This window comes from Melanostigma gelatinosum, assembly GCF_949748355.1.
Source record: "Melanostigma gelatinosum genome assembly, chromosome: 15".
In the NCBI taxonomy this organism is placed as follows: Eukaryota; Metazoa; Chordata; class Actinopteri; order Perciformes; family Zoarcidae; genus Melanostigma; species Melanostigma gelatinosum.
In genome coordinates, this window is record NC_136648.1 from 12584160 (window position 1) to 12726315 (window position 142156).

The 142156-nt window shown below is 42.3% G+C and overlaps 11 protein-coding genes across 15 annotated transcripts in view; 4 read left to right on the top strand and 7 right to left on the bottom strand.

Annotated features, from left to right (window-relative positions):
* Window positions 1–1698: 1698 nt before the first annotated feature.
* On the bottom strand, window positions 1699–6708 carry LOC306788696 (potassium voltage-gated channel subfamily V member 2; the record flags this gene model as incomplete). Its single annotated transcript, XM_079284301.1, has 4 exons — window positions 1699–2028; window positions 3966–4091; window positions 5439–6072; window positions 6170–6708. 4 exons carry the CDS (start codon window positions 6706–6708, stop codon window positions 1699–1701), a joined length of 1629 nt encoding a protein of 542 aa, XP_079140427.1.
* A 1345-nt stretch (window positions 6709–8053) lies between these two features.
* rps28 (ribosomal protein S28) lies at window positions 8054–10268 on the top strand. Its single transcript, XM_079285595.1, has 4 exons — window positions 8054–8122; window positions 8409–8456; window positions 8939–9061; window positions 10145–10268. The coding sequence occupies exons 1-3, from the start codon at window positions 8084–8086 to the stop codon at window positions 9059–9061; spliced, it is 210 nt and encodes a 69-aa protein (XP_079141721.1). The 5' UTR covers window positions 8054–8083; the 3' UTR covers window positions 10145–10268.
* A 12793-nt stretch (window positions 10269–23061) lies between these two features.
* On the top strand, window positions 23062–29435 carry angptl4 (angiopoietin-like 4). The gene is made up of 7 exons (XM_079284735.1): window positions 23062–23658; window positions 24503–24613; window positions 24726–24813; window positions 27205–27318; window positions 27466–27561; window positions 27826–28110; window positions 28204–29435. The coding sequence occupies exons 1-7, from the start codon at window positions 23131–23133 to the stop codon at window positions 28386–28388; spliced, it is 1407 nt and encodes a 468-aa protein (XP_079140861.1). The 5' UTR covers window positions 23062–23130; the 3' UTR covers window positions 28389–29435.
* Window positions 29436–30714: 1279 nt separating this feature from the next.
* Window positions 30715–40665, bottom strand: LOC306788773 (dipeptidyl peptidase 9). Of its 4 annotated transcripts, none has more exons than XM_079284417.1 (21): window positions 40563–40665; window positions 39208–39298; window positions 38815–39053; window positions 38569–38681; window positions 38172–38345; window positions 37574–37742; window positions 37333–37443; window positions 37071–37199; window positions 36915–36976; window positions 36723–36823; window positions 36109–36286; window positions 35827–35986; window positions 35628–35707; window positions 35268–35420; window positions 34770–34905; window positions 33592–33737; window positions 33322–33468; window positions 33076–33228; window positions 32498–32640; window positions 32165–32276; window positions 30715–31839 (listed from the first exon to the last, which is right to left on the bottom strand). In XM_079284417.1, exons 2-21 carry the CDS (start codon window positions 39261–39263, stop codon window positions 31747–31749), a joined length of 2655 nt encoding a protein of 884 aa, XP_079140543.1. In that variant the 5' UTR covers window positions 39264–39298; window positions 40563–40665; the 3' UTR covers window positions 30715–31746. The 4 variants fall into 4 exon arrangements, with proteins under 4 accessions (XP_079140543.1, XP_079140544.1, XP_079140542.1 ...); XM_079284418.1 differs by having other exon boundaries at window positions 35628–35704; window positions 37574–37745; XM_079284416.1 differs by having other exon boundaries at window positions 37574–37745.
* A 642-nt stretch (window positions 40666–41307) lies between these two features.
* rps15 (ribosomal protein S15) lies at window positions 41308–44767 on the bottom strand. The gene is made up of 4 exons (XM_079285200.1): window positions 44708–44767; window positions 44259–44344; window positions 42550–42784; window positions 41308–41468 (listed from the first exon to the last, which is right to left on the bottom strand). Exons 1-4 carry the CDS (start codon window positions 44708–44710, stop codon window positions 41355–41357), a joined length of 438 nt encoding a protein of 145 aa, XP_079141326.1. The 5' UTR covers window positions 44711–44767; the 3' UTR covers window positions 41308–41354.
* A 977-nt stretch (window positions 44768–45744) lies between these two features.
* On the bottom strand, window positions 45745–50947 carry cnn2 (calponin 2). The gene is made up of 7 exons (XM_079284324.1): window positions 50794–50947; window positions 49158–49279; window positions 48954–49020; window positions 48433–48570; window positions 48212–48328; window positions 47336–47482; window positions 45745–47150 (listed from the first exon to the last, which is right to left on the bottom strand). Exons 1-7 carry the CDS (start codon window positions 50845–50847, stop codon window positions 46845–46847), a joined length of 951 nt encoding a protein of 316 aa, XP_079140450.1. The 5' UTR covers window positions 50848–50947; the 3' UTR covers window positions 45745–46844.
* A 2815-nt stretch (window positions 50948–53762) lies between these two features.
* Window positions 53763–58748, bottom strand: crsp7 (cofactor required for Sp1 transcriptional activation, subunit 7). Its single transcript, XM_079284778.1, has 3 exons — window positions 58521–58748; window positions 57389–57463; window positions 53763–57296 (listed from the first exon to the last, which is right to left on the bottom strand). The coding sequence occupies exons 1-3, from the start codon at window positions 58590–58592 to the stop codon at window positions 55596–55598; spliced, it is 1848 nt and encodes a 615-aa protein (XP_079140904.1). The 5' UTR covers window positions 58593–58748; the 3' UTR covers window positions 53763–55595.
* A 6941-nt stretch (window positions 58749–65689) lies between these two features.
* LOC306789461 (CREB-regulated transcription coactivator 1-like) lies at window positions 65690–79738 on the bottom strand (the record flags this gene model as incomplete). The annotated part of the gene is made up of 15 exons (XM_079285424.1): window positions 79607–79738; window positions 77481–77597; window positions 75345–75520; window positions 74624–74677; window positions 73555–73649; window positions 72956–73041; window positions 72839–72870; window positions 72223–72413; window positions 71894–72039; window positions 71524–71616; window positions 70907–71005; window positions 69409–69513; window positions 66861–66944; window positions 66569–66749; window positions 65690–65895 (listed from the first exon to the last, which is right to left on the bottom strand). Exons 1-15 carry the CDS (start codon window positions 79730–79732, stop codon window positions 65690–65692), a joined length of 1791 nt encoding a protein of 596 aa, XP_079141550.1. The 5' UTR covers window positions 79733–79738.
* Window positions 79739–89052: 9314 nt separating this feature from the next.
* Window positions 89053–90618, bottom strand: gdf15 (Growth differentiation factor-15; the record flags this gene model as incomplete). Its single annotated transcript, XM_079284304.1, has 2 exons — window positions 90234–90618; window positions 89053–89852 (listed from the first exon to the last, which is right to left on the bottom strand). The coding sequence occupies exons 1-2, from the start codon at window positions 90580–90582 to the stop codon at window positions 89053–89055; spliced, it is 1149 nt and encodes a 382-aa protein (XP_079140430.1). The 5' UTR covers window positions 90583–90618.
* Window positions 90619–98445: 7827 nt separating this feature from the next.
* mast3a (microtubule associated serine/threonine kinase 3a) lies at window positions 98446–122159 on the top strand. Of its 2 annotated transcripts, XM_079284851.1 has the most exons (27): window positions 98446–98695; window positions 101171–101259; window positions 101995–102067; window positions 104020–104040; window positions 104264–104342; window positions 106511–106668; window positions 109100–109175; window positions 109452–109661; window positions 110751–110852; window positions 110964–111096; window positions 111733–111815; window positions 112069–112154; window positions 112505–112713; window positions 112856–112994; window positions 113229–113361; window positions 113457–113622; window positions 113804–113905; window positions 114348–114470; window positions 114693–114814; window positions 114973–115154; window positions 115539–115660; window positions 115747–115935; window positions 116234–116457; window positions 116765–116887; window positions 117110–117246; window positions 118989–119173; window positions 119284–122159. In XM_079284851.1, exons 1-27 carry the CDS (start codon window positions 98610–98612, stop codon window positions 120150–120152), a joined length of 4221 nt encoding a protein of 1406 aa, XP_079140977.1. In that variant the 5' UTR covers window positions 98446–98609; the 3' UTR covers window positions 120153–122159. The 2 variants fall into 2 exon arrangements, with proteins under 2 accessions (XP_079140977.1, XP_079140978.1); XM_079284852.1 differs by lacking the exon at window positions 104020–104040.
* A 1198-nt stretch (window positions 122160–123357) lies between these two features.
* The window catches only part of pik3r2 (phosphoinositide-3-kinase, regulatory subunit 2 (beta)), a 26283-nt gene continuing 7484 nt past the window's right edge, over window positions 123358–142156 (top strand). The window contains exons 1-3 of the mRNA XM_079284881.1: window positions 123358–123570; window positions 130314–131207; window positions 140782–140874. Of these exons, the coding sequence (XP_079141007.1) occupies window positions 130889–131207; window positions 140782–140874 (412 nt within the window). The 5' untranslated portion in view covers window positions 123358–123570; window positions 130314–130888. The remainder of the gene's footprint in view (window positions 123571–130313; window positions 131208–140781; window positions 140875–142156) is intronic.

Sequence of the window (142156 nt, forward strand, 5' to 3'; positions counted from 1 at the left end):
ATATCATAATTATTGTGTCCTTCTTTAGGACCTTTTGTTTTTACCATATTCATACAGTTACACATGTTAATGCACAAGAGCTGTCAAATTGCTCAATTATTGGGAATGTAAAAACAAATGTTAACAGAAATTTGACACACTAGTGGACAAAGTGGACTGTATGCAGAACACTCGGAAAACAAGGAAGCACTAGTGATGCTATTCTGATGATTCGCCTCTGATCACATCGAACCTACAATAGTCTTGGTAAATATACAGTAATTATGTTCCGTATAGGTAAAGTCAAATGCTTTACAGGTCTCTGCCTTCGTAAATCAGCGGTGATCAGTGGAGGTACAGGCTGTTTCGTCACGGCCAGAGACACAACACATCTTCAGTGCAGTTGCAAAGGTGGTGTGAATCAGCTGGTGTTGTGTAGGGGCTGGTATCAGACATGATATAAATGTGTCCACTTCTCCTTAAACCATCAGGACAGTCTTGAGCAGATCTACGACAAAAACTTTCTTCTCGAGAAAACTATTAAGTAAGTAGCCAACATGGCACGTAAAATATGTTTGGATGAGATAATACATTTGCTTACTATAGCTCTCTTGTATGGTTTCCATGACAGGAGCTGGTTTAATATACTTAGCCAATAGCCGAAGAGCTGAACACAGCCAGCAGGACACTGCAAGGACTGTTTGACTACAGGACAGGGCCATGCTTGATCCTGACATCTACAGGAACACAGAGCTCAGTTCTTCACTGCCTGCTCGTGATCCCTTGATCATGCCAAATACTGACGTGTTAGAAAGTGCCTTTGCCCATGTATCTTGCATGAAAAGCAGTGTTTTTAGTTGTTCTGCTTTTCCAAATTGATATTCCATCAATCAAACAGAAGCTTATTGTGCACACCTGATCAGATTATCTGTGCCACCAAAATAGCCCAGTACACGATCGACGTTTGACCCTGTTTTACCAGGCAGGAGGCGCGAGCGCAAATCCCGGTAATCCTTGTCAACAAAATTACACCTGTCTTGATCACTACAGACATCCCCCCTGCTGTACCTCGCCTCCCACTTAGGTGCCGTCAAGAGCAGGCTGAGGGACTGTACAGCGAGAAAACCGACACATGAAGCATGGCACATGGAAGAGCTTTGCACTGGGGAAGTTATATATTTATCAGGAGCATGTAAATCTGAGGGATTTTCATTGTATTTCCTTACATCAAAAAAGTGGAAGAAAATTACTACAATCCACCATGGTGTTTAAAATGGGTGGTATTTAAAAGAAAGTCTATGTTTGTTGAGTATCAAGAATAAACATGTAGTTGTCCAAAAAACGTTAAAAGCACTTCCAATGAAAACAGTTGTTCAGAAGTATCACACTCGCATGTTAAAGTGATTGACTTTGCCTCGTTATTTATGTTACTACTTGACCTACTCGTGTCAAACATCTATTTCCGTTTAGCCGGACTGAGTTGCGGTCGACAACTATTCTTGGAAACAGACAACAAGCTGTCCCATATGAGAATCTTGTCCATTTGACAGAGGAGTCATCACCCATGTAGCGTGCAAACAGCACCTACTGTCAAGCTGAAGCTTAAAGCTGCACTCAACTTGCTGCTGCCTCCATTCTCCCCTCCACTAATTGTTTATCTTAAATCCTACATGCTCAGAGTTGGCGTGATATAGCCATTTAGGGTGAGCGCGGTCGCAGCTAGTGGAAAGCTGAATCTTCGTTCTCGTCGATAGTTTGCCTGCCACTGGGCCGACAGTGAAACTCGTCACCAGACTCCTCTGGCTGGGGTTCGAAGCAGCTCTCAAACTTGCGCCTCAGACGTTTCTTGAGCTGGAAGGTGCGCTCGGTGTTTGAAATGGTGTATTCCTGTTCCTTCAGTTTTGCGTAATAGTCAGAAAACCTGTTGAACAGGATGGAGATGGGCATTCCGTTGAGGATGATGCCGAAAGAGATGCAGCCGAACGCCACACAGCGGCCGAGATAGGAGATGGGGACGACGTCGCCATAGCCCACAGTGGAGATGCTCACCTGTTGGAAGAAAAGAGTAATCAGACGGGATTAGACACATAAATGAACAGCTGCCACCAGATGAATAAAATCCACATGTCCCTAAAAAACAGACTGATGACTGAAGACCCTAGTAATTAAGTAGAAACGGAATCCAAAGAAGTGGTGGATCCTTTGAATATGACTTCCTGCACAATGCCTATCAGATACTAGAAAGCTAATTAGCTAATTATACTGCACCATATGATTACATGGTCAATTGCCAAATGTGCCTGACACAATTCTATCAACTAGAATTGAATATATTGACTTTTTCAGCATTCAGATCGGGTTTTCTTCAATATCTCACGTAGGAATGAGTCCTTTATATTCGTAGGACGTCTGGAAAACATCCAAGGCACTCTGATTTAAGTAACAAATCCTTTATTACATAATGGAAATCCAACGACTGAACAAGTCTTCATCCGGGTTTATGATATATCTTGTATTTTCAACTTAAAATCAGAGGGCCTTCGATGATTTCCAGGCTGCGTACCAATATCACAGACTTTTTTCTTACGTAAGTTGGACTGTTGTTTTTTATTTGTACTTGATTGCTAGCCCCATCCTTGAAGAGCACCTGGTTTTCTACTTCAACATTACAATCACTGAGTGCCTTGAACCAGTGCAGCACTCCTTATTTTTCTAAATGAATGTAATAGTTTCTGAAATACGTTAATTTACTTTCTTGTGGAGAGTTAGATGTGAAGATTGATATCGCTCTCATGTTTGTCTGTTAAATGAAGCAAAGCCAACAGGCAGTTAGCTTAGGTCAGCATAAAGACCGCAGTGAAAAACAACCAGCCTGGCCCTGCATGTCTAAAATGTTAAAAATCCGCCTACCAGCACCTCTAAAGCAATTAGCATGGAGTGTCTCTTTTGTTTATTACATACACAAACAGAAATGTAGAAACAACACGTAATTGTTTTACAGTGAGTTACACTCTGTTACATCTTGGCTGGGCGCAGAGGTTTGAGGCTGGACACAGTCATGGGGTAATCAAATCAAATGCCTTGCCACAAATCTGCTCACAGGAGGAAACTGATGTTCTCAAGTAGAAGATGCATAATTACAAAGAGCGAACAATCACTAAGTGTCCCAATACCCACACTACCATACTATTAAATATGCCAGGAAAAGATTTCGTATGTACCAATACATAGTATGTCATATGCGGCGTGTCAGAAATACCAGGATGTCATACTACATCCAGTCGCTACATCCACGCTTATCTGGCTATTCTGACCCACAATTCTCTGCACAGTGGATATTTGAACAAGAGGGTCAAAGTTCAATGTGCAATGTTTTGATGAAGTAGTATATCCCAATCGAATGCATACTGCATGCAACAGTATGTACTTTACCAGGGCAGCTGCAGTATGTAAGTAAAAAGAAAAATGCAATTTGGAATGCAGCAACAGTGTGTTGCCCCAAAATAATTAGCTTGGGAGAAGAGAACAGATTTGGTTACCATGTTTCTTTAGTTGTAAGAGATCTGCTGCCCAGCGAAGGTGACAATTCCCTCATTTTTGGAAAATCTCGACATGGGTTCATTGCTTGGTGGAGCCACAAAAATAGCTCAGAACCTGTTTCTGTCTAGCACTGTGCACTTTTGTCTTGTCTGGCTAGGCAGGCAGCACAAATCATGAGCCCTAATCCTTGACAACTGAAAGCCACCACACTGCTGGATCTTACTGACACCCCCTACTGAGCTCTTCCTCGATCTCTTCTGCACAGTCAAGTGGAAGAGCTTACCAAGGTTCATAACCAGGCTAATTGATCCGGAAGAATCTCAGAGATAGTCATAAGAGATTGTCAAATCCTAAATGTTGCGCTTCAAATTCTAATGCAGTCCGGTGAAAAAACTCCAGGAACCAGAAATTTGACTGAATTGCATGTTGAAGTTCATCCTACTCACCGCAGCCCACCACCAGGCATCTGGTATGCTGCTGAACGGTGTCCCAGGCTGATCCATCTCCACAGAGTGCATCAAAGCAGAGAAGGTGAAGATGCCCATGGCAATGAACAGAAACAAACAGCAAACCTAAAGAACGACACAAGGGTACATGTCAACAACAGCGCCCATTCATATTTGAAAATCAAACAGCAGTACAGTAGTTACCAAGCATTGAGACAGGAGTGACACATGTGCTTGTTTGGATGAGGTTGAGGTTTTGCCTTTAAAGAAGTTTGTGTCATATCTGTTAGATTGGTATCACCACAGGTGGCAGCACTGAGGGGGAACAGTTGCAAATTGGACAACAGAAAAGAAGAAGAGCATCCTTAATTCTTATGCGATCTATGGATATAAAAACCTATTATGCTGTTAAGTGACCGTTTATCCCCTCAACTTAACCACTGACAAGTCTATGGCATCTTGCTGGCTATATGGAACTTGTCATAACCTCTTCCATGCTGCTTTTTCTTGGTTAAAGTTTCGGTCCTGCAGTCAATCTCGGATCCCATTGGCTGTCTGTCGAACGACGAAGGGGGACTCGGGGCTATATTTCTGGGGATCCGATATAGCCAGTGGATATCCAGGCCAAGACTTTATTTTCCGTGCATGTAATCCTGTATTATTTTACAAATAGCCAGTTTACAAGACTATTTAAACCAATCAAAAGCTATATCGTCATCAGACAATAGCCGGTAGGTTCCAAGATTGCATTTCGACCAATTCGTTCTGCCTCTTTTGCTCTCTACAGGGACTGTTTACCTGCATTCAATCAAAGCCTGCTCAAATGTGATTGGTAAACACAACTCCAAACTCGACTAAAAACGGAAACCATAACACTTCCACTACCAAAATCTTGTCCTGTTGTCTACAGATTTCGTATATGAATGCATAATCTGTTCATAGAGATTAGTCCTGAGCAAGCAAAAAGCCAGTGTAAACAATAAACCTCCATCAATTGATTTGTTTGGCCACTCAGGTGAAAAGGGAAACAAGTTAAAAACCCAACATTGGCATTCTATCATCTTATTAAGTTGCTATAATGACTTGTTAGCAAAATGTTGCAGACCTACACATCCAGCAGTTATGGAGCAACAGTAGAATTAATTTGGACTTGTGTTTTTGGCCACCTGATAAATATTAGTCCAATATTCACTTTACTTTTAGCTCTGTTTTGGTCTCCACCAACCCCTGAGGGAAATATTTGCCAACAACCTGAAAGAAGCTAAAAGGGGTGATCATTTTGTGTGAGTTCATCACTACGAGTTGCGTATACAAATAGTCATGTGATCCACTGATAAAGTGCTGATTGTAGCCGTTTTAAGGTCATATGGGAGTTACCTGCAGTTCCATTGTTTTATTTGTGCATGTGTCGTAAATAAAAGGTCCTATTTTTGTGTTTCTGTTAGATTTGTGTTGTCTCATACTTATCCATACCTGCTCAGAGCACTGTCGGATGGTAAAACCAAATGCCCTCATGCCGGTGGAGTGACGGGCCAGCTTCAAGATACGGAAGATGCGCATCAACTTGACGACCTTGAGCACCTTGTTGACTTTACTGACCCTTGCCATAGCCTTCAAATCTTCCTTTGCACTGACGTCTTCTGAATCCATCACAAATGTCTCAAAAATGATCTGGAGGAAGTAGGGCATCATAGCCACCACATCAACGAAGTTGAGGCCACTCTTCACAAAATGTTTGATGTTGGATGTTGTGAGTAACCGCAAAAAGTACTCCAAGGTGAAGAAAAGGATGGAAGAGATCTCTATCCACTCCATGTAGGTTTTGCCAGCAAGTTTGTACTGCCTGAGTTCATTTACTGTATTCATTGTCATGGCCACAATAGAGATGAGCACAAAGAGACTGGAGAACACAGCAAAGGCTTTGGCTGACAGTGAGGAGTAAGGATTATCCATCAAGTCCCAGAGGATCTTCCGAAAGCCTCCAAGAAACATGGCTTTGTATCCCTCGTCATCCTGGTGAGGCTTGATTTCATCAATCAACTCCTGGTTCACCTTCAGTTGGTCTCTGATGTCGTCCACTTTCTCCTCAAACAGAATGCGGCAGCACCTGAGAAGAAGAAGATAATTTATATAATGCTTGAAATATACAAACAGCAACAGACCAGGCTACACAATATAGTGAGTATTAAGTATCTACAGCACACCTTGGAGTGTCCTTCAGTTTCAAACCCCAGAATGACATCTCTTGCTCAAAGTTGATAGGGCAGATACTGTCCATCACCCACAGGACATTACTGCAATAAAAGTGGAAGATGTAGTGGAAAAACCTGGGGTCCCTGTCAAAGAAGAACTCGTCCATCTGAACATTGTAATCGTCACAGAGAGTCAGACGCTTGACCGGATCATTACAGAGGGCAAGGACTCCAATCCTGGTTTTTGGGTGTTTGAAGACCAAACGCGTCGGGATATGAAACACCTTTCCACCTATGTTGAGGTTGACGATGTTTGATTTCCTTATGTGTGGTGCTGATCTTTCCGGTTTTTTTCTTGCACTGTTTTTCTGACCAGGGGCGTCAAGGTTGTCCATAGATGTCCATGCTTTCACAGAGCTGGCCTGTGAAAAGGGGAATTCACATTCTTGGTCTTCAACACTTTTTGAAAAACTTATCTCCTGTTTTATGATCGCAAAAAGACTGGAGTGTCGTTTTTTCAGCACTTTCAACTTGGGCTTTGTAAACTCCATTGTGACGGCTCCTTATTAGAAAGCAAAGCAACAACAAAAAAAGTGTTGTGCCAATCAAGTCAGTGAAAAACAATAACAATAGTATTCCACAAGATCTCCATTTAAGCAAAATATTGTCCTCTGAATAGATTGTTTTCAGGTTGAAATGAAGATAAAAAAAATGCCACCGTGCTTGTCTCTTAGCTAAAAGAAGATCAACTGCATGAGTTAGGGATTCAGCCTTTTTACTGACTCTAATCCTATTGCTGTTCATTCTATCCAAACGCAAGTTAAAAATACTGTTCACGAGGATTAGTGTTGAGATTTAAAGCTTTGAGTTCTGAGAGAGGGGAGGAAAGGCCAAGAGAGTGTTGTGATGACGGTGTTGCATTGCTAACAAGGCTCTGGAGAGCTTTACCACATGATGTTTATATCAATGTTGCCAGTACATTGCTGCAGCTACAGTACTTCTGAATTTAGTCTAAACTATACAAATAAGCTTGGCTTTGTATTTCAATTCCCAGAATTGTATCAATGGTACAAACGTTTCCCCGTTAGTGTCTATGTTTTCAACAAATATTTTCTGAATAATCAAATCCATTTGGCATGGATTCCTTTATAATAGATTTCGAGGATAATTAGCTTGTCCAAACATAGTCATGGAATTCAAAATAAAGTCAATTTTGATTATATGACACTGAATGATAATAGCCTGCGGACTGTATAGACCAAAATATGATTTAGTTTACTGAATCTATATCTTAAAATGGGAGTAAAACATGCACTTTTTGTGAACATGCCATGAAAACAAACATGTAGGCTATTTTATGGCACCTCACACTGTATCAATCACTGTGATGCAAAAATCGATCAAGTTCAGATTGCTAAACATGTAGTGTATAGGATTGTCTCATGGTCTCAAGTGTCCTGCAGGTAAACACAATCGGTGGTGTGTGTTACAGACATCCTAATCAGAGAACTGAAAAATTGTCTCTGAGAGAATTCAATACACAAGAGGAAGTAATTATTAATTGTATGCATACATGTTCAAAATAGGGGTTAAACAAACATCATCTCACACTGTAAAGTCAAAATTTGTGATTTGGTAAAAAGGACTACAACACCGTGTCTAATGGTATGGCCCTTGTTTCCACCCATGACAGTTTGTGTGAATGGTATTGGCCATTCGCCGGAAAAGGAAGTGGGAATCTTAAATTAAATTAAAATTAAAATTAATAATTTCAGCTATCCTTTTCGAAATTGAATCCATCAGTGGTTTTCAAATGTAATGTAAGTTCATTTAAAATTATAACATTTGAAAAACAAATTAGAATTACAGTTGCCATATATCACCGCCGTGCACCACGTGACTTCCTTTCCGGTCTAACCTGACAACATGGACGCCAGCCGCGTGCAGCCGATCAAGCTCGCAAGAGTAAGAAAATACTTAATATGTTAAAAATAATCGCATTCGAACGGATAAATTGCTACACGAACAACTAATGTTCCATACGGTTCTAAAGCAGTGGAGCTACATCTACTTTTATACATCGTTTAGCGGACGGCTCTCGTGATCTCAGCGTGGAGGCCCGTCCATGCTACGATCTGTTAGCTTCTTCGCTATTAGCCTGTTGTAGACTGACTGTTTTGTGTTCACATCAGAAAACACGATGTATGCTATTATATTACGTCAATCTAACTTGTATATATGTTTTCTTCAGGTCACCAAGGTGCTCGGAAGAACTGGTTCCCAGGGACAATGTACACAGGTAACGTTCTCCTGATACCAATGATGTCTGAAAGTTAGCGGTTTATACCATTTAAAATACACTGACTCTCTGATCCGTCTTTGGGTCGAGTTAACCAATTGACGTTACCTCCTAAATTAAAGAAACGTTACAGTAGGTCCGTTAAAATCTTACTTTACAGATTAATACGTTAGTTTTACGTGTCCTGATGTCATGTATGCGTGTTTTCCATTAAACCTTGATGCAAGACAGCTTTCCTCTTGGGAACTATCATGTTTAAAGTTCGTGGTTGAGCTCTAATAAATGGCTAAAGTGTTAATATTTCAGGTAAACTATAAAATATCACATCCTAAACTCTGTATTTGTTTAATTTTACATCACGTTAGAGTTAATCCTTAATATCTGTAGATATGAGAATAGATCACTGACTGTCACATTATACCTCTCAACACATTAACTTGTATTCTTTTCTAATCGTGTCACTTAATCTGATCCTACTGCAGGTCCGTGTTGAGTTCATGGACGACAGCAACCGCTCCATCATCAGGAACGTGAAGGGCCCCGTCAGAGAAGGAGATGTGCTGACACTTCTGGAGTCCGAAAGAGAAGCCAGAAGGCTGCGATAGGTGAGGGAGCACAAATTCAGCCACAGCTGACGGCCTGCATTCACTAATAGGTGTTTCAGTGCAGTTGGCATCGCCTAAGCTGTCGGCCATCTTGAAGACTGTCGGTTTGAGCAGTTATTTCAAAGTATTGATCAATAGATCATGGAAATAATTGTATTGCAAGACAGTGTGTCGGTGTATAGTTGTTGGTCAGTGACCAGAAAGAAGTTGAACTGCAGCACGATGTAAAGCAACGCAACGTTGCACCCCTGCCAAAAATATTGTGTATGAAGTCTTCATTTGAGACCAAAATCAGTGTTTTATTGAAAGGTTTTTTTAATGTCCTGTCCTCTGTATGTAAAAAGCATGGACACAACTTCAACATGTTTCAATGCATGTGGACACAAAAACACTAGTTTGTGGCCTCAAATAACCACAGAATTTAATACAGAGCTCCTGACACAGCGTCTACAAAAACTGAACACTAATCTCTCAAATGGAGGATTATTGCAGAGCGGTTTGACCTATATTGAGTTACGTAACAGAGTTCATCTTTCTTAGTAAGTGTATTTGTGACCCACTCTAACTCTGAGCCCTGATGTCGGATTGCTTACCACTGGCAAATTAATTTAACCCAACTGCAGCTGATATGCATTGCTGACTATGCAGCTGGAACGTGTATCTTTGCATTGTAGTGTTGCAACTAACCAATCATGGCCCCAAAACTAATTGGGTGTTGTTGTTTTTTTAAATCCAAATTGAATTCAGTTCAGTCACGTGACTTGTGGTTTACGGTGCATTTCAGCCGTGCCCTCACATGCTTTGTGGTTCTCTCTGAGCTGGTCATCAGGACTGCGCTCTAGTCTGTCAATTTCCTCCTGGAACACCAGACGAATGCAGTCAACAGGTGGCAACAGAGTTAATAAAGAAGTAGCAGACGTATCATTGAGTCACGATATTACAAATGAAATTGAGTCTATTCCATGAACTTAGAACCCTGCTTCTTTCCTGTTCTGTGCAGAGGCATTTAAAGGGTTGTTTTTTTTGTCTGGTTGAGTTGAATGGTTGTTGAGATGGTGTGTGACTGATTTCTTCTCTTCACAGTGTCTGCTGAAGCTGAGAGGTGGAGTCCAATCCTGTGAAGCAGAAGACACCGTCTGTTTCAATTGAAATGGCCTTCAATCTCACTTGATCAGATGCGTTGAAATAAATTTGGTTATTGAGATGAGTGGATGTCCTGTGTTTACTGTATGTGTCTAGTAAAGAGTTGTAACAGTGAACTGACAAGTTTTTCTCGTAGTTATAGATTTTTAAGTTGTGGTCGAGGTATAGAGGCAATGTGATTTTATTTATTCATTTATGATACTAAATATTTTCAAGTTACTCATTTAGACAAAACGCTACATTTGTTTTCAATAGACGAACACTACGATGCTAAAATCGTCTGCAAACCTTAAATACCTGCAAACTGAAGTAATAAAATACTTAATTATGATCCCTTTACGTATCACATCAAGTTAATTTCAACATGAACTAGTTAAATCAGTGGAGGGCAACAGAGGGATCCCTCTCCCAGGATGGACAGAAGTGCAAGAGATGTCATGTGTACAGAATGAACAGCATAACAGAGTTATAACACATTCAATGACGGAACCACGGCAGGAGGCAAGACCAGGGTCCACGGAAACCTGCGAGGTGAGAAAGCACAAAGACTCCGGGGTAGAAGCAAAGTCATTAATGGGACATGAATTCATACAGAAGAAGATGAGGAGAGAGGAGCTCCATGTATCCTAGGAAGTCCCCCAGTAGTCTAAGCCTATACCAGCGTATCTAGGAGCTGATCCAAGGCAAACCTGAGCCAACCCTATCTATAAGCACCGTCAAAAAGGAAAGTGAAGCCTACTCTTAAATGTGGTGAGTGTGTTTGCCCCCCGGACTCAAACGGGAAGCTGGTTCCACAAAAGAGGTTGATAACTGAAGGCTCGACCTGCCGGGTTGATTCCAGCCTTGCATGTCATACCCCTCTCACTCCCCGTCCTATTTCTACACTGTCCTCTGGCAATTAAAGGCAAAAATACCCCCAAATAGTATATCCTTACCTCTTGCATCAATACATTATGCTTGCACATCAACAAATCGAATCCATCAAACATTCAGAAATGGGTAATTCGTCATCAGTTATTATAATAATTATTTTGTACTTTCTGTTCTGCAGTTCTCATAGACATCTGGAGAAAAGGACACTTTTATTACCATGTTCAGGTTCTATTCTGTCCAACAGAGGGCAGCATCACTCTATGTTGACTCCACTGATCTCACACAGTTACTGAATCACTTCACCCACTGTAGTTTAGTCTTGAAGGATGAGTTGCTTCAAAACAAGTTGTTTAAAGAACCTTTTCCAGCCCCCTTTTCCATAACTTCAACTTGTTTTCACGTGGATGATAAAAGTCCAATAAATGAAAGGAAAATCATAACTGATGCCAATTTGGGCGGCATTTCTTAACTTTCCAGCCCAATTCCCAGACCAAGACTGAAACCACTTACCTGTTGGCTGCCTGAGTTCATGGCTTCAGCATCAAAGGTTGGGACTGAGTTCATGGCTTCAGCATCAACGGTTGGGACTGAGTTCATGGCTTCAGCATCAACGGTTGGGACTGAGTTCATGGCTTCAGCATCAACGGTTGGGACTGAGTTCATGGCTTCAGCATCAACGGTTGGGACTGAGTTCATGGCTTCAGCATTAACGGTTGGGACTGAGTTCATGGCTTCAGCATCAACGGTTGGGACTGAGTTCATGGCTTCAGCATCAACGGTTGGGACTGAGTTCATGGCCAAGAAAAAGACAACGTTTCTACTTTTGGTTAACAAGACTGTATATTCGTGCCCGGTACCCATTTTCTTCTCATAGTGCAGATTATTTACCATCATACATACAGTGCATGTACTGCGTATTGCAGCTGCAGTTCTTGAGCCCGATACACTTTTAAGAATTACTCTGGCTTTTGCCAAGGGAGCATTAACAGGTCATGTGAAAACAAACTGACACCAACCCACAAAATCATTCTTGGCAGCTATTCATTGAATTAAAGCAAGACATGCAAGACCAAGACAAAGCATGCTAGCACTTGAAGTAGAGACGGTAATAGAGTCAACAGTGAGACAGAGAAAAGCACTTCCTGACCCCTTTTTACTAATCTGGTATCAATACAAAACTGGTTAAACAGCATTGATCAGCCCACATGCTGGCATTCACCTACAGTGGTACATGTGAGCATAAACAAGTTGCCAAGCAGTCTGTGGTCGACAAACAAATCAGAAAAAATAGCTTGGGCCTGAATATATGATTCACAAAGCTGGAAAGTTTCCAAATACCTGCTTCATTCTCTGACTGACCTTTGACCAAATAGTAAACGAAGGAGGCAAGGATAGAAAGACAGTGTGAAAAAAGGAAAGGGAGATTCCAACCATGTTATTCAGAAGGCTTCCCAGTCAACAACAACTCTGACCTTGAAAACAAATTAGTCACTTTACATCCCCTGTCATCATCATCATGCCACACCTCTCTATCGCTATGCCTGACTCAGCCATATTGGCTTACAGGTGGAATGTGTTTACCATCTCATGCATGCCGCCGAGGTCAAACTCAGTGGACATGTCGGTCTGTCTGCAGGAAGTATCTGGGATCTGTGACATTATGCCAGACATTCAAACATCAATCAGAACAAGGATGTTGTTTTCGGTCCAGGGTCACACCTTTGTTAATTTGCCTTCACTCACTGATCTGTAGTGACTGGAAGCTGGGAATAAATCTGAATAATAGTGCTGATGAGAGAGAATTTTACAAGTTCGGTCAATTTATTGCTTGTCTGCATAGTGCTATCAATGACAGCAATGGTAGTCAAAGTATTCTCATCCTTACTTAATGTTTTTAAAATACTGAAGGCTAAAATGAATCTGCAATTCTTCTCAGCTCTTCTGATTTGTGCCTTTCAGGTCGTTGTTTTGGTTTTCCAGCTTCCAGCTACCTGCCCAGCAGCACCAAATAGCAGACAGACACAGTTAGTGACACTGTGGAGCATTAACAGCTAAAGAGACAAGTGTTTTTGAGTTGGTGCAGAGCTCAAACAGAGCTCAGCCTAACATTCTCCAACAGGCCAGAAACACTTCTCCAAATAAATGCCAATGTTGCCCCATATCTGCTCGGCAATTGATAAACATGTCAGTTCTGTGCTTAGAGCTCAAAGTGGCCAAACAAATATGCAATTACAGAATTAAGTATAAGCGACAATACCAAAATTAAAAACTGACAAGTAATAGTATTCCAAGTCTTTCTAAAGGAAATAAACAAAAGTAATATTTCCAAAATGTACTTAAATAATCAAAGTACTCATTAGGAAGAAAAACACCACCTTTGAAAATATGATTATAATTACTTGATTGTTAATGTGTTGACAGCATTTTCATGCTGAAGCTGATGAAGGTGAAACCACTTTTAACCATTTAACTGCTTAATATACTATTTGGTACTTTGATCTGTAACAATGCATTTTGTATTATAAACAGATTTTTTAAATTCATAAGGCAACTAGGGACTTAGCTCTCCAATAGATGTAATGGAGTAAAAGTATAACTTTCGCAGAGCATGAAATGTAAATACTCTAAACTAAGTACATAATGCCTAATGCACTTATTTACTTTATTCCACTATATGACAGTGGTTTGACAAATGTTAGAATTGATCTCCAGTTCATGTCTTTTAATAACTCTTCACAGATTATGACACAGGGGATCATCTTGCTGGACCGGTGTCAGTTGGCTCTTTACAATTGGAGGAACTTGGCAGGAGGCTGTGGGCCTTGGTCCTCCCATGCTGGTTAACAGGATGTGCAGCAGGGATGTCACGGAGCTGTTGGGGGGGAGAGAGGCCTCTGATTTACACACTCTGAACCCAGCTACGATCCGAGTCACGGCCCTAATATTTACTAATGGGGCCCATGGGACGCAGAGGGGATGCCAAGAAGAAAATCACCCCAAAGGTAACTAGAAGACATTCCCTGCCTTTCTCTTTCTCTCGCCTCTGTTGGTTTCTGTCCTTCTCTTTCTTACAAGGCTCTCAAACTTTTTTTACCCTCTCTGTCCCGCCTCCAAACACTGAACTTTAGTACACCCAGCCTCTCCAAAGATCATCCTTGTTTGCGGCAATTAATTGAGGCTGGTCTAATTAGGCTCGAGGAGAGAAAGCCAAGTTTTCACAGCTCACAGCAATGACGGGAGCTTTAGAAAGGGGGGGGGGCGGGAATGCTGGAAAAAAAAAGATTAAAAACCTGGCATGATGCATGACACATTTCTCAGCCGAAAAATGAAAATGATGTTTTCCTGCAAAAGAAAAGCACAAGGCTTTAATTCACTGCTGTCCAGGAAATAACAGTAAATCTGATCCCGGATGCTCAAATATAGAAGACCTTTAAAGAGGTACATTTTCAAACTAATAGCTTTGGATGTCGGCATAAAAAAAAGAAACACTTGTATGTTTGTGTGAGCAAGAGCAATGAACTACAGAAACCGACAATAAATAAAGAGTAAAACGAAGAGAAGGCAACTTGAAGGATGACTTGATTTACTTTCATGTCAGCGAAAGTGCAAAACATGGTGGCTTCATTGTGCGAAGGTCAGAAAAACAAGCCATTCGGTTTTTTTTTGAAGGCTCCATCCCCTGCAATGCATGAGGCTTGTAAAAAAATGTCTCTTCACTGCACCACAATGTCACAGCACAAATAGCAGGTGTGCAGACAGACGGGGAAAAGTGTCGAGCTGATGCACAGGGTCAGATGCCTGGCTGTTGACAGCAATGAGGCCTGTTGTGCAGGGATGGCAGAGTTACAGAAAGAAACGGTTTGAAGCCCTGAAGCACACGTCCTTAAGCAAACACTGTCAAAACAAATCGTTGTGGACTCTGTACCCCTGGACTGACATGAACACTGGCACAGCATACTGGCTGCAATGACACAGTCACGTATTGTTCCAGAGGTAAAACTGCTTCTGTGGCACTGAGGGCAAGTGTGACGTGATCCGGCTTGTTTTATGAGAGTTTTACCTGATGAGACCTGTGAGTTTAATGTAGCTTCAGGTTCAACTTTCTGCTTCATTTTGTTATCTTGCGAGAGTGGGTTGGGAAGATCGATACCATTGTCTGTTAAATATGACGCTGCACAGCCAGCAGCCGGTTAGCTTAGCTTAGCACAGAGACTGGAATTAGGGGGAATTAGCTATCCTGTCGTTTTTACACTTTGGATCTTGTTCAGAGTAAAGAAACAACATGTTAATTCGTGATATTTAAAAGGTGCTAGCAGGTGGATTTTGTTGCCTTTGGACAGAGCCAGGCTGGCTGTTTCCCCCTGTTTTCAGTCTGTATGCTGAGCTAAGCTAAACGGCTGCTGGGCGGAGTTTCAAATTGACATTACAGACCAAATACGAAGTTTCCACAAACTATCAGCCAGAAAGCAAATTTCCCAAATTGTTGCAGTATTCCTTTAACATGGTGTTGACATATATCTGTGCTGAATAGTGGTTGAGAAACACAAAATATATATTCAGCAGCCGCCTTCCAGAGTACTTGTGAAATATTGCAAATAAAATGATGGTGTTATCTAACATGAATGTTATCTGGGTTAAAGGCTCTGTTGATGTCTGTTTTGTTTATCTACTGAGTGTTCGTTCTCTCAGGTGGTGTCAGATTGTGTGAATTTGAATACAAGAACAGTATAATTTACATGCAGCAGAATTTAAACTCACTACACAGCTGGGTCAATATTTAACAGGAACACACTTAACCACGATAGGTTACTCTAACCTTCTAGTTACGAAAGTTTGCTTTGACCCGTCATTTACGCCAGTGTTTAAATAGCTATTGAGTGAGTCAGTGGGACATGAGGGGCATCTCCAGTTGGAAATTAGATTCTGTCTGGAGTAAAACAAAACACAAAATACCACAACAGGTCATTTCAGCTGTCCCGGGACTGCTGAGGAATCAAAATAAGGTTTTCTTGAACCTCCAAAACGACCTGTTGCCACACTCACTTGTGAAAACAGAGAAAAACACAAAGCTGAAAGCGCTCTGCGAGGCCATTCAATTTCAATTAGGCATCGGGATTTGAGATTAACATGGATCAGGGCAGTCATTAGAGAGCCAGCAGAGAACAGATGGTCAGAGGTCGTTATCTCAACGTGACATCTCATCATTCTTCGAGGGCATAAGTGGCTTTGCCAGTAAATGTCTTGTTCGAGAAAAAAAAGAAATGTCAAACTCTAGTGTCAAATAACAACCAGACACAATGAAGGTAATATTAAAAGAAGAGTTTGACATCCAGGGAAATACACACTCCTGCAGAGACTTAAATGAGAAAATCGTAATCACTCTCGAATACCAGCAGCCGGTTAGCTTAGCTTAGCACAAAGACTGTAAACAGGGGGAAACAGCTAGCCTGGCCCTGTCTGAAGGGAACAAAGTCAAACAATATATCTGAAGGGACCTTTATATTTCCCTGATTAACGTGTTTTGTTCGTATCTTATTTGTTTATTTCGTTGTGGTCTTATGGGCAGAGAACAGTAAAATCACATCAAAATGTGTCACTGTTTTACTGTTTTAAACAAACAAGATTTAATGTGTTAATTGGTGAGCTTCGGCAGTGCTGGTAGGCAGATTTTGCAAACAAACGTAGAGTGCATTGTCCTTTTAGAACAGAAATAAGTGCATCATTTCATCAGAAATGTCAATGCTAAAGAGTGCACAGCTGCTGTTGTATAGTTATGGGTCAAACCCCCTACTGTTCTAGAAGAACACTTTGTAACTCCAGCCCTCCTTCATTTCTCTTCTCCAAACCACCATCTGCTGAGCACTCGACAGTAAGAGGCTGTCTGCCAGTTACACACATTTTTCCCAGAACAGGTCACATTCACAGTCAGATCCCTCTTCAGTTCAAGTGTCTCCTCCAGCCGACCTGCTTTCACCCCCACTCACGTTAATTCAAACGAATGGGGCAATGAATTAGTATCCCTGTGATCAGTAACCTATACACCCAGTGGCCTTGAGTGCTGCTGACTCTGTGGCGAACACATGCGTGTTTGAAACTTCCCAAAGGAGGCCAGGCATTCATGGGAATCAGGCTTGATAACTGGGGTACATATACACCACGGGGATCATTTATGAGGACAAAGAGGGGGGGGGGGGGGGGGGGGATGTGTCCTCTGAAACTCTGGGGAGACTAAGCAGCTACTGCGTATCACATCTGAGGTTTGGGTCCATGAAATGTAAGAGATGGGTTCTGGAGAGCTCGTTTAGCTCGTTGAGCAGAATCCCCAGGCAATGTAGATTTGAGTTATTTATGGCTTCTGAATTTAGCATGGAATTCATCCTTGACCTTGGTAACTTGTTTTGGTCTCCAGAGGGATTTCTATCTGAGCTAACAGTGTACTACTGCAGGGTTTCTCGTTATGTTCATAAATACGTGCTTTTGATGTTGTTATGACAAAAATACTTCAATATTTTAGTGTAAAGTTAAAGGATTATTTTTGACATTTTGAGGAATACACTTGTTCACTTTCTTGCTGAGAGTTAGATGAGACAATCGATGACACAGTCACGTCAGCGTGTTTGCTTAGTTGTACTTATCAAACAAACTAAATAAAGCTTATATCTCATGAAGAGCTTTCGAGGTGTTGGTGGATGTTTTTGCCTTTGGACAGAGACAGAATAGCTGTTTCCCCATTTCCAGTTTTTATGCTAAACTATAGCACATACTGCTGCGACTTCATTTTGAGCCATGTGGAAAGAGTACTATTGTATTCAAGCAAATGTATTATGCTGTACCTCCCGACCCGTGAACTCGGCCTTAAATGCAAACATTTAGGTAATATAACATATCATTTCCGGATTGCAGCGTGTCTTCTCTGGAACTCTGTCCCTCTGCGGCGTGAAGACGTTTCCACTCTTTATACTAAGCTAAGCTAACCGTATCCTGTAGCTACACAATTAAGGGCCGAATGTGAGAGTGGAATCCATTTTCTCATCTAACTCTCGGCAAGAATGGAAATGTGCGAAAATGTATTTCCTGGAGCTTTTACTTGAAAGCTCAGTTGTAATTCTTCAGTCGGCTACAGTAAGCTATCAGCTTGTTTGGTGTCTTGCATGTCAAACATATGAAGTCAAGTTCACAGTCGTTGTGTAACTGCTTTAACTTCCAGATCACGGCTAGCAGGCAGAAAAGACTCAATTTGAATACTCAATACTCAATTGGAATTGGAATAGATTTCCAGCACCATGAAGAACTGACAGCATACACAGCTGCTGAGGTCAACCACGGCCTATACATATTTATAATATCCAAATTGGGATATATGTACATTCTGTACTTTTTCTGCTTCCTGCCAGCTGGGACACTCATTGAGTCCAGCAGCAGTGAATGCACAGAGGGAACAGCATGAAGAGTGGAGAGGTGAGGGTGTACATGGGCTGTCAATCAGCAGGAGCGTATTCCTCACGACGCAGTCCAGGGAGTAAAACTATCTCATGGCAAACAAAAGCAAATTCTACAGGATATTGAAAAAGCTAAGCACACGAAGACCTTTAAAAGTTTTGGCGTCACGAAAAAGGCAGAAGTCAAACATTTGTGTGGGAACTGAAACGGTCGCTAGACACTGATGCCAAATGGGGACCATCCTTGTCTGAGGGACAGCGTGGTTGAGTCCTCGCAGGAAATCTCTCATATCCTCTCAGCCTGCTCGCTGTTTGCTCTGAAACCAAACCAGTGGGGGGGAAATAATCTCACCTCGTCTCTCAGGACTGCTGGAGGCTGAAAGAAAAACTGCAGTTTTTCATTTGCTTCGTTGCCATGTCATATGCAGCATGCGGCTGCTGGGACAACAATAGCAGAGGGCCCCAGTGGGGAAATGGTCAGGCTGAACAAACAGAAATGATATTGCTCTCGCTTTGCACCATTGGGAGGCAGTAGTGTGTCTTAGCTGGCTGCCTGATGTTCTCAACATATTGTAGAATGGGAACTGGTTCAAGGCAAATGTTCTCCTCTGCATGCCAGTATGTATGGTGTGAATCAGGACCTGCTTATCTGCAACCATGTCTGTCTCTCCTCACTGATTTAATTCCGTTTTTTGACGGAAAATAAAGGCTGTTGAATTTAAATATCACTTGATGAGGACAATGTGATTTCCTTTAAATGTAAATATCGAAAATGTACTCTGCAAATCCCTAAACGCATCACTTTGAGTGAAAGAGTTCAAACAGTGACAATGTTACATGAGCAGGAAAGAGGCACAGGTGTAATAATTAACTGTGGCTGCATTCCAATCAGGTGTACCAGTTTCAGGGTCCCGGCATTATGCAGGCCGACTCCCTGACATGCCTTTCTGGGACTCTCAATGTAACAGAGCCATTGTTAATGTGTAACACCGCAGCTGTTCATGCTACAAAAAGGCAACATCTCTAAATCCGGCTTTGAATAAAGCATCGAACATACAGTACAGGCAGGTGGCATTTGGCTTGATCCAAGATCAGTGAGGTGGGCAGCAGGTGACACATCCCCAAAGATATGGTTGATGTGTGATCATGTAAATGTGTGCCCTGTTTGATGATGGGCAAGTTGTAATATTGAGTCTCGCTTGGATATTGGATATTGGACGTGCTGAGATGAGATAAGTAAGAAAAATAATTTCAGTAAAAAATTGATGAAGCCTTTTTCTTCCGACTTTCCTTCAGTTTCGTCTTCCAAATGAGTCCACATTTTCATTGGAGGTTTGCTCTTCATTTGAATATATTCAGTTGTGCTTTCTGGCAAAGACAAGCGGGGAAAAAAAATCAGTCAATATAAAATTCAAAAATCTCATAAAATAGTCCCAAATGGAAAAGATCACAGATCACAGTTTGTCCGTGGGAAGCATGAGGTTTACGGCTTCCTCCCTCTTCTCATCCCCTTGTTCATGACTGAGTCTGGGGCTGCACTGGGATTTACAGATGTTCTGTGTTTGAATCTGGGTAAAAGGTCACCACGCCGGCTCGGGGTGGGAGCGGCCATTTTTGGAAATGGAATAAGCAGCTGTGGGGAGGTGTGGATCCAGTGATGATCAGTGACATACGACTGTATGGCTTAAGAGTTTGAATGAGAGGATACAGACGAGACAGACTCTCGCAAGACATGCACATTAATAAAAAATAAAACAAATGTTTATTGAATCCATTTGTTTAGTCTGTCTTCGAGTAAATATATCGTCTTGACCACAATGAGACTATTAACCTGTTTGATCTTCTTGTTCTTGTTCATCTGTAATTATGATAAAATACATAGAATGAAAGGATATCATTTGTAGCCCACTTTTGACTCTTTGTACTCAAGTAACATTTTCAATGCATGACTATCGCTTGTAATGATGTATTTGTATTTGGTATATATAAGTAAAAGATCGCAATACTTCATCGACCACTGACACAGAAGTCAAAAGTGTTTATAACACCGACTGACAATATGTTGTTGAATTGTTGTGCAATTCTGTCTTTCAGGTCATGACGGAAACAAGCGTGAGTCATCCCACAATTACGGTATGAAAACAATTTCAAGCCGAACTGGATTTCTCTTCGACAGTTTGACTCATGCCAACTAACCTGCAACCTTGCAACATAAAATTAGGCTCACAATCCACTTCAGGACATTTTATAAACCCACAGTGTACTTCATCACAGGCTCCTGAACAACCAGTTTGTCCTGTCTGACACACACACACACACACTGCAATTCATCTGAATCAAAGATTCTCCATTTGCCTGATTATGATGCAGACATCAAGCCAAAAGTGAAGGGGCGCTGCTATTCTTTCTGCCCCGTACCGGTCGCCCAGCTCACATACCAGTAGAGAAGAACTGCAATAAGACCAGCACATTCTTTACATGTACAATCATGGAGATTGTGCACAAGACGCTCATCAAGTTTTACTGTTAGTGAATTTCTCTCAAGAAGCAGGTGTCTTTTTGAGATGCTCCTGCTTGTACCTGCCACAGACAAATGCCTTTCAACCACTTAGCCCTATATTTCAGCACATATATATCCATAAAAAACGTATTCCATTCAGTAATAATCTCGCTAACGGAAAGGAGACAAATCATCAATGCAGTTGATACAAATCTAATTTGACTGTGATGACCTCGTTGCTCCTCGGAAAAGATTGAGCAAGCGACAAGAATATTAACTGGGGCACAATAGGTTGTCAACATGGAAACCCCTCTCCACCAAGGCTTACGGGAAAATAATGCGTGTTTGTTCTAGACAAATAAGTAAGGGCTATGTAATTCCTCTGCACTTATTGTCCTCTCTCAGCACTGTCAGCAGTCTCCCAGTTACCTTTCACCTACTTAGTCTGGGCTGCAGACAGGAGAGGGTTAAAGCAGCTCCTTCTTTGTGGTCTGGCCCCAGGACCAGACCACGGAAGGCCTATACGCGCACCCCGGCGGAGGTTGTAAAAGAAACAAAAAAAAACCCTACAGCCCCGTAATGTGGGCACTCTCTGTGCTGTGAACTTTCCCCTAATTCTCACAGTCCTCACGTCTCCCCAGCAGTAGATATTTGCCGAGGAGCACCTCAGGCCAAATTATACGCGCGCTCCCCTCCTGGCGTGTTCCACGGAGTCACTGACTTCATTCATTCCTCATTCATCCCCCAGATTATGAAGAAACCCTTTCTACAATAGCTGCTGGAATTGTTTTTTAAATGTGATCTCATCCATCAATCCATCTCTATATCTATCTATCTATCTATCTATCTATCCATCTCTATATTTATATATATATGTCTGTCTGTCTGTCTGTCTATCTATCCATCTCTATATTTATATCTATCTGTCTGTCTGTCTGTCTGTCTGTCTGTCTGTCTGTCTGTCTGTCTGTCTGTCCGTCCGTCTATCTCTTTATCTTATATTTTTAAGGTCAGTGGTAGTGTAAAAGCATATGATTATAATCAGGCTAATTCAATTTAAAACAAATTAGGAAAATATTCTCTTCCATGTCCGTAAATCAGATTAACTGTTTTTCAAATGATGGCATTTTACACTGTAGAACACTGTAGTCAAGAAATTGACGAGTATTGTTTTTTGTTGCACAGATCAATTCAGGTTCATTACTGTATTTCTGCCTGAATTCTCTCTCTTGTGAGGAAACTATCTCAGATGTAATGTGCAGTTTCCGTGATAATACAGATTTGAATCATAAATCTCTTTTTTTCCTCACAGGACCAATAAAGTGAGGTTACAGGACGTGAATCGAGATCTTCCCTTCACGGCTGTGCAAACGAATGACACGGAGAAGAGGCTACAATTCTCCCCTCAGATGTGAATGTGCTCTATAAAGGTCTGGGCTTCATCCTTCATGGTGTGTGTGGTCCACTTATACAGCATAACGGAATTTGTCACTTTCATTTTTAGAATTCAGCTATTTTAAGACTTCTGTTCAAACCAGACCAGTTTACTGTAAATGATGTCACACGAGGTTACACTGGGTCTACAGATGTACTGTGATATGTTTTGGACTATTATTGAATTAAATCTCCCAACAATCACACTGTTCCTTATTTTATGAGCTTCACGGGGGTTCAACCAATGTCAGGGTGTTTCTGTGCTGATGAATGGACCAACTCACTTCTTCAGAACCACATTACACTTTTGAATTCAGTAATGCTTCACATACATTGCACTGCTGAGGATAGCAACTGTTTAATACAGATAGTGTAGTCCCTATCTCCCACAGCGCATAGACGAATGCCTGTCTTCTTGTTGTATTATGTCCCTGCTCCGCCTCTGACATGAATAGTTAACAGAGAGGTGGAGGAGGGACAGAAACCTGAGAGTAACCGCCCCCCTCCCTCTCCTCGGCTGGCCAATGGCAGGCTACTTACAGTTTAGAGTTGAGGGCTGTGAAACTATATAACAGGGGTGCTGTGAATCAGCAAGGAGCCGTAGATCTCAGATTAAAAATCACCCGCACACTTGTGCAACAGGAAATTATACACCATTTCGAGCAAAATCAACAGTAGCAATGAAGACAACACTGGCAACTCTGACTCTCTGCCTGGTGGTGCTCACCGGCACAGGTTTCCCTTTGGAGAAGAAAGGGGGCTCATCCTCCGGCAGTGTCGCCAAGGAGAAGCGCGTACAGTACGCAGCGTGGGATGACGTGAACGTCATCGCTCACGGCCTGCTGCAGCTGGGCCAGGGGCTGAAGGAGCATGTGGACAAGACCAAAGTCCAGATGAGGGACATTTCCACCAAGCTGAAGGTCTTCAACCGCTCAGTGACTGAGCTGGGGAAGGAGAGCCAGAAGCTGCGAGTGGAGGGGGAGGCCCTGACGGCTCGAGCCCATGGACTGGAGGACAGAGAGGGACAGCTGCTCAACGTCACGGCCGAGCTGAGGGAGAAGGCGGAGGAGATGCAACACGAGAGGAAGGCGATGAGCGAGAGGATGAGCCGGCTGGAGGAGAGGGTGGACGGAATGCTGCAGGGAGAAGCTTCGCTGCCCGACACAAGCGCTGGTGCCAAGAACAACAGTGATGCGCGCAACATCCAGGTGAGAATGCGAGTTTCTGAGTTTTGTTTGTTTTATGTTGAGAATTAGTTTGGGAAGGCAGAATATGTTAAGATAAGGGGAGTTAAATAAGTTAGTTTGGGTGAAAAAAGGGGCTAAATAAGGCTCACCACTGTATGCAAAATATAATTCCTATACTCGTAAATTCAAGATGAGTCTCACAAAGTACAAACTGTTGTTTTCCTGCAGCAGATGGTTCAAGGGACTCAAGTCAAGTTACTGGATGTACAGTGCCCATGGACCGTTGGTCTTTGTGGGAGCTCAACGGCACTAAATCAAAATGCACAAAGGGCAAGCAGCGGGTGGTGGGCATGGCGTTGAGGCAGAGCGTGCAGTACGTGCAGGAACATTTTAAAAGGATACGGAACAAAGAGGTCTGCACGCATCAGCTGTAAGAATGTGTGACTTATTTTTCACAGCTGGAACATTTTACAACCTGTAGATTATGGGGCCCATGTGGCACAGTCGAACCGGTTTATGTTAGTTGCGCTTATTTCTTCTAATTTCTCGGTTCGATGCAGTATTTGAGCCTGAACGGCTTCAGAGTGGGATGGAAAACCCGCGCTCCGAGTGTTACATAACGCTTAACAGCAGCACAGAACAAGTGTTTCTCATTAAGGGGTGGAAATGTGCCTGTGGTCTGTGTCTCGGGTTTTTCAATTAAACCCTGCAAGTGACCTGTTTGTTGTGTTAATTCTGGTGATGTCATCTACAATTATATTGCGCCACGGGCACATTTTACGCACATGCACCGTGTCGAATAAAAGTGATAAAATGCAAAGAAATTGAAATAAAACGTGGCTTCTTTGTTTCATTTTCCTGTCAGCTGATGCTGGAGGGTCAGAACAAACGCATTGACGACCTGATGGAGCGGATCAGACTCCAACAGGAGAAGCTCGACAAGCAGAATGTGCGCATCAGGACCCTGCAGAGTCAGGTGAGGAAGACACGCGAACAGCTTGCAAACACACGCCCTTGCATTACGCATCTTTCAAAGTGTGTCAAATTTTCTGCAATCTCATGTTTCGTAACTTTTCTTTTTGTTAAAGGTGCAACAGTCACGACAGAGACCATCCTTGCGGAACAGCAACACTGACGTGAAAAGTCTCGTCTCCGAGCAACGCGACTCACCAGTCGGTAAGTAAAGCGCTCCAAATCCCCTCCTGACGCCGTCTTAAGTCCACCGGACAAAATCTGACGCCAAAATGTGGCGAGGCCATCTGTTTAGTGAGGCTATGAAGAAGCTTAAATCACAAGCAATTAAAGTCAAGGAATCTAATCAACTCGGGACAGGCGTCTCTGCTCAGCCTGACGCCAAAATAGGGTGAACTTTTTGCACAAGCTGTGCCTTTTAGCCTGTGAAATCTTACGGGCATTATTCACCTAATACAGGACACCATTAACACAATTAAATGAGTGAACAACAAAGTAGACACCTTACGTTTCAGAACTGTAAACTATAATATGCATCTTTATTGTTGCCTCTTTTCATCATCAGGACATAAAGTACTGGAGAATAAGAAATACAAAATGAAGATAGTCAGAATGAGGCTCTGTTTGGTCACTGGCCCCCATACTGTGGCCCCAAAGGCAGTAAATGATGCCCTGGGTGTGAAGCCACGCCAAGCAGCTGCTGCTTCCATCTGAACGTGACTGCAGTCATAATGAATGCTTTCATCCAGACTTTACTGGACTGGATATACACACAACGGGGGAAGAATTTAAACACATGTTCAGCTTTCTGACCCACTCACTGAAAGTCAGTTTAGCCCTCAAAGAAGACGACAAGGACGATGGGAGGATTCACTCGATGAAACAGAAATGTATGCAAATTGAAATGGCAGATTTGAATGAATACAGATGAATTAATTGTGGAATAAATTACACAAAACATTCAAACCTCTGTTTCTGATGGCCATAGATGAGAAGTAGGTGAAAGGTGAACATGGCTGAGGCAAGATTTGAGTCAGTACAAATCACAATAAAACCTCAGAGAACTGACATCAGCCGAATTTGAGGAATGAGGAAAGAACCAAGTGTCTCTGGCAAGGTTTCAACTGGGGGAAAGTTCGCTTGTGACTGAGGGTGTTCAAGTCAGGTCTCAGAGCTCAATGGGATTACTCACACTGTTCGTTTCTGTGGTGTGTGTGTGTGCGGGGGGGGGGGGGGGGGGGGCCTGGAAATGACGAGGGAAGGCTTTACAAATCTACCATTCAATGTTCCTCAGCTTACTGTCCATGTGCCTGAGCCAAGAAAAAAAGAGGGAAAATAGGAAACAGTAGTCTATATTTATCTGTGAACTTTGTACAGGTATCCTCCACTGTTTTGAAGTCTCTCTCCTCCTCCCCCCCCCCCCCCCTTTTAAGCCGTTTTTGAGTAAAACAAACATTTGTATGTCCCTCAAGAATGAGTAACCTTTCCCCTAGATCTGTCAGGGAGTCAGACATCCCTCCTCCTCCTCCTCTTCATTCATCCTCTCCTCTCCTCCCCCACCACGACACACAACCCCCCCCCCCCCCCAACTCCATCTCCACCTTCTCTCACATTGTAATGAACAAGAAGTGTGCCAAAGTTCAGGAAAACCCCTGACCCCGAGGCAGACCACATCCACAAATGGCCACCAAGAGTCCATACCTCTAGGGAACGGACATGACACACAAACTAGGTTTTTGTGGTTCTGCCGTCAGCTGGTGTGGATGGTCACATTAAAACAATATGCAGGCGAATATACAACAAAAATCCATGAAACATAATATGCAAAAAACATTTTGTTGCCGTTTAAAGATATTAAATAGCATCACAAGATGATGTCATCCATGATTATAAAGGGATTACTGGAGAGATGCTATTGGTCCTTTGGTCTGGAGTCCCCTGCTTTGTGTTACTGCCCCCCCCCCTCTGATCACTCCCCATGCATGCACCAGCCATGCACTCCTGCGTCACCGACTGGCTGCTGTGCATGTGAGGGAGGTGTGACGAGCCAGGGAGGAGGGGGTTGAGGAATGTAAAGTGTAGTAGAGTGTGCAGCGCAATAGCCTGGAAGGCAAGGCAGCCGTAAACAGGGTCGCCTGCTTGGGAACTGGGAGAAAGGTCATATTTATAACCGAGACACAAGTTGTCACTCTCTCCCTCTTGCTAAGGCTAGGTCAACGGGTCTGTAGGGTACACATTTATACCTCCAGACTCACAGATGAGCTCACTGTCGTTCAGTGTTTGCAGACTTCCTTAGGTGTGAATTACCTATTTATCAATGCAGGATGGAGTAAACAGGTTCAGTCAGAATTTGGCAGCGGCCCAGCAAAGTTACAACCTTAGTTATACACGCGACTTTCTATTTTACCTTTATCACAACAACAGAGTTCAGGGGAGTGAGGATGAAGCAAAACACACGTGTTAAAAGCGTCATGTAAATAGCATGGCCAGCAGTGTGGTGAGAAGGTGATCATACTGTTCTGATTACAGTGATGCTGTACGGAGCTGGTTGTGTGAACATTGTTTTTTCCCTTCTTCTCCTTCTTCTTCTTCTAGAGATGGCGTCAGACTGTCATGAGCTGTTCCTGAGAGGAGAGAGCACAAGCGGGCAATACACCATCCAGCCAATGAATGCAGAGCCCTTTCAAGTGTTCTGTGAGATGACAGCTGGTAAGTGGAGTGAAATAGTTTTCACCTTTGTGTCTTTCTCAGTGCAGGTTAGCCAACAATTGCCGAGCACTTAGACAATCAGTCACCGACTTTAAACACTGATTTGGTTCGTACAACTTTTTCTAATCGTTCTGTTTTTCTGTCCAGATGGCGGATGGACTGTGATCCAAAGGCGCCAAGATGGCTCAGTTGACTTTGATCAGCAATGGCGTGCCTACGAAAAAGGCTTCGGCAGCTTGAATGGTAAATGCTCTTTTGACTTTGATCTCACTCTCACTCACTAAAGAGGTGCTGGCCGTCCGAGCCAGGGTCAGATGAGTTCACACAGCATTACCGTCTTTTACAACCACTGGATCAAAGGGCAGGATCCATCCCCCAAAAGCATCTTATCGCTGATAAGCTTGAGATGGATCAAAGGCAAACAGAAGTCAACACAGCACAAGCCACTGTCTCCACTCTGGGTACATTTCTCACCATTTCTCTTCTTCTCTTTGTCTTCTTCTCTAGGAGAGTTCTGGTTGGGGTTAGAAAAGATCCACTCCATTGCCAAAGATGGCGGCTACATCCTCAACATCATGTTGGCCGACTGGAGCGGTGACTCAGCATCCGTCCGCCTCCCCTTCCAGCTGGGCGGACAGGAAACCAAGTACTCGCTGAAGATTGAGAAGCAAGAGGCTTTCAGCCCTTTGGAGAGCTCCATGGTGACCGACGCCACCACCGGCCTGCCCTTTTCCACCCACGACCAAGACAACGATCAGAAAAACGACACCAACTGCGCCAAGCACCTCTCTGGTGAGTTGTAAATGATAATCACAATCATAAATGCCTCTGTTCGTTTATTTTCCAGTTTGGGACCTAACATGATCTTGTCCTTTGTCTTGCTAGGTGGCTGGTGGTTCAGTAACTGCGGTCGCTCCAACCTGAACGGTAGATACTTCCAGAGCCCTCCTCCAAAGCAGCGGGACCAGAGGAAGCAGAGCATCTTCTGGAAGACCTGGAGGGGCCGCTACTATCCTCTGAAGTCCAGCAGGATGATGATCACCCCCGCTGTGATCGCGAACAAGGCATAAAGAATAGAAAAGAGACAAAAAGAAAAAGTCGAGACAAAGACGGGGGGGAGAAAGACGTACATTTTTTGACCGTTTTTTCTTTTCTTGGTGCTTGGTTGATGAGTTAGAGGTTTCCATTTTCCCTGCGAGGAAGAGCTCACACTAGAGCCAAGGCCCTCAAAATAGAAGCAAAAAGAACTCGCATTTAATGAGTTTCAGGTTTCCACTGCTCTGTTCTCCGAGAGACGAGCAGATTCCTCCCCTGCACCTCGAGCCACAGATGGAAAAAGGGACCAAAAAAAAAAGAAAACAACTTGCAGTGGAAAGTTTTCCATACGTCGTACTGTTGATCCCGTCTGTTGGCACGAAGCAGGGGCCCCTAGTCAGGAGAGAATCACAGGGCGAGTCCCGGCCCATCCGCTGTGCTCTAAGCCACAAAAGATTTCCAACAAGTAGAGACGCATCACCAGACATGTGGTGTCAACTGTGTATGTGGGCTGCTGTTGAGCTTGAATGTGGTTTTGTAGCACGTAAACTGCACTGTCAGCTCAAAACAGATTAAGAATCGCTTGTAAAGGGTGCATGTAGGAGTGAAATGCAGGCGGATTAAAAAGCCAATGGAGCGGACCAAGTAAATGACTTATTTTGTCATTTTCCACTGAGAATGATGAGATTCATGTTTAGAAGCATGATGTGAAGTTATAAATCACTGTAAACTGTGTTCAGACTGATGTTGTTGGGGCAATGAAAACCATTCCAGCCTTTTGTACAATGTATTTTCTGTCTGCGATTTTGAACGAAATTAAGCATATTCTTCGCTGACTTCAATTTTCTGTGGAGATTTTGGTGATGTTGAGTCATATTGACTTGTTTCAATACGAGAGGCATGGTTTGTTTGTACATAGTGTATGAAGGAGTGTCGTCAGAAATGTAACTGTTACTGATTCGTTGTGCGTCTGTTGTCTCTGTGACTTGAAGGTTTTGCTGTTGTAGATGTTCCCTTTCCTTATTTAAATGCTAAAGAATCAATATATATATATATATATATATATATATATATATATATATATATATATATACATACATATATATATAAATATATATATATACACATATATATATATATATATATATACATATGTATATATATATATACACATATATATATATACATATATATACATATATATATATATATATACACATATATATATATTTCCGGTGCTACCCGCTTGTAATTTATATTGTCCTTGTCGTGTTTGCCAGATGTAAAATTGTTTTTTAAGAGACTTTAACCGTCGTCGAGGCCATAGTGAGCCAATAAAATTGATTTAAACTATTATTGCTTTTTGTCCGTCTCTTCTGTGTGACTTTGACAGTATTCACCAGTTTGCAACAAATACAACTTAAGGTCGTTAAATTAGCATAAAACTGTCAACTGATAACAGAAATGATATCACAGAAGCAAATAATTGGTTCAGAATATATTGGTAAAAGAATCCTCTCCGACCGATTGAACACGTCACTCTTCATCAATCCAACCAAATCCGTCTGGATAGGGAGACGTTCTCTGCAAACCACCTGCAGACCCGAACCCACAGAGTGGAGCCGAGCCTTTTCACTGAGCCACGGCTGGCAGATCTCTTCAATCTTTTTAGCAGATTAGATATGTTACGTGGGAGCAAACTTCAGGAGCTTCAAGGTGTCAGCTTTGATTCTTCAGGTTACCACTTTCTGATTCCTTGGTTCATCCCTACTGACCCGCCTGGCTCGGGATCAACCTGTGTAACACCTGATCTGATGGAGTGTGCTCTGAACTGACCTCTCCCTCCAAGCGCATCGGTGCAGCCGGTGAACGTCGATGCCTGGCCGCCACAGTACGCGTTATTTTTAAAACATGGGGACAGCACTTTGTTACCTGCAGAGGAGAAATGCAGAGCACAGCAGTTTAGTATCCCATCTTCTCCACATTTGAAATGTCCTCTGAAAGGAACAGGGAGATGCACTCCTTCGCTTTCTCCAGTTCATACTGAGGCTTCTCGCCAAGCCCGTGTGTGCCGAGGGGATTTATCTGATCCCTGCGGTGCCATCAGATCAAGGTCAGGCATCACTCACCGACAAGGAGGAGAACCATGTTATTAAAAGGTAACCCTGGCAACAAAGACAGGCGACAGAAGAGCCTCGAGCACATGCGGCTTCACTTGGTGTGGAGTGCTTGAAAAGCCCTCGTTGTTGCAGCAGTGGTGGCGCTTTGGTCAGGTGCTGCTGATGTGAATAAGACGACAAAACATGCTGCGATCATATGACATGCATGAATAACAACACGGCAGGAAAAGAGAGCACGTGATTGATTCATACATTTATTTATTATCATGTACAAATTGAATCCCGGTGGTACAAAGCGGTTGTAAGACTCCAGTGCTCACCCTCCTGTTGTCTTTATTGCAGTAAAAAAGGAAATACCAGCATGATGAAGAGTCAAGAGGTACTTTGGAAAATATAAATTATGTGTTAAGAAGGCAAGCAGACATCTCGAGAAATTTAACGTGAGGGGGAAGAACGGCGCAAAAATATCAATGAGCGGCCGGCTCATGTCAGCAGCACGCATTAAAAAAGAAAAGAATAAAAATCCATAAAATATTTTATTTTAAACACACAGTTAAAACAAGTGGACAGCAGAAGAGTCTCAGTGTTCTTCCTTTCTTCATCATTACACAAACTGCGAGATACGGACTCACAGCACGTATGGAGGATATTGCAATTCTGTGTGTGCGCTTGTGAGTGTATGTATCTTACATATGTATAGTGTGTGAGCTCACGTCTGCGATTATGCGTATAGTATTCCATTTCATATCTGTGAACTGTAGTCCCATTCCTTCCACTGACTCAAGTCAATAAAACAGCGGGAAGCGAGAGGGTGAACAACATGATAACATTTGGCAAAAACCCATCATGGTTGCAGCGGTGAGGACGCGGGTGAGCGATGATGAGTCAATGTGACACAGCCTGCTAATATTTCTTCGTGTCTTTGTTCGGCTTTCAGGGTGAGACACCAAATCTCTGTGCTCGTAACCCCTACCCCAGACTGTGCACAGGGTGGGGGGGGGGGGGGGGGGGGGGGGAGACAGCGCGAACAAGCGAGTAACAACACGAGACAGACCGAGCGAAAGAGGGAAGTGTCGTGGAAAGGCTATGTGACTAGTTCATAGGAGTTCATATGGCTCGTGGCTGCAGAGCGTGTGACGCTCTCTCGATGACAGGCTGAACAGTTGGACACTGGGGTTTGGGGGGGGGGGGTGTAAAGGTGGGCGGTGAGCTGGAGGGGTAAAAGGAGGACAGAGGGGGAAACTAGACTTCACGTCTCCCCTGTTGTTTCATTTCAGAGGTATTGTTGTAGAAAGTGCAGCAGCATTATCTCGTAGTGCTCTCCAGACTCAGGGCAGCGAATGCTGTGTCGCTCGTTGGGGTAAACCTGGATAATTGAAATAGGGCAACCGCGTTACAGACTGATGTGTGATACATGTATGTAATCCTGTAAAATCAACATAACAAGTGGTATATTCTTCATATAACCCTGAAATAGATTTTTGTACTGTCTTTTCTTTACTACCATTTAACATTCGAGCGGTCTAAGGCAATACACAAAGCACATTTGTTGTTGCTTTTGTGGTGCAGAGATAATAACAAAAACATTTATGATGAAAATGTATGTAGATTATGTCCCCCTAGTATAAAGCATTCATGTAACAACTTTAAAAAATGTGTTAAGTGGGTAGAAGGTGGCTTGTGATGCTGACCTGAAGCTGATAGGGCTTCCCAGCACGGATTATCTGTGACACGAGGAAGTTGGTGTGGAAAAAGTGCACATTCTCATCTAGAAATCCATGTAGAATCAGCAGACGGTTGGGTCTGGAATGACAAGGAACACATGGTTACAATATGATGGGCTTCCATACAAGAGTAAGACAAACCATTAAAACGCATTCATCCATCCACCATTAATCCCTTCATGATGGTAAAACAGGAAAAGCCGAAATAAAAAATAGAAACGGTAAAATACTGCAGAAATATTTAGAAGTTTCAAGCAGTAAACTTATAGAATTGTTAAAAAGGAACGTGTGTGTACTGACTCGCTGGGCAGCTTGTCCACGTGCAGAGCCACAGAGCCCTCCTCGTAGCCCTGCTGGTTGTTCTCAGGCACATCCATGTACCGCTCTGTGTAGCCGGTGTCGTACGCCATCCACACAGTCACCGGGGCTCCGGCAATGGCCAACTGACAGGGAAGCACAGCGTAGTCAGATGGAACAGAACGAAGACTAAAACACTGTATCTTACCCTGGAGAGCAACTCACGAGAAGAAGGCGGTTGCTTAGATTTACTGTATGATTCTAAAGTATGTGCTCAGTATATTTTGATGTTTTTGGCGCAGTTTGATATACATTCAGCAAATAAAACACATTGGAATGTTAAGCTTTCGATCCCTGTAACTCACAGAATTATCTGTGAATACACTTACTGAAGAAAGGTTGTGAACAAACACATTGTGCAACACAGACACCATGTGGATGTAAGCTGCAACTACATCACAAGCTCAAACTTTGAGATAAAATACTTCAGGAATTAAGCAATGAATTCTGTGCATACTGTGGTGATACAAGCTATCACTACGCTGAGTGTTTGGTTTAAAGGAGAAAAGAAGCGTCCCAACCTTGAAGACGTTGGGTCGCTGAATGAGGCCCATGAGAGAGAGGAAACCTCCGTAGGACCAGCCGTGAATGGCAACACGGCTCAGGTCCACAAATTTAAACTTCTCCGCCACATACTGCAGCCCGTCCACCTGGTCTTCGATCTCCACCTGACCCTGAAGAGACAAGTGTTCATTCGAGTGTTTTATGGCATTCCATCGTGTTAACTTTCAATCGTTTTCTTCGACTGAATGGATTTAACACTTTACCATTTTGTTTTTCAGAGCTCCTTCAAATTCAAGGCCCCTCTGACAGGAACCCCTCCCATCAATGACGACCACGGCGTAGCCCAGAGACGCCAGCGTGTTCAGACGGAGGTACTTCATCCCCTTGAAGGAGTTGTTCACCAGCTGCACCTGAATACGTACACAAAATGTTGTTTTATCTACACTGTCATACAGATGCAAAGCTACATTTTGTGAACACTAAATGTTGATAACATCCCAATCCTAGATTAAACTGAATGTATATCCACGGACCTGTGGGCCTCCGTACACAAAGAGCACCGTGGGGTGTTTCCTGCCAGGCTGCAGGTTGTGAGGCTTGTACACCATCCCGTGAAGCTGGAAGCCCGACTTCCCTGGAAAGTCAAAAATCTCGGGTGGATTGTAATCTCCCGGGCAACCTGGAAGACACATGAACACACGTGTTCGTTAGGTTGGCACGTTCTCAAACTATCAGGGATCAACTCCTCAGGGAACTTTAAAGGGATGAGTCAGCAACACGCAAATTACAAGTGCAGTGGATATTTTTTTGTACATTACAAAAAACAACACTTGTATTTGTTTTACACAGTAAAAATAAATGGACCAAATCAGTGATTTGGCATTAGATTGTGATACATTTTCTTTTGGAAAGTTAGTGATACTCTGGAGCCAGTACTGCAATATGTCTTGAAGTACTGGGGTTGGTCCAGGATTATTTGTCCTTTACAGCCGACATTGAAATTCTGAAACTGTTCTGCTTTCCCATTCTTCTACTTCCAAAATAGGGTGTTTAATTGAGAGTTAACAGCACCAACATGCGCCGTGACTCTAGGGGGGACCCCTGTATCATGCTATGTTCACACTACCAGCGAAAAAAGCAACAAAACAGCCAAGAGTAGCCAGCTCCATTGTCACTGAGTCCTTTTAAGTGTTGTCCAAGCGCTCATTCATGTAGCTTTTAACGAAACACAATGAAATGTGTCGAGCGTCAATTTGTAGCTTCATGTCACCAGCTTCCATTGAAAAAGACTTGCAACCTGTTGCTGTGTTGCTCGGAGTGTGAACACAGCATAAAGCCCCTAAACTTCTACCAAAGCAGAAACAGCTGTAAACATAATAGCCAAGAATTAGCGTCTCACTCCTGGTACTATTAATGAATCATAAACGACAATCAACGCCGACACGAATCGCTGTGGACGACGACGGTGTTCGAGCAGCACATTATCGGATTGCTGTCAGGATTGTCTGGAGGACGCGACTGTGGATCGAACTGACTGTCCTTGATTTAATCAAAGCCAGACCTCCTCTCTCCCCGACAGACTCTGTTGATTGTTACAAAAATAAAAGCACAGACTGTCGTGGGGAACCTTCAAACGTAGCCAGACTGCTCTCCAGAGAAAAACATAGCGAGCCCAATAATGTAAACACAAACTCTGTCGCGTCCTGTTTACCTGGTGACTCCATCATGCTGGCCCAGAATTCAGGTAGCATGTGTAGTGGGTCACCCTCTGAGCTGGTCAGTTTGTAGACGTGGACACATGGAGGCGTACTCACATTACTGTAGTGGCTGACAAAAAAGTCAAAGTTCTGCAGAATAAGAGAGAGAGTTGTAAAAAATATATTAAAATAAAGAATTATGTACAAAACAGAGCTGCACAAAGAAGGAACGGAAAGGCTGAGGGAGGAATTATAATGTAACACCACATACTACAAGGATCTGAGTTAAAGCCCAACATGAGCCACCGTCAATGTAAAATACATTCATCCCTTATTACTGCAGATCATCCAAACTATCCCTGGCTTTGACAGCTTTTTTTCAGATTGTGAAGAGAGCAATATCTCAACAACATTGTGGGCTGTTATGAATATGGATAAACGAACATCTGGATGAGAAAATAAATGAATGGACTCATGAAATGCGCAGGTATGTATTTGGATGAGTGGTTTACCTGACTGACGGAGCAGCTATGAGAGAAGCCAGGCTTGGTTAGTCTGACCACATCTCCAGGTGAGTCATAGCTGACCACGTAGAGGTGGTGCTCCAGAGGAGTGTCTCTGGTGCCCTGGAAGTACACCAACTCCGAAGCCTCATTCACCCAAATCTAACAAAGGGGAGAAACATTAAAAGGACAATGAAAAGACAATAGCAGTGAGGCCGAGGCATGATACTGAGAAGGACTATGAAGGCATGATGGAGCCACTGACATATCTTCATATCAACTTAAGTTCTGTATCACTCGTGTTTTAATGTTGAACCCGAGCATGTTGGGAGGAAAACAAATGGATTTAAATACATTTATAAAGCTAACCTCGGAACCATGTCTTGCCAGCACCTCCCATTCTCCACTGGTCAATGTAACCTCCTCCTTGATTGCACATTTGAAGTCTCCTGGAGAAAACAGATAACCTTATCAACATGCTCCTCGACACACCGAACGCTGACGTGAAACCATGAATATTTGACAGGAAAACGTCAAAGAAATGAAGGAACGTGTGCGAGTTTTTCACCCTCTGTGTGTTGGTAGTCCTCCGTCCAACGGCGGCAGCCCGGTTGTAACAGGGAGGTGATTTTATACAGATGGCTGAAACCCGTTTTAGACTCGTTTACCCAAATGAAAGTAAACTCATCTTCTGCCGTTTGAATAAAAGGATAGAATATATCATGAACCTGCACAAAAGAAGAGAACAACAGTCAGTTACTGAATCCTTGAAGCATTCACAACCGTAACAATTAGTTGATTATGAAACATCACAGACATTCGTTTAAGGGTACCACGTGGAAAGACCTACATTGATCCAGACGTCTGTCGTCTCTTCATAGATTATGTATGGCTGTGTGTTACTGGGCACGGCCTCCAGGCTCTCCTGCCTCTGAGCTGGGTCATCTGTGACCGGGATGAAGAGGGCTGGAGGCAGCAGGACCAGCTGTAGTTTTCTCTGACTGCGGTCCAGTAGCACCGCCCAGCCACTAGAGCGACACGGAGCAGACGGAACTCAGAAGATGGCATGAGAATAAATCATAAACAGAAGCATCCTGTCCAGTCAAGGTGCGGTCGATACCGCAGTTTAGGAGACGTGGTTCAGCGCGAGTTCAACAATGCACAGTGATACATTTCTTTTGAACACGGCTCAAAGCCAGACAACATCCTCTTGCTGGGGACCGAATGAGCATTTTGTCCACAGTCAACTTTTGTAAAACCGTTGTCATTTTAAAAATAAGGAACATTTCAGACACTTATCCCAGACTGGGACCCCCGTACAGAGACTGTTTGGTTCAAATACCCAAACCGTCGCGGCCGTTATTATCCGTGTCCACATGTTTCCCAATTCATGTCACTATATTAGTCCCAATACCAGCCTGTATACCTTCTGGTGGTTGTTCTTTTGAGAATAACCGCACTCACTATTTGCCGTCACTCGTCCAGCCTACTCTGGCGATGTATTCTGTCCCAGGAAACAAGGAGGTGAAGGGGACGACCAGTTCTTTGTCTTGTGTGCTCACGATCTGGAATTACAACCATGAACACACATTAGGAACGGCTGAATTTGATTTTGGAGAAGTAAAAAAAGACAAAGACAGGCAGTGAAAGTCTTACTCTTCCCTGGTGGTCCGTCTTGATCTCTGCCAGTTTGAGGGTAGCCTGGGGATTTTTGCTACCTGTAAGTAAGTAAAATGATAAGAAATTCATTTTGTTTTTGACATTTGACTGCTCCAAGCCTTTGTGTGTGCACACAGTGTAGGCAGCACTGACCTGTACGGGGATATCTGTATGCGTCTGCTTTACGCTCCTCCAGTGCCGGAGATGGAACATGAATAATCTCTACCTCCGTCTCATCCACCTCTTCATACAGCAGGTACACTGTTTTACCTCCGTTAGGGTCTGACAGGGGGATAAAAACACTTTTTTTTGGGGGAAGTGTATACAGAAAATAGTGGATGCAAACTTAAACTGAACTAATTTCATAGATGGAGGTAAAACTATTTTTTTTTATTTTTAAAGGCATAATAAATACCTTCCACTGCCGAGGGACTCCACCAGTAACCGGTGAAACGGTCAAACTCTTCTTGGATGACAAATGTTGCTACACCTGCAGACTTGGGGTCCTCCTTTACATTATCCACACCTGGAGAAAGGTAAGTAGTATGAGACGATGATGGAAATACAGGGGACAATCGAAATTGTCTGGCATCAAAACAATTTTTGACTCAAGCATGTAAAGCTACTCATTGCGCGACATTTTATTGCCTCCAGACCTTTGTGGCAGTAAGTGAGTCTCCTTTCCTCGCCAGTCTTAATGTGGGCTATCCACAGGTCGTTATTGTTGATGAAGGCTAAGAAGTCAGGGTCTCCAGGGCAGATCTTGGGGTCCATGCGGGTCCCTGAGCACTGGGTCTTGATCTCCACGGGCTTTACAGGAGCAGACTGCTAAAAGCAACATACACACTCTTAGTGCAAGGCAAGCAGAAGATGAGAGACCTGTCTGATGCAAGGATGGTCTTCACTGAAGACATGAAAAGGTACACTAACCACAGTGAGGTGCTGAGATGAGAATTAGAACTCAATCCCCATAAATAATTTACCACCAACTCATTTAAAGTAGCTTATCAAAGCTAATAAAGGCACAAACAGAAGGCTGGCCTATAGAAAAGGGTAATATGGTATTTTGATCATCTTTCCTCTCATAACATCGTTTGCATTGCATGATGAATATGACACCACTAGCAGACCAGCAGTGATACAGATTCAACATTTACAATCACAATTATCATAAATACAATAAAACGCACAGCTCTCAGCTGTCTCGAGTATCTAAGAATTCCAAATTGAAGACAAAAACAGCCGTGTACTCACTATGAAGCCATTGCTGCCTCCGTCCTGACAGTAGAAGAGGCTATTGCTGGCCTGAAAGAGGAACAGGCCGGTCTGGGCATGATAGTCATAGGAGGTGATACCGAAGGCTCCGAGACGTTTGCGCTCTCTCAGCAACTCCTCCTCTCGAGAGTAGGCCCCCTGGTGCGGTGTGGCCTTAAAGAACAGGAAGTCAGACGTAAGCAGATGTAAACAGAGCCACATTCAACTGACCCATCACCCCAAGATCATAGAACCGCACAATGGTTGTACAGTGCGAGCATTCCGCTCATAGTTTATTCCACGCTGATTCCACCACACCTTCAGCGACTGCTTATCTCAAAGTAGTGCTATTTGATACCGGCCCTGCACGATCGGGAGGAGAAGAAGGGGAATTCACCTGAAAGTGATCCAACATCTGCTTCCATGACAACACCAAGAGGGCCTCTTTTCGGACCTTCTTGGGGATTTCCGAGTAGAGTAGTGAGTTCTCTCTGCTTCCATAAGGCATTCCTAGTACGCACACGGAAAAGAAACAAAAGGCCTTTTCAACAAGAACAACTGGTGCTAGAGTGGAAAAGGTGATTGTTTTTAATATCACGAGGGAATCATATTCTGCCCCATCATCACGCATCAATCAGCTTACCGAGGTAGTACAAGCGGTGGGAGTGGGGTCCGTTCTCATCCTTCTTCTGCACGAACTGGAAATCGTGGGGAGCCTTGTTGGCGATCATGCCAGAGTACTTCCTGCTACAGTGGATGATGTCACGGAGGCCCTCCCACGTGTGTTTCTCCACAAAGAACTGAGACGGGACGTCCTCCATCTCAACCACCTCTGTGCTGTCTGAAAGGCCGTCCACAGCCGTCATGCTCACTGTCACACAGCTGGATGTGGACATTAGAAAGATTATGGTGAGAGGTGTGGGAACCCAGACACACCTGCACTTATGAATTCCTTTAATGGTTAAGATTGATTGTTCATACATCTTCCTAAACATCAAAGCAGTTAAAAGGAGATAACATGAACCCTTTACTGTACCTTTTCCAGATACCCTCTTTATTGTCACAAAGTTTTACCTTCTTGACTCTATGCATTCACCGGTCAGCACACCTCACTCCAATATCGTCACCTACGAACAAAGTACAGTACTAAGATCTTTCAAAATAGAAAACTAACGGAGTAAACAGGGGCACAGACTTATTATGACAGTAGGCAGACACATTTCTTTCTCCTTTCTTGCCTGATGAGACATTCGTGACTGGGGGACAGTTTGACGACAACACAATATGCCTCAAAGACAAGAGGAAAAACATAAATCATTCATGAAGACTTTTAAGAACATTGACTCAGAAACATGGAGCCATAACTACAGACCAGATTGACACAAAGGGATTGTAATTCCTGTTAAATCTCTCATGTGTTGGATGGATATGTACGGATGAAGTACAGGGAATACCTCACATTCCTCCCTTTATCCTTCTGTGTTGGGTAAAGGATTAGCATGACGCACACCGTGTTAAAGAAGTAGTGGCAGTAGTGGCAGAACAAATACAACCAGCATAATACCTCATCTTGAGTCACCAGCTGAAGAGTCAATCCAACAACAACCAGTGTCACAGGTTAAACTGTCACCTGGTACACACGACTAGGGGTATCTGTGTAAGGAGTGGGATGATGGAAGTGTATTTACGGATGGAGATTAACCAAAATGTTCAGATCTGACTATTTCTGTGCTTGTACAAGAAGTAGTGTGTCTATAATACTGATTGTATTCTGCTAAAAGCATCCCCTGCACAGTAAACGTTAACTTAACCTCAGTGTTACTCTGTAAAATATGTGAAATGGAAAGAATTACGCTGCAACTTGTAACGGTATAACGTTTCACGAAAAGGCCCCATTTTGTCTCTGCGGGGTTACTCAATGGTCAATAGCAATCTTATTTTAAGAGGTGTGTAACAGGTCGGGTGGAATAGTAAAATACCGGAGACGTTAATGTGATCGGTTAGCTAGCTTACAATAGAGCTTTGTTCTCAGATTTCAACTGCTCATTCAGACCGGGGGGAAACACCGGTACATTCATTTGTGTTCACATTTTAAAACGGTACGAACGTTGGTTATAATTGGCAGTGAATGGCGAAACCCCAGCTTGTTAGGAAATGACAGTTAACAAACTACGACTTTAAAAAAACGAATCTAAGTTAGCTACATTTTGACATGACAGACCTCTTCTGTCAGTTAACATTACGCTCTTCAAGCTAACTAGCGGTAGCTACCCGTTAGCTACCGAGCTGGAAGCTAGCGAGCCGCTAACTAGCGGCTGCTGGATTTCTGGAAAAACAGACTCTTAGTGGCCCGTCACGACAGAAGAAGCTGAAATTAAGAAGAATACTTACCAATCTGGCCACTGTTTCTTTAATCGGGTTCTGGATTGTATTAGCTTGGTGACAATAAAAAGATTGTGCAACTGCTGGAGGTTGAATCCATGGCCCAGGGCGGCCACACACACATGTAGCTGAGCGAGAGGAGGAACCTTAGACCTGATGGAGTTCACACCGGTACTCGTTCAGAGCCGCACAGCAGCTCTGAGGAGGCGTCAGTGATGGTCAGTGCTGCGCTGCAATGTGGCAGCACTGTTTTATTACCCAAATTGACTGTTTAGAAAATATGTCAACATTTCCTACGTACTACTTTTGACAGTGTACAACCTTGTGTATGTGTGACATTAATGCTCCACTCAGATTAACCATTGAGACCAATAAAAAAATTAAGTTAAAACATGACAGATTGGTACCAAACCAGTCATTACAGACAGAGTAGTTTTCCAATAAACCAATGTGTTTAATCCACTGGTGTACTCTGTACCACTTTCGTTTTAACATTTCAATTTCAGATTTTCTGAAATCACTCGATGTCCTATGGTGAGTCGAAACAATCATGTTTACTGAAATATTCAGGTCTCTTTACCAATCACAACATTACAAACCCATTCTATGTATTCATGAGCTATCTTGAAGCCACTCTTATTGTTTAACAAGACACCTCAAAATAACAGAAGCTCAAACTCTACCATTACACCCCATACACAAGCATTTGAGCTTAATTTTGAAATATTATGCTAAAGAAAGCAAAGCAGACAAGTTCTGTGGAGCAACCGGTTTTTTATTTATACAAAGAACACAGCCATTTTACTTCAGAGGGATGAACCGAGAAGAGTGTGTGGCTCCAATACCAGGGCGACCGTGCTTGACTGGCTTGTAAGTGATGGAGAACTCGCCCAGGTAGTGACCGCACATCTCAGGCTGTGGAGAAGAGGAACATGTTAGGAACAAGATACACGCCTTTGGTGTAGTCACAGCTGCATGTACAGTAATGTGGCAGTTGCTGATCATAATATGAGGTCTGACAAGATTTAAAGCAAAGTATATTTAAAAGAAAGATTGCTTTGCTTCTGTGCATTTGACTGGAGGAGCTAGGGGTCAGTTTAGAAGCTCTAGAAGAAGCTTCAGTTGTCAACACTAGATTGTCTTATCTTAAACCAATTATTTATCATCACTATTATTCTGTAACATCCGGCCTTTATAACTAATTTACCTAAACACATTATTGTATGTCTACATTTTACAAACGTAACACACTGCAATTCTTTGGTCAAGATGTCAGACTCTTCTTGTACTCTAGAGTTCTTAGTGGATCAACTCAAGATGCCCATTGCCCTAAATTATCCTTCTGAGTTCTATCAACTTGAGTTGTGCATCAACAATGCAGTTTAATTCAATTTTATTGATATACCCCAATACCACAAATCTGTAGCAGAGGGCTTTACAATCTGTGAAGCATACGCCATCCTCTGTCCTTTGACATCGAACCAGGGAAAAACTCACCCCCCAAAAATCATATATACCCTGTATAAGATGCATTATTTGCAGCAATTCATCAACATGATGGTTCTGTATTAATAATGGAGCCATTGTTTGATATTGCCCGGCCTGTCAACTAGTCCCGATTGTCGACCTAAAGCATTCTTACACTGAATTATTCTTACACATTAACTAACTGTCGATAGTTCTGTAGACGGGGACCGAACACCACCAAGAAGGAACTATAACTTCTAAATGAGACCAACCGCACGCATTGGTGCTTTCAGTTGCGACAGCTGGCTCTGTACACACAAATGCAATATACGACAACCATATAAATCCTTTTACCTTCTTAAATGTATACCAATTATGTTCTACATTCTCCAACAATATTACATTTTGTTGGAACTGCAAGTGATATTGCTTCCCAGGAATGTGCTCTGAGTAATGGATATGGAATGGAAATCTGGGGTTTCAAAGAGTACAAATGTGTCTCCCCACCACCGGACCAACAGCACCTCACCTTGATTTCAACCTGGTTGAAAGTCTTGCCGTTGTACACTCCGACCATGGACCCGACCATCTCAGGCAGGATGACCATGTCCCTCAGGTGGGTCTTCACCACCTCTGGTTTCTCCATGGGGGGAGCCTCTTTCTTTGCCTTGCGCAGGCGCTTCAGGAGAGATTGCTGCTTGCGGCGCAGGCCACGGTTCAGCCTCCTCCTCTGGCGGGCACAGTACAGCTGCATCAGCTGCTCACTACACAGGGAGAGATGATGGCACGGTCAATGAGGCCCCTGGTCGTCTTTGAAATAAGTGTCAAGTAGTGGTGTCACAGATCACGGATCGACCCGTGATCCGTTCGGATCACCCCTCACGGTTCGGATCACCCCTCACGGTTCGGATCACCCCTCACGGTTCGGATCACCCCTCACGGTTCGGATCACCCCTCACGGTTCGGATCACTCGTGAAGAGAGTATTTATTTTTTACAGTGTAATCATAGTGTGTAAAGTTCTACTGCTGCTGTTCCTTTTCAAGTAACAAGTCCCCGAATATCAATGCAGAGTGTCAGCGACGGGGGACACTCCGGTGTAGAAAACAAAGGATTTCTAAATCTGGTTAAAATGCTTGAGCCACGCTACGAAGTCCACTCACGCACCCACTTCAGTGTGAAGCTGTTCCAGGCCTCTATGAGAAGGAAAAGACTGTAGAGACTGCTTTCACCACAGCGGAGTGATTCTGTAGACACGCCCCCTCTGTGAGCGTCACAGACACACACCTGGTTCAGGTGCTGACAGAAGTGTCGGAGTGAAGCTAGACAGGCCCAATAATATTCCAGTCACCACAGAAAGGTCTACCCTCTCCCCAGACAATGGAGATATTCTCATCTTTTTGAAAATAATGTCACAGTAATGGTAAACATTATTGTGTATTTGAATGGCATAACCTCACAGGAAGTAAACACAGACCCAAGTTGTTGCTGAGCAGTTCAGTTCAGTGTAAACAGTGGAAGCTAGCTCACTGGCTGTTTCTTTCTTTCAATATTGATGAAAGGACGAGGATATCAACATACCCCATGTTGCACTTAAACTTAACATAATTCTTGAATGTATGATTTTTATTTATTTATTTCATTTTGTTTCAAATTGGACATCTTCAATATTTTTGTTTTCATGTAAGACTACAGCCCAAAGTTCTTTGATTTAAGTGTTCTTGAAGTTCTTTAATAAATGGAAAGCAAATATTTGTCTCCTCCCCTTTTCTTTGTTGATCCGAACTGTGACTCCTGAGCCGTGATCCGAACCGTGAGGTTTGTGATCCGAACCGTGAGGTTTGTGATCCGTGACACCCAGAGTGTCAAGTCATTTATAATATGCACAACACCGGGTTTGGTCATCTCACAGTCACTTCAATTGAAGTCTGTGCATCAGGCTGATGATTAAGGAATGCGTGGTCTACTCAGCTCTGGCACACAATGATAATACACCTATATTTAACACTGATCTTAATGTGATGGACTGAAAAGCTCAAAACTCATACTTCGGCAACAATAACAATCTCTTAGGGGCTGATCGTGGGACTTTATCAATGGGTGGAAAGCTAAGATTTACACTGATAAGCAAAGTGAGTTCACACACAAGTAGGGTTTGGAAAAGGTTTTATACTGGCTCCAGCTGACCACCATGAAGCATCAACTGCTCCAGCTCAGTAGTGTTTCATGTTTCACTTACTAGGACATGTCCAGAAGCTGGTCCAGGTCCACACCTCTGTAGGTGAACTTCCTGAAGGTACGCTTCTTCTTGATCTCGGTATCTGCCTGAGAGACACAACATCCAACTTAAGTATACAGCTCGCGTGAACATAACCTGGATTCATTGCCACTGACTAACATTGACGAAAGCGCGTATTAACCCTCGCTCGAACCTACAATGACATGATTCTGTAATATTTAGTGACGGGAACAGAACCACCGGGTTAGCTTAGCCACAGACGGCTATAGCTAATCCAGCGCCTTTAAGCACACATTTATCTGTCACTCTGAGCAACGATTTAAGACTGAATGGCCAGCGAACGCGTGAAGCTGTCGGATGACATAGCCAGCCATCCTCATTAGTTACTTTACAGTTCAGATGCATTCAGATTGTATTTTGGAAAGCTTCTCAAACAGTTATACACCTACCATCTTGCCTGAAGTTCCGGGAGAAAAGAACGGGCAGAAGTCTCGTTAGGCCTAATATCGCGCGATTTCAGGCAAACATCCGGTGGTGTTTTCCTGCGGTAGTTCGCACTGTGAACAGCAGGTGGTGGTGTTGTACAAAACGCCAGTTTTTATTCCAGCGTCAAGTTTCTTACCAACGTGTCCACTTTTGTATTATCTTGTCGAGTACTGTAGCTGCACAGCGTTAGTTCTACATATCAAGAGGAAGGAAAACTAAAACTAAACAGGACAAAAATGCAGACATGCAGCTTAATAACTCAAGAAGGGAAGAACGGTGGAAAGTACATTCAAGTACTGTACTTGTGTAGCTTACAATTTGGATGTACTTTACTTTGCCACTTTATACTTCTACTCCACTACATTGTTAACTGGTGGATAACGCCTACACTTATCCCCTTAGCATCCACACTAAAGAGACTTTCCCCCCCAGACTCACTCAAAGATCTCTCCAATATATTTCAAATGTTATTTTTGATAATTAAGTACATTTTATTATCAGTATTTACTTTGACTGCTTGTAATTGAGTATTTTTAAATTGTGGTTACTTGTACTTAAAGTATGTAAATACTTCTTCCACCACTGTGACTAATTAGTATACATTTATTGAAGTATGGGACCTTACTTTATTCCCATTTTAAGAGAAACCACCACATTTCAGATAAACATTGTACATACAACACATTTATCCAATGCCTATCAGTACTTACAGTGCAGAATCATTTTTGACTTGAAAAAAAAAGGCTCCATGTACTGGTACTGATTTTGTACTTTGTTTTATCCTTCCTTTTAGTTTTGATTTAAAGGATTCATTCCTGCAACTTCACCTTGAGCTAAATTAGTGAAGCTGAACATCTTGTCCCGTTAGGTCCGATAGGAACTTCTTCTGTGGCATCGAAGAGCCAGAGTGCTAAACGACTACTGACTTACGTTGAGTGAGTGAATAAATGTTTTCATGACGTCACATCAGTATTACTACAAACCAAATCAACACATGATAATGAATACAAATCTTTATTACACTGTATTCACAAAAACAACCAATTCTCAATTCAAACATTTATTTTTCCACTGGCTGGATTATTCCAGAAGAAAAAGAAAGTCCAAAGCCAAAGGTTATTCAGAGTCAAGATAAAAAACCAACTAAAAACACCCCCCATTCAAACTCCAAAATATGCATAAATAGTCATCTAACATGATCACATATAAGTGTGTGATTGGTTTGCATATCAACCAACATCTAAGACTTATTCAGTGACAAAAAGAATCCAGTATCCTTGCTTGGAATGTTCAAAACTTCACTTGTTATTGTATCCCCTCCCCCACCTTCTTTAGTCCAAAGAAAACAGCTATAGTTGGACTGGTTATGCAAACAAAGGAAATATTTCCTGTTAAAAAAAAGAAATGAGTGAGATGAGTGGGAGAAAAGACAACTAGTAAAGAGAAAACGTGTGATATATATATATATATAGATATAGATATATCTATATATAGATATAGATATAGATATAGATATATATATATATATATAGTTCCCACATCTGTCTGAACAACCAAAAGTGTTCACTGCTGTTTGTCGATGAATACTGAGAGGATGAAGAAGATACTGAAGTAACAAACATGTTCACAGGAATTATGTTTATACAGATAAAACAGAAGCACGAGTGTTTTGATCAAAACAGGATGCACGTTCTTAAAAAAACACTTTTAAAAACTCCCTAATGTGTCACTTTTAGTTTCTGTTGCTCTTACAAAAACCTAGCAATCTCCCTTAATGTAACTAATGAGTCAGCACAAATAAAACAAACAGGGAAAAAGAGAATAGTTGGCTTTGGCACAATATTAACAATCCCTGGGATAGAAAACTAGCTAAGCCAAAAATATTGGCTTTTGTGGTCACTTTAAATACAAAAACACAGTTCATCATGATATGTGTTACATGCTTTCAGGGGCAAGAAAACTATTTCATAATAAAAAAAAGGATATGACCAAAAAAACCAGTGCAATATCCTGTGAGCCTTGAGGGTTCCTTTCTGCAGAACATGCCTCCTTTAGACGGACATCTTTCACTTCCTCACCTCCTTCCTTCCTTCCTTCCTTCTAGTAATCCGTCCCATCTTCTTGGAACACCTGCTCTTCTTCGTGGTAACCTTGGTAACCCTCGTCTTGCAACTCCGGGACATAGTCGCGGGCGACGGCGGCCCCGTTCTGATCCTCTGCAACCACTACGGCTTTGGGACAGTACTTGGCGTCATAGATCTGCCGACCCAGGCCAAAGTTCTGGCCGCTCTGGTTGGCTCCCTGGCTGTAGCCCATCTGTAGAGACATGGTGCTGTTGTCACACATGTCTGTGCCGAGCTTCTGGTTGTAGATGCCACGTCTTGTCCCTGGAGCCGTCATCCCAGCCTGTGGACCAAGACAATAAGGATCACACGCCTTAAAAAACAGCTATAAACAGTATTAAGACAATCCAGGAGTTTTCTACAAGACTAAACATGGCACTAGTTTATAGTAGTAGAAGCACGGTGATGCTCCGAGGTGCATTTCCTATGGCTGTGATCTCACGAGGAGCTGGGAACATATTGCAGTACCTGGCTCGCTCCCTTGTTGGTTCCCATCTGCAGGCTGATGGTGGTGTTGTCCATGGGGGGCTGGATTTGAACTTTGGGGTCATACAAGTGCCTCCTGGTGCCGTATGCGTTCATACCCGCCTGACTGGCGCACTTGTTGGTCCCCATCTAAAGACAGAAGCACCACAATAAATGGTCGTAAAGGCTCGATAACAAGAGCTTGACTTCACTCCTCTTGCACAACAAACTGGTAAACATTTGCATAATAAGAACAACGTGAGTGACACTTGCATACTCACGACACTAGGCAATCAAAGTGTCAGCCAGCTGTCAGCCATGACTACATCATACTCAAATGTTGTTTTGCAAGTTTTCCTCACTGTCATGTCTGTCTGAGCTACATCTTAGCGACCGACAATAACAAAACAGAGTTGGAACAAAGAGCAGCATTTAGTCTGAAGTATGCCAGGAGATCATGACGGGTCACGAATAGTTTCGACACATTCAGCAGTGAGCTCGGCTTTCCAAGCAGCTGAAGAGCCTCACCTCTGTCAGATTCAGCCAAAATATCAACTGAATAAGCTGCAACTGTAACATGACAGTCATGTCAAATATGTTTTTCATTTATCGACAACCTGCAAATGAACCTGTGAACGGCGGCCTCCTCGAGTATAAATGTCAGACCTGCACCAACATTAGTGTGTGTCATGTGACCACCGACTGTAAATAAAAGCTGTGTGTCTGTTTGACATTGCAAATAAATGATAAGTGGTTTAAATGAAGGACTGTGATAGGTTAGAGAGTTTCAGATCTTAAACTGAACTGCTGCCAACTCATTTTAAACTCTGCTGCTCACCCAGGAATCTCCAAAACTTAAAAAAAAAAAAAAAATCACACCTGTAGGCCGATGACGCACTGCCCAGCCCTCATCTTCTCTTCATCAAACATCCTCTCCTGCTTGTCAGCGTACTTCACCCCGATGTCCACTCGTGACTGGCAGCCCCGGGTCTTTGCCTGAAAGAAGCGACGTGTAGATGGTTGTAATAATATAATAATTCAGCTTTCTTTGACAGATGAAAGGAAGAGGTCACTCCCACCACTACTGTCAGAGGACTCACCATGCTAGCGAGTGCGAGCAGCGTTGTCTGCACCTGCGTCATGTTGCCATTCTCAAACAAGTCGTTGGCCTCGAAGAGATCGTGAGGCTTCAGGCCAAAATTTGTGGTGGCTTTGATGAAGTTCGTCAGGTTCTCCAGCTAAAAAACCCACACCAATTTAAAAACATGATCAATAACAATGCGTGTGCAGGACTTTAGAATGACGGAGGTGTGATTACATCTCGTTACAAATCATCTCGTTAACAAGAAGCAGTCCTGTAGCTGTGAAAACATTTAGCCGTGACCGGCTGCACCGCAGCAGAGAAAGAGAGTTTCAGAAGCAGTGGCTGTACTTTCAACACGCAAGCATCATCATGACCGAGCAGGATTCAGCGCACAGACATCCTAACACAATACGGCAGCACAGGGAGCCATTTGTTGAAGTCCAAAAACAAGTATCTAACTGCATGTAACGTCATCTCTAGTGTCAGTGCGTCACTGCAATCAAAAAGATGCTTTCAGCCGCTCCCTCACCAACTCACCTGGTGCCAGTTCAGCGCTGATTGGTTGATCTTTTTCACAGAGCCTGGGGCCAGCTTGTTGACAAGGCTGTGAGGAGAAAAAGGGAAATACTCTAGTTTACCATCCAACCACTGGCGATAATAATAATAATAATAATAATAATAATAATAATAATAATATGATTGATGATCACGGTGTAACAGACAGATCTGATCTCTGCTTACGTGCACAAAATGACTCCACTCTTCAGGCCTTTCTGGAAGTCGGGGCCGATGGTGGCGCCCGTCTGGTCTTCGATCCAGACCCTCAGCTCCTCCTCTTTCTGAGCGTCATACTTCTGTGCGATCTGGTCGGGCAGAGAGGTCAAAGGTCACGTATGTTCCATGAGCAGCAATAAGAGCCAGTAGGTGATTTGTTAAATGCATCCATAAGATACCTTCAGGCTCTTTAGGATTTAGTAGATTTCATTAAGATACCAAAAACTGAGCTGCATCCACAACATGTTAATTACCGGTCTATGTCCACTAAAGTTGATTAGGACTGCATGTGATCAGGTTCATGGTCACCCGTGCATTTCACTTCGCCTCAGTGCTGCGTCTACAGAGGGGTTTTGTCTTTTTTAGGCCTTATAAAGAAAGGAGACATTGACACGACCCAAAACACACGGATATCCTGTTTGGTAAGCTGCTAAATTCACCACTGAAACACAGGAAGACCGGGGCTGAAAGTGGGAGGGAGGGGAGAGTTTTAAGGGGCTTATGGCAGCACAAAGATTGATTTTCTTGTGAAGGGAATCACTGTTTTTTTTTAATGATAGAAGTGTGAGAAACATGCTACGCAAGCTCTGACAGAAGCCATTCAGGGAGACCTTTATAGTCACATAGAACAGTTGGGAGCGCTGTGTGCCAAACTGGAACGCAGAAATGAAAGAAAAAAAACGGATAACAGTAAGTCCCCTTGTGCATTACTAAAAATGAATGAACGTATTATTAAGAGGTAACAGCACATGTTTAAAGGGAAAGTCCCCCTGGTTATACAGCAGCTCAGTGTGAGGAAAGTAATCTCCAGCATCAGTCCTGGTATGTGGTTCGCAGGCAGGTCAAAACAAACAAGGCCGCACTCACAGAAAGTTACACATTACCACAGAGTGGGGTCATGTTGGAGGCCGTTTGGTTTGTGTCCATTGTCAACACAAGGACGTATTACCAAAGAAAAAAGCAAACCTCCTGCACTGACGTGATTGGAGCAAAGAAACGTTTTATCAAGAGAAGCAGCGAGACACCTTCCCACGAGGAGGGGAGTAGGAAACTATTAATGCAGTTAAAAATAAGCACTAAAAAAAAGACAGACGTTAGGTGAGTTATCAGGATGGACGACTAACGGACCCGGGACGAACACACTAACCCGGGTCACAACGACGCGCGACGAGCTGCACGCGCAACAGAACACTCTGGAAACGGGGGTAACCGTTTTGCCACAACGACATTCTTCTTTGCCAAGAGGGACAACGCCCAGTTTTTAACTATGTCTCGTGCAAGGACAAAAAAAAAAAATATATATACACATTTATATATATATTTATTCTAGTTTAAGACGTAAAACTCAGGGTGAATATACACTTTTCAAAAGTGTTATCACTGAACTTAAATTTTTGTTAAAGTTATAAAGTCCGTTTATCCTGTAAAAAAAATAAACTTTGAAATCTCTGCTGACAGGTTTTTTCCTCCAAACTAACCAACGTCTAAATACCTGACAGTGGCACGCAGATCAAAATGGAGGCCAGGTGAAGAAAAGAGCACAATGAGAAGAAAAGTTCAGAGCAAATAACTTTTTGTATTATGATAAAAGAAAAATATTTACCTTGTTTTTGATTTCCGCTGATAATCCGAAGCAAGGGCCTTTGTTAAAAGACATTGTCAAAGACTTGTGAGTTTTCTATGTCAGTACAAAGATGGACAGCTACTTGAGGATAAACACTGCACTGAATGATCTTCAACTTTCTCTGCCAATGAAACCTCGAAGTGAACTCAATACTTCCTTTCTTTTTAACGGCCGCCAATTACAGCGATCCCACGGTTTCTATCAAAGAGCGTCGATTCAACAGTCAAGATAGTTCCCTGCTGGTAGTTCGTCAGAGGACCACCAGCGCGCGAAACCCTAGAAATGCATACTTATGAGTGGGCGGAACCTCTGTGTGCTTCATTATCAACGCGCTATCTTATGCTAACATTAATAGCAACATAAGTCTGAGTTTGGAATATAATTACTTTCCTCGATGTGGCTGTTGAAAATATGTAATAACTTAAATTGCTTATTATATTTTAGTGTATTCATTTTGTCCTGTGTCAATTTGGGTTTTTAGCAACCTGGAGAAACTAACAGTCAACACTTCAAAACTTACACGTTATAGGTATTTTCAAAGTTTTAGACACAATATATTTACATTGGACTATTTTTTTAATACGAAAAAGGGTTGATTTCTCCCATTCATATTGTATCTTCCCTTATCACTGTTGATAGTTACTTTAAAACAGTAGTTGGACCTTCGTGTGGGGGAATGGCAATCATTCCTAAGTACAACATTACAAATAAATTCAAGTGCATCACACACCAGCTGCCTCGTGGAAAGTAGTGTGTAATTTATTCCCCACACACAGTGACCATGTCATGCAGACAAAGGACGTAAAATGAAGATGAAACAGGATGTGCCAGCAACCACAACTTAATAACAACTCCACATGAATTGACAGTATAAACTTGTACATTTTACTTTCACCAATCACGGAAGTACACTGACAGGACTCCTCTTGCCTCTCTAAACTCTTTGCGCGTAATCGATCCTAGACTCCACCTTTCCTCCTTCTCTTCCTTAGATCGAGATTGACATCAAAAACTCCTTATATGGAAGGAAACTTCCCCAAATTCCTGACTGGTGGGAGTGCTCCACTGGACCCCTCCCTGCATACCAGACGTGCAGCGGACGAGACAGATTGTCGCACTTTTTTGAGTCACTGTCGAAAAGTTAAAGTTTACGAGCTACTGGGGTGACGTAATGTCGGCGCTATGTGGTTTTAGATTACAGATACAGCTTCCCTCCACACGCCAGGACTCTCTAAATCTGCTCCAGAATAGTGTCTGATTGACAACAGTCAGCATTGCTTCATTCTTTACATATTAATGACGCAGTGCGTAACTTCACTGGACAGAGTTGGAGAGAACAGGGGATTTTACTTTATCTTCTTTCACTTCCAAAAAGAAAGTCTGATCTGCACCACTTTGCCTTTTCTGAAATAGCAAGGCAATACTTTAAAAATGGAACAGCACTTCAAAAATGTATTTCCTGGTACAAGAACAGACTGTTAAACTGTTATGAGGTCTACGGTGTAACCGAGAGAAAATATGACAAAAAAATCACTTATTAAAGACAGAAAGAGTCCCACCAACATATTTCTTAAAAGGAGACACATACCAAGTTGTTTTTCCAGACCAGCCATAATCTAGTTATGGACAATAGGGCTACTGGTAAAGATTTCGACTACTGGCCAGTCAGGAAAATTACATTGACCAGGTGCAGCTGGCAGCTCTTAAAATGTACCTTTGTTCCAGCTGCTCTGCTTCATGGAGCATTTCGTTTTCCGACACCTGAACTAATTAGTGTTGGGTGTCATGATTAAAAGCAGGTGTGAGGTTGGGGAGCTACTGATTGAGAGGTTTCATGATGAAAATGAACCACTGAAAGTGTTTCGTACATATACATCAAAGCACACATAGTATCGTCTACAAAGCGCCGATCTACAGAATGAAAACCATTGTTGTGATCAATCTGCCGACAGTAGTGTGCTGTATATCATTTACTAAAGCGGAAATGATTATAGTTAATTGACAGAAAATTAATCAGCGATATTTTGAAATAATCTTTTAAGCTACTTTTCAAGCAAAAAAGTGTTTGATGAAGATCTTTAAACTTGATTTTGGTGTTTTTCTTTGTCATATATGACAGTGAATTTATCATCTTTGGGTTTTTGTATTGAAAAGCAAGTTGAAAACATAATTTAGAGCTATTCCTCGAAATCTTATTGAAATTTAGTGAGCGAGAAAATCCTAAACCCATTAATACATAATGAAAATAAGCCCAAACATCAATCATGACATCATTGTGATTTCTTGGAATTGCGCAACTTCATCCTGACGCAGTGTAGCCTGTACTGACTCATCGACTATAGTAATGACGTGAGCCCAGGTGTCTCCTCAGTCTCACAGCTGTGATTCTGAGGATACAGGCAGGTGATCACATCATACAGGTGTGCAGAGGACTGATTCAGAGTACGAGTCTCTATGCTGCAGTGTTTCACTCAGTGAACATGACGGCTGTTAGTCCTCTGATTACTTTACATAATGCTGTTTTTAAATGCATGCATTCCCCGATGGGAGGACAAACTAAGTATTTTGTATGATTCTTTTATTTAAAAATAGAGGGCCATATATTCTTTGTGGGCTTTGAAAAACCAGAAGTCTGATGAATAAATTACCACTGAACTGAAGTTACTCATACAGCCCCACTGATGCAGACAAACTGACCTTTCGCACCCCCACATGGATGAACTGTGCAATTACACCACAATTGTTCAAACAACTCCGACAGCAGAGTTCAAACCACAAAGCAGAAGTACACAGAGTGACCATTTAGTTTCAATGGGGCAACATGTTCTACGGTTGTTGAACACAATGGCGCCATAAAAGACCCACGAGTCAGTCGACTGGGCTGAAGATTTAGATCATTTTATTTTCAAACAATGGAGAGACGTTAAACACTGAACAAAGAAAGACGCCCCAGTCAAAACTCCAGAAAACAGATTCTCATCAACCAGTTGTAGCACTTTTCCTTTATTGCCAGCTGCGTTGTTGTGCAGTTTCTCATTGTCTGCAGCTTCACCCTCTCTGGATCAGTGTGTACAAAAAGGAACAGAAACGGTGCATATACCAGCGGCATACTGATCCGGGGACTTTGCAATTCTCGCAACTCACAAAACTCCACGGACAGGCGTGATTTATGCAGAAGCAAATCCAGATTTACCATTTTACCAAGGCACATTGGTAGGGATGAATGACTGAAAGAATGAAAAGACAGAGGCTGCGCAGAAGCCAATCTTAATCTAAGTCATGTGAGAAAAAATCTGGTTGTGACTGATGTGTATAAAGGGAAATCAAAAAAAGTATTAGTTGGTACACGGAAAATGCCAAAAATATCCGATGCACACTGCTTTCTCTCCCCATTCGGTTTGCTGAACTGGAAAAAGGAAGAAAAAAGAAATGCTCCTCAGACCATTAAATGTTTTCTAAACTCTCATGAACAGCTGCAAAAACTTTGAATGAGTCTTAAACTCTGAGTAAACTGTGGGAGCATCAGTCACTACTCACATTTGAATTCAGTCAGTGACGAGATGACCAACAAGTTGTCAACTTATGAACAAGTGCATAAGAGGTGTCGATCCCGTACATTCACAAAGGCCGTTCAACTCACAGAAACAGTGTGATGGAAATCCAGAAGGCAAACGATATCTAAAGGAAAGGAAACTACGCGAGTCCCAGTATTCAAATATCTCCTTGATTTAGTCCCTAAATGTAATTATTCATCAATTATTTAATATCTTAAGCTTTGGGGGAGAATTTGTGTAAACTTTTTAGATTAATTAATATTAAATAAACAGCATTATTTTTGATTAAACTATTTTTAAAACAAATAATTTTTCTGAATACATTTCTGATTGAGAGCTGAGACGGGCAAACAGGAGCTGTGTGAGAGATGGGGAGAGAGCGAGAGAGAGAGAGCTAGCGAGGAGTATGGAATGTTAATGACCAAATGCAAAAACATGTTTGCCCCTTTAACATCGAAGATGAGACTGACAGCATTGTGACGGCAACAGGAAAAAAACAAATAACAGATCTACTGGTACGTCTGAATGAACGTCCCATGACCGGTCAAAATAAATAGATGGATACATGATAAGAAATTCATAATTTACTCTTTTTTATCTCACATAAAGCTTCTTGGAACTGCCCAATATGATCCAGTATTTCACACTCTGGACATGTTTGGCTCTACCTGCGCTAGATGAACTCTGTCAACACCGTACTGGGCACCAACATGGCGGTCTGGACAGGACAGCTAAACCCCGGCCTTTCCTCAAATGCAACCCTGGATTGTAAACTAGACAGGTTTAAAAAAACAAAAACGAAAAAAAGACAACAGGCATCATCCCAGTGAGACTGAAATAGCGGTACGATTCAGAACATCAAACATTCACATCATAACACCATTTCCAGTTGTCTGGGATGATTCTGTCCTCTTTCTCGCCTTCAGTGTTAGGATCAGCACACTGCAACTAGAGCCTCGTCATTCCTGTTGCTTTCAGTTTGAAAAATAAAACAGATACAGCCCTTGGTATTACAAACTTAACTATTCTTTTAATCTTGACTCTGTTTTAAAACCAAAATGTAATTAGATTATCACAGAAAGAGGAGGAGGCATTGGAGGGGGGGGGGGGGTTAGCAGGCATGGCTTCCGCCAAACTCACAGTGGACAAACAAAATCACAAAGTATCTCGTCTCTTTGGGGAGACAAAAGACAGGAGTGGCGAAAGACAGCAACCTTCCCAAACCCCTCAGTCTAGGCAAATATATGGCAGGATGTTCAATTTGCTTCCATCCCCGTGCGGGTCCAATGATATGCACTCTGTCCAATCATACCAGGTGCCCTCGGTGTCATTACAACCATTCACCCCCGGCCAGCGCTGCGTGTGAACCCGGTCCAGGTCCCCGTCCGTCACCTCCCGACTCAAACCCGGTAAATCCCCTACTAAGCTGTCCGTCTGCAGAACGTGTATCTTCCGTGAGTCCTTGATCTCCTGTTCTTCCCTTTTCAGATACTCGGACATGAAAAAGTGTGCACTCGGGGCCTGGACCCCAGAGGAGTTGAGCACATTACTCTGAAGGTTCAAGTAGGACTGGATGATTTCATTTCTGGACAGTTCCTTCCAGTTTGTTTGATGGAAAGGATTAGGGCTGGGACCTGGGGCTGAGGTTGGGACCGGGGCTAGAACCGGGGCCGGAGCAGCGGGCCGTTGTACAGTGCTTTCAGTTCTCTGCCTGGACTCAGTAAGGTCAGGAGTGGAGGCTTCCTCTGTTTGAGAAGGCTCTCTATGTACCATAGGTTTGATCTGACCTGTGACAGGATCAAATGTTAACCTGCGTTCTTTTAACCGTACAGGTTTAGTCGTGTCCTCTATTTTCTGGCCATCTAGGTTGACAGAGTAGTCTCTTGACCTGTACTTCCTCCGTTTATGCTCCGAGTTGGGAACCGCTGTCCCGTCTTTGTTATCAGACATGGGCACGGCCCCCTCAGATGTTGGTCTGTGTAGTTCTGAGTTGTGTTGCGGATGAGAGGGTGAAGGGGAGACCGATGGGGATTCCAGTGTTGAAGATGTGTCTAGTGGTGGACAATGAGTGGGGACTTCTGACAAACTGGTCCAGTGCATTGAAAACCTATGAGAAGAGTTTGTCAGCTTGTCAGCGGATGATGCTTGGGCTGGGGAGGATACGGGCTGGGACAAAGACAAGGGAGAGTCCGTAGAGGAAGGGCTTGGGATAGGTGTTCCTTTTGGTGCATATGCTGAAGAGCGCTTGTTCACCGTATCTTGCTTCATGCTCCTTGGACTGGAAGTGAGGCCACGGGGACTTTTGGCTTGATAATACCCACCTCCACCTGCTTCCTCCAGTCTGGTCTGTTGCTGCATCACAGCGACCTTAATCATAGAGGAAGTGCTAGGTAGTTTGGCCACTCCGGGGGAGCTAGGACGAGGCTTGACAGCATTAACCGGAATTCTGTTGATTTTATCATTATCAAGGTGCTCTATCCGAGATCGGTCAGGAGACGAGACGACTTGCTGGTCGGGCAGGGCATCAGGACTGCCCGCAATCCCATTGGTGGGCGGTGGGGAAACCGAGACGTCAAACGAAGACATCTTGGAGATTTTTTCCGGTAAGTGCACTCCACTGTCCCTGTGCTCTGCTCGTCGTTTGCGGCTGCTGGATTTCTCCGCTTTTGGCGAGTATGTGTTGTGAACATCGTTTCTGATTTTGACTTCAGGGACACCCTTCCCGGACACAGAAATGTCAGGAGGAGAGGCATCTGTTCTGCAGGGATGAGAACTGCCATTGGTAGAGCCAGGGGCGCTGGCAGCCACAGCTGGCCCAGGTTCAATCAGCTTTTGCCATGCCCGTAAGAGTTTCTTAGCACGCTTGGCAAGATCTTCATTCTTGGTCTTCTTCCTTACATCATTGATCAATTTTCCGAGTCGAGTTTCCTACATTAAAAAAAATAATACTTGAGTTAGAAACACATACAGAAATATAATTCAACGTGAAGTAGTAGTTCACATATAATCAATTGTCTTACCTCAAGTGCTTCTTTGGTGATAGGATACTTTTCAAGACCGGTAATTACTTCCAATACAGCCACCATATTGCATATCTGCAGAGGACAAACAAACATTTTGTATCAACGTTACTTCACCTGCACAGCTGCTCGCAGAAAGCAAATGTTTAGTGGTAGCCTAATATCACCATTAACAGAGACTATTAAATTAAAATGTTATTCACAGTCCTGATGAATAACACAAGGAGGAGTATGAAACTATTCATGCAGTTAAAAATAAGCACTCAAAAAAAAGACAGACGGACAACGCAAAATGACGGTTAACAAAGTCTAATATATTCATGTCATGGCTAGAAACGCGATTGAATAGAGCCTGCAACGTGTGTGAGTAAGGGTGCAAGTTAGCTTAGATAACATTAGCTTGTCTGTATGCTTCAAATCGACGTTGAAAAGTAACGATGGCAAAGTGTCAACTCAAAATAACTTCATCATTGTAAACTTTTAAACAAAAGTATACAATTAGAGCAAAAACTTGAAGCAAAAAGCGCTAAACTTTAATTTGAAGCGAGTTTCTTATTCTGTCAAAAAGTCAACCAGCGGTTCAGTGTCGGCAGATTTGTGTTAGCTAATTTGGCTATCGCTAGCATTTAGGCTAACTAACTTGAGGAGGAAGGGTCCGACTATTTCCTAAAACGTAACATAGCTATTTAAGCTAAGAGTTGCTTAGCTACCTCCCACACTTCAGTATCAATAAAGTAATGGCGTGAGACGGTCTACAACCAAACCCCGGACAATTAGCAGGACACACAGATCATTTCAGAGTGAAGGGTAAGCCACACGCATAGTATTATATTCTTTCAAGCCACACTCTAAATCCGCCTTCGCGTTACGGCTAGAAGCTAACATGCACCAGCTAACGCCAGACTGGTGTCTAACCCAGCTTCTGCTTAGTTAGCCTGCGAGCTGTCAAATCGTGATCTCAGCGACAGTCACTCGACAGGTCAATGCCAGCCCAAATTAGAAATAACGCATTTAAAAAAAAAAAAAAACTAAATAGTTAAATGACAGCTGATGTTCGAACTGCCTTGTGTAGTTTGCCAGAGTTCAGGTAAACAAGCTAACGTTAGCTTCCTAGCCGGCTAGCTTCACTCACATTGCTGTGACTGTCGACGGCCTGCAGCAGCCGGTCCCTCATCTGCTGCGGGGTAGCGGAGACCGTTGTCATTGCCTGTTCGGTGCGATCCGGGAGGATGGAGGGAGGAATCCTCCTAAATGAAAACCTGGTGACAATGATGACTCAAAAGCCGCTGCGGTAACACGTCGGGCGTCCGAACGGCATTATTTTTCAGTCGCCTGTGAGGTAGACTGCTCAGATGTTCTCACATGGAGAAATGTGTGTTCAGTGTTGACCGTTGGCTGCTGCCTGATGGGCGCTCTAGCAACTCACTACCAGCTGCTGGATCTCTCAACGGCCTCCTGCTGCATGCTGGGATACGATGTGTTCGCTCTGACGTCTGTACGTAACCAAGTAAACATCCCTGCGTTCACCTCCAATCAGAATCAGCTTTATTGGCCATGTGTGCTTACGCATACATGGAATTTGTCTCCGGTTTCCACTCCGCTCTCAATGTACAAACACAAATTTACAAGAACAAGAAAATATATGTATAAAGAATAAAAAAGGGCAGCAAAAAAAGTAGTATCTATATATATATAGATATATGTATATATATATATATATATATATCTCCAAGAGAAAAAAGTGTATCTATATATATAGATATATGTATATATATATATATGTATGTATATATATATATATGTATATATATATATATATATATATACATACATATATATATACATATATATATATATATACATATGTATATATATATATATACATATATACATATGTATATATATATATATACATATGTATATATATATATACATATATACATATGTATGTATATATATATATATATATATACATATGTATATATATATACATATGTATATATATATACATATATACATATGTATGTATATATATATATATATATACATATGTATATATATATACATATATACATATGTATATATATATATATGTATATATATATGTATATATATATGTATGTATATATATATATATATACATATATATATATATATACATACATATATATATATACATATATCTGACCGGTACAAAGCCGGAACACCAGCCTCTGCTGGGTAGGGTAGTTGAAGTCAAATATTTATCTTTTTGACCGGCTTTGGACCTGTCAGTCAGGAAGTTTGTGATTTCAGTGTAGCTTCTCTTAGCTACCCTGATCTCCCTCGTCTCTGTACCCATTGATGTATTAAGGGTTTACTCCACGGCTTCTTTGTTGATGTCCTCCTGATCTGCTGTTATATACACTATATGTATATGTCGGTGGTATGTAGCCTATGGAAAAAAATGGCAAATGCAACGTAAAAGTCCATCACACATTTTTTTATTCGTTATTTAGTCAGAGGAATAGTCAAGAAACCAAGGTATTCACTGTACAATGGGTACAAAGCAGAAAAAAACAGCAAATCCTCATATTTTAGAAGCTGGAACCAAATACCGTTTGGCATTTTTGTTTGATAAACGACTTACAATTCTGAAGTCATGAAAATTGTTGGCGATTAACTTTGTGTCGATCAATGAATTGATGAGCAGACTAACCGTTTTAGGTCTAAAGTGAACAACAGACACAAGGGATACAAAACAAGTAAGCCACATGCCAAACTCAAGAGAAATAGCAAAGCTCATATGACACATTTTCAATCCACAGTTAGAGGCCCACAGGTTTCACTTTCCCTCCTCCTGGAGCACAGAATCATGTAAACACCTGTCGAGTTATTTGTCGATCAACTTTGGCCAAATGATTTCCCCCAATATTGCAGCAGTAACCGCACACACTCACAAACACACAGTTTGCAAAATCTCTCAGCTATTACATATTATCACATTTTAAAACTTTATTAAAGGTCACGTTTGATGCTTTCAAATAAAAGTGTGATATGGATGTTTTTACCACAACATGCAAGTTACTGTGATTTATCAAGAATGATGACTTTATATTGCAGCATTCCACCAGCAGAGGGAGTCATTCAGTGCCAAAAGAGAGTAAAACAACTCAAAGAAAAGATGCTGCATCACTGGATCACATTGGTTGTCAGACACTGTTGAGCCATTTGAGGGCATCGGTGATGGTGAAGCCCGGAACTTGGCCTTTAAATTTGATCGCTGAACTGTTGATTCTTTGGGGGGGGGGGGATCATTCATGCTTAGTTTTTGTGCATTCCAATATTTTTTGAAAGGTTTTCAAGTGGCTTAAGAATACATTTGTCGTATTATTTTCTCAGGTAGAAGTCACTGGCTATATGAGTATTGCCGATAATGCAAAAAGGGGAAAGCCATATTAGGATTTGTCTGTTGTAATAGATACAGAAATAAATAAAAACCTTCGCAACATCATCATGAACCCTACCTAGTGTAGTCACTTTGGTTATTACTTTTGTCATACCCATCCCACATGCAAAATGTCCAGTGTCAACTCGGTAGAATTGTTAGTGTGGACAGAGTGGGAGAGGCCGGGCGTGAAGCTGTGGAGTGGGTGTGAAAGTCTGAGTTGTGCCAGTTATGGGGGCTGTTATCATCATCATGTAAATACTGGTTCAGTTTGTTGTTGTTTTTGTAGTCCACCTAATGACAAAAATAAGATTAAAGAAACGTCTTTGCTTCGTCAGATATATTTATTTTCATTTAATTTACAAATAATAATGCAAAGATACAAAGACAGAAGCCTTCACACAAGAAAAATACATTAGGTACAGTTCAAACAGAAGCGTAATTCATCTTTTATATAGCACACATTTACAGCCAACTTGGATTCTTTTGGTCCGATTTAACAGTTTAAATAGAAAACACACAATTTGAAGAACAAGGTTTGAACCACGTAATTTTTAAAGGGTTAGGTCAAAAAAGTACCAACTTGCCAAGCTGTGCTGCAGAATGCTAGATTTTGCATATTCTATGAGCATAATGTTTCCTGTTGCTGCGAGCGTATACTATAGGAGCATAGTGCACTCCATCGCGGCAGTAAAATGCATGTGCAGTGTTTGGAATAGTATCACTGTTCTCAGAAACAAAAAAAACACTGTATAACAATTTAGCTGCCATTGTATGAGGCTTGAACCAGCAGCGGACTGTCCTCAAAATGCACACAAAGGATTCATAGAGTGGGTGACCCACTGAGTGACTGTGCACCACTATTACTCTTTCATCTTCCTGATTCAGTTTCTGTTTTAACATGTTGTGTCACAAAGTCAATATATCTATCCACATATATATATCGATACAGATATAGATATGTGGATAGATATATAGCCTGACTGTAGAGTATTTGTATTTGATGTTTCTTATTTTATGTCTTACGGTATCTTTTATTTATTAGACAATATGTATATAGTAATATTCACTACAAAATAGTGTCTGAGAGCAGATTAATAAAACAAAGCAAAACTAAATACTTCATTTAAAGCAAAATACAATCTGTCAAGGTATTGTCTGAGATATTTTGGAATTCAGCATCATGCAGAAAAGAGATTCCCCCGGTAGTGGGTAGGATATGTCAGTCGCATCTCTTTAAGTTAAGCTGAAAGAATTTCTGTCATAATGTTCAATGATGCATTGATACGTTCATAGTTGACATATGAAATAACTCGTACCACACTACAATATTTTGAAAAACAATGGGAAAGGTTGTGTTTCAACAGTTAGAGGGATACAATGTTTGTTTTGGACTTTGGCTTTCTGGTTCAACTGTTGATTAATAATATACAGTGCTAATGACAGATTTACTATAAAACTAAATTGAATAAAATCTAAACAGTACCTATTCTGTTAAAAAACAAAACAACTTCTGATGGCATGTAGCTGCTCATAGGAAGTAGATAGGAAGTGGAATTTCTGATAAATAAAAGTCTGTAATTGAAATAAAAAGTGCTTTCAGGGCCTCGACATGCTTATGAATGAAGACCTCATCAAATATAATGTATTATTTAGGGAATAGTATTGAAATTACATCATTGATTCACTGGTAAATCTAAATACACTGCAAGTTGTATATGTAGTCATATGTAGTCCGTTATTCCAGATACAGTATTAAAGGAACGTGTTTTTACGGAGAGTAAAACAAACATTGCCCTGTTGTAAACTCTTGTCTCTGTAAACACTGGTATAATACCAATGGATGCCTGAACGTTGATGCATAAAAAGGTGGCAGTAACAGGCGACGCATCAGAGCTATCTACATGAGCACAAAGAAAAGCAAAACAGAAAATGGACCTACAAAGATTTCAGGCTCTCTATAAAGTCTGAGGTCCAGCAGAGAATATCGAGCCACAACGACATATCGCAGCGCAGTATTTCTCAGTGCATTTTCTCACTTTGACATCATATCACATAAAGCACGAAAAACATTATTCCTACCGTACAGCAATATACAAAGCCACTCTAGATTTACTATGACATAATAAAACTCTGTTGGTGTAGCACAGAAAATAAGCACATACAGTATATTGCATTGTAAAACATAGTACCAAACAAAAGCCCCCACATGTGCATAAAAGGCTGATTACCATATTTCCGATGCTTTTAGGCTTCACTTAGCAGATACATTAGCCTATACACATGACGCTGAATTAAGATAGACCAAAGGACAACATTACCAAACAAGAAAAACAAAACACTTTGACAAACAAAGTGGACTCCACCCTGGAATAACAATAAAACCCAAGCTGTAACGGGGAAAACGTGTAGTTATTCATGCCGTAACAACATTACTAAAGTCGGGGGAGGAGGAAAGAAAAGACCATAATTCAGAAATGCGATTCATCTAAAAAATAAAAAAGGGGGAAAATCTTCACGCTCAATAACTTAGTTTTAACAGATTTGTTTACGGACGTTTTTTGAATTTACATTTCGATTATGTGAGAATGATGGTGGGATACGCTGGCACTAGAGGACCTTGACACACATCAACAGAAATAATGTTGCAGCTACAGAATGACCTTCATAGTGTGGAATATTCATGAAAATGAACTTATATTGGGCATTTTAGAAATAATTATATCTGGACTGAATTAAAATATATTTATCCCATCTGGCACAATATTGTGATAATATGCAAATTTCAAATGTACTCCTGTGAGAAATTACACTATACTACGTGCATCTTTAAATATTTCATTAATAAACTTTTCATTTGTAAATCAGTAATTAATTACATAATGTTTTTCTAGATCTATTTTCTCAAACCTGCTATCAATAGCAGAAAGAGCTGCAGCAACGCGATTGACACACCTCTGATCCACACTGTTCCAAAATACAAATGTTATCCAAAATCCAGGAAAACTGCAACAGCAAACCGCTAACAAAATACTCACTGATTAAGTAAAAATTCTTATTTTAAATATGTATAGGACTTTTCAAAAAATAACTATAATTTAATCAAGCTTTTTTCACAATTCTTTTTTTTTTTTTTTTTACAAGAAGGCAAGTTTAACCAGAGACAGGACAAACAGGTCCAGTGCACATAACAGTCAGGGCGGGGGGGGGGGGGGGGGGGGATTTGTATATAAACTCTCATAAATCAGTGTTTTAAATGAATACATAAAGTGCAATATGAGAGATGAGACAGATATGATCCACTCACAAACACACAGGGGTTATTTTAAAGAGCAAATGCTTAAAACCACATGAATGCAGAACCAACGGCCGGAGAGACATGGAACAGATCCATAAAGGGCACAGACAACACAAGCACGACGAGGAAACGGATATTCAGTGTCACTGTAGTGCCATGAAAACAAAAAAAGTCCGATATAAAGCAGTATGCCACATCTCCTTTGCAGGGAGAAAAAAAGTATTTGGTCCTACAGTACATAAAGGCTAGACATAAGAGGCAATGAGGATGACACGATGGCAACAACACAGCTGTACAGATGTGACCTAAATACATTCTCATTGCATCAACAATGCTGTTCTAGTATAGAGGCAGTTCAATTGTCTGGAAAAATATATATATTTCAACTACACTGAGGTCACATCTTTGGGAGTAATCCAGGAGAGCTTCTACTGTATGACACACGCACTGAGCCTTTTTCTCTACGCCGTGCTAGTCTGAAAGGAAAATGTAAAGAGTTTCAGAAGTATCAAAAGAAATAGAACATGGCACCATCGCTGTGCATTCGCAAACAACCTTGCACATTTGCCTCCTTTTGAAATGGTTCATTTTGATCTTTTTTCATTTTACAGTCCTAAACCAATCGCTGTAGTTTTTGCATAGATACCATTTCGCAAAATCGAATCACATTCTGTACATGTAAAATATCAAACGAAACAAGCATGTAAACATCTGTTTCATCACAAAGAACTCATTCATCCTTTCAGATCTGACTGAGGCATGAAAAATGATATGGTAGTGACAACGGATGAAGTAATGAATAAAGATCGGCGCACCTCAAAAATACAATGCAACTGTGAATGATGTAGGCCAAACCACTTGTAAAACAGTAACAATGACTTGACAATTGAATCTTTTTCTAATTTACAGAATAGTCGTCTTTGCATGAAAACCAAAATGTCAAGCTATTAAGGCAAAACAAGTATGCACAGTGATTTGTGATTTCATGCATAACCATTGGCTGCTATTTACTATGGTAAAATCAAAATTCAGCATCTCCTGAAAATAACTTAGTGACTCGTCGTCACTCAAAGCTTTCGAGGAAATTTGAAACCAAATCAAACCGTCGATGACCAACTACGCAGGGATTATCACGAAATTTATATCCAAACTGAATGTACTGCTGAGAGCAGTCAGCTTGGCACAAAGGGAGGTTAAACTTGTGTTTCCTCTGAGTCATCAAGCTACTCTTTGTTAACAGGTGTGTGATACTGTAGATTGTTAAGGGTTTGCTCTGCAGACCTGGTTTCGTCCGTCATTGATGGAGAATATCAGACCAGCCTCCCTCTGCCCTCATGATACTTTCATCAAAACTCCCTCGAATGAAAACTAACCATCGAAACAAATCAAAATTCAAAGTGTCATTTGTAGTGACACAACCATGACGATCATTCATACCGTAACTTGTCATCAGTCGTAAGCCATCCTTCCAGTTTTCAAGGTTTCCAGTCTTCAATAACATTTGAACGCATGATGTTTCCCCCCCCCCCCAGGGCAGCAGCAGTCACACACACCTGGGCATGAGGTGGTGCAGTGGTTAGAGGCGGTCGAGGCGAAACGCGTCCTCTGTGGCGGGGTCGGCAAGGACCATGTCCGGATCATTTAGCATGTGAAGGCCATCAAGCGTCAGCGGGTCTATTTTGAGATCATCCAGTGGGAACTGGGAGTCGACATCGAAGCTGATATCTGTGGACAACGAGCCAGTCAGGTCCTTGGGCAGGATGGGGGGAGACTCCCCGCTCACTGAGCAGAGGCAAGACAGAAAACAAATGATCATTATTGTATTCATCTTTATCTCTTTGAGTTTTTAAGGGGGAGAGGGAAGGCTCGCTGATAAAAATGAGAGGACATGATTGGCAGCAAGAAGAGACTGAATGTTGTTGAATGTCTTTGCTCTGTACGAGCCATGACATCTTAATTACACATTTCCGTTAACGGCGGGCTGCTACTTGTCACAAACAACTGAAGGGAAAAATGCTGTTGCATACAATTTGAATAGGTTTATTATTTGTTGAATACTTGGTGATTGTGGATTGACTGAACGCTCGCTCTGGATGTTGCATGTGCGTTCCTACAGAACTGGAAAATAACTTCCCTACTTAGAAGTGTGGGGTATGTCAGTATCACATCTATTTAGAGATTACCTGCAAATACATTCCTCTCCCATTGCAGGAGCGGCAGATTAACATAAACGGCAGACAATTTAAAGCTAGTTTACCGGGTATATAACGGTACAATCGAATGCATTCGTAAGAGTCCTGCAATGAATCAGTGTCAGAGAAACTCTCACTATATTAAGATAAACAAGCAAATATGAATCACAAGCTTTATTCTGGGTTGGGAGTATGGTTTTTAACACAGCTAAAGCCACTTGCTGCAAGACTTAAGTGAGCTACATCAAATGTCGAAGCAGCACCTGTGAGAATGATGTTGGGGATGTTGCCATGGCTACTGTAGCCCAGCTGCTGCTGGTCCTGAAGGTTGCAATGGCCACCGGTCAGACCCATCATAAGCGCCTGGGAGTAGTTGAGGGTGGAGGTCTGGTTGTACAGGCTGTCAGAGCCGATGGGGGTTTCCATCATGTTGAACTGCTCCAACTGGCAATCACAACATGAAGAAATATCACAGCTGTCGCTGCTGCTCATGTCATGGCTCCAAAGCAAGAGCAGGCTGAGAGAAGAACTGAACATTTAGGCTTTAGTCTGTACCTGTTGTGAGAGAGCACTGGCCTGAATGGACGGGAGCTGCTGGTCGTAGAAGTCTGCAAACACGCTGCCCAGTATGGAGTTATGCTGCAACAACAAACAGGCCAAATCTCTTTATTTCGACCAAATAAAATAAAAAGGAAAATCTCCCAGTGTGGAGCATCAACGACACACACACTTCATCCAGGCTGCAGGAGTTATACACTTAACATGAAAATGTGGAATATGAAAAAGACACAGTCAAAGCAGCAACAATGCTGGAACAACAAATATCACCTCACAGCATCTGGAAATGGAAGTCTTTGGGTTGAGTAACTTGACTTGTGTGTATTTTGCAGAGAGGAAAAAGCTGTGCAAAAGTTCAAATAGCTTAAATTTCAAAAAGGACGGCACACACACACACACACAGAAGAAGCAGTTAACAGTCATGTAATAAACACATACTTCAACTGCTTCATTTTCAATGGGTGTTAAAGCAAGAGACAGACACCAAACATGTGAGGAATTTGAACCCTGCTGTTTCAATAACAAAAGCAAACTAAATCCGTCCCTGCAATATTTGCAAAGCTCGCAGTATTTACAGAGATATCAGCAGGCATCCACTATCACAAGAAGTGACGCATGCATATTTCATAAAGAGAGCTACTTACAAGACAAGGTGCCACTTTGGCAGCATTTTCCTACCGCAACACTAAAATATTGTTTGAATATTAATGAAAACTGCGAAAGAATGTGAAACTAAGTCAACGACTAAACAAATGAACAGGAAAGCAAATACACAAGTAAGGGACTTGATTAACTATGTGAATAAGAACCAGTCCATCATCCCAAAGGTCAGTACACACTAACAGCTGACCACCAAATGTCCAAAATCAGTCAGCTTAAGATAAGGAATGCGGACTTTGAAAATGCAACTCCTTCCATACGCGCTTCCTCTGCTGCCTTCTGGCCTTGGTGTTTTAATTAATAAAACCCAAGCGGAGAGAAAATATAATCCCCTTTGTGACTTGACTCTCCCTTCACTGACTCATCCAGTGGAAGCTAATTCTCTTCAAGTTCCTCATTTGAATGTCCTCATTGAACCAGCGACAGAAATTCTCAGATTTCATCGTGGCCTCTTAATGTATAAGTAATTGGATCATATTCTCAGCCCCTGCTCCTCCTAGTTCAAAACCAAATTATCTGTGTGTGCTGCAGATGTCCCCACAGGGCAGAGCAGAATAATAGAGCATACAGCCCGTCAGCGGAAGTTCAGCCCGTGGATAACCTCAGCACTACGAGTGAGCTACTTCAGCTCAGGTCAGAACTGAGCTGGGTAAGCAAACAACAGGACAAACATTTAAAAACTAATGCACACACACGCACACATTTCTCTTTTTATGGATCTCAAACACACACAAAGTCACCCTTCAGTGTAAGCAAATAAAAAATGCAAGCCAACTCTTCGTTTAAGCACCGAATCTAATTTCTTTACATGATGTACTTTTTAACGTGTATTTCAAGGTTTTATTTTGGGAAAGTTTTCCACTAACCCTCCAGCAGTTAACGAGTTACAATGCAAGGGTTTCAAATCTCAAACAGACTAACAACCCTGATCCATGTTTACCTTGGGTGTGTTTAGTTTATCTTAAAGCACCGCCCTGCAAGCAAGGCTCAGTTTGTAGAGATTCAACCACCAGAATGATTTGCAGCTTCTCCTAAAAAATGAAATGATGGTTCAAGGGGGTCGGTTTACCATCTCCTCTCCCATACTACCTTAAATCCCCATGATGCTGATGCAAAACCACAAAAAACACAACGATCTGATGAACATAAAAAATAATAAAAACCTCCGGTACATAGTCTTATACAGCAAGACTGGGAAGGAAACAGTGGAGATGCAATGCAAATACCACAAAAGCAGCAGAGAAGGAAGGTCGGGGACACAGCTACAGAACAACACATCAATGACACTGAGTGCTGAAAGAGACTGGGGGTCAGATCTGGGCAAAACAGCGACGACCTCATGTCTATAACATCTATAACTGTAATCATAGTCATGACATGGATTTAAAAACTCTAAATTGTGATATATTATACTTCTATTTGTTTTTGTTATCTCCAAGAATGTTGCCTGCAATTCTTCCTTCTGTCATGTTGTAACCAATAACAATAATTATAATAATTATTACGTCGTGAAACAAAAAACCTGTGAAATACCTGCTATGACATGTTAAAATGTCAGCTGAGAAAAATGTTTCCTGTGAAGCATACTGAGAAGATCTTCTTGTTCACAAGATTGTCGTCCCTTTTTAGCCTTCTATATTTACAGAAGTAATTAAACAGGTAAATAAATAAATAGCCTGTTTGTGGTTTGATTCGCTCGAGTGCTTGAAATGAACTGACATATCACATTGTTTTCTTTGCCCAGATCTGCTAATGTCAACACAATACAAGCAGCTGTAGGAGGGCAGCCACAGAGTCCTACTTGGCAACGATAACCACAGGACTACGATGCACGGTGACGTTTATACAGAGCGAGCCAGCAGCTCACTGGTTCACACGCCCTTACTTGAGGCGAACCTCCAGGTGAGAAGCCTTGATTGGAGACGGGGGAGGTCGGAGACTGATTGGCAGAGGATCCGACCCTACTGCGGTACTGTTGAAGGGACGAGGCCTGATACAAGAGGATACGTTGGAGTTATTCACATTGGAGGATGTTCTTTACTGGCGTCTGTGTGTGTCAGAGTCCTCATGCTGGATATGGAGCTTTGCTTGCATTACTGTAGGTTATCCAGTTTACCTTTCGCCAACCTGCCCCGAGGAATCAATAACATATTGATTCGCTGTTTTTAATGGTTGTAACCCAGCATACTAGAATCGAATGCTGAAATACAGCATCATTAAAATAATTACAGTAATGACCGACATGTACCACATGTCACATCAATGCATCAATAATACTGAGACAAGATCTGGGAGATGCACAGAAAGCTACAGGGGATTCATTAGGAGAGGGAAAATGTTGCCAGCAATCCAAGTTAAGCGAGTGAATGCTGTAAAACTGGAGGATCAGTGAGAACCGACTCTCTTTTGTTCTGTTCGGTCATGCTCTTTTCAATTTACTCATCAGACGAAATCAAAAGAAGAATATTTGCACATGCTCAAAACAATAAAAGGAAAGATTTCTAGTCTGATCACAATATAAACTACACAACCATAAGTGTGGAAAGAAAATAAAGCTTACTATCATAGCAAATAACAGATAAACTATCAAGTCACTCAGATTCAGAGGTGCACCAAATGAGAGTGATAATCTCTTATCACTCAAAAGCCAACAGGAGTTCAGATCTCCACGTTCCTAATCAATTAATAGACAGATACGATATCAAGATATTGGTAGCATGAGATAGAGAAGTGGCGAAGCAGTTCAAGGCCTCTAGATACAGATATAAACTAGTGCAATTATCATTTATAGAGCAGACCTGTTTGAACTCTCATTAAACTGAAAGAAGTATTTTCCATCTTGCCGTGACTGGATTTGCTTTAGACCTCAAATCTGCAGTTTAGAAACGGAGTCAAACATGGAAAGCCACCTCTGAAAACAAAGTGGTACATAATGTATATATATGTGTGTGTATATATATATATATATATATATATATATATACTGAAGAGTGTAGTGTTTGTGGTTAACTTAACAGAAAGTTAGATGTAAGCTGGTGTCTTGCTGTGTCTCTTCACAATGTTTCACTTGACCCCGCGCTGCAATAAGTGAGACCAAGAGAGCGTAGGCCACTTCATCATGTCTGCAGTAATCCCAACACATTCCCACTGCAGCAGAAGAACAGCAGCAAGAGCCAAGATCTGAAGGACGCGCAGCGCTTTGCAAAAGCATTTCGATTCCTTGATGTTTTGCCCATTTTGTTGTGCTTTTTATTTAATTGATGTGTACTTTTTGTCAGTGTGTACCCTCACAATGTCAGGAAGGAAATGCGAACCAACTAGGAAGAACCAGTCATCACTTTGATGACACTGATGTGATGCAGACAGACGCGTCCACTGCTCACCGTGTTCATGTCCATGGTCATGTTGGCTTGTGAGGACGCCAGGTTGTCTGACGTGGAGCAGGAGTTCACGGAGGACGACAGCTGGACCAAACCTGTCTGCTGGAGAATAAAGAGCAGCGTTATAGATAGATACAGACATCGTGTCGTCAGACAAGTATGACTTTATAGTTTTAATATTGGCTGATCGGAGATTAAGCGCATCACTTTTATCGTATGTTGGCAGACATAATATAAAATCTTGTACCTGTGTTTCACTACAATGCTTTCATGAATAGATTTGTGGAATCCTGTCTTTACCTCTTCTTTATATTATGTGTTTACGTCAACGTAAATGTCACCACTCAAATATTGATAACTGTATAAAGAGAACATAACATTACTCAGAATAAAACATCATAGAGGCCTCATGTTTTAACTCCTGAGCAAATAAACAAATCATGTTTTGAATCATTATTTTTATTATTCATGAACTGCTGCTTCTGTGCTTCGGCGCAAATCTTCATCAAAATGTTTTTTTTTTTTTTTTCCAGGAAGTGTTGATCTGAGGACAGTTCAGAGCTGCTTGTGATTGCAAGAATGAAACAAACCGATGGAGTGAGTGCTGGAGAGAAACTCACTTGCTGGTTCTGGTGGGTCTGGGACGACGGCTGCTGGTTGAAGAAGGCGTACTGGGACAGCTGTTGCTCAAGGTTCATGGCGTTGATGGTCGCCTGGGGGAGCACAGCAACATACAAGACGTGCTCAGTGGAGCGATTTCCCCTATATAAGCTCAAAATCTATCTTTAAAATCAATTATTTTATACATAACTAATGAGAATTGCTCATTCTGGGCATTGTTACGCCACAAACGTAACCTCATAACCCAAACACAAAAAAATCAATGTGAATGGGAATTGTCTAAACTAAATGGTATCAATAATCCATTGAACATGCACGATTGGTTTTCTTAGGAGAGCCGAGGTCATGGCACAGAGCACTCGGCTGTACCTGGGAGAGAGTGAGAGGCGGAGATGTTGGGGAGAGCTGCAGGTTGTGATGCTGGTGGGAGTCTCCCACATTCAGGATGAGAGGAACCATGTCGTCCTGCCCAGGCTGCATTTCCATGGTTACTGAGGGCTGAGAGGTGTTCACTCCTACCCAGTGCACAGAAAACGGAAAAAGAGAGTTTTAAAAAGCACACACAGAGTCAAAAAGAAATTGGCACCAGAGTGTGCTCAATGTTCAAACAAAAAGTAATTAGAATCCATATCTTTGGGAAAATCCAAAGTTGTCGATGTTACAGCTAAAAGTGAGCAGACTGCCGTCGGTGGTGTTACCTTGCGTGTTAGCCAGAGTCTGCGTGCTGTTGGAGGAGCTGAACGAGGCGACCACTGCATCGTCTGAGTCGAGCGGGGTCGGCAGCGGAGGAGGAAACTGGATGTTGGTCAGGTCAGGGAGAGAACCGCCAGTGTTGTGGGCTGCTGGTTTTAGTGAAGAGGTCAGCTGCTGGTCCGGAGACGGGAATATGCTGCAGAAAACAGACGGGTGCCGTGAAACTAGTTGGCGAAGACGAGCCTAATACGCCCAGCTGGCTGATGTCAACGACGAAACCTAAACACTAAGCGTCTTATTACTGAGCAACACTTGGAAATGTTTTCCAATACAAACAACTCCAGAGATATTTGGACATCATGCATTTGGCCAATGGTGCTTTTGCAAATGCTTTGCGTCCAAGCTCTTATTGCTTTGGTAGAGTGAATGAAAATGATGTTAATTACAGTCAGATGGCTTCAATTTAAAGCTATTTTGCATTCATAGGTTGCGCTTATCGGATGTGAGTAAAGGTGCACTTCATTTGAATGAATAACATTTACACTTCACCGTCCAAGATTAGGACTTAGGAAAACATTTGCTCACACCAGCTCCAAACAGGAAAAACAGGAAAATACTCACTGGATCCCTGGACACTCGGATCTTGAAATGTTCTATAGAGATAAAATAATTCGTATTGTGATGAACACAAATGAAAGTTGATGGAGAAAAACAATTATGTGGATGTAGATGAACCACCTTTTTGCACTCCCAGTTCTGGTTTTGTCCATCTTCATCAGTCTCTTGTTTAATTGCTTCAGCCCCCGGTACGGTGAGCAGGAGAACTGGAGAGATGGAAAAATAATAACAAAACTCTCCTTCGTCTCTTGGGTTTACAGATGTCCAGACTGTTTGAGCTTATAATAATCACAGCCCACATGTCCTCGGTTAATGTGATCCAAGACAAACACACAAAGAAAAAAAAGGAAGGAAGAAAAATGAAGAGAGAGCAAAAAGATTTAAAAAAAACTCAAAGACTGAATGCCAATAATGGCCGAACACCAAAGAAAAGTCTCCAAGGAGATTTATACAAAGTCAATCAAAGTGCTCCTGAAATTGAAATTCTTCAGACACTTGGATGCACTCCTCCTTTTCCTCCTCTGCCTTCAAAGCCACATTCAGACCGTGGCATCACAAACGGCACTCGACTGAACCACCAAGAGACAGCAGCAATATACCACAGACAATAAACAGGCTGACATCAAATCAGCCCCACCCACCAACAGCTACTGCAGATGTTAAGATTTTAAGTTTTAATTGACAACTTTGACATGTAAACTCGTTGAGAAAATGCATACCTCTTTTTGGCTGGAGCTCCTGTGATCCTCCAGTGAAAGAGGCTTGCTGGGCAGGAGTTAGTGTGCTCTGGTGCAGTGCTGAGTCAGAGTTTGTCCTGCAGCACAAGAATAAAAAAAAAAAGATATCACGAAGTGAATTGTATAGTAAGATCTAAGAAAGAAATACTGTCTATTGTTAAGCACAGGAACGATACATCTTATATGAGTTCTGGCTTTAAACCAGGTGGAACCTAGAGCTGCAACGAATAGTCGACTCATCAATTAATCGATTGACAGAAAAATAATCACCAACTGTTTTGTTTATGAGCCATTTTCGCTGGTTTAAGCTTCTCAAATATGGAGATTTCCTGCTTTTCACTGATTTATATTAAACTGAATATCTTTGGACTGACCAAACAAGACATTATATACATAAAGACATCATCTTGGACTGACTGGGATAGAAACTGGTATCGACATTTTTCACTATTTTCTCAAATTTGATAGACCGAACAATTAATAGATTAAGGCCGAAAATCATCTGCAGATTAAACGATAAATTTGAGATTTATTTGTGTGCACAATTAAACAAAGCAACAGAAATACAACAACAAAGAAAACAAAGCAAGTTGTAACACAATGATCTAGAATAATCTGAATGTGATCCTGTATATTTTAATGGTTTATGATTAAAAAAAATCTAAAGGCAGCATTTTGTCCATGACAGCAATCTGTGAAAGTAAGTCACGAAATGTGTGATTATGCAAATGTTTCCATAAATCAGTATTAGGAGTATTATCATTATGTTCCCAGTTTGTTTTGTATTGACCTGACCTTGCATCTTCTATCCTCCAGGAAATAAATAGTGCAAAGCAGTGTGATTTAAGTCAGAATTATTAAGTTTAAATATAGTCATAACGAGTAGAAAACACTAAGATACGACTTTTTGAGGTCCAAGGACAGAAGATGTTATATGTTGTACATATTGTAAAAACCCCTGAGGCAAATTTGTGATTATTGGGCTGTATAAATAAAATTGAATTGAGCAGTATAAACAGGGCGCGTGTTTCATCCCTAGAGGCTGTCTTACCTCCTCCAGCTGGTATCAGGTGGTGGTGACAGATATACTGAACCATATGGACAGCTGTCAATGTGAGAGCGCAGGTTAAGAAAATACAGCTGGAGACTGGAAGTCTTGGCACATTCGATGTGTTCACACAAGCAGATGAAATCAAGAAGCACAGTGCTGGCGGTACTTTAAATAAACCAGCGGTAGGTGAGAGCAGTGAGGCATAATGAGCAGTGAGCTTAACATCACGCTCTTGATGTGATCTTGGGCCTAATCTATAATACTGCCCGGCTCATTGTACATGCTGCTTATTACGAACACAGTCATAATTTGGCTTTAATTAATTGCAAGCGGAAGTCGTTTACAAGCATGCAAAAAACAAGTTCAGTAATTCTGCAGCTATATAAACATCTGTAACACCCATGAGCAACATTTAGGCATGTAACCAGAGTAAAGACAGCCTACATAACAACATGCATCTTCAAAAGTTTTATAATCTCTAATAAAAATATTTCATTGTAGCCCAGTGATCCTATGCAGAAACAAGGAGCACCTGCTCATTAACTTGATTAAATTACACACAAGCAACACACAAACTAAATGTAAATATTAATATTACTGTTCCTATAGCTCATTTTAGGCCGGGACAACTTACAACTTTGTTATTTTTTACTACGAGTAAGAGTGACATCAAAGGTCTATTCAACCAGAATAATCTGTTTTCTGCATCTAACCTCAGTACCTCCATAAACAGCATAATAAGCAGACGGTAGTATTATTATTAAAGGATATCTGGCGTCCATGTTTGTCAATAGACAGGGGTTTTTGGTGGGGGGATGTGATGCGGCTCCGGTCCCGGTAGACTCTGTCCACCAGCCCGTGGTGTCGCGTCGATCTGTTCGCGTCAAGCCCTGAATTCTGTCAAACAAAAGAAAGAAAAAATGAACTTAACTGTATTACATTTCATCTCCAAGTCACCTTTTTTTGAGTGTGTGTGAGGGTTTAGAACATCAGTCCGCTGTATTGGACAGTACTGAATATGAAATTAAAACACAAGTAAATCCTTTCTTATGCTTGGAAGTCATTCATTTCAATAAAAGTATTGCAGTAGTTCATGTAGCCAAGCTCCGTAACACTGTCCTTGAAAATAAACCTGTGATCTGAGCTGTTGCATTAAACGAGCTGCATGTAGAACACGGATGAAAGTCAGCAGAGCTCTGGGCAAAAAGGACGACAGGAAATTGGAAAAATGCCTATAAAACCAAAAAATGATAATCATGGAGGTGGCCATTTCATTCTATTCACATGAGTGAAAAATAAGTATTTTCTTGAGTAATAATTGCATGGGACATCATTTATCATGATTCATGGAGGAACTGCGCCTTGATGGGGAAACAAAAGTGCCGACTCCCACCACCCTCCGTCTTTAAAAACATCGATGGGAGGGTCTCAGTCAGATTTACCTTCATATCTCAGTCTCCACAGAATCATATTTTGTATTAAAAGTAAAAGAAAATGTCTTAACAAGCTACTACATTATATGCCATTACATTCTACTTAGTTTAACTCGTTTGCATCTTTCCACACATGCATGTCACGACAATATATTGTATACGTACGTATATTATCAGGATGGCAATGGAAACATGAAGATATAGGACAACGGTGTTCTGCCCGACTGCGCTGCAGTACGAGATCAGCATTTCTGTTTAAGTTTAGAAATTCCATATATTGGTGTTAAGCGTCAATGTCTTCAGACGCCTAGAGCAAGAGAACGTGGTTCCAGTGCATTTTGGGGAGAAAAAAATAAGAAAAATGGAGCCGCTCTTCTCTCTCATATATACAGACTGGCAGAGTTGACAGCATTGCCAAAACATCACACAGAACAATAAAAACACTTCGTGTGGTTATCAGCACTGGAAATAACGTTTGGAATGCGCGTTCATTGATTTAAACTGGCTCAACCACGTTTTCCACAATTTGGACACACGGCAACATTAAAAAGAATGTGGAAATTATGCGGCGGCACTATAACAAGGAGTTAATGATGAAAAGCAGTCTGCATCATTCGTATTCTTGTCATCACATACAACCTTGAATATTCTTTTCATTTTTAGAATATTCATTATTTCGCAATTTCAAAAAGTTTCCCTTCGTAACCTTATTATTTTCCTTCACAAACTTAATAATAAATTGAATTTAACATTTCCCTCCGTCTTTGAAACTACGACAAAAAAATAAAGAAAATCAATGTTTCTAGTAACTATTAACCACAGAAAATATTTACTTTCGGCGCTAAAAAAACAACCACGCTTTGTATGATAAATATTAATTCCAGCATCATGCGTGGTTGATAAGTTGTGAAAGCAATATATGAAGTTCAGAGTTATGGATGAATTCTCGTTCTCAAGACTTTGGAGAGAATAGTTATAAAAAAACAGACTGTTATTTTGACTTAGCGCTCTATTGTAAAACAGACACATAATGTAGACTGTGGGTCGGTATATTTACTCTGCCTTCTGCCATTTATTCTAAACAAAGTACTCTTGTTGCTTACACATATAAACATTAAGTATGTCACTTCCTGTGTAGAGTATTTAACCCAGGAAACAAGGATCTCATTAACCAGCTGTTTAAAAAAGCAAATGTAAACATTTGCCCCGTGTTGACTAAATACAGCAGGATATCACTCAGCCACAGAGATGCGGGCAAAAGGGATATTTATTTATTTATAAGAAACAGCTGTGGATGATTACTGTAAAACAAATCCTGGTACAAATGAAATGTTCATTTGACAACATTCAATGGACATGTGTTACTCTGCAGCCACTAAATTGTTGCTGAAAAGGAAAAGAAAAAGAAAAAAAGAATCCCTCACCTCAAAAGACACATCCATCGTGCCGTTTCCAATCTGATTGACATTTGGCAAAGATCCTCCATAGTACTGCCCACGGTTCGGTCCCAGCTGCAAGTACTGCGTTTTCTGAAACTGTAGCTGGAAGCAGAGAATCACCAGGTAAGACAAGAGGCCACTGTGGAAACTTTACAAGAGGAATAAATGGCTGTTTCTCAGTCAAGGTAAGTCGTGGCTCCAGGGACAGAAAAACAGCAAACTGGAGTAAAACACTCAACAGGTCGACATCAACCAGATGGAGTCAACAATACCATTAATAATGACAGCAAAGGGGGACATTTATACACCTTCATAGTAATCCAACCTCAATCGCATGTCTTGTAATTGTGCGATAGTGTTTTACAGATGGCACAACTGAAACCACCATGCTTATCGATGTTTTCTGTTTTGATAGACATCTTCTGGCAAAGCTTGATGCAGGCCAGCGGTGCAATGTGAATGTAATACATTTTACATGTGAGACACTTTAGGCGGAAGCAAAGATCGTCTGAGAAAATTCAACATGGACCGAACTCGCACATGCCTTACCAACCTCCAGTTCCATTTCCCATTTGAGAACCCATAACCGGTCAATTAAATGTTCTCATGCAAGCCCACTGCTCAGTGTTGGCAGGGCAGAAAATCAAATAAGAACAATTACCACGCCTGCATCACTGGTGGAGTTTGATAAGCCTTCAACCTCAAGAGTGCATCTCTTCAGCCACACGTGTGCCGACTCTGAGGACAAATGATTACTTATTGTACTAACATTTCAGGATCAGGAAGACGACGATCCAAATCTTTTCAACCACAGCAAGACAGGAGCAGAGAGAAGAGAGCCAGTGAGAAGGTGAAGGGGAGAGAGGTGGGGGACAGTGTGAGAAGGATGAAACTCTAAACCAGAGGCCCACTTCACACAGGTCTGACATTGGCTCAGACAAGAGCTTCCTTCCGTTTGACAATGCATTCAATGAAATCTACATGAGCTCTCTGGCTAACATGTCTGGACGTGTATCCTGAAATACGTGGTCATCCTGTAACTGAGTCATCAATTAGTTTGTAGTAATTAAACTGAATGAAATTTAGTTTCAGTCGTATATATACAAATATATCTGGAAGAAATCCCCACATCTGCTAAAGCTTCATTTTGACTTTTAATAGTAGGAAAAGCACATGTTACTAATAACATGAACAAGCTGGCATGCACAACACTCGGACCCCGACACCAAAGCAGCTAAATGGAATTCAGCCATCATTATTTGTATTCGTTACACCTGCGCTTTTCCGATAAGAAAACAATCCTGTAGCAGCAGGATATCATAGGATGACAACAGGGATGTATTCAGATATTGTTTGCACATTATTCTTCTCTATATTTGAATCCAAGCACTGCAGTAGCTTCATGTGTGCTGTGTCGTTATAATCTGTCTGCCCCTCTTGCTTCCAACCAGCAGCTAGTCAGTATACAGAATCCCTGCCTCCCGAAGGATTTATTTTGGAGGCCTGCACTGTATGTGGCTTAAATTTCGACATAATCTGCCAGCTTCATCTTTGGTGTGACTGTCTATCGTCACGTTGCAGTGCACACAGGCCTGAAGACCTGTCAGACAAGTTTACAAAGCCACGGTGCAGACACACTTCACCACGCATCACTACCGTACCTACCACACACACCACGAAGTATTTACCATTACAACACATATGCACATTTCTATTACAGCCTGTAACGTCTTTTTGATGAATCGCCTCTTCTCTGAGAGCACGAGACGAGGTGAAAATCCTCGCTGCAGTTGGACGCGCGCTGTCTAATACGCATGCACGCCCCTTTGCTTTCCACTTGCGCGGGACAAAAAAAAATGTAATAACTTTTTCGCAAGAGGGACCCTGTCATTCATATCTGCATTACAGGACTGGTACCTCCTGCCAGCTCTGTTGGTTGTCAGCTGTGCTAGAAAAAGGCTACAGCTGGCAGGAAGCGTCGTTTGTTATTGTTTACCTGTGCTGCGTGCGGCTCCGCGCTACAAATGCATATTTGACAGCTCGATGAAAACAAACGAAGAAGAGGTGGGAGACCAAATAATGAAAAAAACCACAAGATGCGGCGTCGTTACCCTCGCTGCCCGAGTAATGCTGAGGTCTTTCATCACTTCTTCAAACGCCGCTGTCTCCTCCGCCTGCTTCTGGTTATGCAAAGCGATTTTCTCGCTGAATTTCCGCGGATTGTTCGACGTCGCCATGTTTCGCTCTTCTGCTCCGTTTTCCTTCAATGGTCAGTGTCAAGAGACACGCAATGAGGACACACAGCTTCCGGTTAGAGAGGTTGACGTGAGTACAACAAAACGGCAGAGCGCAGAGTAATTGCAATTTTTAAATTGCGTTCGTGTTTTTGACCACACACAAGGCTGACAGAATCACTGTCACATTATCAGATTGTTATGGCTGCAAAACATTCACCTGCTTTGTCTTTGCTCGGTTTTCACAGAGACGAAAAACTAAAATGAAAATAGATACAATGTTGACAATTACAACAATGAAATATTGAAAATAAATACAAGTTAATAGAATAAAATAAACACCAGGGATACAAAAGGCATAATAATATTAAAAAACATTTTTAAAACTTAAAAAAAAACTGAGGCTGTAACGTTGCTCGAAATTTAAATCCAGATTTGAAAAAAGAGTTGATTTCCCTTTAAGAGATAGCTTACCATAGCCAGTGTTTCCCTCAGTTTAGTTGCATAAAAACAGAAGGCACTTTCACCAGTAGACCTGTCCTTCTTTTATGGGACAAATATATGTTCAGCTTGCTCATTCATAAGCAACCTTCACCCCTTCACAACACTCAATAGTGAAGCTGTGAACAGCAAATGCAGGTATTGATCAAAACTATTGAAATAACTAGACCTATCAACACTGCACCTGATCAGTTAACTGTTAGCTGTGTTATTATTTAGTCAAGATGTCCTTTTTCGCTTGACTAAAACTGAACAATTATCTTTTTTTTGCGACATGGCATTCTTTTATTTTGAAGGAGAACTCAATCGTCTTGTTTCTTGTATCTGCACGGTTGTCTCTGGCCGACTTGACACAGCTGCCTCGGCTTTGCGTGCTCACGTCGCAGCGCGGGGGTGTTGTGGAGGCGCTCTGCACATCTGGACTGCGGAACAACCGCAAATTTCCCCTTTTAACACAGATTTGTTATTATTATCATCATCAGTTTTATCATTCAATTTCATTCATTTCAATATAATGTATTTGTAGGCACTGAGGTGATGTTCTCACCCAGTGTGACAAGTCTAACATGATTATTAGTGTCAGCAGATGGTGGATCCTGGCAAACTTTTTCACACCTAACCGGGGGTTGTGAGGAACTTGTGGATGTGTTTAAGTAATAACCTAAATTCAGCTTACTTGCCTTTATATTTTTGGAGAAAAATATACCTTCCTTGTCATGGGTTGGCCTAAATGTCTGTGACATTATGTCTCAGGCCAGAAAGTGGCAATGTCTGCCTCCTCTGGAACTGTATGTGCACCACTGCTGACTGAAGATCAAAACTGACAACAGTGTCTCCCACTGCTTTCCAGATGAATACCTTCCAAAGGTGAATGAACCGTCTGTTAGAGACAAATGAGCTCTATATGACTGAGAAATAGGTATTTCTGTCACATATTCGTGAAGCATTTACCCCATGAATTATATGATACATCAATTGGGAGAAAAATACCTTTGTGTCCGTTTTTGTATTCTCTCTGCAGTGAGAATCTCATTTTCCTTTTCAGCAGCAGCAGCTTCTTCGGCCATGAAAACAGCTGTATGCACGACAGAAAGAGGTCAATGGGCTTTATATATGATAATATATGTTTGATATATGATAATGTATCCAGTTCAGTAAAAACAACGCATGCAAATGAAAATTCATGAGACACATTCAACATCTCAAGCATTTGTTTTGCAGAGAGTCCAAACGGCGTGCACGCCTGCAATGATTGTTTATTGTTTGTTGTCCTCACAGGCACCGAAGGCCCAGTGGAGCTGTTTCACCTGCCGCCCAGGAGAGTGTAATTTGGTTGTAAGGTAACCATGGTAACATAGAAAAGGGAAGCGACTGCAGGAGGGAAGGAGTGAGTGTGTGTGTACATTGTATTATTGCTGAATAAACCTTCGGGGGAGGGGGGAGCCTTGAAGTTGAGCCTGTTTGTAATGCCCTGTGAAAGTGAGGAAAACCACTTCATGCAGCATGTCCTCCGCCAGATATTGTTGATGTTTATCTTATATGCAAACATCCTGCGCTGACATATCAGCAACATCTCTTAGGCTTGAGTTAGTGAAGTGAAACTTTCACTTCACTTTCTCAGTTAAACCTGTATGTCTGAAAGTTTCCCCTCTTGGTTCTTTATTTTCTTTTTGCACCACTTAACCACAATTTTCAACCACTTTAGTTTTCCAAAATATATTTGCCGGTGTACAGAAAGTTGTTGGAAAAATAGTGACTGTTTGTGGTGTTGAGTGAAGAAAGTTCATTGGTGAGGCCTTCGTCATTTTGATGACACTCTTCACCATGAGCCCAAAATGTTTCCGTTTTCATTTTAATGACATCTTTTTTCTTAGTTCAGAAAACCCCGAAGCTTTCCTCCTAAACATAGAAACATTTTTGTGTCACCAACAATAACTGACTTTCTTCTCTCTCCCAAATCATAATGTTGAGTTGAGTCCACGAATAATAATAACAGCCACATATGAATCATGTTCTGGGTAAATAAAAAATAGAAATAGCCATCGTAACACCCAAATATCCAGTCAAGTCAAGTTTATTGATACAGTATACGATTAGGAGAAAACACAAAATATAATAATACACAAAAAAATCAATACATGAGGAAAACCTCAGCAAAAGCAAAAGAGGAGGGATATATCTTGACGTGGCATTAGTGAAGAGCTAAAGTGACAGATGGACCCGCCATAGGATACCTGCATGTCAGGCTATACTTTAATACTGTTAAGTGGTGTGAGATGCTGCTTCAACAAGATCAAAACTCTCTCACGACACCTGAGCCCTCACATGTGCGACTTTTGTTAACCAGCAGTGAGAAAGCAACCAGACAGTTATGGTTCAAACTTAACCATTAGTTGTAACAATGTGACTTGGAGTATTGTGCATGCGGCCAGTGAAAGTAACAGCAGGGGGAGGTAAAGTACCGGTTAAACAACCAGCATGCTTGGTTCGTGTGTGAGGAGCTTGGTAGCACACTGAATATTCCCCTTTAACAGCTACATGATAGTTTCTCATATCGTTTATGATTGCAGCTTGATTGACAGATGAGACATAACCCTACTTTAACGTTGGATGAACTTAAGCTTGTTTTGATCCCTGTGTGTTTATTGGAATAATAGACATTTGCATTCAACATTGCGTGAAATAATAAAATTACATCATATTGACGGTAAAACAAAACACCAACAACAATGTCAATTTATCCAAACATCCATATTGCAAAGAATCAAAGGAAGCCTATTTTACTGATCTATTTTTCGGTGCTGTCTTCAAGAACCTCTTTACTGGCTTCTTAAAATCTTTTGTGTGGTTGTATCAAAACGATAACATTTCTTAACACGTGAGATCGGTGTGCATTTTATGTATACTTGCTCTTACTGAACAACAAAGTGCTAATCATGCTGCTCTTTTGAATCTTTGCCCAATCTTTTTTGGCAGCACTTCACCAGATTACTGATCAGTAATGAAGATAAGACAATATGGCCTGTATCACCTGCAAGAACTTGCCGTCGAATGTTTTTTGATGGAGGAGGCGAAGTGCCACGTCCCCACATCTCAAACAGAGCAGCACCATTGTTGCATTGCAGCGAACGTCCTGGCGTGTGCGTGAAGAGGATGTTACTCAGCTCCTGTGTCATTGTCATGGTGAGAAGTCCCTTCGTCATCGGAACCACACAATCCTGGTTTCCAGCCTGTGGTTTGTCATCAGCCAATTTGTACCAGTTCTCGAGGTATTCGAAGTAGTCGTTTGATTCTCTTTTTCTAAACCATTTACGTGAATTGTCAGCGATTGGGCTGAGGTCACTGCTGAGGTCTCTTTTGAATTTGGTCTTCAGTTGACCCAGTATGCGACGAGACATGTTTTGGCTTTCTCCTGCAGTTCTTCAATAACTTGCTTACGAACATTATTGTCCAGGGTCCTGTAAAATTGCAAACTCTGAAACTCAGAGTCTGACATCCAAGAGAGGATCAGTGGTGTCACTTTCTCTTAATTATTTCCTCGGGAGACGGAATACTTTCTGTCTCAGTCAGGTCTGGTGAGACCTTCTCCGGGGTTTCTGGTCCCTCATCACTGTCTGCACTTTCACACTGGACTTTGTCTTTGCTGTCCAGAGCACTTGTAAAAATGTCACCGATTGTGTCTCCAGACGGTCTTCTTCAGAGACCATGTTTTTGCTCTTTACCTCTGTAAAGTTTGTGGCTTCGTAAGCGGTCAGCATGGCTTTGGGCAACGTATTTATTAGGTCCAATAACAGTTCTACCATCAGAACTCTGGTGGTGGTGTCTGGCGTGCATTCACCAGTTCCCACTGTTCCTCTGTCAGCCTATTAAAAAAGGCCTTGAACTGTGGCAGAATGATCTCCTCCATCTCCTCTGTCTGTGCTGTTTGTGATGTATTCATAGCGATTGTTGTTGATTTATTAAGGCCGATGATCTTGAGCTGAGCTCTGAGACTTTTCTCTAAGTCTGTTTAAAAGTGATGTGTCATAATGTGTCCTAGAGTTGAAAGGATGAAAGCCATGAAGTCACACATGAGCCCAGCTGAAGACAAACAACTCCCAAGCAACCTTTGCTATGGGCAACGGCGGTGCAACCAACTGGCTACAGCTGATCTATAGGGCTGTAACGGTATGCGTATTCGTATTGAACCGTTCGGTACGAGGCTCACGGTTCGGTACGCATGACGAACCGAATATGTTTGAAAAAAAATAAATAAATAAAAAAATATTTTTTTAACCTTTATTTCACCAGGTAGTCCCATTGAGATTAAAAATCTCTTTTGCAAGATGTAAGTAACAATACTCCATAACATTAAGGAGCAGTTTACTAGTATACAGCTGTACGAACACGAAATAAACTGATTGAGCTGCGATTTAACTGCAAATATTTATTTATTTATTTATTTGAATTACTCCTCCTCTGCTGGTGAAGTGTCACTTTCTATAATCAATCAGTTAATGTGTGTGAGGCTTGTCAGACTGCAAAAAAAAAAAAAGAAAGTTAAATAATCGTGAAAATAATAAACAAAGCCGCAGAATGAATGAAATAAAATAGAAAAATAATAATAAATAATAAATAATATTAATAATAACATAAAATTAAAAGAAATAAAAAATGACATTCATCACTTTCAACTATATTACTAGTCAGACTGGAAACATATCTATAGAGTCATCAGATTTAATATAATAGTAATTCAGCTCCTGTCAGCAGCTGTCTATTTTCAGAAAGGGCTTTTACAGGAAATCATCTGGTTTTAGCACTTTCATTGTCCATTTCCACGATTTAACAAAAAGGGAACTCCACTGTTGCGAGTGCAAGTTGTTAAAGACAAACTACATGAGTTCACTCTCGACTCAGACCTTGACGCACAACGTTGAAGCCTTGTATGGTACGTTCAATGATTTTATTTGTGTACACTTGGACAGAAGAATGTTTGACTTGGCTTAAAATACATGTTTTTTTACAGCATTTCCTGGAGTGTATTGTGAAGTTAATCATTTATGATTGAATTGAAGTATTTTAATTCGTTTTTTCCTGTAATAAGACTTCATGACAATGTAGAGTTTTTTTCTTTTTAAATAAACAATAATAACCGACAAAAAACGTTTTCGTAGATTTTCAAGAAATGTTTATTCTTTCAAATGACTATATATAATAGTGTGAGCAATGCCATGCACTCACTCAGTTTCATTCCTTAACTTTCATACTTGCAGATCATGATTGTCAATAACACTTGTGTCCATGGAAACGAGACCGCCACATGTTCGGCCCACAGCAGCTCCAGTACAGGTCTGGCTGTTGGGCTGACGTTCTTCTTTATACTGCTACTGAGCGTAGCTGGTGCGATCGTGTACAAATACCACAGTAAAATGAGGAGTATGTTGCAGTTTGGACAAAGGAGAAGCCACAAAAAAAAGCAAGACTACACAGAGACACCACCAGAGGATTCCCATCAGTACATCAGTACGATCGGTGAACAGTCAACAGGACAGAACCCTATTTATGAAAACCTGACAACTCGAACGACTGGATACAACAGGCCTGCTTTTGACAGGTAAGCTGTGCTTGAAGTGTTTTCATATTTTAAGTCAAAATGTAACAGATAGGATCAGTTTTAGAGGAAATGTTGAGGCTGAAATGACAGATGAAACTGCTGCGATCCTAAAAGAGTTCAGAACGGAAATAGATGAAGAAACATCTGTGGTTGGTTTGAATTTCCCCATTTTGCACAATCATGATATGCACACAATTTGGCTGGCGTCTGGATGTAATCTCTTCCCCCGTTGTTTCCTATGATTTAGAATCAATTAATCAAACATGCCAGCTGATGACTCAGTGTGGGATTTTTTTTTGTCTGCGCAAGAATAGAAACCGGGAGAAGAAATGCACACAGTTTACAGAATATTTGCCTTGTGTCACAACGGTTTTTACATCAGAAAACGTCCTCCATTATCTGCTACACTTAATTGCTTCTCTGCAGGTTGCCCAGTGAAACTGAAGAGGATGTGTACTTGCAGTGTGATTCACCAGATGATGCAATATACGGCAATGAGCCGGCATGTAACCTCTCCATCCTCCCAGACTCCCAAGAAGAAGATGTGTATATTCTGCCAGATTCATAGGACACATCTCTATTCATTGCTTATGCTACAAATGTGCATTGTTACAAGGCAAAAAAGGTGCTGCATGCTTTTTGATAGAGCTGACCTGTAAACAAAACAAAAAAATACTGTAGTTCCTGGAGCATATGGATATTATACAGATTATTTTATCGCTATAACTTATTGTGTAGTGTAAATGGAATTACATGCATAAGCTGTTCTGTATATTCTGCTTACTGTGATCTTTTATTGCTCCTGTTTTTGGCAGAGTTATACTCAATGCACTGTACTGCAAATTACCACATCTTGACAACAATCCAAGTTAATCATTTTTTTATATGGGTTGATCTATTGATACTTCCTGAATTACCGATTCACACTTGTGTAGTAAAGCTATGTATGTATTCTGCTGTCCTTTTTTTGTATCAGCAATTTTGCATTTGCCCTGAGAAACATTTGAGCTGCATAGACAATTCATATTTAACTTGAGTTGTTTTCCTAGTTAACAGGTAAATATATAAATAAATAAATCTATAAAAAACAAATGACTTTTTTGATGCATTGAAAAATGAAGGGGTATATGTGAACATGAAATGCTCAATATGCATGCATGTCTAAGTCGGTGAATTTGTGTACATTTAAGATGATGTCGTATTCATTGTGTTTTGTAGAAAAGCGACAGATCTTCTTTATGCGGCTAATATACTTCTTCCACAAGCACATTTTTAATATGAATCAAAAGTTGTTGGAATTAAATTATTCAGTTTGATCATTGAAACTTGATTTGCTCTCATTAGAAATGTTCCTAATGGTTATTACCAGCCACGACACAAATTATATACATTTATTAGAACTACAGAATAGTTATGGACTATTTGTGAGGGTTGTGTTATTATGATAATTAGATTATGAAGATGAAACACAAATAACACAATATTTAGAACATTTTCCAAGTGCATTTCATAATTTACGCCCCACTCTTTAATGCATCTACTTTATTAATTGTAAAACAGCACATGCTCATATTCAAGTGACCTTTACCCAACTTGGAAAAATGAAACTATAAGTATTTCAGAGGAGCTTGTCACAAATTTCCTTTCACTTCAGTTCCCTCACTCAATAGCACACTTCTCATCATGGTGCTCTGTTTATTGCCCAACCCTTGAGCTGCACTTTGGCACGTTTTGAGCTCCACTTATGAGCAACTTTTTCTAATGTGAATTATTTTGTCTTGTCTTGGCGATCATGCTTATCATAGGATATCGCACGTGATCATTTGTTCTTTTTCTAGTAACTTATCTCAACAGCACAACAAGAAGCTTTGATAATCTGTTATGAAAATTGCATTTACAGTGTCGTTATTGATATGTAATCTGAGCAGTCTGGAGTTTACACAGCAAGCAGCGTTTCCTATTTTCCCTTTCAAATTAAACCAATGATGTGTTCCTTCACCAGCTGGCCAAGGCCACAGTGAGCACAAGGTCAAGGTCTTTAATGAGAGATAGAAGTTATCATATCTTTACCGGCTGATTTCTCTGGGGCACCGTGACCTTTGTAATATACAGTGGCTGATGTGTCTTTGGATAGACGACAAATATGAGAACGTATCATGCTCGTGTGTTTATTATGAAATGTACAAGTTGATATATTCAAGTGCAACAGTTTAGTGTGAATAAATCAGAACATTTATTTATGTTTTCATATCATTATTGAAATGTATAAGACAACAAACTAAATATTAAAACCCTGTGCCTCATAAAACAATGCAGTACTTCAAATAATGACAATCAAATTAAATAGTACTAAAATATGCTGTAACATAAAACAATGACAATAATAAAACACAAATATAACTTTAGGTCCATAAATACATTTTAAATAAATTAAAAACATGAATGAACAGATCTATCAATTATATTTTAACAAATATTATTCTCATTTTTCAAATTTAACTGGATGGATTAGAAATACATGAATACATGTTCTTCTCATTTCAAGTAAAATAACGGCTGGATTAAAAAATAAATTACGTAATGAAATTCAATTTAGAAAAAATATTTTCACTGAATTACGCTGCAGCTTTAAACTCAGTCCATTCAGGGTGAAGTGAAAAATTCACAATATTATATTTTTCTCATCTTCCAAAAAGAGAAATTAGTGTTTGAAGAATTCACCTCTATGAGTCTGTCCAGTCAGTCGAATGACGCTGGTCTCTCTGGACATTTCTCTCTTTTGGAGATCGTCCTATGATTTGACTTTCACATCTCACAGCTCAACAGTCCTGCTCTGCTGTCTGTATCCTCGTCTCTCCCCGTGTGTCATGGTGTGTGTACATCTCACTCAAGTCAGGAAACTTGTCAGAATACTCATATTTGATTGGCTGAGCTTCATCACGTGATGCGATTCACAAGGCATTGGTCGGTGTTTTTCCTGCACCACTGAACAAGTGCCGTAAATGCTGGAATAATTCCGCTGCATAAAAAAAAGCCCTTCAAAATAAAATCACAATTTTTTTTTTGTCAGGCAAAGGCCCGCGACCCACTGAAAACGGGTCTGTGACCCACTTTTGGGTCGCGACCCACCAGTTGAGAATCACTGCCTTAGACAACACAATCAGCATGTAACATATTTTGGTGACTACTGTCTCCCAAAGGTTTAACTTAAAAAAGGCACACCTCCTCAGGCACAGTGACATTTAGTGACAATCAAGTCGTCGAAAGGAGTCAGCTTCAACTTTCCCCTACTGTCATAGTGCATTAGGACCATTGGCTCGTAGGCCGCCGGCACGCAGCAGGGGCGAGGTGACCCTCCTTTGTTAATCTGATGCAGCCGAGACTTCACCTGCGTGTGCATGCTCGCAGGCTTGTAGTTGTGGGGGCAGGTGCCGTCGCAGAAATGCATTGTGTACTCAGTCGGGGCCACCACCCAATCCGTCCAGCCGATGTCTTTGAAGGACACAGTGACAGACTTCCGGCAGCACCATCCTTGTTCGTTGCAGACGTCTTCCTTGTTAGAGCGAGGCAGCCTCGTCTTGAGGGCCGGTTTGGGCTGTCTGAGGCCCAATTCCAGAGCAAGGGTTGGGTTTGCCTTGAGGGCATCTTTTACACCCACGGCTATCCCCACAACCACAACTAGTGCCTCTCCAACATCAGACTTCAACCACCGCTCCACCTCAGGGCTGATGTCCAGCATCAAATCTTGAGTGCTTGACACATTGGCACGTATTGGAGAGTTTATGTGTGTCCATGCAGCAGAGTTCATCGGTGTTCTCCTTTTGACTTTAACTTTGATCTCTCGTCTTGTCCCAGGCAGAACTGAAGTGGGTTTATCTAAAATCTGCCTGGAAATCTTCAGCTCAGCCCGAGTTAGTGTCAGTTCAGTCTGGATATTGGGGTTTTTGTGGAAAACAGCTCTGTACCACTGCATGCGTTGACCTGAATGTGGATGTTCTCTTCTCCGGACCACTTTTATTGACTCCACTAAAAAACAAATATATGAAGAAAAGCTTCATTAGAACCAAAGTTGGCAACATCCTGTAATGATTTGACATTTGGGGAACAACTGAGAGTGGAAAAATGGATCAAACACTTTTATTTTGAATTCCAATGCTAACATTGATTGCTTTATCATTGATGACACTGTGGAAAAATGTGTGCTCAAAGTGTAACATGAAGTACAAGGTGTGCCTATCACGCTCATGGTTTCCTAAAAGCACGCTGGTACAAGACCTTTTGTCTCAATCTGCAGAGGTACTTTAACTATTCGTGTAACGTTCTTTCCCACTCCCACTCTGGCTTCATACATCGATGACTAAATGAGGCCGAAGTCTCTTCCTGATGTCGAACAAAAATGTATCTCACCTGTAGCCGGAAAGAGCACAGTAGACACGGTTGATTGCCAGGTTTCCTTCATCAGCCGGCTGGAATTTCCTCTCATCTCTCTCACTTTTTCCCTGTAGAGCTGATACATCCTCCTCAGCTCTTCCTCAGAGGCCTTTCGGGTTGGCCTGGGCTCCCTGTCCATACCCAACGAGCCGAGGATCCCGGTCTTCACCGCCTCCAGAAGCAGCACCCTCTGGCTGTGCGTTCTGTCCGCATCAGGTGTGCCTTTGTGGGCCTCGTGAGGCCGGCTCTCCCCTGAGCTCGAGAGGGAGACGAGGAGCAGCAGCATGCAGGAGAGGAGTTGGTGGAGTGGGCGTGATCTGAGCATGGTGAGCCTGACAGGTAGGTTTCCTTTGAGACTGCTGCAGCTGGGGTTATGAATGAAATTCTTTACATGCTTTTATTTATAGAGCTTCTGTGTTGCCACACCCCTGGCTAGTCAGGTGAGCCTTTGATGGGCTCAGCAAGGGCCAAATGTCATTATGTGGCAACATTTTGCAGCAGTGTGTTAACAACATGTGACTTATTAAATAAGAAATCTGTGAAATCAATTCAACATGAGCAGCTTTTATTCAGTTTTTTCTTCAGCTTTAGCAGATCCTTTAGATATCCAGATCAGAGAGAGGAGAGACATAAAATAAAGGGAGTTCTGGATGTGATTTGGTTACGTCACAAGTACACAGTGTGCACCTCAGCATGCTATGTCACCATGATTTGCCAGTTATGCGTCAGTTAATCAAATAAATTACCATATGTCTTATAGTTACCAGTTCGAAGGAGGAGGAAAATGGGCAATTACATTAGCTCCTCCAGGGTTAATAATGATAGTGTGATAGTGTATTGATCCCTATCAGGCTGCGTCTCTCTGTTCCCTTGAAACTCTGCCAGGTATGATCAGAGGTCAGAAACAGGTTCAGACCATAGAGGCATTTACAGTCTCGTTCACACGCTGACACTGAAACAACTGTGACAACATACAATCAACAAAGAAAGACAAAGGTGGCGAGAGTTGATTATCTTTATTACCTCTCTTACCTGAAATAAGCCCACAGAGGAAATACCTCAAGGTTAAAAAAGAGATAAACAAACAAAGAAGTTGTCTGTTGAAAGAGGGAACTGTCCCGAATCAACTATCTCAGTCTATTATTACAGTAATCACATCGTGTATGTGATGTAAGGAGCTCGTCAACGATGAAATAGAGCGCCCTGTAAATGTGCTCTCTTTTTATGATGGTTAAAATCGATGGAAAGCATCTTTGATCTCAGACGCTGTCTGTCCTCTACGGTTGGACAAAAGAGCAGCATTCCTGCTCTTTCAGTTGCAGTTGACAGACTGAAGAGGCGTCTGCACCGATGGGCGTCGCCAAGCAGTTATCAGTGTGGAAAAACCCTCACTTCTATCAGGAAATAGGGTCAGTGCCCTGCTTAATTACGCCTGTGTCATTGACCCTATTCTTTCTAGGCGAGGGCATTCCCGCCACAGCGATTGCTGACTGATAAAGATCTCGTTTCATGAAAAAATATCCATGAAAGTGCATTTATAGACATTTTTGGGCAAATTTTGAGCTTAGAAGAATAACCATATATGGAAAACTGTTCGGTCATTGAAGGTTTAATGAAAATCTAATTAAATGCTGATATGTACATTATAATAAAACGATGAAAGTAAATGCCACACAGCCACAAAATGTACGATGTGAATGGTACTGTAAATTTGAATTCACATTAAATGTCATAATTCAAAGCTCATGCAATACAATGTGCTTCAAGATAATTGTGAGGGTTTGTGAGATGACTAACAAAAAAGGAACTAATGAAAAAAAAACATATGCTGCACAAAAGTATGGGTATTTTTACTGACTTGTCACTTTTTATATGTGATATTCTGGAGACTTCCTCTTTTGGACTATATGAAACTAAATCTTTGGCTCACGGCTCATAGACATAATGTAAAAAGTGATGGGGGGTTGACAGGGGTTATAAATGGCCACAAGCCAAAAAGGTTGTCAACCAGAGCTACAGTGTCTGGCACTTGTCACAACATCAAGAACAAATTGTTAAATCAAAAGCCAGGATATTATTTGAGCATGTGGAGAAGGAACCAAAGAAGATGTGTGTGAATTTCTGAGCAGTGAGTCACTGAGGTGATGATACAATCACGTGCTTTGGCAGGTGAACCTACCTTGCAAGTTGAAAGTGTGTGAAAGTGTAACGTGACTCGTGCAAATTGCCACTGTTGTTTAAACTGTCACCGAAGACTCTCACTCTCTTTTTCTAGCTATTTCACCTTCTCCTGTTATCTCTTTTCTCACCCAGAGAGGAAAAAAACTTGTTCTGACACCATGAGAAAGATACGTTTTTGGAGCGATGAAAGGGAATTTCATCATGCACACTGGTAACAGACAGAGACACTGTTACAAACATGAAGCCAGATAAAGCACTATTCTCAAGGCATCCTGGGGGTTTGAACCCCTGCAACGAGTTATGAGATGAAACTAAGAGGTAACCAGATGATAGGATGGAAAACAATGAAAGAAAATGACAAATTGTGTTTTTATTTGGTTGCTTTTTCTAGTTTTACCTCTCCAGGCCTGTAAAAATGATATAAATGCAACAATCTAAGAACTGAAAACCCGGTTTTCTTGAACTGCTCACAACTCAGACTTGTGACCGTCAAATCTGTGACATGGGTTCACAATCAGCATGACTTTGTATTGAGGGGTCACAAGCAATAAAAGGTTTATATCACTTGCAACAATTACTTGCTTGTTGTTTCTATTTTTACTCTTTGACAACGTAAATAAATGTGTTAGTGGTAAATAATGGAGAAATTAAGCTTGACGTGGCATTAAACGATACACTTCATTAATTATTTTTGTTTTTTCATCATTTTCGTTTTTTTTCTCCATTTTCTCCTTCATTTACTATTACCGGTAATTATAGTGCATTCAGACTGGTGAGGGGCTGAACCATTCCCAGCTGCACATAGAAGAGAGGATCACTTGTCCTCCACAGAGTGAACATAAACAGACCAATAGCTCCATTGCGTCCTCTAGCGGCCCTAAAGCTGCAGTACAGACTTCAATAAGATAAGTGCAGCTGTATTTGTGTCAGAAGGAGCATGAAAAACATATTATGAGTATGAATCTAAAATATTGAGCTGAGATGAAGAAGTCAGCATTCAGGCAGCATTTAAGAGGAAATCAATTGTTTGCAGAAACTCAGTTAAAGGGCAGATGTATGAGTGTGATCGATCGATTGATTCCTATTTCGTGCGAGCAGGTCGGACCAGGTTTGTGATTTGAACCCTCAAACAGCTGTTGATCACAGATCAAAATAAATTGTAGATCAAAGCTAAGCACCAGTAACCTTGGGGTATTTTTAATCAGAGTTGGTTTTGTGTATGTTTTTATTTGTATTGTTACATTTGCTTCCTTTTATTTAGAACAAAAGAGTTGAACAATGGTTCGTCTGAGCAGCTGGACTGTTAGAAAACTCTTATTTCTACCTTTCAGCCTTCAGAAACTGTGAAAAAAGCTTAATTATTTGCCCTTATCAAAGCATTATTGTTACCGTCATTTTCTACTCAAATACCACGAAAATACATTTGGTCAGAAATGCATTTCATACAAAGTAGTCACTTGAAACAAATCTTGAAAAGCCACTGGTATCTAACTGGTTTGATTGGTGAAATACACTTGTATAGGCTTGATTTCCAACATTTAGAACAGTTTCAGCTAACATTGAACTTCAGAAGAGAACAATGAAGGATTCACGTCCCTCTGGCCCACATAACATGTGACATCCCAGAACAAAAGACGAACCATTGTTCTATGAAGGAAAACACATCATGGTACCAGTGAGTGACAGATCAATCACTGCTATTCAGCTGGACTTCAAAGCACATTTGTTCTGCCTCCTGTCTGTAGTTCCACCAGGCAGACACTGCATGAACTGCATGCACCACGACATATGGTAACAAGGTTGCATTAGTTTCTGGAGGGTGTAGTGCATGGATATAGCTTAACAGTTGCAGGTTATTGCTGATCATTGTCAGGTTTGTTAAGAAGGTCCATGAGACTGAAGGCTTTGCCAAAATGGGAACCAGGGACCTTAAGAGAACATGAAATGATGAAGAAGTGACGAGATGTTTTGTGTATGTTGTGTATCTGATGATATGAAAAATGCCAATCACACCCAGGAGAACCTGTAACCTATATTTGCATTTGACAACTGAATATCAATAAAAGGGTGGTGTCGACACGCCTTCTCACTTAATTACGAGGTCGAGGTTAGCTAACCACCCACCCATCCTCTTCCTCCCCCTCATCATCATCATTAGCTGGCCGAAGTGGCCACCTTTTTCGGGGCCGGTCGTGCAGCTCGCCCCGGGAGGAGGGGGGGGGGGGTGGTGGTGGAGCAGCAGCAGCGAGGAGCACTCTATCCATGCTCATGGGGAGAGGACGGAGCGCAATATGGGATAACTGATCAGAGATCCGCTTTTTTTATATTGTTTTTTATCGTCTTCAATGATGGATGAGCCGAATATCCTGAGACGTCGCGGTCTACAGGTAGGCTAAATGGAGAGGGTCATGTCATGTCAGCTCGGATATGTGGCTGTTTCCAAGCAAGCGGGATGATATGATGTTGATGATGATGTTGGCGACGATGCCGGGGGAGGGGGGGGGGGGGGGGGGGGGAGTTAATTCTCCGTTAAAATGAGTGACATGTATTCTTTGTTCTTCCTGATAAATATGACATTGCTTGGAAATGTTTATTATCTGTAGCTACTGATAGTTTTCCCTTTATGTCTCGTGTCCATTCTTTGCAAGAAGCGGCAAACAATTATGTGCCACATCATGATTTGTGCCACATAATTGGTGCACATAATGCAATTAGTTAATGTAGGTCTTATGTGTTTATTTTGGGGCTGTCCAATGGTTCTTTTGTGAAGCCTGTTGCCTTGGTGATAGGCGCTTAAACCCAAGGGTGCCTGTATAATTGGCAAAAACAAACCTTCTCCCGGTGCCTTATCACTCATGAAAGTCCAGAATGGTAATAATTAATATTTTCTCTCCTGCTAGTTAATATATACAGTATATATTTTTGTTTTGCCTAAATGAAGTAGTAAACGCTGCATTGTTTCTTGCCGTTATATTATAGAGGAGGTGATGGTAAAATGATTCTCCCTTAAATCCACTGTTGTGAAAAAAACACAATGTAAGACTTCATTAAATTGATATGTTCTGATTAGTGCTGAAGCTTAAAGCAATTAAATCACCTTTTATCTGCCCTCGTTTTATGTTTTTACCTTGTTTTTAAATGTGTCTGTGACAGTAACCAGTCCTCTCTCAGTCTAATAGAGTGGCACTCTTCCCTAGTTTTCAAATCCTGATTGGCAAAAGTAGTTTTGCAGTTGCCTGAGCTCAAGCGCAATGGCCACGGGCTAGTAGGATTTGTATCCTTGCCATTAAATGCCTTGAAGACCCACTTGTCATGCACGAAACTAGGCCATACTGCATCTAATGAGCTTCACTGAAAGGAAGATGAAGGAGTGAAGGAGGAGCGCTCGTATTTAGGGACATTCATCCGAATAACTGCTGTTGCCTTATTTTTAAAAACATTTTATGAATGTAAAGTTTCCATAATAGCTGACACATACAAATATATTAAAAATGAAAACGATACCCTGCTAAGACAATTGATTTGTGAAGATGTCTTTTCGGCCATGAATAGCCCTCTCTGCTCAAGCAGCAATGGGGCTTCTATCTGCATTTCAAAGGATTGTTACCATGAAAAGAAGAAAGAAGGAAAAAGAAGATATCCTCATTTCAATATTTCTCATCTTTTCTTTTCTAGAAAGAACTGAGTCTTCCTCGCAGGGGAAATATGTAAGTATTATTTAACACCTCCCTTTCTCCTCCTGAAACCTGGAGACCAGCCTGTCACTTGTCGGCTTTATTGTGCATGCATGCCGCATTTCACACCAGTGTATTTACTTAACTCTTTCCTGAAAGGCAAGAACTTTTGAAATGGTTATCTGCGGAGCCGTCTCACCGCCCAGACAGGTTTTACATAATTAGAGAAGCAGAGACAGAGATCATTTGCACAACTCTCTGAGGTGAGGACAGTGGAAGAGTTACAGCATGTTCCAGCCTAAAATAAAATCATGCTCATTGTGAATTCACATTGAATATCTGAAATCGTCACAGCAGTGTGAATAATGGTGTCCATAAAATATGTGAACTGAGCAGAGCCAGCTCTTAACTGCTCAGTAGTGTTTGTTTCATTGTGTTCTTAAACGTATTCCTGTCCAGAATTCAGAAGTAATAGTTTGATGACTAATGAGACTTTTACAAAGTGACAGTTCATATCATGTTCCGTAAACAGAAGGGTGACACACATGAACAGCACGAAGAAGTTTGCTTGTTAGTTTCCTGCTCGGATAGGAGGCTCCCCAGTCAGAAAATCAATCTCTTCCCTGTCTCTAACCTGTTCAGGGATTTCCCCCGGTCTTCAGACACAACACTACGCCATTCTACTGTAGTTTCACCATCTGTGAGTCAGATGGAATAATTGCATTCACTGGAAATAATAACAGCAGATCACAGGTTCTGAATTTAAAAATGAAATACGTTACATATGTCTGTGCCGCTCACAGAGAGCTTTTCCAAAACAAACAAGGGAATTGTCATGTTAGTTGTATCAAGGGCAGCATTGATGTGTTACACCCTGTATGTCTGAGTGTTTGAAAATGAAATCGATTTTAAATAGCTCACTTCATTTACTAATATATGTAATTGATAAAGGTGAATGGTTTCTCTAAGAACAACAATTCTGGAGGGACTTGTGGTGTGTCTGAGGAGAAGTTCAGTGATCGAAGTGATCTGCTAGGACGGTGTATTATGAAACTGCTATATAACATATATAATAGCCTACCAGGACTGCATTAACTCAGTTGGGGGCTAAATCAGCCGTGGGCCCGTTTTGACCCAATGTTTTATTAATTTAGTTCAAAAAAGGAATGTGCACCGTGTACAGTTTGACTTAAGCACACAAACTGATGTGCACGTAATACAATTTGCCCTGCTTGTGGAACTGTTATATTTCTGTTTCTTCCTATGCTTCGGTGCTTGAAAGGAGACTTTGACAGATTGTCCAACATCAGATCCAGGAGGAGCAATGCGGATTCTGACCTGGTCATGAAAAAGTGGACAAGCTCTTTACCCTTGAAGGTTATTAGAGGAGTCATGGCAGTTCGCCCATTTAGTCTACACATATTGTGTGGGTTGGAGAAGGCATACAACCCCCGGGGAGTCCTGTGGGGCAGGGTACGGAAGTATGGGGTCGTTCTTGTACAAGTGTCTGGTTTTGGCTTCTCTGCTCTTTGCAGATGATGTGGTTGTGTTGGTTTGACCTTGAGTGGAGCCCCTGCCCCCTCACATCAAAAGTAGCTCGTTGAGGTTGTTCGAGCATCTTATAAGGATGCCTCCTGGGTGCATTTCTTTGGAGGTTTTCCGGGCAAGTCCAACTGGTAGGATACCCAAAGCAAGCTGGAGAGATTGTATATCTTATCTGATTTGGGAACGCCTCTTGGTCCTCGGGAGGAGCTGCAAAACGTTGCTGGAGAGAGGGACGTCTGCACTACCTTGCTTAGTCTGCTGCCACCGTGACCCAGAAAATATATGATTTCAGTTTTATCACAAATGTATGTGTATTAAAATGTAAGAATCTCATGAGGATCTCAATATTACCTGGTTACAAAATGCATCCTTCATACTCGTGAAATTGTATCCTCGATGCAACTTGCTATACACGTTTTTACATTTATAGATATTTTGAAGGGTTTGAATGCCGATATCGCTGGATATACACAATTCCTCAGTCTTCTTTCTTATTTGCGTGCAAGTCGTTAACACCTATGTTTCCGGCAGTACATGAAGGCATCACTAGTCCCTCCTCCCTTCGTCGCGCGCTGACGCGGCTGCGCGTTACAGCGTTGCTGGTGTACTGGAAAGTTTGTATCACTCTTCTATTTTGGCTGAGATATCACTGGATAATGTCATATCTCGCGGTAGACTGTCTGTTTCGGAAATTGTGCCGGTAACGGAGAGAAGGGTCAGGGCGGACATGGCCAGTGCAGACGCGCATCATCACCGAGCTGCCGAGCCGCGGGTCTGGGGTCAGTCTGTACCGAAGCTAAACGGAGTCCCAGCCGTCGTATACTGCGTACTGGCCTAACCACCACCAACGGTAACAACTCCTCCAGAGAGAGACCGCTCAACATGATGCTCCCACTCTAACAAGAGGACAATTCTCATATCTGGATTGGATTTATCGGTCCCCGCCATCAACATGTCGGACCAGAACTACTATTGGACCGTGTTGCCGAGCTACAAAACTAGTTTTGTGACTGGGGCCATGATGAAAAGGTCGAAAAGGTAAAGGAAACATTATAGGATTTCTGAATGAATCTGTGGCTGTATGCAACAGCGCCAACGTCCGAGCTGCCTGCATTTCGTTGAGAAATGTCAATGTGTTGAACGTGTATGTTTACCTAATTGATTCACGGCACGTAAACGCGCCCCAAACCGTGTATGGTAACATAACCAGAGCTCAGACCGATCATGCCATTGTGTGTTGTCTGTGGTAGCCGTACGTTACTGTATGTGTCGGCTGCTGCTACATCCGCCCTAGTTTTTGTTTCCGACAGAGAAACGTGGCCATTGTAGAGTGTTATGGAGGGGGCTAGACTGCATTGTCTGCTACCAGCTGTCGCATAAAGCGACATAGAGTCCCAGTGCGGATCGATACACTGGTGTGGGACTGTAACGTTGTAGATGTGCTTTTAACTGCAAAGATAAATGCAATCAGCCCTCACAAAGTAGAGCTGTACAATTAGCCTTTAACGTCCTGTAGGGACTCCGTGCGTCTTTGGCAATCAATGCGTTCATTGTGACCTAATGGTAATTTATGGATTTTAAATTTTCCATTTGTCATAATCTCAGTATTCTACTGCAGACGTCGTTCTGTTGTGATTCTAGTACACTGTGAGTCTGCTGTAGCTGCTGTCAATGGCATACACTGCAAGACCGATTGCTAATGAGCTAAATCTTAAGAAACCCCTCTCATCTTCTAAATGTATGCACAATATATGTGTGCTCACCATTAACTGCCCGCTAGTGTCAAACACTATCCCCCCTTTTTCTCCATGTAGCTTTGGTTCAGACGTGTTAACCCATTCAACACAGCGTGACTTTGAATGGAGCTCAGTGAATAAATGCAGTCCTTCACCATCAGCAGCCATGTGAAACAGGCAGGCCTGCGTCTCAGTGGCCCACATTCATCATGCTACATGTCTGCCTGCACGGCCCCTACAAGCCACTATTGTTGGTCTCAAATATGAGTGGCCAAGTGTTGGTCATGGTGTGATAAAGTGAGGCGTCATGCAACATTTGCCCAGGCTCTATAGTATGAAAAGGGTGTCTGTTTATTTATTTCCCCATAAGAAGAAGATGGTGCTCATGCACAGCATCTTTCTGTGGTTGGTGTGTCGTTGAAGCCAAAGTCGAGCATTTATTGGCTCTCCCGTCTCCCTGTTGCTGTGCCGTCACTGCCGCTTTGAGTCTGTTTGGGTTGGGGGCCATATACTGTTTGAATCCGCCTCGGCATCGACCCAGAAACGTCAGGCTTTGTTGTTGTCTCAGACCCTCGATTATTTTAGGTTATTGCCAGAGAGAAAGAGAGATGGCTGAAACGGAGATCGTGATGGGATTATATCCAGTTTAGTGGAGAATGTTAAAATAAATGAAAAACGGAGCCCGACGTCTATTCTATATGAAGACTTTGGCACATTTCGAGTGAGCACCTGGCATACAGAGCACCTCCAGGCATCATATAGGCACACATATACAGGAAATGGACAAAGTGTTATTTGAAAGTAAAAGTGACAACATCCTAATTACACTGGCATCTTTGTGGGTGACTCATGCTCAGAGAAATGCCACCTAGTAGCATCTGCCAGCTTTTAAACAGGTCTGCTAGTCATCACCTTTCTTAGAAAAAGGTTTCCTTACAGGAGCTCCGAGGAGTTGACTGATTTTTGTTCATTTTTTTTGCATTCATCAGAAAAAGCTGAGCAGTAGCAATGTAATGAATTCTAAGAAAATATACCACATTTGAACAAAACTGGTCCAACAAAGTGGAGCAACCAGCAGGGCAGAATGAAAACAACAGCTATATATGTGCTTTAAAAAAAAAAAAAAGTTTGACAACTGCTGAACCAAAAAAACAATCATTGATTTTTGTTGCCTATAGATCGGTTTGTGTTGTCTATCTGTGGTGATGGATCTTTAATGCTGTGGATAGCATATTACCGGTATGTCATGGGAGTCATTGGGTCCACATGATACTTCTTTGCATTTCTTTGTATAACAACCAGCCATGGCTGTTTTCATAGGATCAGCTGCTCCCACTGGTACAGTTTCCCATATTCTCACATGAAAATACTTTCGGACACAGGAGACACATCTGATCACCGTTGATATCAATACGTGAATGTAATACTTTACTACATAGTCCAAGTCATTATTCACAGGATGTTGATTTATGTCGCTATATTGCCATTATTTTGTTAAGTCCTGCACATTAGTCAAATGTAAATGCACTGTACATTGTGTTTGCATGTTAATATACACACATGTTTGTAGCTATGCGTGTGTATGTATTAACACCACTACCAGTATCATTACAGTTATCCGTGTTTTCCTTATCGCGATCAACAACTCAAGTTCACAGGTGGACTGTTTTTATTCTACCCGACTTTTTACTGCCCTGATAAAAGACGACTGTGTTTATAATGACCTCGAGCAATAAGCAAATGCTTTCTCTCTGCTGTTTGTTTTTGCTCCTCACAGTTCCCGTAACAACAAGAGAAGGAGTTTGGCGGTCGGGACCCCGTCGCCCACGCTCTCCCGGCCTCTTTCACCTCTCCCACTTGCCACAGGTACTTGCGTGTTGTTTATGCTCGCGTGTCTGCTCGGCTCAGTGTGCGATACCGTTTTAGCATTTAGACCAGAGGCTCATAACGCGTACTTTACATCGACCCGGTCACATGGAAAACAAGACGAGCCGATGAAGACGGAATGAGACCACCACATTAGCTTATTTTGTTTGGTGTATGTGCCTTCAGCCTAAGTCACACGACTAGCACTGGTTTCCCTCTGGTGTGGTCATCAAGTTTCCGTTACGGCTGGATCATAATGTGCACAAGAGATACAGTAGTTGTCCTCGTGATGATATCTTTCATGTAGCTTCCTCGAGGCATCTCATTCCTTCATCCCGGTGCCTGAAGTGCTTTATTAGAGACTCATTCATTCGCTAACCCATTTTATTTTTAAGTGAATCAGGGTGTGGCAATTCTTTGCTGGCATGAAATCTCCTTTTAAGTGGTGTGATCAACATCAGGAGTCCCGGCTGTCTGCTGAAACTGAGATTCTTTGATTAGGCGGGGAGGAGGACTAGTTAACCTCTGTGGGGGTGTTACTGCAGTTTAAAAAACACGGTTTCAGGTTCAGCTGTGAAGTTAAATCAGTTGCAAAATGATCATAGAGTGTATTTCAAACCGACCATGTAAAACAAGGGGACAGCTAGTGGAATGATTAACCGCACACACACGCACAGTCACACACATTTTAAATTAGTTTATGCTCATTTTATAAAGTTTGTTTTCTTTCTTCAGCTGGCAGCAGCCCTTCAGAAAGCCCCAGAAATGTTTCTGCCAGCACCTCGGCCAACGTCCAGTTTGCCCGCAGGTAAGAATTAACTCAATTTTAATATCAAGTTGTTCTAAGGCACCTGAGTCCAGCCACATTACCACGGTAGCAGTTTCCCTGCAGTTTCCCAACTGAAAAATGAGTAAGATTAGAATTAGTACGCCTGTCATTGGAAAAGAGTTGCCTGGGTTTTCTCTGTTGGATGATTTTTAAAATCTAGCTTACTCTCGCTTGTTCTTAAGATTAGCAACCCCAGCGTTAACATTAGAGTAGGTTCATCTGTCTTCCTGTAAAGATGACACAATTGTAGTCAGCTTAAGTTCAAAACACAATCAATAAACGGCAATATTTCCTAGCAAGGTTAATGCCATACCTATCCAAAAACAAAAAAATTAAGCAGAAAATAACTGATAATTTTCACTCATTTGAAGCTAAGTACAATAAAAAACATGCTAAGAATAACCTAAGATACTTTGCTTTGGAGGAAACTTGAGTAGCGTGAGTGAAGACTGTGCCCTGGCTTGTTCCTTTTGCCCCTGTAGTTGAAATGAGGCAATGGAGAAGCAAGTCCAACCGGCGAAGAGGCCCCAGGGCCATTTGCTGGACTTGGCCTTGGCATTTGTTAAGCCAATTAAGGCAGCTAGTCGTTGCACACACTCATTACTCAGGGCGTCTGTGATTATGGGGAGGAATTGCAACGCTTGCCCTCTCATCACGCGTCTTACAGCTGTGTATAGACTGACTGGGCTTTAGAGGAAAAGTAGCCGTAACTAGTACCCTCAAAATACTGAACTGCTTCTCTCTCACTGAAGGAACTTTAAATGTACAGGCGACTTATCTGAAATATCATGTGTTCTGAATTAGGATTTAATGTTGCCGTGCCGGATGGAGACGGGAGACCTCCTGATAGAATTGCCACGCACGAGCTCGCATGACTCATCTATATTTATTGAGACTTTTTAAAGCTGCCAGTGCGCAGACAGATGCTGTGGCTGCACTTTTGAGAGCTCCACTGGGTTTATTTGTTATTCACACGAGCTGTATAGCCTCGCTGTGTGTGTGTGTGTGTGCGCGCAATTATTTTGTCATATCAATGTGAACGAGCCAGACATGCAATAGCTGGCACACACACGTAAAGATTAAAGATGTATTCCTGAATGCAAATGAAGGAATGCCAAGGAACCGCCTCAGGGGTGAGGTTAGCTGCAGCTCCCTCTTCACCGTTAAAGATGCTCTTTTTTTTTTAACCTTGAGGTTTTAACACTTTTTATTTCTCCTTTTACACCCGTAGGCATTGATTCGAAACTGTGTTTTTAACCTTAGCTTCTATCCTCCTAAGACTTGCAGGACCTTAATGAAACAAGCTAGTCGGAAGGCGTATAATAACACATAGAGGATGACATGCACATCGGATATGAAACGCGGGCGTCTCATTCACCTGACTAATCCTCAGATGTCAGTCACATTTTGGGCAGAACCGTCCAACTTCATTGCGTCACCCCTGACTTTGCTGCGTGTCCCCAAGAGCAGGTTCGTGAGAGAAAACATTTGACCATCGCAGGTTGAATCAGTGAGGGACTCTAGGCCACGTCCTCAGAGCGCCGTATTATTGAGTGGAGAAGGGGAAGGGCAACGGATACAGAGGAGGCGTACACGTAGAAATGTCACACCCCAAAACAAGTTCAGGTTTTTCTGTTTGTAGTGGTTCTCTCATTTGGGTGTTTAACGATGTATGCACGAGGCATTGTTTGTTTGTGTGTGTGTAATGAGTCAGGAGTCAGCTCTGTGCTGCAGGATGAGGGCAGCTTGGCAGGTGTTCAGCAGCAGGCTGTGACAGACAAACAGTGCTATGACTGACAGCCAGACGTACTCTGTCACGATCATTAAACAGTGTTTCTTTTCTTTCTCGCTTTGTGTCTCCGCCCGCCCCTCTTCCTCTCTTTCTCTTTCTCCTTCATGTGTGTCTTCCTCATTTTTTTGCATCTGTGTAGCCAACTGGCACGCAATGAAAGGTAAGAAAACGACAATCTTGCGTTTCTTCTTTTTTTTTTTTTATCGACACAGTCGCAAGCATCAGATGTTATCGCGTTAAACTTGCATGGTAATATTGATAATGAAATGCAGGTTTTGAAAAGGCGAAGCTCTGAAGATTGGAGCGAGTCAGCCGGTATGTGCAGGTTTCATGTGTGATGGGGAGCTACCGCTGAGCAGCATGTCTCTGTTTTGTGTCTGCAGAGTGGACGGGCGAAGGTGGTCTGTGGCGTCGGTCCCCTCGTCTGGATACTGCACCAATGCACCCAGTTCATCAGTATCCGTAAGCTGAAGTCTCTTTCTGTTTTTCCTCTCAATGTCTGTCCTCAGGTCCGTCTCTTACCCTCATCAGATATTCGACCCCTTTCCAAACCACTGTCATGAGACCGTTTAGCACCCCGTGTTACTTCTGCTCGGTGTATCAATCAGTTTACGGGGGCCGTGGTGTCTCGTGAGCTTAAGGTGCTGACTGACCGTCCTTGCTGATTTACAGCAGACCCCCAGTTTACAGAGTGAGATATATGACATAAGGGCTCTGCACCTGGACCACGCTTCAGATGAGCTGTGAAAGTGGTGTTTTATACCCTGTGACAAACCGCTCACAGCAAAAGAGTGATGCAGATTCAGTTCGTCTTGTAGAAGTTGAAAGCGATGCTCTCTAATTCACCATATTTTGGCAGGAAATATAAGCGCCTCACAATTACTGAGCTTAAATGGACAACATAGAGGTAGATAACGAGAAATGGCTGTTTTGATCCGCCTCCGTTCTTCAGAAACAAACTTTTTAAAACCCGAGTATCCGGTGTCACTTCGCACTGACCCGGTGGCCTCTGCAGACGGCATGCAAGTTGAGATCATATGTTCAACAGATGCAGATAAAGACACGGAGAACATTCTCAGAGGCAGGTGGGAAAACCTCCCCATCATCACAACACTGTTACTTGACAGTCTGGTTGACCATACTCTTGATTGATAAGAAACAGCTGACTGGAAAATGGGTGCTATACTTTTAATGACCCAGTCTTAACAGGACATGTCCCAACGATGACGCATCGCTCCATCATCAGCCTTTCATTGCAGGAAATAGGAATGAATCTTCAGATGTGTTTCCCAAGGTTTTCCTGGAATGATTTATATTATAGACGGACGGTTTTATACATAGATGACCATTAAAAAAACACAGAATTGTACTCCGTACGGTGTGTTTTTCTGCCTGAATTCAACAATAAAGTATTTTGCTGTTGAATTAATAAACTTGTTAAATGACTTGCGCCCTTTCTGACCGAGGGAAAGTACAGGAATTATAAGTCTTATCGCTATAATAACATGGCTCTTGTTGAAATGCGTTGGTTTCTTTTTCCTGGATGACTTCACACATGAGTCGGGACTGTACAGCGTTCCACATTTCCTCCCTCGGCTTATCCTTTTGGGGAAAAGTCAAAACGCAGGAAGTGCGACGTGCTGCCCGGCTACACCCATCGGCTACTTGTTGACGGTTTCTGTGTCGATTAGCTTGAGATTTGGTCTCGGAAGTCATGACTGAAAACTCGAGTTGGCTGTAAAAACAATATCCGTTCTCCAATGTCACGGCTGTAATTTCGTACGGCCAACCACATGGCTTCGAGACGGTGAGGTCAGCGTTCCCCACACAATGCCCCTTTTCAGGCCCGCTGTCAGTGAGGTCTTTATGCTGCTCTCGCTCGCTGCTGAACCGTCTCTGGTTTCCTCCTCAGAGTATCTTTCTCCTCCTCCTCCTCCTCCTCCGTTCTGTTACTCTGTGTGCTTTTCTCTCTGTTTTCCTTTCACTTTTTCCCCTCTCTGTTAGACTCGGTCTCTTTTCCTACAGTCAGATGAGCCACTCTTCTCTTTGCTCTTCCTCCAGTGAAACACAAGACCCCAAGCCAGATGGGAGTTCTCATAAATTCCAGGCTGCGTGTCACACATTTTGTCTTGGAAAGAGAAAACGAATGCACGCATGGCCAACACAACAGCCGTTGCTGCGGGCCTCGGGGCATGCTGCAGCAAGGGGGGAAAAATCATCCTGCTTTAGGAGAGCAGAACACTAAAGCTCCCAGAGTCGTTTTTAATACTAAAGGGATTTATGATCTTTTACTTCACTGCAGCTTTTCGCCGCTTGTCCTTGTTGTGGTGTTACATCTAATTCCGATCTATGGTGGAGCATGAAAGCCTTAAGACTCTGAGCGTTAACAGAATAATGAGTGAATCTGAGAGAGCAGTGGCACAGGATGTTCTATCATCAAAGGAGCAGAAGCACAACGTGATATGGATACAAATGTGCAAATTAAAGACAGACGTGGTTACTGATTTTATTACATGTTTACAATAAATTGCAGGACACTGACCTGTGTGCACTATTCTTTCCCGCTCTCTACGTCTCTCTTTTAAAATGACCCATTCCCCCCCCCCCCCCCCCCCCCCCCCCGCCCACAGTCCTCTTCTTCCCAGGAGTTACTGCACCAGTTGCCCTTCCAGCCCACGCAAGATGATCTCCACTTCCTGTTCAAACATTTCCGGAGCACGGAGAGTGTGGCGGATGAAGAAGGAGCACACGCCTCGCCTCCCGCCAGGCTCCGCTCTCGCAGTCTCAGGTAGAGTTTGATTTGAGTTGAACCGTAACAACACTGTACAGGTGAGAGGGGGGGGGGGGCTGCCCACCTGGTAGTCGACTAATCGCGCTGGTCTTAGTTGACTTTAGATTTCTTTAATCGATTCGTCCTTTCTTATGCTTTTTCCATACTGAATGATGTATTTCCAAGAAAGTTTTGAGCACATATCTGTAAACACAAGTGATTCTTTGTGGAGAGACTCAGTTTTTACAGTTCTGTCGATTAAATCAACTCATCGATTAGTCAACAGAATGTGTGAGTGAGTGTTGACAGCACCTAGTGTAAATACTCTTCGTCTTTGTCTCATAAGCATTTCGGTCACACTGAAATCCACTTGGAGAAGTGATAATTTGATCAGATTAGTTTGGTTTGAATAGATGGAACCAAAAGAAGAAGAAGGCGTACACGATTAAAGAGTCTCACCTCTCCTACTACTACTCTAATGTTGGAGGTAAATGTTGAAATTACGCCCCGAAGAGAGAAGAGACCTGTCACTGCTTTCATCGCTGTTAAATAAGTCGTGTGATTACACTGTAAAAGTATCAAAGTACTTTAGTGGACCTGCGGCAAAGGCTACTGTTTACATAAATGTGGTGTTGTGTTGACACTATTTTCCCACAATGCAGCACACAACAGAAATGGAGGAGCTACTCACAGCTCATGAAACGTAAAACCTCACACACCTGAGCTCGAGTGTGGCTAAACTACATTCAAGCTGGGTTGGTTAGCTAGTTAGCCAAGCTAACCTTCTAGCTATACAAGTATCTATGTATGCGCACAGTTCAACAGGTAACTGAATAGCTACAGGTTTAACATCAATGACATGAGTTGAAACCAAAGAGGAGCCATTTGCCATCTGTATTTGTCATTATTGAACCAAAGTTTCTCGTCTGATATCATCATTTTCCTCTTAGCTAACATTTACTTGTGGTTTTTGTTGGCCCAGACGAGAGGCATGTCTCACCATAGCTGCCATGTGATTCTGCTTTTGCGCTGCTGTGCTTGGAAACTGCTGCTGTACTAATTGCAGATGCTAGCTGATGCTAGCTGTGGAGCAAGAGAAAGACTTCCACCTCCAGATTCTTCAGGAATATAATGAGCAGCAGAAACAGACCCCTGTACATCTTCTCTCCGTTACACAGCTGCTTACCCAAACATGGATTTGAAATACTTTTACCACTGTTAAACACTACCTGCAAACCTGCAGTGAGCATAAGTGTGGTCCTTCGTAGCAGAGCTGTACACAGAAACGTAAACAAGCTGCTCAGCCTCAAACTAACTAAAGCCTGACTTTCCGTAAAGTCTGTCATTTATGATTAGAAATAATGAAATACTGGCTGGAAGTATTTGGATATGGTGCAATAATTATTTAATGTGGTCCTCTGTGCTGGTTAACCCTGGATTAGCATATCTAGGGGATCACGTTGCCTCATCATTTAACATGGCCGCTCTCATTAAACACTTATACAAGCCCTCTAAATAGCTGCTGTGGTGACGAGTTCTGAGGTTGCTGGAGACTTTAATAATGGGCTGTGACGTGTCCCTGCCCATGCCACATATATATATATATATATATATATATCTCGAAGTTTATACACCGCAAATATACTTATACATCCAACAAAGCAGCATTTTCTTACAGATGGTCTCTTAATTTGACCCCTGATCAGTTGTTTACAGATGGAACATAAGATTCCACAAACCCTTGAATATTATAAGAGAGAAAACGCCACCTGACTTTTGTAATGCCATCAAAAACACATCTAAATTACTGCACGCATTGACTATGGAAAAGGAATACCGACAAGTGTCTATGCGGCTCGAGAATAGCTCAAGAGGGTGTGTTAAGCATTTCTTATTGCCCTCAAATAGTTCCCTGAGCAACTGCAACTGTTGTGTCACCCTGAAATAGTAAGGTGCGTGTCACTTTACTATTGATATTGTTATTTGTACTATGCACTGTATAGAGGCTCCCAGTATAGCTACTTCCAACATTTGTGATTGATTTGTAATGTGTTCGGACAGTTTTAAAGGTGCCCGCTCGTAACTGAAGCCCTGTGCACACAACCGATGTGGTCACGGATACTGCAGATGAGAACCTGATCTGAATCGCATTAGCGTAACATTCAAACATGCTGTGTTTGTGACCCCGGATGGCAGTAAACACTTTCAGTCAAACATTTGCAATTTACTCGTAAGACATTTGTAGATTTGATGTAGCTTTGACGAGACTGAAGCTTGAAGTGCAAGTAACTTTTAACATCTGTAACGTAAGCCTCTCTCCTCCGCCCCCATGATCAGTTTGCAAATGTGTTTTTGTTTTGTATGATTCAAATTTACCATCTATAAATGATGAACTATATCTGTGCAAACACATGATATTTAATGTTTTGGTTGTATTCTTTTCATCCAGCCCTGGACGGACCTGTGGAACATTTGACAACGAAGTTGTCATGATGAATCATGTCTACAAAGAACGCTTTCCTAAGGTATAGTCGGTGCTTTCTTTCTCTCTTTGACTTGTATTAGTTCAACATGTTCAGCTTGCAAATGCATCTCAATGTTAAAAGACTATCTACCAGCGTGTGCTTGAGCTTTTTTTTTTTTTACTCATGGAAACAAGGACAGGAGAACACTCCCGGCAAAGTCCAAGTCCTGACTCGCTCACATGTGGGGGGTGGGGGGACCAAGTTAAAAGGAACCGTTAATACAATACTGCTGTCACCGTGTTTTAAATGAAGTCCTCCATCTCGGTTGTTTCGCAGGCGACAGCCCAGATGGAGTGTCGGCTGCTCGACACCATTGCAGAGTTATCCCCCGGCACTACTCTGCCCCTGGCTGACGGGGTGCTGGGATTCATTCAGCACCAGTTGGTGGAGCTCGCCAGAGACTGTCTGGACAAGTCGCAGAAAGGCCTGGTCACCTCCAGGTACTTTGTGGAGCTGCAGGAGAAACTGGAGAAGCTGCTGCACGAGGTGAGTGTTTCTCATCTTTAACAGATGGGTTGTTTGGGATTGTTATTCAGCCATGCAACTGTGGAGCCAGTGTTTGTTCCTCCTAAGACATCATCAGTGGATTTCTGATTGTTGGCAGTTCAGATGTCCCTCCAGGACATTGCGTGCTGTAGCATTACTGGACACATTACATTGAAATGTATGATGTGTTATCATTCAGTGCTGTTTCCAGTTCACTGGTCAGTAATTGTGTTGTCATTTTACATGCTTACTTTGATCTGTGCAGTGGTCAAGTGTTATGTCATGATTTCTTACATAACCTCTCTAGCAACAATGTTTCTGCAGCACATGCTGCCTCCTGCAGAGCAGATTACAGATGTATCAGCCACAGTTAGCAGAGTCGATGCAGTGCTTTCTTCTGTTCATCCAGTCTCTTGGTAGCTTAGTTTATCCTACAGTACAACAGGGATAGACATTATTTTGTCTAAAATTTCCACTAAAGCCACACTTCTGTAATTATTCTTCCATCTTGCCAGTAAAGCGGTTTTCCAGCTTAAAGAGAGAATTTATTTTAAGCAAACGGTCTCTGCTGTCACATGTTCAAATGTTTGATTTTGTCCCTGTGCTCGCTAGTTCTTCTCTGGAATTATAATTGCAGATTTGTAACACTGTTTTTCTTGGCAACTTTTGAAAGACTGCAACTTAAAAAAACAAAAAAAAGTAAAACACAGAACCTGTTTCAAAGTGGTTCAGCTGTCTAACCTGCTGGAATCACTCTGACACCACCGCTAACACAGTGGCAGTGAACTTGCTGTTTGACCAAGGCAAGGCAATGTTAGACCAAGATATGGACACAATGAGTGTCGATAAAAGTGTATTCGCAAGTGTTTCCCAATATTTATGAATCGGACAAGGCAGCACAAAATACCTACCGGTATATCTATTGAATCGCTAACAGATAGTGTGAGAAGATGAAATGGATGCTAAAAATAATATGAGCCAAAGTGCAGAAGCGGCCTCTGTGGGTGGGGAAGCGCTGCCTCACGGCTCATGCCAATTGGATAAAGTCAAAAATAATAATCCATCGTTCTTTGTCCTTTTGCCGATCAGGCGTATGAGCGATCAGAGAGCGAGGAGGTGACCGTCATCACCAAATTGGTCAAGAAGATTCTCATCATCATCTCGAGGCCGGCCAGGCTCCTGGAGTGTCTGGTAAGACTCACCACTGGCACACACTGCATCATGGGTACAGGAGTGACACGATATCAACATGACGCTCATCAGCTTGAACAAAATAACTCAACAAAAAAAATCACAACACAGGAGTTTGATCCCGAGGAGTTCTACCAACGGTTGGAGGCTGCAGAGGGTCAAGCCAAGGTGGGCCACGGCATCAAGACTGATATTCCCAAATACATCATCAGCCAGCTCGGCCTCACCAGGGATCCCTTGGAAGGTGCGGCGTTTATTATTATTATTATTATTATTATTATTATTATTATTATTATTTTTGGTATTTTACCTTCTAAACTGTCTATTTAGGCATTTTAGGATACTTTGTTTCGGATGAATTGTACTTCTTGCTTATTTTACCAGAAGAACTTCAGGATTTTCTAACTTTGTTGAACAAATTTCACCGGGACACAGTAATGCTAGTGGCACTATTCCTATTTTCCTCTTTTCATTGTTGCAGTAATTGTTCTTATTTTATGTAGAATTTTATGCATTCCAACATTTTATTGTTTTCAATAAAATAAAGGCACCACCTTAAATGTGTGCTGAAGGTACTTACTGTATCATTTATTGCACTTTACTGAACTTATTACTGCTCTTTCTACTTTATTTTGAGTTTTTATTCTATCTGTTCTTATTGTTGCACAGCTTTAAAATAAAATGCTCTCTACACGCTCTCTGCTTTGTATGACATTCAAGTCGAGTAGAGCATAATTCAGCTGAATTTTGGGTACAGTGACAGTTTTCATTTTGTTTTGCATCCTTATTAGACAGTTTGTATCATTTGAAAACGGTTAGATAAGCACTTATTTCATTTAAACTGAAAGGAGTTTGATCGCTGTGTCTGCTGCTGTTACAGAGATGGTTCATCTGGAGCAGACGAGTCCGGTTCACAGAGCGGCCAGCAGAGAGTCTGACGACACGGGAGAGGCAACATCTCAGGTATAAGCTGATATTCAACAGTGGTTGCTTAAAGGCGCTTAAAAGCTGCACTGAAGAAATATAAAACACTGAGGGGGTTAATTACAATGTATTAAATACAGCTTAAGTGGGGAATAGAGCACTTGTTAATACAGGCAGACACATTATCACAATAACGTCATAAGGTGCAGAAATTCATGCTTTTCAGAAGTCATGCAGCAACTAAGTTCCTGTTGTTTTCCTTCTGTTTTCTTTTGGGACGTGTGTGATTCAGAGCCGAGCAGGCTGCACCCCTCCTCGTAGGAAACCACTGGAGAGCGACTTCGAAACAATCAAGCTCATTAGCAATGGCGCCTATGGGTGAGTAAAACAGACTTCTTTGTTTGCGTCCGACTGACTCCGTCTATTTGTGGGCACCACAGAGAGCCCAATAAAACCAGAAAAGAAACTAGAACGAGGATGTGTTGTTGTAGTATTTTTGTGTTTACACTTAGAATTTGTCTGGGCAATTTCATTTCAAGTCTGAACTGATGTTCCCCAGTAAGTGATGCGTATGTTTCCTCATCTTTTTTTCCGCCTTATTTCCCCCGTTTCATCGCTCAGCGTATCTCCCTTCGCACCTCTCATTCCCTTATAAACTCCCTGCTTGTCCTGTAATTGTCCTTCTTTCCCCTCTTTTGTCCTCCTCCCTTCTTTCTGCCGCCGTGCAGGACTGTGTTTCTGGTGCGCCACAAGGACACCCGTCAACGCTTTGCCATGAAGAAGATCAACCGGCAGAACCTGATGCTTAGAAACCAAATCCAGCAGGTGTTTGTGGAGCGAGACATCCTCTGCTTTGCTGAAAACCCATTTGTGGTTTCTATGTTCTGCTCTTTTGAGACACGGAGGCACCTCTGCATGGTCATGGAGTATGTGGAAGGTGAGCTTTGAATTGCCCATGCGTATTTCCATTTATTTTCCAGGACTATTGCACACAAAACTAATATAATATAATATTCTTTTTTGTCTTTTTTGCTAACTGTAAATGCAAAAACAGAATCATACTGTCTTTGCACTTTAAGGTGGGGATTGTGCCAACCTATTGAAGAACATTGGTCCTCTGCCTGTGGACATGGCTCGGATGTATTTTGCGGAGACTGTCCTGGCTTTGGAGTATCTTCACAACTACGGCATCGTACACCGAGACCTGAAACCTGACAAGTGAGTCCTCATTTCACATATTTCCTTTTCGCTTTCTCTGCTTTGAGGCAGCACCTAAAGTACTTTCGAGCTCTCCTCATTTTTAGACCTGTCCTCGTCTTGAAGGCAATCATTTTGAGGTTGGAGCAAAATATTCTGAAACAACCTTTTGATATTTTTCACCAAGTCTGAGATCTATGTTTTAAAGTTAGCGTTTGATGTACCATGAAACATTTCTGTTTCCGTCTTCTGTAGTTTGTTGATCACCTCCTTGGGACACATCAAGCTGACAGACTTTGGGCTGTCAAAGATCGGTCTGATGAACATGACCACCAACTTGTATGAAGGACACATAGAAAAGGATACCAGAGAGTTCATCGACAAACAGGTTTGTCTCTTCTCATCTTTTCATCTCGTCTGTTGCGTTTATGACCTTAACTGACATCAAGCTTCACTCTCTTCGTCTGTCTTTCCTTGCTACAGGTGTGCGGCACTCCAGAGTACATTGCTCCAGAGGTGATCCTGAGGCAGGGCTATGGGAAGCCAGTGGACTGGTGGGCTATGGGCATCATCCTCTATGAGTTCTTAGTGGGCTGTGTGCCTTTCTTTGGAGACACACCAGAACAGCTCTTTGGTCAGGTGGTCAACGGTAAGTGCATTGCTACAGAGTCACCACATGAGACTTTTCCACACATAAATCTTGCCTGATACAAGTTTAATTATTTTGTATACTTCAGCCTTGGGTTATTGGCCATCGCCTCAGGTTTATGCAATGTTTCTGTGTGATTAAATCCCTTCTTTGCATCACTGGTATGTGCTTCCTTGTCCAGATGACATCATCTGGCCTGAGGGGGAAGACGCTCTGCCAGCCGATACGCAGGACCTCATCACCAGACTGCTGAGACAGAGCCCTCTGGACCGTCTGGGAACAGGTTGGTAGCAGAGGGGCTTATGGTGGACAAGGCCCTATCGAGTACAGCCTGCTAGGTCCCAGATGCATAGCACTGTTACAGTCTTCTGTAAGTGTTGAAATTATTTGAAGTTGCCCTTTCACTTTAAAAAGAAACTAATTTGAGCCATTATTGTGGCAGCATTTGATAGGATTTTTCCAACAAATACAAAACAAACACACCTTTATGCTGACCTGACAGCTGTGATAGTGAGAGTTGATATCTGGAGTGAGGCAGAGCTGTGGTAAACAAAGCTCTGATGACTGGTGAAAGCTCCAGAAACTATTGACCCGAGTATGTCAAAGAGAGATGTTAAGGTATCAAGGGAGACACCGTGCAGAAATCGGCTGAGGAGGGGCTGTAAACTACGCCCAGATATGAAAGACGAACTTCTTTGTCTGATTTATTCATTGTTTTTTTCCAGGTGGAACCACGGAGGTGAAGATGCACATGTTCTTCTCGGGTTTGGACTGGAACGGCCTCCTGAGACAGAAAGCTGAATTCATACCACAACTAGAGACTGAGGACGACACCAGCTACTTTGACAGTAAGTGGAAGCGCCGTTCGATTTATGGACAAGTACATGCCTTTCATGATCTATGGTCTGCATGTACGCAGACAAACCTAGACCACAACAGAAGGACAGAGGACTAAGAGAGGGCTGCAGAGACTTCATTTTACTGTCACGTCGTTTGGTCATTATAGTTTGGATAAAAACAGGGTCACCAGTTCTTCATAATTTAATACACCATCATTGTGTTTCCCACAGCCCGATCAGAGCGCTACTGTCACCTGGACTCAGATGATGATGATGACGATGATGAAACCAACGATGATGAATCATCTCTGGAACTTCGACAGTTCTCCTCCGTGGCCCACCGCTTCAGCAACGTACTCATTTGTCTTCACCTGCAGAATATTTCACGCATTATATCTAGATATGTCATTAAAAGAAATATCTTACCTTAATGAAGCATTGATATGAACTTTGAGAAAACAGTCCTCCCGATTTCTTGATGAAACATCGACATTTGCTTCTTAAACTCTAGGTGTACAGCAGCTCAGAGCACCTGTCCACCTCCACGCCGTCCAACCAGAGCCTGTCGTCGTCAGAGCGAAGCCACAGCGAGGAGAAGGAGGAGCGGTGGGAGGGAAGGGGAGTCCTCTCCCCTGGCGACGGACACAAGCACTTGGCCAGTGGAGACAGGAGGACAGATGGACACAGGGGGAGGTGGGAGCATGAAACGTGAGAGGGTGATATCCTTGTTATGAGAGGACAATTATTACAGCCAGCCCTCATTCTCGCCTCAGCTTTCTGAAATATGTGAGATCGAGGTGTAAAATTCTCTCTCGTTAAATATGAAGCACTTAATATTCAGAATGAGATTTTTTTTTTTTTTTTTGAATAACACAATACTGTATAACATACCAGAGCTCATTCACCTGCTCGTAAGGAAATGCAACGCAGACTAAAACAAATAGGGGGAATCTAGAGTCATGGAGTTTTTTTTCCATAGTTATTCACAGGGAAAACACTGTCGCTTACTCAATAGTTCTAAATATGTATGTACAGGATTTACTGAAATCCTGCATGTTTACTGTGTTTTCCTGGCAGTCTGCGTCCTCGTGCTTCGTCCAGCTCCTCCCAGTCAGAGCGCAGTGCCAGCCCACTGGTGATGAACAGCACCCAGAGCCTCGACATCATGCCTCGCTTCGCCATCTCTGCCGAGGAGGAAGGTAAGGCCGACACACGCAGATCTCTGTACGTTGTCTTCTCCTGTTATGAAACACCAGTGCTCACGCTCTGTGCCTCCTGATTCTAGACGGGATGGTTTCCAACTTGCGGCGCATTCGGCTCCGGAGCAACAGCACAGGCACCAGGCCATCCTTCCGAAGAGGGGCGTCCCGGCGCATCTCCCACCAGCTGGAGACCCCGGAGAAACCCAGGCCCTCAGCTGGAAAAGTCCCCAAGTCCGCCTCCGTCTCTGGCCTGTCCCTCATCATCACCCCAGGTAGACGGGATGATAATGACTACTTATGTGTTTACAGTGCCCTCTACAACGTGATGCTGGTTCATTTACCCCCTAAACACACAAACCATGAATACTAATACTGTGCCAAAAAAAGACTGTCACTTGACTAATTATGATGTTATCCCATTTCAATTATTTCACTAAGAATGACACATAGTATAATAACCTTCATTTTTAGCATTGGTATTATGATAGTTTGGTGGAAGAACGTAACGATTAACATGCAATCCATAAACTCTCATCCGTTGACCTTTCTAATCCTCTTCTCCTGATCCAGATGACTCAGCAGGTCCTCCTACGAGCCCCAAGTCCTCCTTGTCCCTGTCGTCCAATCCCTCGTCCAGAGACTCGTCCCCCAGCAGGGACCTCTCCGTAAGCGTCAGCTGCCTCAGGCCTCCTGTGGTCATCCACAGCTCTGGGAAGAGGTTTGGATTTGCGTTGCGAGCTATCAGAGTCTACATGGGAGACAGTGACGTCTACACGGTTCACCACATGGTCTGGGTATGTGTCCTCATCTCAGTCCTCAAATGTTGTATCTTCAATGAATTATGAAAGATATTTAGTTTTAAAAATAACATATTAAAACAACTTTTGGGGTCTTCGGATTTTCTTGTCGATGGCCCTAAAAGTCAGGACTAGACTCACTTTATATTTTTATGTATGTATTTTGATTTATCTGATACTGTGCATAAATGTGTTCATAAAACCTTGGTTGTAATAATTACATGGGTGTCAGTCATGGTAACAGCCGATTAGATGGTTGCTCGGCCAGTCATTTTAATCTGAGGTTGTGTGTTTGTGTCCACAGTGTGTTGAGGAAGGCAGTCCAGCACACGAGGCAGGATTGAGGGCCGGTGACCTCATCACTTACGTCAACGGGGAGTCGGTCCAGGGACTCGTCCACACCGAGGTGGTGGAGCTCCTGCTCAAGGTACGAGGATACAGTATCTTTCATTTGAGTCATTGTTCTGCATGCTTATTGTATATTTTGATGATTACAATCTGTTTTAAGAGGTAAAAGTCTAAATGTACTTCTGAGTCTTTCTCAAACACATATACTTTGTGTACGTGAGAACGCATCATTTTGTGGCTCTACTCTTAAGAGGGAATGCCGAACAGATAGGTGTTTATGTTGATGGTCTGTTTCCAACAGAGTGGAAACAGGGTGACCCTGCAGACTACTGCACTGGAGAACACTTCTATCAAGGTGGGCCCTGCCAGAAAAGCGAGCTACAAGGCCAAGATGGCCCGACGCAGCAAGAAGAGCAAAAGGAAGGACGGACAGGACAGGTACATGAGGGGAGAATGAAGTCATGCGTAGCAGCAGCAGCTGCATTACTGTTAGACATTAGGAACGCCCGTCTAAAGTTTAGTATTCGCTTCAGACAACTTAGACGACTGCAGTTAACCCTCGTAAAATTCCATTCTCCAAGTTTGTCTCTTACATTTTGGACCGTCTAAGACAGCGGTTCCCAAACTTTTTAGGCCACGCACCCCCTTCTACATCCCGACCGGGTTCGCGCACCCCCCCCCCCCTTAATAAAAAAAAAACAAAAAAAGAAGCAGCAGAGCCTTTTAAGCCTTCATAGCCGCATAAGAATCGGACCAATGAGAGAACAGTTTGCTCGCGCGTGGCATTTGTTTACAAGATTTAGTCCGCTGTTAAATGTTGCAGTGTGAACACAAACCGAACAAAGGAGCAACTGCAACAAAGCAAACGAACTGAAGGTGTGAAAACGCCCTGAAACACTGCAACAAAGTTTCAATAACTTTCAGTGACACAAGGCGTCACTTTTAAAGAGCAATCAGGATGCGAGGACACACGCACAGGCTCAGAGGCAGATTATCACATTTAATTTACAATTAATGAGCGACTAATGTAGCCAGGATGTCTTCGGACAAAGCATCGATGCGGCGCGACACAGTGTTGTTGGACACCGGGATCATGCACAACTTTTTTGCTTCTTTCTCCCCAATCATACATTCCACCATCTCTCTGGCAGCTGGCGAGCTCACGTCTTCGGCGACTGTGTGCGGTAGCCCCTTTCTCACTATTCTGTAACCAGAAGATGAAGCCCGTAGTGCGTCATTTATAGACCCAACACATGAATGAGACTGCAGTTGTTTTTGGCTGTTTTGTAACTCCTCCAATTTCGATATTAAAATATGTAAGGGGCTTTTGACTTGCACTGGCATGCTTGGTGTTCAGGTGGCGACGTAAATAAGAGCTTCAGACTGTTAGCCAGAACCTCACTGCACACCACGCACCTCGCTGCACACCACGCACTGTGGCTTTGGGGAATCTGCGTTGCCAATACAAGTGAAGCCCAGACACAGATACTTTTCATCATATTTCCTCTTTTTTTCCCAGTCTGCGCCGTCTCATCTTCCTCTGACTCTGGCTCGATTTCTTCTCCCGGTCTCTCCCCAATAACGCACCTCTCCGTTCCCCTCGCCTCCGATTCCTCTCTCTCTCTCTCTGTCCCTCTCCTCTTTTACGACTGATAGCTTCAGATGTCCCACCTGACAGTTTTTAAATTAAAATTACATTTTTTTTTTATATTTAATATTATTACACCATCAGACCGCCATTACACTTTTCCTCTCGCGCACCCCCTAGAGGCAGCTCGCGCACCCCACTTTGGGAATCCCTGGTCTAAGAGACTGCATTGGACTGACTTTTTGTAGCTTGACTTTAAATGGTTCTGCGGCCCCTGCATGTCGTCCGCCTCTCTCTACCCCTTCCTACGTCTATCCTTAGCTGTATATCTAAAAAAAACAACACCCAATCTGAAAAAAACTAAACGGATGACTCAAAAAGACCGATTCACAGATGACGCTTTGATAATTGCTGTTCTATGAAATACAGTTCAATGGATGTTTCTGGAGGTTGTGTCTTTTTCTTTGGCTGTTGTTTCACCTCTTGCTCTTTATTTTGGCTCATTGAAAGAGACTCTTTGTACTCAAGTAAGCATGCAAAGAACAACAATATAGACAAAACGCACACCTGACACCTCTTTCCTCTTGCGCAGCCGGCGACGTAGCATCTTGAAGAAGCTGTCTAAGCACACGCCTCCTCCGCCCATGCAGAGCAGTCGTAGCTTCTCTTCGGGTTTCCACCAGTCATCCAGCGACAGCCTCTCCGGCTCCCCCACGCAGAGTCTCTCCCCTGGGCCTTCTACGCCTTGTCGCTCTCCTGCTCCTGATCACTCCGGAGGTGAGTTGCATCCCAAAAAAGGGAGCTGTCAATCACTTTGTGTCTTGTGTTTTTAACGGTTTATCTTCTGAAAAATATCTACTAATGCTTTTTTTTCCACTTTTTGTCAGATTCAAGTTCCTCTCCTTGCTCCAGCTCCCCTAACTCGCCAGTCCCACAGGCCCGTCCCAGTTCCCTACATGTCTTGGGTCGCTACACCAAAGCCGGGCGCTGCAAGTCCACCACCAGTATCCCTCCTTCACCGCTGGCCTGCATCCCCCCTCCTCAGCCCCTCTCTCCCCAGTGCTCTCCATCTTGCCTTCCCAGTCACCCAAAGTCTCTACAGGGTTTCCATGGCAAGACGTTGTCTCCTCCCACTATCACCCGCCATTCTGTGCGTCCCCGCAGTGCAGAACCGCCGCGGTCACCGCTCCTCAAGAGGGTCCAGTCGGCAGAGAAGCTGACGGGAGACAAGATGACGGGTGGGTACCACGGAGATAGGAAGGCCTACAGCACCCGTCGCCACACCATGGAGGTGCCTCTGTCTGAAGGGGAGGGGCTGGAGGACTTGGAGGGGGACGCCGCCACCGGGTTCGTCTGTGTCGGTGAGCATGGCCGCCAGGGTCTGTACATAGGAGGGCAGCGAGGCCACCAGGACGCAGCCAGTGGAGGCGGCGAGCATTACCGCGCTACCGCCTCGCCACAACACCGCGGTGGCAACCACCACTCCAATGAGGTGGTGGTGATGAGGAAGCTGGCGCTGTCGGAGCGAAGGGACTCCTTCAAGAAACAGGAGGCCGTGCAGGAAGTGAGTTTCGATGATTTGGAGGAGAGAGAGGCGACGCCGAGCCCAACGCTTCCTGTCACGCAGCAGAAAGCGTTCAAGGCCTCCTGGATCAACTCGGCCCAGTCAGAATCCGCTGTGAAGCTGGAAGGAAGTGGATCACAGGGTACAAAAACACCTCAGAAAGCCAAGTCGAAAGACAAAGAAGGGTTTTAGTCTTTGACCTGCTACTGTACTTGCATATGAAGGCCTTGCATGTGTGTCCAGAAGACTGTGACCAAGTCCCAAATCATCACAAGCAACTGCTTGAAGACGGAAGAACAAATTAACATTGATGTATCTCAGTAATATATGCATCCTGCAACACTGTTAACAGAATAGTGACTGCCAAACTATGTTTACTTCCTCGTTGCTTGTTTTTTTCCCCCCTCGGTTCTCAAATCACTGTGGCACCTGTAACTGATGTAATTTGTAAATATTTTAGTTTTAAATGAAGAAACTTATTTATGACGTTTTATGTTGAAAATGCCTTGGATGCTTCAGCTGCTCTTAGTTCAGGAAATGCACAAGAGAAAAGCCACACACATACTCTGTGTGGTTTTACAGCAGGTGCAGAAGAAGAGGGCAGGTAAACATCAGTCAATATCGTACCATATTTCTTTTATACCTCAATGCCTGCCTACAACTGGGTGTTGTTTCATGTTCAGATTGGGTCTTTGAAACTGTTTGTCCTGCAACATATAATGTATATTATAGAATCTCTGTCACACGGATTGTGGAGGCAACCATTTGAACTAAGCGATCCCAAAGTTAGGCCTCGTATGAACATCTCTTTTGAAGGATAGAAAATATCAACGTTCTTCATACTTGGAAGTCTAGCTGTGGTGCCAAAGTATGGTTTAGCCATAGGAACCATTTGAAAAGAGGTACTGTAGTTGTATATAAGAAGCTTCATGCATGCATGGGCTCTACTTCCACTTCCTGTCCGTCCTGTAAAACAGTGTGTCCCTCCTCTAGCAGTGGTTTGAATCATGACCTGCTCAACACACAGGTCTGTAGATAAAGCATCGTGACTCCATGAAACCGGGCTGTTGTCGCCATCCTCTTTTAATACCTTTGTTGAATCAAGCCCCCGTCCCGTCCAGCTCCATAACCTAGTCTAGCTGAAGTGTTTGCACACGTCATAGTAGCCGTATAACAGTTAGAGCACATTCATGTTTCAGGAAGGCTTCCTTCTGCGTAGGATTCAAAAATTGTACAGTGGATGCAACAGACTTGTTCCCGTTGGCTTGTTTTCTTTTAATGCGTGTTACGAATGAATGTTTACATTTTAGTGCAAATCTGTGTGTGGGCTTGTCATGGTTTTTAGTTAAATTATTATCAAAAAAAATGAATGAAATTCAACCCGAGGCCCTGAGTGGATGAAGGACTGAGTGGAGGGAGTCTCCTTTTGTATGTTTTGATATGGAAACAGTCGTGTTGCAGTGCTAATAGCCTATGCTGTTGATGTGTGTCGTATAAACAATAGTGGACCTTATAACAGCTGTTGATGGTGTTTTTTGAAAGTGACCTTGTAAGGGTAGATGGACTCGGATACTGTGTAATGTGACGGGGTCCTAATCTCATGTTGCGATCAGCCTCAAAGCATTGTGCATGCTTCACATCCCAGTAGAATATTCCCACAATTTTAAAACATATTTTACTTTTTTTCAATGATCTTGGAAGTTATAAATCCAAAGCGCCTTGAATACTTGAATTTGATGCTCAGTAACTGATTTGAGCTTTAAAATTAGTTTGGTTAAGAAATGCTCACATACAGGATTTGGTTTGCAGCTCTGTATTCTTTATTTTATACTTTTGTGGCCATTTTGAATCAGTTTCTTATTTTCATTCAGGAACCGTTTGCATCAGTAACAACAAATGCTTCCGGTCTCATTTCAGATACTTTTTTGTTACAAAGGAAAAACTTTTGTTTTGTGTTCTTAAATTTTATGATGGCACACATTTGTATGTTTGCCTAATTGAGGGAACTGTTAATATGGGAATTCATAACGGATGTTTAGCACATACTAAGCCTTGAAAGGTGGTGATAGATTGTGAGTTAGAAGTTTGTTCGTCTGCTTAGCGGAAACTAAACGGTGTGTCTGTGTAGGATTTATCCCTGAATTTCTGATGCAATATACATCTCGGTATGTTCTTTTGATTTGATGTTTTTATTTTTTACCCCAACCAACCAGTCTTAGTATCTCTTGACCCTAGGTTGTATCATAATTTTATACTTTTTTAAGTGAAGACTGGAGATCTCTGCAGCAGTCCATACCAGCGGTCAGAACGACTCTTCTCTCTGTTTTTGCCAGCCTGTGTGTGTGATAAACTCTGTCTTCACAACTTGTCCTCCTCCTTCTTGTTTTTCATGTCTTTCACGCTCGTTTTAGTGCATTAAAAAGTTGTCGCTCTCCATTCGTCCCCTTGTCCCCAAATGTCAAACTGGCCTTTATGAAATATGTGATGCAGACTGGTGTGGCATTGTTTTGTTTTTTTCATTGTCTTAACAGTGCTTGAAATAAATGCATTACAAAGGGACTACGAAGTCCAGGACCACAAAGGGTTGTGTCATTTGTCCCTCATACAACAGAAAATGCATTCATGCAAGTCTGTGGCACCATAAACAAAAATAATCTTTCAGAATAAGAACCAGCTTTATTGGCCATGAATGCGTAGTACGCATACAAGGAATTTGACTCCAGTTTTTATGTTGCTCTACAACATACAAAATCTAAACATACACAGGATATACAAATAAACAAAAATATATATATAAATAAAAACAATGACAAAGTAGAACAGAGGTAAGCATAAACATTTAACTGCTATGTACACGATACATATATATCCAGAAGTGTATATATGTGAACATAAAGAACAGATCAGATATTGCACTCTACACTGATAAACACATATAAATACAATAATGATCACTCTGTGACGTCATAATACATTGGGCAATGTTTGACTCACAGATACAATCCAGGTTTTGTCATTTGCAGCTGTTCATTGTACTGTTTTCACATATTAAATCTAAAACAGGAAGTAGAGCTGGAATAATCTTTGAGCCTTGAGAACCGTAAGATATTAGTAAAAAACAAAAGGGACTGGAACTAAATATGAGAAAATCAGATACGGATTTAACATGTGTTTTTCATAGGAACAGGATTATTTGCCATAAAAAGAGGTCTTAAAGTACACGGTAGCAGCTTCGCAGTTTCAGATTGTCAGGTTCAAATTTCCATTGTGGGACGAGGCCATCCGGTGACCCCTCACTAATCGTTCGGACCTTTCCGCTCGGCTTCGTCTCTTTCCGCGCTCTGCATATTAGTTCCCACGCACTCTCCTTCCCTGCGCCGTGCTGAGCTGGAAAATGGCTGTGTAGGGGAGCAGGGAGTCATGAACGGGAAAAGAAAGAAAGAGCGAGAGAAAGAAGGCGAAGTATTACGTGAACAGAAGGACTGCTGAGAAGACGTACTGCACACCGAGAAGTTATCGTCCGCAGAGAAGTCGTCACGCGGACTCTCGTCTGCTACTTTAAAGTGTTTGAAGCGCCGCAGCACAGAAGTGAGAAGAGGAATATCCGCGGGTGAGTTTTTCTAAGTTATTGCACATTTTCCAGTAACAGCCACTGTACTGGAAAATGGTGGAAGCGCTGCAAGTGTTCTCTGCGCACGCAGCTTCACACTGTTGACTCGTGCCCTAGTTTAAAAGTTTAATCTTCAAGATTTATTTTTCCTCCTGTGTATTTAAATGTTTTGCGCAGACAACATTGCGCTACAATGTAACGTTAATATTTACTCGTGCAGCACGTTGCTCGCGCTTGTCGACAGTTGCCGTGTGTTCAAGAGCCCGTTAAGTTAACTTTACTGAAACATTAACGTTTGTTTTAGAGTTTGCGTTTATTATTTAGTTGTTTACTCGTTCATTGTTGACACGTTGGTTCAGAAAAACAACAACCTTTTAATCTCTATTAGCTCATAAAGTTGTCAATTCATGCAGAAATTAAACCTCAGAGTTCAGAGTTTGTGGCTTTTTTTAAATTTTAATGTTTCAATTTTTTTTTAGCTTTTTAGTGTAATACTGAAATTCAAATGTTACTGAGATTTAAAAAGTTGTAGTCTGAAACACAAATACGCAAAAAACTTCGCAGTGTACAACATTGATGGTATGTGACACTAGCGCCTTTACATTGACTGCAGCCTATAGCAGAACAGGCAGTGTGGAGGCCCAACACAGCTGAAGGCCTTATATGATGCGCGCGTGTGTGTGTGTGTGTGTGTGCGCGTGTTACAACCCTGGTTTGAGGATTTGGCACGCATCATGGAGTTAATAGAAATTGTGCTACTTGCATAATAAGACAAGCCACTCAACTGTGTGGAGACCCCTCCTCTTTCTCTCATGTAATTACTGAACACAGCATTATGCAATCAAATGTCAATCCTCCATTATACTGCTTCATCAATGTGAAGTGCGACTTGTGGCAAAGCCTTCATTCTTCTTCTAAATGTCTTTTAGAATGCTCCGGACGACTCGCAGGGCTTGTTGCATTAAAACTTCCCAAAGAAGTGGAGCATTCGCAAAAATGCCAAGTGTCACTCCTCGACTTCAAGTTCCAGCAGACGCAGTACAGCTGTGGTTATTTTTGTTATACGTCCTTCAGCTAGTTAATGCTGTTATTTAATTGTAATGGCAGCAGAATACGTCTTTAAGTACAGCTCGGACGTGGCTCCACTATAAATGCTGCAGAGGCCGGGCCAAGAAAAACCAAACGTCTGATGGTGAACAAAAGTATGGTTTTATTAAAGTTTCTGGGAGATAAATAAGCCTCTCTGCACACGGAGTACAAATCTAGTTAGACACTCGTAATGCAATTTTTGGAAACCTCTATCCTGCATGTGACCGTGTCACTGGCCTATTGACTTATTGTTTTTCTAAGAATCAGAATTTGTCTCAGTTCTTTTGCATTTCTCTTGATGTGTTTACACAGAAATAGAAATAACTGGAATTCCCATGATATTGACAAACTGAGGGTCAGACAAATGCATCAATTATCAAAAAAGAAAAAAATGAATTTGATGTAGGTGCCACTTAATTAGTATTACTTCATCACCAACCAAGTAAAAGTGGTTCCTTATTAATCTCTCTGTGTTGTGGTGAGATCAGTATTCGACTATATTTGTCATTGTTGTGTGTTTACAATGGAGGCCACTGTATGCTACCTGTCTGGGTCAAGGTTCAGGCTAACTAACATGCTAACTACGCAGCAAAAAGGCTCGTGGTATTTTCAACTGGTGAGGATTTGTCCGATTTGATTTCTTTGTTGCTGTCAAAATGTTTTAATTTAAAGGCCTGGTCGCATGGACTTAATGTAGCATTTTAAACCAGCTGAGCCGTTGAATCGCCCCCATCTTATATCTTCTGATAAATACAGCAAGTCCTGTTTTGCCTTTTTGGTGTAGCTGACGTTTCGGCACAGTGCCGTCTCAGTGCTGCATAATCTTTGCAGCAGATGTTTCGACTTAGCGAAGTGAGCGTTTCAGCTTCATTAAGGACAGATAGAATTCAGGTAAACGTAACTTAAATCATACACTGCGTGATGCTTTAGCCCCTGTTTTTAGGCTGAAAAATGAGTCCTCACGAGCTCCTGTGTGGCCGGCTGGCCTGTCCTCGCTGCCTGTGGCGCAGTAGATTTTTCAGTTCCATGTGGACAGATGGCCCAAGGCCAGGCTGCATGCGTGGTGGCTCTGTAGTCAGCTCCTCACCAGCAGGGCCGTGAAGGGCCAATGCATACACACACTTTAAAGCATTAGCTGTGTGTCCACGGAAATATCTGGATTATGTACGATGCATGTTTTTGTTTCGGTAAAAGTCACTTAAAGACAACAGAAAACTGCTGCCTTTCTTCTCTTGATGCATGAAAGCCATAAACTGTGCCTCTGAGACAGCAACTTGTTACTTTGATCCTTTTTATAAATATAATAAAAGTGTAGAAACTAAGACAACATTCTTAAACTCACTAACACATCAACTCTCCACCGTGGGCTGAACTGCTGCTGATATTTGGGCTGGATTTTCCACGGCATGTTTCCCTTTGAACTTTCAAAGGCATTGTTCAAACGCTGGGTTCACCGAATTCTACCCTGACGTGCATAGATGTGACTTAAATGTGAAGTCACGATTGATGATGATTGATGGTAGGTTGAAAAGTGAAAATGAACACCCTCTGGTCTTCTAGCTGGGTGATAGATCGACAGGAGAAACAATTTACATACATGATAGAAGTATGTTTTATGTAGATAATTAATATAAAACTAAACCCATGCATTGGCCCGGACAATATATCGGCTGATATTTAGCTTGTTGTAGATCTATTTAAATTGGTTTGCAGTCAGACGGTACAGAAATGTGTTTATGTTGAGAAAAAAAAAATATGAACTGGTATCAGTATTGGCGGCACAAATCCAGTATCAGTCTGGCTGTAAAAAGATAAAATAATATTTTTCAGATGTTTTGTTTATCAAAGTAATGAAATAGCTCGATCTGATCTTTACTTTGCTGGATCAGCCAAAAAGAGTCCAGGCTGGTTGTTTTAGCCACCTCTAAAAAATGTACTGTACCATGATCCATCAACATTACAAAAATCATACAATGTGAAAGAAGATGTATGCATATCACCAACTCATGACACATACATAATGTAAATAGTGTCGGGCTGCAGCAAACTTTCAAAATCAAGTCATCTGCCAGTTATTGTCGAAGTTAATCAGTCAGCTTATACATCATAAAGAGAAAAATGTCCAATTCATGTTTTTTATTTATTTATTTATTTTTGTGTACAAACAGTCCAAAAATCCACAGATATTTATTTTACAATTAGATAAAACAAAGAAAAGGAGGAAAAACTCACATTGAATAAGCTGGAACCATTAAAATGTTTGTCATTGTTGCTCAAAAAATATGTAACAATTAATCAATTATAAAAAAGAACAATGCTCCTTAATTTTCTGGGAATCAACAAATCAGTTTGTCAGCTAATTGTTTCAACTCCTAATTCGTCTTTTTATGTACAAATGGATAACTAACTACCTCATAATTTTCACATAAATATCAAAAGACCAACAGTAAAAAAACAAACAATCTATTGAAATACAGCAAGTGCAGTTTAACACTGAATAAAATGAACAAATGATTAAACAAATCAACATACAAGTTGGTCTTCAAGCATCGTCAGTAGCTCCTGTCTCACTCGACTGTGTTAGTGATGCTCTGAATAGCTTATTTTTGCCATTTTTCGTTGTGCATACTGGTGTATAACGAGCGGGTCAGAGCTCCACTGGCTCACTAAACACAGAGTCTCGTCTGATGTCTGCAGACAGCAGAGGAAAACCTAGATGTCATTTTTAATTCAATCTGGCTTTTGCTTTTCCCCCGCAGTTAAACTAAATGTCTGTAAAATGAATGACGGTGGAAATATTACTATGAATACTATAAAATACAGCGCCATGTTATAATGCACGTGTACTATTTACCACATTAGTATACCAGCAGTTTGTTATAGTTTCTCACTGTTTCTCTTTAATAATAAATCCCAGAATGCATTTTTATTTCATATTTTTTGGGGATATGACCATCACATTTATCCTCCTGCCAACTCCAGAAAAACAAAAATCATCTCCTTTCATCTCATTGCACCACTTCAACATGACTCATGGAATTCCCTCCAATCACACGCAGCCTTCAGCTTTTTCCATGCTATGTTTTTCATCCCTATCCTTTGATTTAAATCATCATTTCATGAACGGTGATGCGCAATCATCAAGGCTGCAAAGATGAAGAAAGTGTGTGTGTGGGAAGAAAGGTGTAGTTGTTTGGGTCAGATGTTTGATCACTGCCCAGATACATTTTCTAATATTAGAACATTTCCTTGATTTGCCCGGCTTCTCTGGTGACTCGGGAGCACATGGCCAGAGCAGCAGCCAATCAGAGCGCGGGATTAGCTTTCCCTCTCTCTAGCAACAGTGAGTTACTTGCCGCCCATTCATTTATTATTTTCCTGTGGTCTCCCTCAGCCGTTTGGACTCTGCTGATAACAAAGTGCTCCGTCTCTCGCACTCACTCTGGGGTTTTTTTTCACTACTTTCTGTCGCTCTCTCCTCTGACTGAATAAAAAGTATTTTTAGAAAAGGATGGATCCAGTGACACTGAGCTTACCAGCTGCTGCTGCTGCTGCCCTGAACTGTGAGCTACTACGACACTATCAGACCAGGACTGTAACAGAGAGGACACTCCTCTCACCTCGTACGATTTTTTTCTGCTCTGGAACTAAATAATAAAGGACTACGGAGCGCTCCCTGCACACTGCTGTTTCTTTCACTTCCTCTTCGCCTTGTTTTTACCTCTTTTCTGCAGCAGTGGTCTTGACAGTAAACAAATAAAACATGGCAACTGGAAAATACGACTGGACTTTTTTTGCTGGCTGAGGATGGCGGGGGGGGGGGGGGGGGCGGGGAGTTGGAGGCAGGACTGGGTGTGTGTGTTCGGGGGGGGGGGGTTCGGAGAGCAGGTGGAGAGAGGAGGGAGTTTCGGGGTGGGGGGGTTATGGTGGTGTGAGGATTGCGGGCTGTGGTTGGGTATGCCAGTGCCACGTGTCTAGCCTGGCACCTCTCGCTTCTCGGCTCGGAGGATGTCGGACCGAGAATCTGGCCGAGCCTGTCCGTCTCCTCTCTCAACCAAAAGTGGGGTGAGTGTTGCACTCTGCTGCTTCCTGTTGTCACGATAACTCCCTAAACCTTTCTTTAAAAGACAATATTGTTACTCACAAAGGTTTGCAGTATCTGTGCGTTCGCTTTACGAATGTCATGGGGAGGGAGGGGGGGAGGATAATCTCGACTAAAGTCCGAAAGCAGACACTTTGGCATTCGAAGACGTAAATCGGAGGTTTAGGTCTATTTTTTTTTAATGCTCTAATTTTATTTTATTGAAGCGTCCGCAATGCATCACTCAAAACATTGTCCGTTCAGAAACAGCAAATGAAATGATTGCACAACATCGGGCCTCGCAAACCAGGCCCATGGTTATTTGGATTTGGATGTTTTGGGAAATTGCCCCAAATAGCTCCTTACTCCTGGCGTAGCAGAACTTCCATCCACCGTCCTGTGTGTCCCTCTCCTCACTGACGTCCTCTCTTCCCGTCCAGTGAGGTTAACGCCACGATTGTCGCTGGTTTGGTCCACAGATTCACTTAATCTGGTGGAAACCCTAATCTCTCTCTCTCCTCCTCGCTCGCTATCTCATCTCTCCGTATCGTTTACATTTTAACTTTGAGGCATTTCTACTTTTTTGTCCCGCTCAAATCTCACAAATCTCAAAGCGATACATACGTTTTTCCATATAATAATAACAATTGCGCACTTGTGCGTGGCATTTTATTGGGCCTTGCAATCATCTGCAAACGAGAATATTCGTCATCGGTCCATGAGTGACCTCTTTGCTGTAGATAATGATAAGATACGATGTAGTGGGATGTTCTGCATGCAAACGTTTGCTTTTAAGTTGTATTTTCTGAAGTTGTGCCACTCTTTGGTTGTTCAGATGACTGTCCATTCAGTATTTTCATCTTGAATGGACTTGGTACAGTATGATTTAGCTATTTTGACAGAATGAAGCCAAAAATATTTCTGAGGCAACACAGAGCTGCCTTTTTTTTCTCTCTTCTCTCCTACGGAGAGGGAACTGTTGCGAACGGTTCTGCATGTTTCAGAAAATGCTGGTCGCCCTACAGCCGTGATGCAGGTCCTAGTTTCCTTTTTGCATGCTCAGTCTGCGAAAAACGTTTTCCTCGCCATTTTGCATGGGTTTCTTTGGACGCTTGCAAATCGCACATGTTGTTGTTGTTGTTGTTGCGTAAGTTGAAGGGACGTTCATTTCACAGTGAAACTTCTTGTTCCTGTGGAAGCTGATGTGTCGTTCAGGCTGTGAGTGTGTGTGTGAGTGTAGAGTGGAGGGATTGGAGGCTCCTGTCCAGGGACCCAGTCTGCTGTTGGTCATGACGCAGCAGCATCATCCGATCTCTCCGTCCTAACCGAAGACTGCACGAGTGCACGGAGCTGTCGCTGTTCGCCATTTTCATGCATCGCTTTAAGCTTCGCTTCACTCAGATATGTGGCGCTTTACTTGTGGATAGTTATCGACTAGAAACGGCATGTATCGGTGATTCATTTGTATTTTCCACGATTGTAGGTTTTGTTCTTTTTTAGACTCATTCATTTATTATTCCGCTTTTCACTTTTCTTCGTTTTAGATTTTTTATTTTTTTTTTGTATCATGCAGGTCGGTCACAATGCCTGTCCAGAGCATGTGGGAGCCTGAGAGAACCGAAGAGGATTAAAGACCTTCCCACTCTGCCACTCGTCCTCCAATCAGACGGCTTCATTTGACCGTAAAGAGCCGACGACACCGGGGCCCTCGACTGGCAACATCTTTGAACCAGGCTGCTCCAATAGCACCCGGCCAGCAGGTTTTCGCTGCTTGAAAGAGCATGTTGCCAACGCTCTCCCTCTGCTCCATCATCTGGCTCAACCGGGGGATCAAGTTGAGAAAAGTGCATAAGACCACCAACACCGGTCAGGTCTGAAACCGCTGGCTCCGCAGACATAGCAGCAGCAGAACGCCACCGTATCGACTTTTAAAAATGCTTCTGAGCTTCGGGTGACGCCACCTTCCTCCCCTCATTCCCCCCCGACCCCCTGAGCCACCGTACCAACATAGAGTTCAGTGACTCAACAGCCTTTTTGGTTTCCTGAGGAGGATTTCTGTACAGCCCAACCCTGTTGTTGCAGTGGGACTCGGGCTGCACCATCTAATCCTCTATTCAGTAGCCATTTTGATTTGTCTTTCCTAACAAAATGGCGACGGAAGGTTTTCAGTACCTTGCCCTCTACGCATTTATCAAGGACCAGGAAGAGGACCTGGATCTGCAGGCTGGGGACCTTCTGACAGTCAGCAAGGCCTCCCTGCTGTCCATGGAGAACTACCAGGAGGGCTGCGTGGAGCAGCCCGAGCGCCTCGGTTGGCTCCTCGGGTACAACGAGCGCACTAAGCAGAGAGGCGACTTCCCGGGGACGTACGTCGAGTACGTGGGCCCCGTGAAGATGGCGCTCCCATCGAGTCAACCCAGGTCCCAGCGACCCCTCCCTGTTGCTCCAAGACCAGAGTCGTCTCAAGGTAAGAGCATTTTTGTACAAAATACTCAACGCACAGTAGCTGCACGGCACTGAACTGCAATTTTTGTTTTGTACCGTAGAGAATAATGATGCACTCGTAGCACAGATACCGTTTCACATTTTAAGGGAACCTGGAAATATAGTGTTGCAATATCACAAATGAAGTTGGAGTTTAATTTGTTCGAGGGACCAGCACACAAGTTTATTTCTCAGTATGTAAATTAACAACAGTCCCTTTTGTAATTACAGTGCGGCGTCTGTAGATTTCATGGTGACGCTGGCACTTAACCAAGTTATATTCTTCTAGAGCTTTTTTTAAAGAAAGCTTTTTCTGCATGCAGGTTGTTTATATTTCTTTTCAAATTGTAATTGAAAACTCCATGTTCCAACATGTTCACTTGTGTTGTGTTCGTCACTCTTCGGTTCTGTCATGAATCTCTCTTGATCTGTATTTATTCTTGGGAGGAGCTGTGATTTTAAATTCATTTTTTTCTATCGACTTTTTCTTGTTTTGCAATTAAAAAAACATCAGTTGTTGTTTTTTATTGGCAAAATTTCAAGCACTGGAAACAGAAGCTGTTGGTTGGCGTGTTGCTGGTCAACCACCCCGGGAGTTTTGATTGGGCTGTCACATTTGACAGTGACCTCCCGCTGACCTTTTAATCTATACTTAAACCACGTCATAAGCCTCGCCTCTTTGGAATCACAGCTAACCAAACTCTCTGCTGGCAATGAAGGCCAAATCCATCTACTTACTGAACTCTCCTGTACAGGTCTGGCATTGATTGTGTCTGTCTGTGTGGCCCCCTTTACACTCAACATTAACGTGCGTCTTTGGCATCCAAAATGCATCGAGGCTTATCTGCACAAAAAATGCTTTGGCTCTCCTTCACTGTGACTTGTTATTGACCTTCCACTCAACCACGGGTAACGGATCACACTGGCAGGAGGGGCTTCAAGGACCGTTCTTCAAAGAAACGTTTGAATCGCCGTGTTTTGTATTTTGTGCACATTAAGAGTTATTTAAAGGTGCATGTTACAAGATATGGAGCATTTCTGTTGCCTCTCGACGCGGCTTGCAGTAAAACGGTGTCAACAAATGCAGAGTGGCCGGCAATGCGAATAGTATTTACCTGAGGGGGAACTTGAGGGTCGGCGCTACGCTGCTGCGACGACGCGTTCTGTCAGGACGGCATTATCGGCTGTAACTGCTGTGTGAGAGCAGAGCAGCGGCCGGGAGGTAACCACGCATGGCTGGCCCGGCCATGTCAACAAAGCAAGGAGACGCTCTGTTACACGCACACACACGCGCGCGCACACACACACACAGGGAGAGCGACATTGTTCTCTGCTCAGGTAGACATGACTCCACTATATCTTTACATAGACAGGAGTTGTTTGCTGAATGTCATATTCTCCTTTTAACATTTCAGGGAATAATCACATTTTTTACTCGGGGTTAAGTGCTGTGTTCTTTCAATCCTGTGACTTTATTCATAATGCTGAGAGCCTGCTTTCAGCCGCGACGCCGTCCAACTCAAACATACACTTGGCTTAGATTTGCCGACCTCAGCGAGCTCAACTTCAAGTGCAAACTTTGATTCGTTACCAAAGTTCTTCCACACTCCCGAGATTTCCATCATTTTCTCCTCATTGGCACTCCCTTGCGCTTGGCTTCAGCTGGTTAATTTATTGCTTCCTTGTATGGGATGCCAGAAGAAAAGGTGCAAAGGGCCAAAAGATTAATAAAAGTTTTTATGTCATTCCGCATATAAAACCATACATTCCTCCTCTGTCCAAAGCTGTATTCTCTGTAATTCCCCTGTGGCTGAGTACCACTCTGAGCATGTAGGCTGTGAACTCTGAATTACCTCTGGTTGAGCCAATTTGCTATTCATCGCGTACAACAGTACACTGTGCCTCATTCAAATTCATGAGTTTGAATTCGTTTCTTTGTATTTTATTTTCTGAAAAGTCAGAAAAAAACAAACGGGGAATATCATAGCTTCAGTGCAAAACTGTCTTCAGTTTTCTTATCGCATGAGAGTTCTCCGTGCCAATAATACGATAAAACCTGAGAGTGAAGCGGGTGTGTTATTCAGGCTTAACTTTCCCCAGCAGCAGCAGGTGAGGAGGACAACAGGGTCCTCGCGGTTTGATCGACGGTGAAACAAACCAGTCGGGCAGCAGGCGTTTGTGTCTGTGATCTGGAGAGACGGGGGCGGAAGAACCGAGTGAAACCCTGAGAGGGGGGTTCAGAGGGGGGTTGGGTGGCTGAAGGAAGGATACCTTGGCTTAGCACCAAAAGTGCATTGTGAATCAGAAATCGTGGAGCCCAAATTGAACAAAATATCATCGGTTTCCTGAAGGAACCGATGCCCTGGACGTTTTGTGAGTAGAGCTTTTGTTCGGGTGACCCATTTACGATACGCAGGGATTGTAACGATTGGTACTGAGAGGCAGCGCCACAGCCTGGCGGTTGGGAAAGTGGACCGCGTTACAGGTTTAGTTAAAACGTCCGTCCTGTAACATGTAGCGAGGAGGAAATAAGGAAGTCTTTATATCAGGGGTCTCAAACTCCCGGCCCGCGGGCCAAATCCGGCCCGCTACGTCATTTAATGTGGCCCGCGAATCCGCCAGCAAAAGAAAAAAAAGTTTAAAAAAAGTTTTTTTTTTTTTTTTTTTTAAGTCAGACTAATAATAATAAAAATATCCCCATAGTCGAAATTATGAGATAGAAAGTCAAAGTTATGAGATAGAAATTCAAAAATATGAGATTGAAAGTCAAAATGATGAGATACTTAAACAGTTAGAAGCAGCTCTTTGGCTGGTTACTGTATATTTAACATGGAAATGTATTGTGAGTACATTGAAGACTACTTTAAACTGTGAATGCAGGGAGTTATTTAACAATATGTTACGAGTAGTTACATTTACAACCGGCCCTTTGTGGGCGACCATGATGCTGATGTGGCCCGGAGTGAAAATGAGTTTGAGACTCCTGCTTTATATGCTCTGCAGTAACCTGGTTACTATAACCCACATTTACATGCAGCTGGAAAGTTATCAGCGTTCTACCCAGACTTTGACGATACTTTGTGATTTCAGCCTTTTATCAGACGAGTACACTGAGAGAGTTTGTCTTACTGTTTCAGAGTGGGACATTCACTTATTCAGACTTATTTATTTCAGTTTCAGTCAGACATTTGTATGTAATTATTTTGACATTGATATAAATTTTCTTCACTGCACACGGACACTGCAATACTCTCTCAGCCTCAAGTCTTTTACGTGCTGATTCATTCATGTAAAGCTCTTTAGAAGCCCAGGTAAGTGCACACATTGCCAAAAGATTGGGTTTCTTTGGCAGAAATCTTACTGTTAACCGTTTTTTTTTCCCTTAATCCTTTGCCCAGATTAAGGAAACCAGGTTTCTCGTTTGCATTCAAGAAATCAGGTTACTGCAGAACGGCATCAACGACCCGTCTACTTCAGTGCATGTGAACGCACCGATGTTACTCTGTAGCCGGCAAAATGCAAAGCGTGGATTTCTCAATGCCTCAGCTCTTCTTCTTTCTAAAATGACATAGTCAGAGGATTGTGGGTTGGCTGATGACGTCGTATTAGTGTGAATATTTGGACTACCTGTCGTACTGATGCAGCACTCGGCTACTCGCGAGTGTTTTGTGTCGTTTGTTTATGTGCGTAAATAATGACATCACTCTGTATTAAAGCAGTTTATTCTTTCGGCCACAGAACCGGCTTTAAATAGAACAGTAGGTTTGTATTTAGTGTGTTGTGGAGCACACATGTTGTCAGCACAACTTGGGAGTGATAGATTTAAGCATCTTGAGATTTGTGAGTAAAAAGTCTGCTTTGACAAAAGCGTTTCTCAACTTGCAGCAGAAATAATTTTTTCTTCCCTCTTTTCCTTTCCCTGGCCTCACTTTAACTGCCTGCTGAAGTGAACCATGGCTTGGCATGTTTGCAAACTCCTCCCTTCATTCTCTCTCTCTCTCCCCCTCTCTCTTCTCTCTGCTACTCCCTCCTTTTTGCAGCCTCCCTCCCTGATTCACATACATGTGCTTCAGGGACAGCTATAAACCATGTTAGCGGAGCCAGTTCTCAGAAAGGAGAGGCCTCTCTCTCCGCTCCCTTTTCCTTATCAGGAAAACTCTTTCAATGAACTAATGGAGGTGTTGGGGGTGGCATAGGCGCTAAGACAGTAGAGAAAATGAATGGGCGAGATATGGAGAGGCTGAGAAGGGAGGGAGACGAGGGCTCCAGTGTAAGCCAAAGCCACCCTATCCAACTGCAAATATAGGAACCAGCTGTATTTGGTTTCTCTCCTGACTGTTCTATTATGCTCCTGGAGTTTAGTCAATTTAGCACATTACACATTTTATTTTCTGAAGCATTTCTTCGGTGCCAGAGCAGTCAGAGAACTCCTTTTAGGTGTGAAGTTGTCTTACTGAAAGATTAATGGCTTTAGGAAAAAGCTATGAGCGAAAGGTACATTTTGTACAGTTTCTTAAATAAAATACCATGAAAGCATTCAGACTTGAGTGTGATAGTTTCGATGTGCTGATCTAGGCCATGATGACATTAACGCAGGATAGACTATGAACCAAGTTTTACTTCAGAAGCATGGTCTTTTCTTCTGGAGGCCAAATCTCCAGCCTTGTATGCACGTGTGTGCTTCAATGAGGTCACAACTTTTCATATATATATTTTTAGGTTTCGACCGCCTGTGTCCGAAGGCAAAAGTGTTTATAGCTTCTGGAAATAGCTGCACTCGAAGGTGACGGAGAGGGGTGAGCATCTCCTCAAGGGCACTGTTGGTGTTGCACTTGTTTGAACATACGAAAAGCGACTGAAGAAGGGTGTCTTGAGAGAGAGAAGTTCAAATCCTTCCTACTTTATCACATCTGCACAGCTGGCCAATAGCTGCGTGAAGTGTTTGTCAAATGTTGGATTGATGGTTTTGGAAAGCTACAAAACTTGGTGTGCGCAGCCGCCCTGACTCTGACATTGGAAAGGTGTTCAACGATCGGACGAGCACTTTGTTTGAAGCGGCCACATTACTTTCAGACTGAGACTCGTGTAACACGCCATCGGACACAATGCTGTGTCGTCACACAGTTAGAGATGACAATTCACCGGTTTCTGCAGTCAGAAGATATACAAGACGTTTACAAATATGCCAACCAATGCGACACAGTGGGTTGGCCTCGCATCTAACATTAACACAACCACCACATTCATTGTGTGTAGATGGAAGCGGGACAGCAACACCAACTGGTTTGCACACTGAACTTTGCTGGACACAAACCGCATTGAGTAGATGCCAGCTCCTGGCTTACGGTCAGTCAGAAGGCATGCAAAAGGCAATGCACATGTCAAACACTCGATACCCAGACAAGAAGTGATCTCACACATGGGCACCTGGCAGCCAACCGATGGAGTGCAAGAAAATGTAGGTTCCCGTCAACCCCACAATGTCAGCGAGAACGTCACTAAAACACAAACTTTTTCTCTATAAACATGAGCCGGGTGTTATTTGGGAGCATTTTTGGCATAAAACGGTCATCTTTACAGTTTTTGCAGCCGTGTGGAAAATTATATATTGGAGTCATACGTTGACGTTTTAATACAAAAGTTGTTAAACCCCCCCCCCCGTTTACCCACCATAAATCATGTTTCGTCACATTGTATGAAACGTGTTTACAGCGTCTCTCTGCATTAATGTGTCTCCCCGGTGAAGCCTGGAGGCCGGTGAAACCAGCGTTGTCCACCCGAGTCTCGACACTCACTCGTGCACGTGTACCTCTGAAGCACGTTGAGACGGAGGAGTGGACGGTGTGAGCGCTCTCAATGCGTTGCTTATCCACATAGCTGGGACGCAGTGAGCACATGTAGCAGTGAAACCTGACCAGCAGCACACACACGCTGTCGCACACCATCCGTGAGCCAGACGCCAACTGGTCTTGTCACCACTGTACATAAGAAACACGTGCTCGGAGAAACCGACATGGTTTGAAAAAAAAAAAAAAAAATGTTTTGGCAAATTTGATCCTCATTTGTTGATGGAGTTTACTTCAGTTTGGCCTCACATTGGTGCATTTAGAGGACGGTGAAATTATGTGAAGTTAGTTGAATTCATCTGGTGAAATAATACAGATAAAAAAATGAAAGAATGACATTATTTAGTTAATCTTTAAACCTCGACAGGAAGTGTTTGTTAGCAGCAAATTTTTTTCAGTAAACTGAACTCACCAACGCTTGTGTTTCTTCAGCCTTTAGAACCAGTGATTATCTTTCATCGTGATCACTTTGGTTATAGTACAATACAAATATGATTCACTTTTCCGTGCTAACTTGTGGCTGTCTGGGTGTGATTTGTATCTTCCAAAGCCTAAAATGTGTGAATTAGTCTTTTGTTAAATATAAAAAGAGTGAATCCAACGTTTTTCACCACATAACAAATGATTATTTGCTGTATTCGTAGTTGAACTACATAATCTAAACTCATTATCGTAAAAACAAAACAAAAGTGTTTGTCCGTAAGGTGAGAAAATTGAAGAGGTGTAATTTCGAGCAGTTAAAGCCTGTGAATGAATTCCTGCCGTATCTGCATTTGGAGGAGCTTCAGTTTGTGACACAGACCCCAGAGAGGGAGAATGCAGCAGAGCCGGCTACGTATTACATAAGCACTCTGATGTAGAAGATACGGAGCAAATATTTACTTCACATAGCTTTGCTGCGTCCAGTCTACTTTTGCCTGTCTGCTGCTCGCCTCGCATTGAGCGAGGCGACAGGAACACACGACAGGATCGGCAGCATTCATCCGACCGCTCCAGCTTCACCTGCAGACAGCACACTTCACACGTGACTTTGTAAGGTTTCTATTTCTCTGACACGGATGATGTTGAATGACTGGGTTTGACTTCATCAAATCATTTCTGTATGAATTCTGCAAACACAGTCGTGAGATCTAGCCTGTAAAAATCTCTCACAATGAATGCATGAACTGGACTTAAAAGGTTCAAATGCACTAAAAACTACACTCTGTGTCATGCTTTTCCTCTCGCTCTCGCTCTCGCTCTCTCTTATCCGTTTCTCTCTCTCTCTTATCCGTTTCTCTCTCTCTCTCATCCGTTTCTCCCATTGGCGTCGTCTCAGGGCTTGTCAAGTCATAAGCCTGCCTGCCAGTGTGCAGTCTGCCAAGGAAGTGGTTCTAATTGACTAACAAGTTGCTGTTACCTCTCTCTCTACTTTTCACTCTTTTTTTTTCCAAACCTTTCCATAACCTTGACGACTGCAGGGCTTCAGCTGCTTTTGGCAGGAAAAACAAAAAAGAAAGACTCCTTCGCACGAAAGTCAGTTATTTTTTTAATTTTACGAGCGAAGAGACTTACAGTAAAATAAAGTGTTTGTTTGTTTGCATGTAGGAGTGAGAAAGTTCCTTCCTCTTCGGGAAAATATGGCAATCAATGTTTTCTTACTCCCCTCCCAAACTGTTATGGAATTCATTTTGTGGTTTTACAGCCTATATTTGTACTTATTTCCCTTTTTCATTTGGTTTCCACATTTTATTGCCTGCGTCCTGCCTTAGCCCGTAAGAGCGACTTGTGCTCTCGTGTACTGAATCATTGATACATTCTGCTTTGCATTCGGCTACATCTGCAATTATGACAATCCAGTCTTATTTATTCTGACAGTAATACTTCAATCAAATGATGACGAATATATGAAGACTTTGTAATTGAGTGGTTTGACATCACCAAAACGACAACAACACAATATCATAAGTCGACGCAGCGATCACTAACGTGCTCGCTCACATTCGTGGCAGATTTGGGGTTTTTTGCACGTCTATTCTGGTGTTTCTGCACGGTTGCCGATAAAAGATTAGGCTACACTAATATCAGTAGTAGTATTCAACTTGTGTGATCCAAATATTTACAATAACTTTGCGTTATTTGAAAAATACAGATGTATTCATTTCCAAAATTCACACCATGTTTTTATCGAACAAATATTCTGCTTTAGTCCATATTTGTTGGCGTTCAGCTTTTAAAAAGAAAAGAGTTTCCTCTCCCGATTACTCGTGCGTTGTTTGAATGCACAGCGGGGAGGAAAGAAGAAGAAGAAGAAGAAGAAGCTTTTGAGTGCATCCTGTTTGTTTTAACCAGGAGCACAAACGGTCCCTAAGTAGACCAATCATTTTGTAATGCATTACACTATGAATGTTTAAACTGTACTGCACACCAAAGAGACACCATGTGATGAGAGCAGAGGGGGGGGGGGGGGCCCTGCCAACCAAAATGGCCAACAGGGATAAAGAAGAGGCAGAGGTCTGTCTGTGTGCTCGCTAGAGAGCTGGAGACCCGGCCAGGCAAAGTTTCCATGTTCAACCGGCAGAAACGGAGACAGAGAGACAGAGATAAAAACTTCTGTAAAAGAGACCAAGAGGGAGAAAAAGAAAGATGAGCAAGAGGGAGAAAGTCCAGCAAGAATGCAAGAGAGCAAAAAGAGAGCGAGGGAGAGCGACATCCAGAGAAACTGAGAACAAGAACCAGAGAGAGAGGGGGAACGGAATGTGCTGACGCTGTGTTTCTTGTCTGAACTCCCCAAATTAATAATCAGCAGCGGTTTAGCCGAGCCGTGCCAGGAACAGGAGCCTAATGCCAAGCCCCGGCCAGGCCGGGCCCTCCCTGCTCCCAGCGTTACCCCCCCCACACACACCCTCCTCACCTCTCACCCATACCCCCCCCCCCCCAACCCAACCCAACCCACTGCACATAGCCCCGCTTTGGGGCCGAATAGGAGGCGCTGCCTGTCTGGGCCGGGCCTGGCACACTGCCACGGGGCTTTTGCTTGTTCAGGAGTTTTCATTAAATCCTTTATTGTGCTCCACTCACGCAAAGAGCTAAGGCGAAACACCGAGCAGGACGGAGGGGAGGAGAGAAAGAGAGAGGGGAGAGAAGAAAAGGGAAAAAAAGAGAGGGAGGGAAATTGGATCTCCCCCCCCCCCCCCTCTTGCTTTCTCCTTTTCTCTTTCTCTCAGACTGAAAAGATGTTTGATTTGGTCTCTGGGGAGTTGTGAAGTAGATAAAGTTTTTGCTCGCCATCAGCAGTCTGTTTTTCTTCTGTTTTTTTTTAATTTTCACTCCTCTGTATAAAGCCTCTTTTCATTCTTTTGTTCATTAAGCTTTCTAAATTGTTCAGCTTTTCTTATCTTACATCTAATCAGCCAGACTTCCAGACTTCAAGATGCATCACAAGCTTCAAGTGTTTTAGTTTTTATGTCTTTAAATACGATCACAACAAATGCAACACCGGAGACGAACTGCTACTAACAGGTGTGCTTCTTGCAACATGGATGTTGAAATCCACCTCCTCTCATTCGATTGTGTTCCTCACAGATTTTATACACGCTCGCAACATTACACACACTCTATATCTCCAGCTGCTCCTAGTTAACCGTGCCCCTGTGTGTGCTGCAGCACCCCTCGTGGTCTCTCGGAGGCTTTGTGCCAGAAGTGTAACAGTGATTTGTGTTGTTGTTTCAGCTGTTTCTGTGCTGGACCTGTGCGAGCAGTTCACACCGCCAGAGACTGCTCCCCCGACCCTCGCCAGCCTGATCCAAGCCATAGAGAAGAGAGGTACATCCATGTGCAATCGGCCAACGTATTGGTCTGTCGCCTGTCTCGTCTCCCCCGTCTCTCCGTCTCCCTCTCGCCATGTGCCTCCTGCTCTCACGCAGGAGGCACGTAGACATTAGACACGTAGACATGGCAGTCACACGGATTAGAAGTGCACACTCGGTCGGTTAGGGACTTTATGCGGATTTCCTACATGGAAGTTTAATGTGGTTTGAGTCCGAACAAGTTCTCACTGAGAGTCCTGCACAGTGAGTTTGATACGCAGTACTGTTATTAACAAATGGCGCTCAGTGGGACTCCGTTCGCAGCTTTCTTTTTTCATAATTTTTTTATTTTCTCTCTCTTATGTTCGTCTCTCTCGCACACGAATATATTTGTGTGGCTGCAAATAATAATTATTTCCATTACCGATTACTCTGCAGATTATATTCTCGTTTAATCATTTAATGTTCAAAATGTCAAAGAATTGTCAGAGCCGACTAAAACGTCTTAAAATTCTTGTCTGACCTACGGTTTAAAACCAGTAAATCATCACAATAGAAAAGTGGGAATTTGGGTGTTTTTAGCTCGAATACATTAATTGGCGAAATAGTTGCTCGATATTTTTCTGTGGATTCACCAATGAAGTCATTGACGAATCGTTTCTGTTCTTTCAATGTACGGAACACTCAACCTGTGTCCCACTTTCATGTAATTCATCTTTACATTAAACTGGTTTTGCAGTTGCTAAAATCAACATTCTAAACATTTTCTACAGAAACTGCTAATTCTGCTTCACAAAGAGAAAGCAAAAGTTATTTCTAAAGTTATAATATTGTTCACTAGATTTCCAAGATATTTCTGTTGTCTCACCATCATTTGCATTCATTAATATAGTTTGTCCTTGTCAGTAGCTTCTGCAAATGTGCATTGCATTGTGGGACAAAACGATACTTCAGCAAACTAAAAAACAACCGTTTTTAGCCTCCAGTCTCACTTTTTCCAAGTATATCTGATTTAATGTCAGTTTTCCAGTGTGGACAATTAGTTTGTGTGGAAGTGATGCTTTAATCGAGTCACTCATGATTTCAATATTGATTTCAACTTGAAGGATGACTGCATGTAAATAATATGGTGTAGTACTGATATTGAGTTACCTGCCAGTGTTGGATGCACATCCACTGTGACTGCATGGTGTGGTTCTCACAACTACCTGAGAGACTGGCTCGTCTCAAGGACTTGCTGTCTAGACCCGGTTTTCCTAAATGTTTTTTAAGCCTGGGACCCAAAAGAGAAATGAAGT

Excerpts from the sequence above, each read along its gene's own strand:
- cnn2 (XM_079284324.1), bottom strand. The coding sequence starts at position 50,847 with ATGTCTTTTAACAAAGGCCCTTGCTTCGGATTATCAGCGGAAATCAAA. Across the intron at positions 48,329-48,432 it reads TGCTCGCACTCGCTAGCATG|GCAAAGACCCGGGGCTGCCA; the intron begins GTGAGTCCTCTG and ends CGCTTCTTTCAG. Across the intron at positions 47,151-47,335 it reads CCAACAAGGGAGCGAGCCAG|GCTGGGATGACGGCTCCAGG; the intron begins GTACTGCAATAT and ends CTTGGTCCACAG.
- rps28 (XM_079285595.1), top strand. The coding sequence starts at position 8,084 with ATGGACGCCAGCCGCGTGCAGCCGATCAAGCTCGCAAGA. Across the intron at positions 8,123-8,408 it reads AGCCGATCAAGCTCGCAAGA|GTCACCAAGGTGCTCGGAAG; the intron begins GTAAGAAAATAC and ends TGTTTTCTTCAG. Across the intron at positions 8,457-8,938 it reads CCCAGGGACAATGTACACAG|GTCCGTGTTGAGTTCATGGA; the intron begins GTAACGTTCTCC and ends ATCCTACTGCAG.
- LOC306788773 (XM_079284416.1), bottom strand. The coding sequence starts at position 39,263 with ATGCATAGAGTCAAGAAGGTAAAACTTTGTGACAATAAAGAGGGTATC. Across the intron at positions 39,054-39,207 it reads AAAGAGGGTATCTGGAAAAG|CTGTGTGACAGTGAGCATGA; the intron begins GTACAGTAAAGG and ends GTCCACATCCAG. Across the intron at positions 33,229-33,321 it reads GAGCTCTGAAAAACAAAATG|GGTCAGGTGGAGATCGAAGA; the intron begins GTAAAGTGTTAA and ends TTGTCTCTTCAG.
- angptl4 (XM_079284735.1), top strand. The coding sequence starts at position 23,131 with ATGAAGACAACACTGGCAACTCTGACTCTCTGCCTGGTGGTGCTCACC. Across the intron at positions 27,319-27,465 it reads GTTCTGTGAGATGACAGCTG|ATGGCGGATGGACTGTGATC; the intron begins GTAAGTGGAGTG and ends TTTTCTGTCCAG. Across the intron at positions 28,111-28,203 it reads CTGCGCCAAGCACCTCTCTG|GTGGCTGGTGGTTCAGTAAC; the intron begins GTGAGTTGTAAA and ends TTGTCTTGCTAG.
- rps15 (XM_079285200.1), bottom strand. Across the intron at positions 42,785-44,258 it reads CAGCTTCTGGACATGTCCTA|TGAGCAGCTGATGCAGCTGT; the intron begins GTAAGTGAAACA and ends CTCCCTGTGTAG. Across the intron at positions 41,469-42,549 it reads TCAACCAGGTTGAAATCAAG|CCTGAGATGTGCGGTCACTA; the intron begins GTGAGGTGCTGT and ends TCTTCTCCACAG.
- crsp7 (XM_079284778.1), bottom strand. The coding sequence starts at position 58,592 with ATGACAACGGTCTCCGCTACCCCGCAGCAGATGAGGGACCGGCTGCTG. Across the intron at positions 57,464-58,520 it reads CCGTCGACAGTCACAGCAAT|ATATGCAATATGGTGGCTGT; the intron begins GTGAGTGAAGCT and ends TGTCCTCTGCAG. Across the intron at positions 57,297-57,388 it reads TCACCAAAGAAGCACTTGAG|GAAACTCGACTCGGAAAATT; the intron begins GTAAGACAATTG and ends TTTTTAATGTAG.
- mast3a (XM_079284851.1), top strand. The coding sequence starts at position 98,610 with ATGTCGGACCAGAACTACTATTGGACCGTGTTGCCGAGCTACAAAACT. Across the intron at positions 106,669-109,099 it reads CTCCGCTCTCGCAGTCTCAG|CCCTGGACGGACCTGTGGAA; the intron begins GTAGAGTTTGAT and ends CTTTTCATCCAG. Across the intron at positions 113,362-113,456 it reads GAGAGTTCATCGACAAACAG|GTGTGCGGCACTCCAGAGTA; the intron begins GTTTGTCTCTTC and ends TCCTTGCTACAG.